At 36.2% G+C, this 144179-nt stretch overlaps 2 protein-coding genes across 2 annotated transcripts; both read right to left on the reverse strand.

Annotated features, from left to right (window-relative positions):
* Positions 1-35313: 35313 nt before the first annotated feature.
* TEX26 (testis expressed 26) lies at positions 35314-81937 on the reverse strand. The gene is made up of 7 exons (XM_051986506.1): positions 81351-81937; positions 53663-53747; positions 52391-52556; positions 47018-47261; positions 43872-44045; positions 40071-40232; positions 35314-35474 (listed from the first exon to the last, which is right to left on the reverse strand). The coding sequence occupies exons 1-7, from the start codon at positions 81361-81363 to the stop codon at positions 35410-35412; spliced, it is 909 nt and encodes a 302-aa protein (XP_051842466.1). The 5' UTR covers positions 81364-81937; the 3' UTR covers positions 35314-35409.
* Positions 81938-86573: 4636 nt separating this feature from the next.
* Positions 86574-118686, reverse strand: MEDAG (mesenteric estrogen dependent adipogenesis). Its single transcript, XM_051986507.1, has 5 exons — positions 117995-118686; positions 98444-98553; positions 93676-93788; positions 91658-91943; positions 86574-89880 (listed from the first exon to the last, which is right to left on the reverse strand). Exons 1-5 carry the CDS (start codon positions 118306-118308, stop codon positions 89747-89749), a joined length of 957 nt encoding a protein of 318 aa, XP_051842467.1. The 5' UTR covers positions 118309-118686; the 3' UTR covers positions 86574-89746.
* Positions 118687-144179: the final 25493 nt, after the last annotated feature.

Consider the following 144179-nt stretch of genomic DNA (forward strand, 5'->3'; position numbering starts at 1 on the left):
CTCTGCCTTCCCTTACCAAACTTTATTCTTTTTTTAATTAAACCTTTTTTTTATTTACAAAGCATATACCTGGGTAATTTTTCCAACATTGACCCTTGCATAACCTTTTGTCCCAAATTTTGCCCTCCTTCCCCCCACCCCCTCCCCTAGCTGGCAAGTAGACCGATATATGTTAAATATGTTGAAATACATGTTAGATCCAATATGTGGATACATATTTATATAGTTCTCTTGTTGCACAAGAAAAAAACAGATCAAGAAGGAAGGAAAAGAAAAACTGAGAAAGAAAACAAAATGCAAGAAAATAACAGAGAGAGAATGCTATGTTCTCTCTCTAGGTGTAGATGGCTCCACTGAAGAAGTGGAAGTGGTTGAATCATCTCAATGTTGAAAAGAGCCACATCCACCAGAATTGATCATTGTATATAGCCTTGTTATTGCTGTGTATAATGATCTCCTGGTTCTGCTCTCCAGGCCTCTCTGAAATCATCCTACTAGTCATTTCTAACAGAACAATAATATTCCATAACATTCATATACCACAATTTACTCAGTCATTCTCCAATTGATGGGCATCCACTCAGTTTCCAATTTCTGGCCACTACAAACAGGGCTGCCATAAACATTCTTGCACATGTGGGTCCCTTTCCCTCCTTTGGGATCTCTTTGGGATAAGCCCAGTAATAGCACTGCTGGATCAAAGGATATACAGTTTGATAACTTTTCGAGCATAGTGCCAAACTGCTTTCCAGAATGGTTGGATCCATTCACAACTCCACCAACAACGCATCAGTGGCCCAGTTTTCCCACATCCTCTCCAACATTCATCATTATTTTTTCCTGTCATCTTAGCCAATCTGAGAGGTGTATAATGATGTCTCAGAGTTGTCTTAATTTGTATTTCTCTGATCAATAGTGAGTTAGAGCACTTTTTCATATGACTACAAATAGTTTCAGTTTCTTTATCTGAAAATTGTCTGTTCATATCCTTTGACCATTTATCAATTGGAGAGTGGCTTGAACAATTATAAATTCGAGTCAATTCTCTATGTATTTTAGAAATGAGGTCTTTGGGTATAAATATGTTTTCCCAGTTTATTGCTTCCCTTCTAATCTTGTCTGCATTAGTTTTGTTTGTACAAAACTTTTTAACTTAATATAGTCAAAATTACCTATTTTGTGATCAATAATGGTTTCTAGTTCTTCTTTGGTCACAAATTATTCCTTCCTTCTCCACAAATCTGAGAGGTAAACTATCCTATGTCTTCTCATTTGTTTATAGTATCATTCTTTATGTCTAGATCATGAACCCATTTAGACCTTATCTTAGTATACGGTGTTAGGTATGGGTCAATGTTGTGACATAGTGGATAGAGATAGTGGATAGAATCTAGAAGTCAGGAAGATCAGAATTTAAAAGCCTTGGCTCTGATACCTGACTTCACTGCAGAGATAACAAAAGTCATTTAACCTTTCAGTGCTTTAGGAAGGTTAAAAATTGTACAAGTATTGATAGTGTTAGGGGAAGGAGCTTCTTCACTGGCTTTGCTTTGAATCTCTAAAATCAGAACTCTAATCCAAATTTGGATCTAAGGTAACTTTTTCTGTTCTATAATGCTAAATTCCTCTTCTGCCATGTTTGAAGATCCCAAATCATTTGTCTTTACCCTACATCCTAATTGGGCAACTATTCTTCAGCACAAACTTTAACTATAGCTAGACAAGACTTGTCTTTGATCTATATCTATACCATGTTCATTATTCTGTGTCTTTATTCATGAGAGTGCTGATCTTGGCCAAGATATCTCTTGGTTATAAATGTAAGCAAATTGAAGAAAGGAATTGTATTACAAGCTAAAGGGAACATGGAAGAGATGGGATTAGAATCCAGGTTTCCTTTCTCCTGATTCAATGTACTCTCCTTTAGGGAGTCTGGAAAAAGCCTTGAACTTGAAAGGAGGAATTCAGAATCACAGGGTTTGGCTAATCCCTTAACTTCCTGGGTTCCAGGTTTCTCGAACTCTGTAAACATGAGTGTCAAATTATATGACCTCTAAATTCTTTTTTAGCTATTGTATATTCAGAGGCATATTTGTTTCTTAATTAAGGAAAGGCTCCCCTATCAAGAAATGGTGCTTTTGTGATTCATTTTTAAAAAATCAATGGGTTTCTGCAGAACATCAGATTTCATAAACATGGGGATCAGGCCCCTTTAGCAATAAATATAGGTTTATACAATGTAATAAAAATAGTACCAACATGTACTCCTTCTACACAAATAAGGCAACAAAATAAGGTGGGTGGTTTCAGATAACAGTTAATCCAAACCATCATTTAAGTAGAGAGCAGAGACTAGGACAAGCTCGAAGGCTCTGGAGTCCTTTCTTCCCTTGGATTCTGCCTGATTGCAAGGTTGGGCCACGTCATCCCCATATTTCAGATCACAAGCTGGTATGCTCTCGTTGCCCATGGCAACCCAGCTGCACCAGAATGTTAGCATTTGTAAACGTGTGGAGGCTTAAAATTATATTGTTGATTCCGTCTGGAGGGCGATAGTCTGATTTGTACACAGCTCTGAATAAATTACTCATTATCCTTTACAACCATCGAGAGAGAGAGAGAGAGAGAGAGAGAGAGAGAGAGAGAGAGAGAGAGAGAGAGAGAAACAAAGAGAGAGAGAGAGAGAGAGAGAGAGAGAGACAGAGACAAAGATAGAGACAGAGAGACAGACAGAGAGAAAGAGAGAGAGACAGAGACAGAGAGACAGAGAGAGACAGAGACAGACGCACAGAGACAGAGACAGAGGCAGACAAAGATAGAGACATAGAGAGAGACAGAGGCAGAGAAAGAGGAGAGAGAGGGAGAATGGGAAGAAGAGAGGAAGGAAAGAGAAAGAGGGATTAAGGATTCTTTCTCCTTTTCCTTTCTTTCTTTCTTTTTTTTTTTTTTATTGAGGCAGCAAATTGTGTCAGCAGGTATGAAATGAATGTTAACCATAACAACCAGGCCTGAGTAATCAACATCCCTGTGACTAACGTTAAGAAACATACAGGATATCATTGAGCAACACAGAAGATAGGCAGGCAAAGTCTAGCATCAGTTGGATTATTCCAAGGAGAACTTTAGGAATAGTGGTTGAATGAATAATAATTGCTCCCATTTATACAGTGCTTTGCAGTTTGCAGAGTGCTTTCCTTGCAATACCTCCATGGGGTAATACAAGCCTTATTGTCCTAAATCTGCTGATAAGAAAACTGAAGTTCTTAGGATTGGACAGTTAGAGAAAAGACATTAGAAATCACTGGTGTGATATGAAGGTTATATCTATCAGTTCTTGCCATATTACAAATTAAAATGTCTTAGTATTATTATGAAACTAGTTTTGGTTTCAAGGAACCCCTAAAAGATTTCAGGGACCCCTAGAGGTTTCCAGACTTTGAAGAACCAGTGCTCTCAACAAAATTTAGCCATTTTCTTCAGCTAGGAACATAGGTAATAAATCACATAGTATCAGCCTTCCCCAGATTGCCAAAGAGGGTTCATGACATAAAACAGGTTCAGAGCCACTGGACTAGATGAACTATGTATAAGGTCCTTTAAACTCCAAATATTGAGGAGCCTATAATCGTTTGGAAAAGTGATTGTACTGGTTCTGTTTTGCTTCAGAGGGCAAAAGAGAATGGGATGGCTTAAACACAAGCTTCATGTCCCTGGGGTCTTTACAAAACCTGTATAAAGAGTTTTCAGGAATGCTGCAGAAGGAATAAACTCTAAAGATCCTTCTAACTCCAAAATTCTGAGAGCTTAATTCTGTGGAACATCATGGGATTCATCTGGAGTCACATATTTGAAAATATTCAGGTCTACTGCAAGGATTTCCCTCAAGATATTTACAGAATCAATCAACTAACAAGCATTTATTAAGTACCTTAATAAATATATTTATTTTTATATACTTAACATATTAAACATATATAATTTATATATTTATAATATATATTACATATATATATATAGTACATATATATTGCACATAGTGCAAGATACTATGTTAAATGCTGGGGATATGGGGATAGGGATTGGTACTGGACCTATTATTTCATTCACATAGGGAATTTCCAGATAAAGAAATCCCAATGCAGATGAACAGCAACAGGTATAATGTCACAAGACTGGTACACACAAGAGTGTCTCTGACAGTGTCACTTGGAAGAGGCTAAAAGCTAATTCTGAGAGAGTCAATGGAAAAATGTGTTTTTGAGAGTTGCTGGGCATTCAGTAGTTGTTTCCAACCAGATAGCCACAAGGTAAAAGTGGAGTCTTTGGCTGTGGAAGCATTCAGAAAGGAACAGGATGAAAGTGTTGGCCATTTTTATCTTTGGTTGTGCACTGGTGGGTTTGATAGCACTGCTGGTATCATTCAGTGAGAGAAACAATGACACAAGGGAAGAGTCCTTGGATTTTGTCACTAATGAAGTCATGTGGCCCCATGAAAATGGACCTCTGGTTTTTGCTGTCTTAGCTCTTGAACAGGGAGCCAAAGCATATTCACCATACATATGTAGATGTATATGAGACACATACAAAGCAATCACAAGGCAACTTTGCAAGTTAGTGCAATAATTGCACTAACAATTGGAGGGAAGAGGGGAAGGAGGGGGGGAAGAAAAGACCTTCTATAGAAGGTAGTGCTTGAGGAGAGTCTTGAATTCTAACTCCATCCATGAGGCAGAGATGAGGAATAATGAAATCCAGGCGTGGGGGAACAACCAGTGCACAGAGAGAGGAGATTGAGAAGCACATGTATTTAGTAATAGCAAGTAGTTAAATCTAATTGAGCTTTTGGATGGATGAAAAGGAGCAACATGCTAAAATACTGGAGAAGTAGAGAACAAGTTGCAGAGGACTTAAGTGCAAAGGATTTTGTATTGTATCCTAGAAGTAACAGGGAACCATCAGAAATTCTTGAGTACATGCTTTAGGAAAGCACTACGGCAGATGAATGGAGACTGGATTAGAAGTAGGAAGAGGCTTGAAGCAAAAAGACCCTTTAGGCTATGGTAACAGGGGATAAGATGTGTCAGAAGTCATGAGCACTTGATCTAGGGACTATCAAAAGTTCTATGATAAAGGAGGGTGTGATAGTAACTCTAGCAAACATGTCACCTAACATTATGTCACTTCTCTGAAGAATTAAAAAAATTTTTTTGTAGATCCATCCTTCAGCACTCCACTAAAACAATTCCCCTTCCCCACCCTCAATCATGAGTTTTATACACTTTCCAATCTTCATTGCCATTTTTTTGCTTCTAGATACGAGATTCCAGATCTCAACTCCCAATGTGTTGGAATGTGTTCCAATGACTCTTGTGCACTCTGTAAGCCACCAACATCTTTGTGATTTGCCAAGTCACTAGCCTCTTAAATGGGTACGGATGGAATTTATTTTGCAATTGTCCTTGATTTTTAAAATAGGGGTTAAATTGAATAAGACTCCATAGGACCACACCTCTGCTGCCTTTATTCTTTGTCACAGCTGAGGGCCAGCCACTAGGGCCAGCAACAGACCTGCATTGACATTTGATTCTTGATTTAATGGCTTTGTTTATTTGTGTGTGTGTTGGGGGAGGTTATTTGTACACAGGTAGAAAGTGTTAAGTGTCTGAGAGCAGATTTGAACTCAGGTCCTCCTGATTTCGGGGCTGGTGCTCTATCCATTGTGCCACCCAGCTGCCCCAGATTTAATGGTTTTTTGGTTGTAACTAGAAGGCTTTTGTGCATCAAAAAGTCACTCTCATCTTCAACTGCAGGTCATCTAACACTTTAATTCAAGGTAATGAATCAATCCAATTCTTTCAAAGGACTTTTATAGGGAATTGTACATTTCTATTTGTAAGGCATTGCTAGGGAAACACAAAGCATCATAACGTGTTATTGCTGTTAGGGACTAGAGTTACAACCCAACAAATTGACTGGGGGTGGGAGGATAGCTGTGGCTAAGAGTGGACTTGGAGCTAGATGAATTAAATTTCAAGCTTATCTGCCAAGTTTGATCAAGTCATTTAATCTCTGCTTTCTCTACCAAACCATAGAAACTTCTTCACCCTAGAAGTTTACTCCTCCTTTGGACTATTCTCACATTGGAAACTTCCTCCCATCCTCCAGGCTTCTCCTCCTGATCGCTGGTTCTTTTCAGAACCTCCATTTGAAGGAGACTATCTAGGTCAATCATGTCTTCGTTCCTGTTTAAACTGCACTCCTGACTCTGCCCTCAAACCAGGTGCTTTCTGCTACCTCAGTCTCCCTTTTCAATCCCCTTTATGGCTTTTTTGTGTTGTCTTCCTACATTATAATGCAAGCTCCTTGAGGTCAAGCACTGTCTTTCTGCTTATTTGTAGTCACACAGTAAGTGTGTTATAGATGCTTGCTGATTTGACTTGATTTAATCTTTCTGAGCTCAATTTCCTCATCTTTAAAGATGAAGATAATGTTTAGAGAAACTTTGCAGGAGGGGATTTAATAGTTATGAGACCCCCACCCCTTTCATTGTTTTGTGATTCAAGATGCACTTGTGCTGAACTCTGCTCCTCACCCTTTGAAAAAGAAAGCCATATAAGATTCCTACCTATCTTCCCATCTCAAAATTTGTTGGTGTGCATTTTTTTTCCAGTCATGTCCAATTTCATTACACTATTTGTTTTTTTTTTTGGCATATTAGAATGCTTTGCCAGATACTAGAATGCTTTGCCATTTCCTTAGCCAGCTCATTTTACAGAAAAGGAAACTGAGGTAAACAGGGTTAAGTGACTTGCCCAGGGTCACACAGCTAGTGGAGCTTAACTTGAACTGAGGTCCTCCATTGGAAGAACTACCAGCATTTACTGAGTTTTTACTGTGTGCTAAACACTTTTATAGATGTTATCTCACTTGATTCTCATAATAACCCTGAAAATTAAGTTTATATAGTGGACAGGACTGGCACCCTATCCACTGTGCACTCTACCTTCCCATTTCAAATTGATATATATGCTAAAATAATGTTATATATCAAACACATCTTGGGAAATATAACAAACGGGAGTGTTATGGTTCAGTTAATATAATTATTCATTAAAAAATTGTTCTCATCTTTTAGTTATGGGTCTACTCTATCTAGCTCTTGAATTCCAGCTAACTAATCAAATTAACCCACATCAACAAACTTTTGGCAAAACTATTTTCTAGAGAAATCAGGAGATAGCTGCTATTTACAGAAATGGTAATTATTCAGACTTGTTAATAGATTAAGGAGCAACCGCCATATTACACTTATCCAGTTTATAGTCAAAATTCCTTTCAGAAATTTGCAAGATTAAATAAGCTTTTGATCTTGATTGTCTTAGAAGAATCGAAGCACTTTTAATTAGCAGCAAGGGCAATAACTAGGGTGAGGTTAAAGACTTAGTGGAAAACATGAAGGAAGCTCATTCTTAAACTAAAGAAATGCAAGCATATGATAGTATAAAGATGAGAGACAAGGACAGACCCCCAACCATGTGTGACCAACAAGAACTAAGGGGAAAAAAAGCAAGAATTTCAAAGTTATATTTCTAAAGATTGAACAGAATCATATAAGATATTTTTGGTAAGGCTGTAAATACTTGGAAATACAAAAATTTACATCTTGGATTTTAAGAACAGGATCTTTCAGTAGCATTCTATATACTGCTTTCTTTTTCTTTTCTTTTTTTTTTTGAGACAATTGGGGTTAAATGACTTGAGCAGGGTCACACAGCTAATAAGTGTTAAGTGTCTGACGCTGGATTTGGTCCTCTTAACTCCTAGGCTAGTATCTATCCACTGTGCTATTTAGCTGCCCCTCTTTTCTTTTTTTTCATATGGTGCTTTCTACCCATCATTTACTAATTTTATTTTTCCTTTTTCAATGGTACTTGCTGCTGTGTTATAGTTAAGATTTTTATCAATGCATTATCCTGGCCTTTTTTGTGGCAACACTTTATTAAGAGAGACACTCCAATTACAAGCTTACAAATTCCATGGCAACAGCCAGTTCAGCCTATGCTCTGGAGGTCCCAATTCACCCCTGTACATCAATGTACAGCCCATGCCAACAGAGATTGTGAATGCCCTGTAAACAAATGAGACTAACAGGTCCCTCCCTTTCTTCTGGGAAACAAAGTCTACTTCCTTGACAGCAGTAAACAGTCCTCTGCCACCCTTTCCTCCCCCAGACATCTATTTCCATAATAAATGACCCCGTACATCTCCTGTCCCCCAATACTTTACTGCATTCTGGAGAATCCAGGAAACTAGGGCCAGAACCAGATGATTCTGAAAGGACTTCCCTTACCTCTGCTCATTGGAGGTCTCTAACCTGCCCAGTGCTGAATTTGAACGCATTTTGTTTCTTGGAATCATGGTGCAGGACCGGAACTCTTTGCCGTCTCTCTAAGGGAGCTTAGAATCCAATCGCACCTGAGACTGTGGCGCAAAAACAAGTGAGCAGAAATCTGGAATGTGATGGAGAGCCGGAGCTTTGCTCGCTAGAGCCGTTGCCCTTTTTCTCGGCTCCAGTGTTTGGCACGTCGCACCTGTAATTGGAGTGATGCTGTACATCACCTCCCCAGGGACATCGTTAGCATCACATGGGAAGGTAACTGATTCCCATGTGAACCTGGGGGAGGAGGAGGAAGAAAAATGAACCCTTGAACTGACTATTCTTACCTCCCAACATAGAACTCCCCAGTGCATATAACCTGATTATCTAGCCTTGCCCATCAGTCGTTTACTATACTTTCTTTGCTTCTACTCCACATCAATAAAGTCTTTGTATTTCACAAAGATTGCCTCCAGAGCACAGAGCTAGAAGGAGAAGGACCACCAGCATTTATTTTGTGCTTACTGTGTACTAAACACTTTTACAGATGTCATCTCACTTGATCCTCATAACCCTGAAAGTTAAGTGCTATTATCATTTTCACTTTATAGTGGAGGAAACTGAGGCAAACCGACTTGGTGAAGGTCACATAACTAGTAAATGCTTGAGGCTGGATTTGAATGCTGGTCTTCTGGACTCCAATTTCAGCGCCCTCTATTTACTGCCCCACTCAGTCATCAATGGGTGGGTATTATAGAGAGACAGATTTTGGCTTAATAGAATAAAGAACAATCTATGTGAAAATGGATTAGATTACTCATTAAGTAAAATTCCTCATCACTAGAAGTGTTCTAGCAGAAACTTTTCATTGAATAACAAATAAGAGCTTTTGATTATATAGCCTCTTTTCCCTGGACCTGTGATTTTATTAGGGTAGGAAGTTCCCAGTGTGAGGAATTCCTACTGCAAAACAGTACCCCCTCTACTATTAATAGTCTTATAGAGCTGTCTGAGGCACTATGAAGTTAAAGTATTTGTCCAGCATCATACAGCCAGAATATTTTTAGAGGCTAGGTTCCTGCTTAATAATAATAGCTAGCATTGATATATATATATATATATATACATAAATATGTATATATACATATATACACATACATATATCCATATGTGTGTATACATATATATATATATATACAAAGTTTGAGAAACATTTTACTAACTCACTCAATCCTCACAAGTCTGAGGGGTAGATGTTACTATTATCTTCATTTTACAAATGAGGAAACTGAGGCCTGGAGAAGTTGTAGCATCTCAAAGGTAACAGTCAGCTAGGAAGCCAAGATTTGAAGCTGGGACTCTCAGAACCCCAAAGTTAGTATCTTTTTTAAAAAATAATATTTGGTATCACTTTCAAGGATACCATAGTGGACTTTCATCCATCAGGCAGAAAGTTTTACCAGAAGATCTCAAAAATAACTCCTAGCATCAAAATTCTGTGTTGTTCTTGTTGTAATATTTAATCATGCCCACTTTGGGGTTTTTTCTTGGCTCTTGGCTTATACTTGAGCGGGTTGCCATTTCCTTCTCCAGTTCATTTTATAAATGAGAAAACTGAGGCAAATAAGGTAAAGTGACCTATCTTGTTGTATTTGAACCCAGGAAGGCAAACACTTTATCTACTGTGCCTAATATTTATTCTCATCTACTCCCAGCTTTAGGTTGATCTTGTTCAGGTGAGAATTTAATCATTTCTGAGATGGATATTTGATGTTTACTTTCATTTAAACAGATAGGATTTAAAAGTATACTCTTCTAGACTCAGCTTCCTCCTACAATCTAGCCTTGTGATTCTAGTAACTGCCAACAGGTGCCTTGGGTTAAGGTTTACTCTTTAAGGTTCCAGGACCTCATTCTATTTTTTCCATATTATGCTTTTATGTTACAGCATCCAATGCCTTGAACGTTCTCCCATTTCCATCTCCAGTTATTTAAATCCTTCTTTCTTTCTGGGATCCAGAAGAGATCATGTCTTCTATGAAACCTTTCCTGCTTCCCTCCAAAGGAAATTTATTTTAGTCAGTCAACAAGAATTTCCTAAGTGCTTACTATATGTACTGTGCTTCTCTTCTTTCATATCATTCTTTATGCCCTCTGTCCTTAATCATATTCTAAATACCATTCTAATTAATTCAGATTTTTTCCTTATCTTCCTGATAGATTATAGGTTTCTTAAAGCAGGGATTGTTTATCTCGTATCCCTATATTAAGCATGATACCTTACACTTAACAGGCTCTCTCTTTCTGTGTGTGTGTGTGTATAATATATATATATATATATAATATATTATATATTATATATTACATGATATCAAATTAGTTCAGTTGGCAAGGTTAAAAATTGAGTTCAGAGTCAAGTATCTATCTGTTTCTCTTGAAAAAGGGTTGTGAGAATCCTATATATCTAGTGCAGCAGAAAAAGTTAGAGCTGTAGCACTGGTAAGTCTTTTTTTTTTTTTTCTGAGACAATTGGGGTTAAGTGACTTGCCCAGGATCACACAGCCAGGAAGTGTTAAATGTCTGAAGCCAGATTTAAACTCAGGTCCTCCTGACTTCAGGGCTGGTATCCTATCCACTGCGCTACTTAGCTGCCCCTGCACTGATAGAGAAGAATTGCATTCTAGGAGGGAATGACTAGGTATGTGGAAGTCTGTCCCTTGCATGGACATAAGCTGTTTGAGGCTGTTCCCCTTCTCTCAGAGCAGCATGGGCCCTGGATCCATGGATACCAGCATCAGTGTGACAGATGCTGTGGACGTCACCTAAGATCTATGTAGGAAAAAGAAGAATCCGACTACATCTGAATTATACTCCTGGTTATAACATCCCAACAAACGTGTAGCCAGAAAGGAGACATCAACTTCATTCAAGTTAGTCCATTCCACTTTCAGCAAAGTCAGAACTTTCAGGAAGTTCTCCCTGTTATTTAGCTGAAACCTGTCTTTTAGCATATTCCCCACCTATGATTCTGACTCTGTCTTCTGCTCTCCAGGTCAAACTGAATATGTCTAGTCTTTCTTCAGCACCATAATTGCCCTCAAAGCACCCATGGACCCTCTATCTTGGCCCTTTCAAGTTAAACTCCCCCATTTCCTTTAGCAGAACTTTTTGTGGCCATCTCCAGTCTCTTCACCATCCTTATAAAATATCCTTTGGACCCATTCCAGTTTCCTCTAACCTGAAGGGTCTCTGACCCTTTTACCAGGTATCCCCCTTCTCCTAGACAACATGCTTTCAATCTCTTGCCATGGAACTCACCAGTGAATCAGTGTCACTATAGTCTGGCTCAGACTGATCTAGTAGTTCAGATAAAGAGATTCAAAACAAAAGGTGGTTTATTTAGCTAGAGCATGGAAAGGATATTCAGCAAGGATAAGCACTGGTCTAGTAGTGAATTGGTTCAATCAGCTTTGGAAAATTCACCAAGTCCAAGAGGCACTGACTGCTCAAAGATTGGTTTCTTCTATGTCCATAGGGAACCAGGAAATCACATCAATCAATGATGCCTTAGCTCTATGCTCATCAAGTCTCAAAGATGGCTTCTCAGCTTTTTAGAGAAAAAAGAATTAGCCTAACCTACATGGTAGAGGACTCTATACCAGTTGTCCAAATTTCCTCCCAATGTCCATTACTAGAACCTTCCTAGATCTCTTAGCTTACCTAAGCATGTTCATCTGGTCTCTGGAGCCAGCCTTCCTGCATCTTCCTTGTCCTATCACTATTTGGAATTAGAAAACAGACTGAGTCTCAGAATAGTTTGGACTTGGATCTCTGCAGTCTTGTCAGAAGTAACCAGCGGAATAAGTTGGCTAAGCTTGCTCCCCTACAAGAAAAAGCTGCAGAGAGAATATCCTTCTGTTTCTAGTTCCCTCCAGGTACCTAAATCCTACCTCCATCATCAACACATTCTCTGCCTTCCCTGCTGATCCTAGGCTATGGTTCATGGCCTGACAATACTACTAGAGACAGCTGCTCTCCACCCTTTCTGACCTTGGAGATTCCAAAATCTTCCAATCCCCTTCATTCTCATATTATTCCAGATTATACCATCTGCAACTATGAGTTCCAGTCCTGTCTTCTATGGAAAAACAGAAATCTTCAGCTAGAAACTAGGTCAGATCTAAAAATTGATGCAAGAAATTTTCTCACAATTAAACATATCAAGCAACCCATTCTCTTATTTGAAAACTGAATCCATACTGGCTAATCAGTTATTATTTCCATATTCCATTCATTGACTACAGACACTTGGGAGGAATGGGGTGCTCTTTTTTGATTTCAGAATATTGCACCTGCTATTTGCTCTCCGCCTCCCAACTTGGAAAGCCCTTCATTTTTCCTCCAATTGAAAATCAAATTACCTCATTTTGGATGCTGTTTTTGTCTATTAATCATTTTCTTTTAATTATTTGGTCTTATTTGATTGTTTTTAATATAAAAAGTCTGTCTCCCTCTGTATTCAAAGTCCAGTACCAAAGCTGAAGAGGCCCTGCCCCAATGTATTATATAATTGGCATGTATTATTTAATAAATTGACATGCTCAGAAACTCAAATCTTTCTTTTCTTTCTCCTAACACATATTCTTGGGATAAAGTTCAGTTCTTCCCCTGATGCTAAGGAAGTTCTGATTTGTCATCTCATCTACTTCACAAAATAAAAATAACTCACATTGGTAGTGCTTTAAAGTATACAAAGTATTTTCTTCACAACAATCCTTTGTGGGGAGTTATTGTAAATATTGTTATTCACATCTTATGGATAGGATGAGGTCAAGTTTGATTAAGTGATCTACTTAAGCTCACTCAACTTAGCTCTTTCCTAACTACAAAACATTTTCTCTGCACCAATCTGCTTTTAAGAGGAAAACGAAGGTTATTCCTATCCCAAGCCATTGAAGTCACCAGTAGTCAAGCGTTTTTTCTAAATCTAATTGAATCAGTCTTTCAATTCCTTATAGGTAAATTTCCCCTTCAAATTGAAGCTTCTGGGAAAAAGAACTTAAGTGATTGTTTTATAGTGAGCCTTAAGGAGTCAGCATTAGTTCTTAGGAGGTGAAATAGCTGATTAATCCTCTGGACCATTAAAACAACCAGTGACTATTGATCTCAAGAAAAATCCTTGAAGTGTTCAGTTTCTTTATTTTCCTGTTCCCTCCATAACATGGTATATTTTAAAATCCAAGTGAACACAGTAAAGACCATAATTATTCTAGTTTCCTAAAGTTTGAATATAGCTCCAAAGTCATCTAGCATAATTCACTACTTAATGATCAGTTATCCTTTTCATGTCATGGAGATTAAGGGCACAATATCCCCTTGAACTGGAAAATCCATGTAAAAATATTTTGGCCCTCCCTTCATACCAGAGAAGTCTGATTTTTTTTTCTTTTATTGGATGTTTACAGTTATTTATTGTAGAATTTGGGTTAATATTATTCATTACTATACACGTATTATATACATTTCTGAGTTTCTAAACTTTTCCTATGGTGTCTGCTGGCTTTCACATACCTGCAGCATTCACAAAACTCTCCTCAAAATTCCATTTACTATCTTATGCTGAAACTGCTTTGTGAAAGCGATAACTGTGTACTTTTAGATCTCAGTTACCTCAGCCACCAGAAGGGAAAGAAGAGGTAAATGCACTGGTATAGGGAAATTGACCTCATTACAAGAAACACAGAAAGTAAAACCAAAATTCAAACTCAAGAAAACTAGTTTTCTGTAGGGAGAAGGGAATACATCAATGGAGAAGAAACCCTAGGTGATCCTCCTGGAAACACTGATCAGGGCTTTGTCATCAACAGATTGTGCCTGTTGAACAAAGAGAAGACCAGCTAAATTTAGAGGGACTCATCATCAGAAGACTACCCACTAAGAAATTATTTTCTTTTCAGTCAAAGCAATTCACCTACTAAACCAGGAAAGGATTGCTATTTACATAAGCATATGGAGCATCCAAGTGGTTACATTCAGAGATTCTAAAAGCACTAAAATATACGTACCAGCACACGCATTTATCTATATGCCTCTCTTCATTTCGTTTGTTTTTTGTTTTTAAGTAGCTCATTTTCTCTATCAAAGTAAATTTCTTTAACTGGTTGGGCAACACCAGGCCAATATTGGCCATTATGAAAAGCATTTATTGAGCACTTCCTATATGCCAGGCACGATGCTAGGAACTGGTTGATATAAAGACAAAGATAAAAAACAGTCCTTCCCTCAAGGAGCATACATCATATTGGATGCTATTCTTCTAGCTAAATTGACTGAGCCATCATTCACACTGACAACATAACTTATATGTGAAACTTAACTATGATATCATCCTGACTCTGGGAGATGACAATGAACCACTACATAGAATTCCTAATCCCTCTATTTTTGTCCGCCTACATTTTTGATTTCCTTCACAGGCTAATTGTGCACTATTTCAAAGTTTGATTTTTTTTTGTACAGCAAAATAACGGTTTGGACATGTATACTTATATTGTATTTAATTTATACTTTGACATATACAACATGTATTGGTCAACCTGCCATCTGGGGGAGGGGGTGGGAGGAAGGAGGGGGAAAAATTGGAACAAAAGGTTTTGCAACTGTCAATGCTGAAAAATTACCCCTGCATACATCTTGTAAATTAAAAGCTATGTAATTTTTAAAAAGGGAAAAAAACTATGATATCATCCTGGCATTTCAAGCTACTGATTTAGCTATAGTAAGAGCTTTAGTTAGCTATGAATACAAAATATAAACAAGGATAATAATTAATACAATTAGTTTTTAAGAATCTTAACAACTTAATTCTAAAGGACATAGGCTTAAGATCTTTGTTTTTGTTTTGTTAAGACACTATTGTTTTGAGATTTGTCAGCTCACTACAAAAGAAGGTATAGACAACTCTGTGCTATCAGATTTACACATTAAATAGGAAAAATGTGATTTTAGATCTATCTGCAATGCAATGATATTGAGGGGTCTCATTAGTTCACCTAAGACTTGGTAGTATCATAATGTAGGACAGAGACTTTTCAGATGTCTTAATCTTAAGGCTGCTCCATCTCCACAGGTCACCCAAATATCACTGGACTAGAGTACAACTTTCTATTCTCAAATGGAGCAGGATTTTTTCAGCCAATATTGTGATTCCCTATTAATCATTTGGACTGAACTGAGAAGAGAGCTTAGGATCACATTCTTTTTTTTTTTTAATTTTTATTTAATAATTACTTTATATTGACAGAATCCATGCCAGGGTAATTTTTTTTACAACATTATCCCTTGCACTCGTTTCTGTTCCCATTTTTTTCCCTTCCCTCCTTCCACCCCCTCCCCTAGATGGCAAGCAGTCCTATATATGTTGGATATGTTGCTGTATATCCTAGATACAATATATGTTTGCTGAACCGAACAGTTCTTTTGTTGCACAGGGAGAATTGGATTCAGAAGGTAAAAATAACCCGGGAAGAAAAACAAAAATGCAGATAGTTCACATTCGTTTCCCAGTGTTCTTTCTTTGGGTGTAGCTGCTTTTGTCCGTCATTTATCAATTGAAACTCAGTTAGGTCTCGTTGTCAAAGAAATTAGGATCACATTCTAATCAGATTCATAGAGACATTTCTGGTAGAACTTCCATTATAAATAGACATTCTCAATCTGGACCATTGGAATAGACTTAAAAGTGTACCCTCAGTCTTCTTAAAAGGAAGTTGTATGTGTAGAAATATGTACCTGATTGGTTAAGAAATAGAAAACTAAGTTTTGGGAGTTTGGATCTTGACTTTGCTTTCTGTGTCTCACTTCCTCCTGCCTATGGTTAACCACAGTGTATTCCCCTCTCCTTTCCCTTTTGGTGTCTGAGGGAGTGTGACTGGTGATTCCAATGAAATGTGCTCTCTGTATCTTCTTTCTGGAAAGCAATAAGGAAAGTTGTTCCTAAGTGCGGCTTCTGTTATTGTTCTATTATATATCTATTATTCTCTTCCCTTTTCAGGGAAGAAGAAAATGGCAAGCTCTTAACTGGTCTCCTCCTTTCTCTCTTTCCCTCCTGTTTCATCATCCAAGTGATACCTGTTAACTATGGGTATCCAAGATACTATCATAACATCTGTTCTCCTCTTTTATACTACCCACTTGATGATCTGATCAGCTCCCAGCTCCTAGAGATTCAATTATTAACTCTATTTCTAGCAGCTACATGGTGTAAAAATGAGCACTAATGAGCATGGGGAGGAGATGTTTTGCTTCAGAAAGCATTTAGGTAGAAAATTCTGTAGAAAGTACCAGAAAACTTGCAAATTAAAGACATTGATGTATATTTTTTCCTATTTTTTTCAATTTAAATCTGGATTTTGAAATAATCAGTTCATGATTTATATAGTCAGCTCCAGATTTTGTCTTACCTGCTTGTATCGAGTTTTGGCTACAATATCTGTATGTGTTTGTATGTGTGTATGTGTCTAAATATATGTATTTACATATATATGTATGTATCTGTGTGTTATGTGTGTATGTGTGTGTGTGTGGGGGGAATATACTTATTCTGATTTCTATATTAACCATCTAGTGATGGATGTCCATGTGTAGAGTCAGCTTTTGGGTTGTTGAAAAATAGTATTTGCAATGATTAGCACATTATCTTGTCAAAGCTATTAAGTCTCTGTCTGACTTCATTTTGTACCCCAAGGCTAAACTTGCCCATTATCCCAATTATATTTTTATTTCCTACTTTAGTATTCCAACCCCTATGGTGATGAATGTGACATCCTTTTCTGTTGTTTTTTCTAGAAGATGTTGTAGATCATCATAAAACTGATCAACTTGGGTCTCTTCAGCATCAATGGTTGAAACATAGACTTGTATTACCTACAGTGTTGAGCAATTTTCCTTAAATTCAAACAAATATCATAGTCATTTTTGACACGATACCTCAATACTGCTTTTATCATCCTTTTATTGGCCATGAGAACTATTCTATTTCTTGTAAGGGATTCTTGCCCACAGTGGTATTTATAGTGATCACCTGAATTAAATTTATCTTTTCTCTTCCATTGATCCAAGATGTCAGTGTTTAATCTTTCTTTCCATCTCTTATTTAACCACGTCCAGAGCACCTTGGTTCATAAATCTTACATTCTAGGTTCCTACACTTAATTAATTCATTGGATTTCCCTTTCATCACCAGAAACATCCATAGGTGAGCTCCTTTCAGCTTTGGTGCAGCCCCTTCATTGGTTTTGGAGCTTCTTGTACTTGTCTTCTACTCTTTCTTCTACTCACACAGAAGGGTGAGAACATCTCATCTTCTGACCTCAGATGTTCATCTTCTGATATCACATATTTAACATTTTAATACCATCCATGGAGCTTTCTTGACTAAGATGCTGGAGCATTTTACTCTTTCCTTCTCCAATGGATGACTTTTTGTCAGAACTCTCCATGTTGGATAACCCTGCACAGCATAGCTGGCAATTTCAATGCAAGTCCCTCACCATGACAAGGCAGATAATAAGAATTTATTAAGTATCTACTATGTGCCAGGCGTTGTACTTTGCTTTAAAATCCCTTTTCTCAAGGACCTCACAATCTAATGAGGAAGATAAAAAGCAAACAAATATGTAGAAGCAGAATACGGGATAAATAGGAAATAATTAATAGAGGGAAGGAGGCCGGGAACAGGTTTGTGTAGAAAGTGGGATGTTAGTTGGAATTTGAAAGAAGTCAGGAGAGCCAGGAGGTGGAGATGAGGAGGGGGCATTCTAGGAGTAGAGGACAGCTAGAGGAAATAGGGAGGGAAAAGATGGAATATTTTGTTTATGGAATTGCAAGAAGGCCACTGCATGGTCACTAGGGGTGGGAAGGACCCAAGGTAGAAGAAAGCAGGACAAGAGCCATGGAGGCCAGATTATGAAGGTCTTTGAATGAAAAACAAAGTTTTTTTTTTTTTTATTTGACCTTAGATGTGATAGAAAGACACTGCAATTGGTGATATGATTGGACCTAAATTTGGGGAAAATCGCTTTGGCAGCTGAATGGAGGAGAGATTGGAGGCATCAGACCCACCAGCCACAGTAGAACAGTGTGAGGGGATGAGGGCCTGCATGCACTAGAGTGGTGTGAGTGTCACAAAAAAGAAGGGGGAGCATTGGAGAGATGTTGCCCTATGCCCAAAGGGCATAGCTTCTGCATACTCTTTGATCCAGTAGTTGCCTACTGGGTCTGTTTCCCAAAGAGATCATAAAAGATCAAAAAAGAATTTCCATGTGCAAAAGTGTTTATAGCAGCTCTTTTTGTGGTGACAAGGAACTGGAAACTGAATGGATGCCATCAATTGGAGAATGGCTGAAGAAGTTGTGGTATATGAATGTTATGGGATATTATTGTTCTATAAAAATGATCAGGAGGATGATTTCAGAGAATCCTGGAAAGACTGACAAGAACTGAGTGAAGTGAGCAGAACAAGAACATTGTACATGGTACAGCAAGATCATGTGATGATTAACTATGATAGAATTAGCTCTTCTCTGCAATATAATGATCCAATACAATTCCAATAGACTTGATTTGGAAAATGCCATCCACACCCAGAGAGAAAACTATGGTGACTGAACCCAGATCAAAGCGTAGTATTTTCACCTTTTTGCTGTTGTTGTTTGCTTTGTGTTCTAATTTTTCTTTTACAACATAAGAAACATGGAAATATGTTTTAAATTACTGTACATGTATAATCTATATCAGATTGCTTGTTGTCTTAGGGAGGGGGAGAAGGGAGGAATAAAAAAATTTGTAATTCAAAATCTTACAAAAATGTTGAAAATTATCTTTACATGTAATTGAAAAAATAAAACCCCTACTGAGGGGTGGGGGGGAGGAAGAGATGTTGCAAAAGTGAAATCAACAAGCCTTGGCAACAGATGAGATATGAAGGTGAAGACAAGGGAAAAAATTAAATAGTTGAGGATGACACCTAGGGTGTGAGCTTGGGGGATTGGGAGGGTGGTACTACCCTTAATAGTAACAGGGAAGTTTGGAGGAGAGATGGATTTAGGAGGGAAGACAATGAGTTCAGTTTTTGGCATGATGAGTTTAAGATGTCTACAAAACATCTTTGAAATGTAAGACTGGAAGTCAGGGCAGGATAAGCAGATTTGAAAATCATCAACTTAGCATCAATGTAATCAAACCAGTAGGAGATCACCAAGTGAAATAATATAGAGGAGAAAAGAAGAAGGCTCAGGCCTTCTAAAATTCCAGAATGTGAAAGAAAAGATTTAATAAGATTTAAGATGAAGAAAAGTGTATTGCCTGTGAACAGGCATTTCAGAGGGCATGATGGAAAGGATGATGTTTGGTTGGGACTTTGTGTGGGAGAGTTGTGGAGAGTTGAGGAAGATGGGAATAAAGAATTGGGTGGTAAGGGATAGGAAATGGGATTCATTTGATGGCTTACATGAGTTGAGAATCACTGGGTTGTATGATGTGTAATATAAACATGTTCTTTATTGAGTAGAAGGTCATTTCTCTCATAAAAATATGCTGAATATCAGACATGAAACATGTTCAGCATAAGATGGAAAACAAATGGTCAGATGGGACAGACTCTTCCACCTCCTCTCTTTTCCTCCAAGGTTGGAAACTAAACATGAGAAGGTACAGCAAAAGATAGAAATCAAATTTTGTTCATCAGTAACAGAAGTTCTGCTCTCTCTCAACTTTCTCTTTCGTCTTTCCTCATATTCTATTTCTGAACTCAAAAAGCTTCATACTGTATTAGCTGGCAAAAATATGGTAGTTGATTTTATATAAGATCATACATTAAGAGCTAGAAGGGCCCTGAGATATCATCAAATCCAAATACATTTTACAGATAAGAGACTTAGAGGACTTAAATCAATCGCCAGAGAACTAAGTAGCATTGTGAATAGAAAGGATGGACATGGAGTCTGGGACAGCTGTTAAATGCTGTTTCATACACTTAGTGGCTGTATGACCTTTAGCAAGTAACTTGGCTTCTAATTTCCTCAGCTTATGGGATGTTATGAGGATGACATAGTATTTGTAAAACTCTTTGCTATTTGGATGCTAGTTATTATTTTTATTGTGCCAAGACACATAGATAGTAAGCAGCAAAGCCAGCATTTAAATACATCTTTTCTTACTTTAAATTCAACCTTCTTTGCATTGAATCATGGAAGAACTCTATGCCTGATGCTTGAAGCATTCTACAGAATTTCATAGCTGAAGTGTTGGCATTGGTTTTCAATATTTGTGAGGGCAGAACTATAGAGGAATTCAACATCCAGTGAAGCTTTTTGCACTTCCTGGTCAACTATGAGAAAAAAAGAGCAAAAGTTTCTTTTGCTGTGTATAAGAATAAATTTTGCAATTTTTTCCACTTCATTTTTCTTATTCTCTTTCATGGAAATGAAATGGAAATGTTCAATTCTTCTGCAATTGATTTAATCTAAGTGAGATTCCCTTCAGCTATAGGTTCACATAATATTCTCAATAAAGATCTCTTTCATCTAACTTGGATTTTTTAGGTTGGCAAGACTAATATTCTAAGACTTCAATGCTAGGCTAATTTCACTGGCACAGTTCAGAATTTCATTCTATCTTACCAGTGCACACAAAAACCAAAAATTTATTTAGTGGAGAAAACTTTAAACCAAAGAAATCCTTTTTGGATTTGCCAAGATATTGCCAACAGTATTGTCTAACACCTTAGCTGTTCTGCTACTGGTAAGCCTAAGAATCACTGAGCTTTTGTTTGGAAAAACCAACATATTCTAAAAGCTGTCTGTGCATGTTAACATTTCCCAGAAGCTGGTAAAACTTGAAAAAAATTGTAAAAAGATTTTGTTCTGTTCCTCCAACTGCAAGATCTGCATTATTCAAAAAAGCTCAATTGATACCTTGGAGATTAAGAGTACTACAGGCATATGTTACAGATTTGGCAAATATATTTTGAAGCATGCTTTCTTGATTTGCTTGAAAATTTTTCTGCATTGTTATACCTTTAACTTCTTGCATTTTAATGTAATCTTTATTCAGTCACAATTGATGGAGAATCTGTGATTCCAAACCCTTCTATTCTTTTCATAAGCATGAATGTATTCCATATTATTCTATTTCTTTCTAACAGTAATACTATTACACCATAATAGTAAAGCCGGAATTTATACAATATCTACTATGTGCCAGGTACTGTGCTAAGTGCTTTACAAATATTTCGTTTGATCTTCACAACAGCTCTGAGAGATAGATAATCTTATCGCCATTTTTCAGTTGAGAAAACTGAAGCAAACTTAAGGTAACCAGGATAAATGATGACAGACTCAGTGCTCTGTCCAGCACTCTATCCACTGTATCACCCTACCTGCCTCATACCACCAGCTCATTTGGTTCTCTTATGTTGATAGACAACATCAGGGGCTATAGTTAAATAACAAAAGTATTTTTATTTTTTAATTTTTACAAATGATTTCAGAATGAGCTTTGATGCCTGGAGAGCTATCAAGCTAATTTAATTCAGTCTAATTTATAGAGCTGAGATTTCTTTGAAAGCATCTCTTTCAGTATTGTATTATAGCTGCTCACCAATTCCAAGATAGGATAGTCAAAAAGACGCCATATTAAAGATATATAATTTTATCATGTTAACTCCACCAGATTGTTTTTTGAACTAGATAAAGTTCAGTGAAGTCTTGTGATTACTTATTAATGAATGTAAACTTTTTTAGTCAGATTATTTTGGGAAGAATTTGATAAAAAGTTTAGCTTGCTGAAGATATTTCAAAGAAAATAAAAAGATCTATTTACAATACATCATCTCTCTCTTGTTTATAGTTTCCATTGGAATATCACTTGCAAAACTATATAGTCTGCAAAGCAATAGCCATCACACCCTGGTTTGCTTTGAAGAGATAACTTTACCTTGGAATTCAACCCATCTATTTGCCCAGAATGGAGGACCTTTTAAGTTTGCTGTAATATTAGGATATGGAGCTACTCATAGGTGACTGGCTATTGATTAAGCCAATCAAACTTGCATGTGTTAGTCCTTTCACAGGGATGATTCATTCTCAAAGTCTATGTAATAATGCACATGGACTCCTTCTTTAAGGGATATTTGTGATTAACCATTTCTGCCACCACTGTAATTACCAATGAATATCTTTACTACTTCTAATTCATTTTCTCCCTTTACCACCTATTCCTTTATTCCCCCAGAGAAAATTCTGACAATAGACATTAATTTGCATGCCATATTAAATACCCAAAAGAAATAATATAATCTCATATGAAAGGAGAAAAAAAGAGAAAAGATTATATAATTTCCCTCAAATTTACCTTGTAGATTTTATCCAGAATGCAAAAATTGTGTGAGAAAACAGCCCTATCCTTATTTAGCATTCCCTCTCACTTCACTTTCATAAGAGTTAATGATCAAGGATATCATTTCTTATTTGATAGACAGTAATGAGCATTTAGATTTCCTGTGACTCAATATTCCTGCCAATAATGATGGAAGATAATCAATGGTATATTAAATCAGTAGTAGATACGATGTTTTAAAAGGTACCTTCCCTCCACCTTAATTACTTGGCATCCTCTGTTGCTTGGATTTTGAAGATTAAGGAAGAAAATGCAGAGCTGCATTATTTGTACATATGAACATAATTACCCTAATTCCTCTAAAGATAAAAACTACACTGCATTTCTGATCACATGTGTCACCCTCAAGTACACTACATTTTGCTTAATGTAACTGTTGAACTTTTCTCTCCCCATAAAAAATACATAGAAACAAAGTGTAACTTATAGGATATGCTTTGAATCTGGCCATTTTTATTGGAAAGTAATTCAATAAAATGCGATTATAGATAAAATCTGTTTTTCTTCATTTTGCTCTGGCTTAGAAGATGTTATGATGATGAAACTTCATTATTCATATATGACATCACAAAAATACATTAATATCACAGAGTGGAGTAATTTTCTGGATTGAAAATACTTTTTAAAGTATATTTTGTTGTACTTCTTTGCGTGTGTTGTACCCACTACTCCATGTTGTTATTGTTGTTCAGTCATTTCAGTCATGTCTGATTCTTCATGTCCCCATTTGGGATTTTCTTGGCAGAAATACAGGAGTGGTTTTGCCATTTCCTTCTCCAGTTTATTTTTGCAAGTCAGAAAACTAAAGCAAACAGAATTAAGGGACTTGCCCACAGTCACACAGCTATCAAATGTTTGAGACCAGGTTTGAACTCAGGTCTTCCTGACTCCAGATTCAGCTCTTTTTTTACTGCACCACTTAGCTGCTTTACTTCTGGTATCTGGTCCACTAGAAAAAGCTCTTCTTTGCTATTGTCTTCTTTTTTTTTTAATTTTTATTTAATGATTACTTTATATTGACAACATTATCCCTTGCACTCGTTTCTTTTTCCGATTTTTTTTCCCTCCCTCCCTCCACCCCCTCCCCTAGATGGCAAGCAGTCCTTTATATGTTGGATATGTTGCAATATATCCTAGATACAATATATGTTTGCAGAACCGAACAGTTCTCTTGTTGCATAGGGAGAATTGGTTTCAGAAGGTATAAATAACCCGGGAAGAAAAACAAAAATGCAGATAGTTCACATTCGTTTCCCAGTGTTCGTTCTTTGGGTGTAGCTGCTTTTGTCCGTCATTTGTCAATTGAAACTTAGTTAGGTCTCTTTGTCAAAGAAATCCACTTCCATCAAAATATGTCCTCATACAATATCGTTGTCGAGGTGTATAATGATCTCCTGGTTCTGCTCATTTCACTTAGCATCAGTTCATGTAAGTCTCGCCAGTCCTCTCTGTATTCATCCTGCTGGTCATTTCTTACAGAAAAATAATATTCCATAACATTCATATACCACCATTTGCCCAGCCATTCTCCAATTGATGGGCATCCATTCATTTTCCAGTTTCTAGCCACTACAAATAGGGCTGCTACAAACATTTTGGCACATACAGGTCCCTTTCCCTTCTTTAGTATTTCTTTGGGATATAAGCCCAATAGAAACACTGCTGGATCAAAGGGTATGCACAATTTGATAATTTTTTGGCATAATTCCAGATTGCTCTCCAGAATGGTTGGATTCGTTCACAACTCCACCAACAATGCATTAGTGTCCCATTTTTCCTGCATCCCCTCCAACATTCATCATTATTTTTTCCTGTCATCTTAGCCAATCTGACAGGTGTGTAGTGGTATCTCAGAGTTGTCTTAATTTGCATTTCTCTGATCAATAATGATTTGGAACACTCTTTCATATGAGTGGTAATAGTTTCAATTTCATTCTCTGAAAATTGTCTGTTCATATCCTTTGACCATTTATCAATTGGAGAATGGCTTGATTTCTTATAAATTTGAGTCAGTTCTCTATATATTTTAGAAATGAGACCTTTATCAGAATCTTTAACTGTGAAGATGTTTTCCCAGTTTGTTGCTTCCCTTCTAATCTTGTTTGCATTAGTTTTGTTTGTACAAAGGCTTTTTAATTTGATGTAATCAAAATTTTCTATTTTGTGATCAGTAATGGTCTCTAGTTCATCTTCGGTCACAAATTTCTTTCTCCTCCACAAGTCTGAGAGATAAACTATTCTATGTTCCTCTAATTTATTTATAATCTCGTTCTTTATGCCAAATATTTTATGGTATCAACAGTTATTCTGAATGGAATTTCTCTTTGTATCTCTTGCTGTTGAGTTTTGTTGGAGATGTATAAAAATGCTGAGGATTTATGGGGATTTATTTTGTAGCCAGCTACTTTGCTAAAATTATGAATTATTTCTAATAGCTTTTTAGTAGAATCTCTGGGGTTCTCTAGGTATACCATCATATCATCTGCAAAGAGTGATAGTTTGGTTTCTTCATTGCCTACTCTAATTCCTTTAATATCTTTCTCGACTCTTATTGCCGAGGCTAGTGTTTCTAATACAATATTAAATAATAATGGTGATAGAGGGCAACCTTGCTTCACTCCAGATCTTACTGGGAAAGATTCCAGTTTTTCCCTATTGCATATGATGCTTACTGATGGTTTTAAATATATGCTCCTGACTATTTTAAGGAAAAGTCCATTTATTCCTATGCTCTCAAGTGTTTTTATTAGGAATGGATGTTGGATTTTATCAAATGCTTTTTCTGCATCTATTGAGATGATCATATGGTTTTTGTTTGTTTGGTTATTGATATAGTCAATTATGCTAATAGTTTTCCTAATATTGAACCAGCCCTGCATTCCTGGTATAAATCCTACTTGGTCATAGTGTATTATCCTGGGGATGATTTTCTGTAATCTTTTTGCTAATATTTTATTTAAGATTTTAGCATCAATATTCATTAGGGAGATTGGTCTATAATTTTCTTTCTCTGTTTTCAGCCTACCTGGTTTAGGTATCAGTACCATGTCTGTGTCATAAAAGGAGTTTGGTAGGACTCCTTCAATCCCTATTTTTTCAAATAGTTTATTTAGCATTGGAGTTAATTGTTCTTTAAATGTTTGGTAGAATTCACATGTAAATCCATCTGGTCCTGGGGATTTTTTCTTAGGGAGTTGATTGATAGTTTGTTCTATTTCTTTTTCTGAGATGGGACTATTTAGGATATTTACTTCTTCCTCTGTTAGTTTGGGCAAGCTATATTTTTGGAGGTATTTTTCTATTTCATTTAAGTTGTCGAATTTATTGGCATAAAGTTGAGCAAAGTAACTCCTAATTATTGCTCTAATTTCCTCTTCGTTACTGGTGAGTTCTCCCTTTTCATTTAAAAGAATAACAATTTGATTTTCCTCTTTCCTTTTTTTAATCAGATTTACTAAGGGTTTGTCTATTTTGTTGGTTTTTTCATAGAACTCTTAGTTTTATTAATCAATTCAATAGTTTTTTTACTTTCAATTTTATTGATCTCTCCTTTTATTTTTAGAATTTCAAGTTTAGTGTTTGACTGGGGGTTTTTAATTTGTTCCTTTTCTAGCATTTTTATTTGCAAACCCAATTCACTGACCTTCTCTTTCTCTATTTTATACAAATAGGCCTCTAGAGATATGAAATTTCCCCTTATTACCGCTTTGGCTGCATCCCATACATTTTGGTATGATGTCTCATTATTATCGTTTTCTTGGGTGAAGTTATTAATTATGTCTATGATTTGCTGTTTCACCCAATCATTCTTTAGTATGAGATTATTTAGTTTCCAATTATTTTTTGGTCTACTTCCCCCTGGTTTTTTGTTGAATGTAATTTTCATTGCGTCGTGGTCTGAAAAGGATGCATTTACTATTTCTGCCTTACTGCATTTGAGTTTGAGGTTTTTATGTCCTAATATATGGTCAATTTTTGTATAGGTTCCATGAACTGCTGAAAAGAAAGTGTATTCCTTTCTGTCTCCATTACATTTTCTCCAGAGATCTATCATATCTAACTTTTCTAGTATTCTATTTACCTCTTTGACTTCTTTCTTATTTATTTTGTGGTTTGATTTATCTAATTCTGAGAGTGCAAGGTTAAGATCTCCCACTATTATAGTTTTACTGTCTATTTCTTCTTGCAGCTCTCTTAATTTCTCTTTTAAGAATTTAGATGCTACCCCACTTGGTGCATATATGTTTAATATAGATAGTGCTTCATTATCCATGCTATCCTTTAGCAAGATATAGTGTCCTTCCTTATCTCTTTTAATTAGATCAATTTTTGCTTTAGCTTGATCTGAGAGCAGGATGGCTACCCCTGCTTTTTTGACTTCACCTGAAGCATAGTAGATTTTGCTCCAACCTTTTACCTTTAACCTGCATGTATCTCCCCGCTTCAGGTGTGTTTCCTGTAAACAACATATTGTAGGATTCTGGCTTTTAATCCATTCTGCTAACCGCTTCCTCTTTATGGGGGAGTTTACCCCGTTCACATTTATGGTTAGAATGACCAATTCTGTATTACTTGCCATCTTGTTAACCCCGGTTTATGCTTTTCTCCCTTCTTTCCCCTTTCCCCCCCCTTCCCAGTATTAAGCTTGTGAGCACCACTTGCTTCTCACAGCCCTCCCTTTTTAGTATCCCTCCCTCCGCCTTAGAGTTCCTCCCCCTATCTTACCCCTTTCCCTCCCAGTTCCCGTATTCCCTTCCGCTTAGCTTATTCCTTCCCTTTTCACTTTTCCCTTCTCACTTTTCAATGAGGTGGGAGAAGTTTCACCATAGATTGAATATGTCTTAAGATTTTTCATTTAAAGCCAATTCTGAAGGCAGTAAGATACCCACTATATTCATCCCCCTCCATTCTTTCTCTCAGATATAATAGGTTTCCTATGCCTCTTCATGAGATGTACTACCCCCACTTTACCCTTTTTCTGGTACAATGTCCTTTCCATATCAATTTCTAGAACAAGGTATACATGTATTCTTTATATATCTATATAGTCAAAATATAGTTCCCAAGATTAATCTTTACCTTTTTAGATTTCTCTTGAGTTCTATATTTGTAGATCAAACTTTTTGTTAAGTTCTGGCTTTTTCATCAGAAATAGATGAAATTCGCTTACTTCGTTGAATGTCCATCTTCTTCCCTGGAAAAAGATGCTCATTCTCGCTGGGTAAGTTATTTTTGGTTGCATACCAAGTTCCTTAGCCTTTCGGAATATCATATTCCAGGCCCTTCGATCTTTTAATGTGGATGCTGCCAGATCCTGAGTGATCCTTATTGTGGCTCCTTGATACTTGAATTGGGTTTTTCTAGCCGCTTGCAATATTTTTTCCTTCGTCTGAAGGTTCTGGCATTTGGCTACTATGTTCCTTGGTGTTTTGATTTTATGATCCCTTTCAGTGGGTGATCGATGAATCCTTTCAATGTTTATTTTTTCCTCTGTTTCTATGACTTCTGGGCAGTTCTCTTTGATAATTTCCTGGAAAATAGTGTCCAGGCTCTTTTTTTAATCATGTTTTTCTGGAAGTCCAATGATTCTCAGATTGTCTCTCCTGGATCTGTTTTCCAGGTCTGTTGTCTTCCCCAGAAGGTATTTCACATTATTTTCCATGGTTTGATTTTTTTGGATTTGCTTGACTGATTCTTCTTGTCTCCTCGAGTCATTCAATTCCATTTGTTCGACCCTGATTTTCAGTGAAGTATTTTCTTCGCTCACTTTTTTAAGATCTTTTTCTAATTGTCCAATTGAGTTCTTTTGTTCTGTGGATTTTTTTTCCATTTCGCCAATTTTGTTTTTTAGAGAGCTGTTTTCTGTTTCCAGTTCACCTATCCTATTTTTCAAGGATTTTACTTCTTTATCCACTCTCTCTTTAACTTTCTCCAGGCTCTTTTGCCAAGCCTCCCTCTCCTTTTCCCAAGCTTCCCTCTCCTTTTCCCAAGCCTCACTCTGCTTTCCCCATTTTTCTTCTAGCTCCCTTGTGAGAGCCTTTTTAATCACTTCTATGAGGTTCATCTGTGCTGAGGAACAGATGATCTCCTCCTTTGGGGATTCACCTGGAGACAGTCTGTTTTTAGTCTCCTCAGGATTTAGAGTCTGCTCTCTATCTGTATAGAAGCTGTCAAGGGTTAAAGTCCTCTTCACTTTCTTGCTCATTCTGTCTAATAATCAAAGAAAAAACTGGAGTCTTTCTTTGGGGGAGGGGCTGGGTGTGTTATCGAGCTTCCTCTCCAGACTGCAGGGGGCAGCAGTGAGGCACTAGCAGGACTGTGTGCGCCTGAGCCCAGAGCGTGCTGAGTCACTGTGGGGGGGGGGGGGTAAAGGGGGGCGGCCAGGTCCTGAGAGACTCCAGCTGTTTGGGGTTGTATTCTTCAGCCCCGGTGTTTTTAGCTTCTCTGCTGGGCTGCTGACTTGCTGCCGGAGCAAAGTATCCAAACCTGTAGCAAAGCTCTCCCCGCAGAGATGGCTGCGATCACTCCCCACCCCCTCTCCAGTCTGCTCCCGTGATCTCACTGCCACTGCCCTCCAGTAAAGACAGACCTTTCTTGGCGGATCTCAAGGATGGCTTCTCTTGGTAACTATTTGTGGGGTTTTTTTTCAGTCAAGCATTAATTCAGAGGCTTGTAATGAAGTGGATAGTGAGAGAAAGCGCGGAGCTTATGCAGCTGTGAGCCTCCTCTCCGCCATCTTAACTGGAAGTCCTTGCTATTGTCTTCTGTGCCAAAAATAATAAGGAGCTTTTGGACTGGAGGATTAGAACAAAAATGACAGATAGGAAACTGATACTCAATATAAACAAGGAGCTACTTCTAAAAAAAAACACCTGATGAGTTCAAGTCACTCAGCCCAGATGAGCATATTATATCTCCTAAATACTGAAGAAATTGGAAGATGTATAATTGCTGAGTCACTGAAAGCAATATTTCAAAGATAAAAAGTTTGGAAGAAGTATCTCAGAAGAGGGGCATATGTTCCAATTTTCAAAAACAGGAAGAGAATGGAGTCTGTAAACTACACAGCCAACTGAGGTTGACTGATTTCTGACAAGATCTTGGAATATATTATTAAAGAAATGGTTAGTGGTATCTAGAAAACAAAGGAGCAGTCCCCAAAGACCCAGTAATATTTCATATCAAGAGCTCTTTTTCCTTATTTCCTCTTTGGAAAGAGCTATTAAACTAGTAGACCCCAAAAGTGGCAATAAGCTCTAGCTAATCTAGATTTAAATATGGCATTTTATAAGATATCTCATGCTATTCTTATGGAAAAGATGGAGAAATATAAGCTATATATAGTACAGCTTTATAGAGATAGAACCTGACACAAAGAGCAGTCATCTAAGTTTGAAAGGAGGTCTTTAGGGGAGTATCCTAAGTCTCTGTGACTGTACTTATGCCATTTAACATTTTTATCATTGACTTGGAAAAAAGCATAGAAAACATTCTTGTTACATTTACAGATAACACAAAGCTGGAAGAGATAACCAATGTGGTCAATGACAGAGTCAGGTCGAAAAAGAGTTTGATAAGCCAGAATATCAGGCTGAATAAAGATGGAATGTAAAAATTTTAGGATAAAAGTAAGGTCTGATGTTTGGCTTCAAGAAATCTCCTTCACAAGCATAAATAGGAGAGAAATTTAGTTAGCCAGAAGTTTATCTAAAAAAAGGAGAATAAAGGATTGCAAGTTTAATATAAATCAACAATATAAAAGGTTATATTGGAACACAGAGTTTGACAGGTAAGCTTTCAATTTAAGAAGGACATTGATAATCTAGAAAGCATATAGAGATAATGAAGGACTTGAAGTCCATGCTATACAAAGATTAGTTGAAGGAAAATATGATGTTTAATCTAAAGATGATGTAAGGATGGGAGGAAGGTGGGATGAATTTTTACTGTTCAGTAATGTCCAATTTTTCATGATCCTTTAAGCTATACTGCCCATGGAATTTTCTGGGCAAAGATACTGAAGTGGTTTACCATTGAATTAAGGTAATCACAGGTTAAGTGCTTTAGATAGTTACAACTATTATGGATCTGAGGCTATATTTGAAGTCAGATTTTCCTGACTCTGGGTCCAGCCTCCCCCTTCATTGAGCTATCCACAGCTGCTCATGGAATGGTAGCTGGTCTTCAAATATCCGAAGTACCATCTTATGGAAAATATGGCTCAAGAAAATTTATTGTGCATTGCAGAATTACTGGATTATTGGGAGGAAGTTTCAAAGAGGCAAATTTAGGTCTGGGTGCCAGAATAAATTTCTTCCCACTTAGAAGTCTTATGCAAAGAATGAATCATAATTTGTTTTGGTATCTTAACAATCACTTTTGGTGAATAGGTTGGACGAGATGATTAAGGTCACTTTGAACTTTGAACTCTGAAATTCTGAGATTCTGTGAGATTTTGGAAAAGCTGCTTCATTTCAGTAAGGCCTTTCTCATTCCTTCATCTATTAAAATGAAAGTTGAATTGTCTGAAGCCTCTTTATCCAAGGATCCTATATTCCAAGTGGGTGGCAGCCTACCTATCACTGCTGATTCTGCCAGAGAGTAAGAGTTGCTTGATGTAGTAATGTTGCACTTTTACTCAGTCTTTTGGAAGAGGAAGAAGGGCCAACCTTTTACAGTTAAGGAATTTGTTGCGCACATCCTCCCCATCCCACTCTCCCCAAAAAATCTGTCCGTGAGAGGCTCCTTTTAGAATTCACAAAATAACCCACAAAATTCACAAAAGATAACAAAGAGAGCTATTTAATAGGACTCATGATAAAAGGCCTTTAGGAGGAAGTTCAGTGGAAAGGGTGATGAGTCTGGAGAAAAAAACCTAAGTTCAAATATTGTTTTAGAAACTTACAGCTGTGTAATCTTGGAGAAGGTCCAGTGATTGGTTAAGTGACTGGACAAGTCACTTAAAAACTTTTTGCCAAAACTTCCTTCAACTATAAAATAAGGATATAATAGTCCCTCTACCTCCCCAGGGTTGTTGTAAGGATTAAATGTGATGATTTTTTGGTATTAAAGCTTTTTAAATTTCAAAACATATGCACCAGCAATTTTTCAACATTTAACTCTTGCAAAACCTTGCACTGCCAATTTTCCCCCTCTTCTCCCCACTCTTTTCCTTAGATGGCAAGCAATCCAATATATGTTAAACATGGTAAAATGCATATTGAATCCAATATATACATACATGCTTATTATTTTGCTGCAAAAGAAAAATCAAATAAAAAAGAAAAAATGAGAAAAATAAAATGCAAGCAAATAACAAAATAAGAGTAAAAATGCTATATTGTAATCCACATTCAGTTCCCACAGTCCTCCCTCTGGTGTAGATGGCTCTCCTCATCACAAGATCATTAGAACTGGCCTGGAAACCTCATTGTTGAAAAGAGCTATGTTCATCAGAATTGATCATCATATAATCTTGTTGCCATGTATAATGATCTCCTGGTTCTGCTTATCGCACTTAGATCAATTCTTGTAAATCTCTCTAGGCCTTTCTGAAATCATCCTCCTGATCATTTCTTATTAAATTCATATACCATAATTTATTCAGCCATTCTCCAACTGATGGGCATTCACTCAGTTTTCAGTTTCTTGCCACTATAATAAAAAAGGGCTGCCACAAACATTTTTGCACATGTGAATGAAAAGTGCTTAACAGGACAATGCCTAGAATATAAGTAGGTGCTTAATAAACTTTTTTCCTTTATCAGTAAATATACTATAAAGGAAGTCTTAGTTCAGTGGTATACATATAAATACAAAACTATACATAAAAAAATGTAATGATAATTCTAAAGATAAAAAGCTCACAATTATTTCTGTAAAGAAAAATATAAATAATCAACCCCCTCCTAAGTTCAGTTGGCTATTCCAGGACAGGAGGCTATCAACATAGATTTCCCAACTCCTAAAGAAAGAAATGAAAAGAATGAGATCAAATCAAGTCAATAAGGATTTATTAAGCTTGTTCTATGTGCCAGGCACTGTACTAAGCAGGGGAAAGGCAAAAACAGACCTTGCCCTCAAGAAGCTTACAATCCAATGTGAAAAACATCATGCAACAACTATGTACAAAACAAGGAGTAAATTTGGAAATAATCTCAGAGGGAAGGCACTAAAGGTAGGGAAGGACGACATTATGGAGCCAATTTTTTTTTTAAGCCAAAGAGATTTTATTAAAGCTTAAAACTAAACTTTCAGGATACTCTCTGATGATAGAGACAATAAGGAGCCACTGGAGTTTATTGTGTAAGGGAGTGAGAGAGTCAGATCTGGATTTTAGGAAGATGAATCGGATGGCCTGTACTGGAGTGGAAGAAGGGAGACCAACATATTGCAATAGTTCAGTGTGAGGGGCACATATCAGAGTGGTAAATAGCATCAGAGATACTGATACTGAGTATCAGGTAATAGTACCTGAGAAATATGAAGGTAAGAATTGACAGGACTTGGTAACTAACTAGATATGATAGAGTGAGGAGTCAGGTGACATCTAAGTTGTAAGACGGGGTGCCCTCAAAAGTAATTGAAAAACGTCTGTTTTGTCTGCTTGCATTTTTGTTTTCCTTCCCAGGTTATTTTTACTTTCTTTCTAAATCCTATTTTTCTTGTGCAGCAAGATAACTGTATAAATATGTATACATATATTGTATTTAATATATACTTTAACACATTTAACATGTATTGGACTACCTGCCACCTGGGGGGGAAGGGGAAGGAGAGGAAAAGTTGGAACAGAAGGTTTAATGCTGAAAAATTACCCATGCATATGTCTTATAAGTAAAAAGCTATAATTTAAAAAAGAAAAAAAAGTAATTGGAAAGCTTTGAAGGAGAGTGAGTGGGGGTGGGGGTGGGAGATGATGAGCTCAGTTCTGAACATGTTGAGTTTGAGATATCTATACAATATCCAATTCAAGCAGCTGGGGATGGGAGACTGGAGTGAATGGAAAGATTAGGACTAAAGTTGATTTGAAAATCCTCAGCTTGTTCAATGGTTTAGTCATGTCTGACTCTTCATGACACTATTTGGGGATTTCTTGGCAAAGATTTCTTGGAGTGATTTGTCATTTCCTTCTCCAGCTTCATTTTACAGATAAGCAAACTGAGGCAAAGTTAAATGACTTGTCCAGGGACAAAGCTAGTAAGCGTCTGAGACTGGCATTTGGACTCAGGCCTCCCTAACTCCAGGCTTGCCACTCTATCTACTACATGACTTAGTGTTGACCCTCCCCAGTAAGTAGAGCTGTTCAAAAATGAGCTGCCTGGAGAGGCATTTGAAGGTCTTCAAACAGAAGGCTGGATTATCATTTAAGTTATTAAGTGAGGGAGGGGTGTCAATAGTTAACCTTGTTGATCAATGAGGTACCTTCCTACTCTTAATTTGTGATTCTTTGATACTATCCAATTTGTGTGTGTACATTTTGATGATACTTTCCATGACTCTGAAGCCATTAAAGCCAGGGAAGCTATATGGTCGTCACTATTAAAGCTATGACAGGACTTCTATTTAAGTATTTTTTGTACTGCCCTACTTCCAAATGGAAATGAAATGTTCTAAGTAAATTGTGTGAGGGACAAGGGCACCGCTTTCAAATGCATGTCAATACCTTTTCAGATTCCTCTGTCTAAATGCTTTCCGAGATAAAGCATCTCCTTACCAAGCTTATTAATGCTCACCTCTTGTATCTAGAGAAAGTTCTGCAGAATAGCATGCTTCTAATGAGGCTATGGACATCTGGCCAACATTTTTGAGGCTACCTGACACATACATGTATTTTCATATGCATGTAAGAAATAATCATCTTTTTCTGCTGCACCAAAATTTGTACCAAATAAGAATCATTGCCTTCTTTTAAAAACAAGGTGACCAGTCTGTAATTTTGCTAAAGGAAAAAAACAAATTAAAATTATATTTTTAGCTTTTCTGGGCGATTTAAAAATTTGTTAAATTCATTATTGTATTATTAAAAATATTAAACACTTTACTAAGTGTAAGGCACTGTTTATTGGGTGCTAAAAATTACAAATATTTTACATTTCAAATTATGGGGTAAAAGAATATAACTTGAAGACAGATAAGTATAATATAAATTGGAGAAAGGATGGTAGGGACAAAGGAGAGATCTAAGACAATCTGAAGAAAGAGAGATAGCTTTCAGCTAAGGGGAAGATTTTCTGCAGTGGTTGCACCTGAGGTGAGCCTTGATGGAAGGGAAGAGTTGTAAAAGGCAGGGATGTGGAAGAAGTGCATTCCAGGAATGTGGAGACCTGCACAAATATACAGGGCATGAGAGATGTTATATCAAAATTTGGGGAAAGTTTGTATTTTTTCTAAAGGCAATAGGGAGCCCCTCAAAGTTTTTGAAAAAGTGAGTGACATATGAAGAATTTATAAAAACACAAGAACATTAAGACAACACATTTAAATGAACAACTATCTTATTATTTTTCAATACTGACAGAAGTATGAATTTGTTCTTTAAGTACTGGATTGATGTCCATAAACATTGGCTAAGCTTATTTATGCTTGTTGCCACTCTTGTTGTAATTTTCATTAACAAAATTCTGAAGAAGTTTTCTTTCTGGAAATAAGGGGAGAAAAATTTTGTTTAATTAGTGCTAAAGAATAGAATAGAATAGAAGCAATTTATATCATTGTTTTTTATACCATTGTTTTAACAAAGTTGAATATGCAAAGGCATATAACACTAACACAAGTAATCATACAAGTAGAGAACAGAGCTTATGAACCCTACTTAAATAAGAGATATAATTGTTTATTGATTGGCTAGACTAAACTTAATATTTAGAAGATCAGATTAGACTATATGGATAACTATATATGGATTTTCTCACTTATACTTTGTAGAGGAAAAAATATTTTGCCCAAAATGCTAGCTTAATAAATTCTTTTCCTCCTCTTGAAAAATAAGAAACAGGTAAAGAAAAATATACAAATCATTTTTTCATTATAAAAAATTATTTTTATATTTCAATTAATTTGACTAACCTAGAAAAAAACTGCAGATTTGCTCACAATTCATTAAAAGTAGATGCTATCAACAATTAACAACATCACAGAAAGGAGCTCTTTCTAAAAATAATAGCAATATCTAGTATTTATATATTGCACTTTAAGATTCCAGTATACTGTACATATGTTACCTTATTTGATCTTTAACATAACCTTGTGGATCTCTAAGATTGGATAAGATTACAGGAAAAGATAACGATAAATGTTGGAGGGATGTGGGAAAATTGGGACACTAATACATTGTTCATGGAGTTGTGAACTGATCCAACCATTCTGGAGAGCAGTTTGGAACTAAGTCAAAAGGACTATTAAACTGTGCATAACCTTTGATCCAGCAGTCTCTTTACTACATTTGTATCCCAAAGAGATCATTAAAAAGGGAGAAGGAACCCACATGTACAAAATTGTTTGTAACAGCCCTTTTTGTACTAGCAAGGAACTGAAAACTGAGCGAGTGTCCATCAAATGGGGAATGACTGAATAAGTCATGGAATATTATTATTCTATAAGAAATGATCAAAATGATCAAGCAGGGTGATTTCAGAAAGGCCTGAAGTGACTTACATGAACAAATACTAATGAAATAAGTAGAACCAAGAGAACAAGATTGTGAGTCAACTGTGATGAACGTGGCTCTTTTCAACAATGAAGTGATTCAGACCAATTCCAATAGATTTGTGAGGGAAAAAGCCATCTGCATCCAGAGAAAGGACTATGGAGACTGAATATAGATTACAACACAATATTTTCACCTTTTTTGTTGTTCATTTGCCTTTTTTCTTTTTTCCTTTTTGATCTGATTTTTCTTGTGCAGCATGATAAACATGGAAATGTGTATATAAGAATTGCATATATTTAACATACTGAATCACTTGCTGTCTAGGAAAGAGGGTGGGAGAAAGGAAGGGATAAAAATTTGGAACACAAGGTTTTGCAAGGATGAATGTTGAAAACTATCTTTGCATATATTTTAAAAATAAAAAGCTATTATTTTTTAAAGTGACTGTGAAATAGGAGCTATTAACTATATTATAATGATGATGATGATGATGATGATGATGATGATGATGATGATGATTTTATAGGAAACTAAGGTTGAGTGTAATTAGGTAGTCAAGAAATCAGGATTCACATAAAAGCAGCAAGAGAAATCTGGTCTTCCTAATTCCAAATCTAGCATTCACACCCACTGTGCTTATTTAACCTGCCTTATAAGGTTAACTATGAATAGTAAAATTCAGTTATTTAGCATGTTTTATCAAATTTATTGGTAGATTTTTAAAAAGTTCTCTAGCCTTTCTTACAATTTGTTCCTGCTCCAAATACCACTCCCTCTCTCCTTCCTTTTTCTGAAATCTTTTATGACTAGAAACCTCTGTTATAAAAAGTACTTGACTACCTGAGACATCAGAGATGTGAACCAATTAGAAGTATCTGAATGAGAGTCTTCCATCCTCTCTACAAAACCCCTTTAAAATAGTATTTTCCCCCTATTACATGTAAAAACAATTTTTAACATTAGTTTTTAAAACTTAAAAAATTCCAGATTCTCTCCCTTCAAACCTCCCCACCCACTACCACCACTACCACCCCTCCTTTATTGAGAAGGCAAACAATTCTGTATAAGTGTGTAGTTATGCAAGGCACTTCCATAAAATCATATTGTAAAAGAAATCATAGACAAAAAAATTAAATAAAGTAAAAAAAATACTTCTGTATTCATATACCATCAGTTCTTTCTCTGGGTATGGATAGTTTTTTTTTCACATAAGTCCCTCAAAGTTGCCTTAGATCATTGTAATGCAGAGAATAACTAAGGCATTCACAGCTGATTGTTTTGCAATTTTTGCTCTTATTAGTACACAATACATTTCACTTTGCATCAGCTCATGGAAGTCTTTCCAGGTTTTTCTGAGAGTATCCTGCTAATCATTTCTTTTAATACAACAGTATTACATCTAATTATACAGCACAATTTGTTCAGCTATTCCCCAGTTGATGGGCATCCCCTCAAATTTCCAATTCTTTAACACCTGAAAACCCTTTTATTAGGGGATTTGCTCCCCAAAGTGACTGCTCTCTACTGTCAAATTATATGAATTGATCCTACCAAGAGAGAGCAGCTTGTGGATTTAATATGTGTGTACTGGAGGAAAGAGGGTAATGATATTAGAGGGAAATCAGTCTTGGAAGTACTAGTTCAAGTTTCCAGGGTAAGAGGTTAGCATTCTCCTTTGCTGGAGGAGACAGGCTCCCAGTCCCTTTCCCTTCTCACTGATTAAGAGATGAAGACAGACAACTGAAACTCTCAGACCACATCAATGGACAGCAACTGAACCTCTTTCACCTCATGATATAATAGCCTTTCTTTGATGCTCCTGCCTTTCCTCCTATGTTCCCATCCTTGGATGTTCACTTAAGTCTCAAAGCCTTCTCTTGGAGGAGGTTAAAACACTGATAATAGAAGTCTATTTCTCTGACCCTTTTGCCGATGTCTCTATATCTCCCTATTTTCTGCTCCCCACCCCTCACATGCCCCACCCCCCAAATGGACTTGAGATACAGTTTTTATACTTTTAAGGAAATAGCTTTCTAGCTCTAAAATAAAGTTGAAGGAAATGAACAAGATAAAGAGTCTAAAGCAAATCAGCTGGGTCCAATGTAGCTAATAGGTCTACAATCTGCTTATGAAGCTGTCAAATCCTGGCAGAAGGGAGAGCCATCAACTATCTGAATGCCCACACAAACTGGATCCAGACTCTTCTTGACTTTGAGTAAGACAACACATATGCTTCTTAGCAACCTTAGTCTAAGCTTGGAGAGGAGGAAGGAGACAAAGTGGAGTGAGGAGGGAGAACAAAGAGACTTTTTTTAGCTCTTCCTCCATTAGTCTGAATCTCTTGCCCTTATCCCACTCTTTTGTGATGATTCAAAGTCATTCTGCTATGTTCTTTTCATTTCTCCTTCCTCCCTTTATCTTATCCCCCCTACTTCTTGTCATCTTTCCTCCCCCCTTCACTTTCAGCTGCATCTCAACCTTCAGGGAGTACATATAGCCGCCCATTTTTGTTCCAATGAAAGGAATTCCTGAGATACAACTCCAAAGAAGAGACTTAGAGGTATGTGAATAAAAGGATAAAGCTAGAGGAATAAAAGCTGATTTTTTTCCTATTTGAGGAATGGGAGTGGTTTTAGGAAAGATTATGGATTTTAGGGATCTTAATATTGTGGTTCAATCATTTGTCATGTCTGACTCTTCATGATCCCATTTGGGATTTCCTTGATAGAAATACTGGATTTGTTTGCCATTTTCTTCTCCAGCTCATTTTACAGATAAGAGAATTGAGGTAAACAGAATTAAATGACTTGCCCAAAGTCACACAAGTACTAAATGTCAAGAGACTGGATTTAAAATCAGGAAGATGTCTTTCTGGCTCTAGATTTGTCTATTTTTTACCCTTTATACTCAGTGCCTAACATAGTTCTAAGTGCATAATAAATACCTGATTTGATACAGCCATCTTCAAGGTATTAGAAGAAGGCCAAAAAAATGAAAATGATCATATAGCTAAATTCTAATATGGAAACATTATGATTAGGTTCTCTCTCAGTAGGGAAATATCAGTTCAGAGAATAGACCTTATAACATAGTGGTGGTGGTTATTATTTGTCCTTCATTCTCAAAGGGGACCATGACATGCACATGAATTAGATTTAAGTGACAGAGGGCTGTGAAATTCACCTGCCTCTTGGGTCCAATGACCAGATACAGATTTAGAACAACTGTAGATGATCGTGATGCCATGGAAGGCCCTTGGCCTTTTTAAGAGAAGATTTTCAGCAGTTTTCAGTTTGATTGAGATCACAGTTCAGTGATTAAGGCTAGGTAACAATTGAGGCAAAGAATCTCCTCTTTATTCGAATCAAAAAAATATATCTCGAAGAGGAAGATCCTCAGGCTTTCTGGCCAAAATCACCTCTCTCACGTCATGGTCCTACTTTGAGAGCAAAGGGCATAGAAGGGCATAGCAAGCTAGAATGATGGAGATTGGCCATTAAGTGAGTAGTTCCTATTTGACAAAGACTCATTGGGTTGTGTTTTACCAAGGGACCAAATTGTGTCTTAGTTTGTCTTTCAACTTACCATCCTCTGGAACTTTCTCAAGATATTTCTTGATTTCATCTTCATTGAGAGAATTCAAAAGCATTGCCAAATCTAAGTACTCTTTTCCATAATGCCTCTCATATGTACTCTGTTTCTTTGAATGTTCTTGGTTCCAAATGTGCTTAAGCAGAATGGAAGGAACTGTGAAGACAAAGGAGAAAAAAAGTCAAAGAGAAGAAAGCTTGTTGGGTAAGCAAAGAATCACCATTATCTGTTAACATTATACTGAAAGTCATAGTTCCTCATGATGAGCTGAATCTGCATCTTCAATCATGTGAGGAACTAAGTTAACATTTTAAAGGAAACCTCTTTAAATAACCAAGCCAGGAAAATTGGGAGGGCGTGGGGCCACAAGATTATTCGTTTTCTTTTTGGAGGAGGAATGATGGGAAAAGATGTAAGAGAAATACAAGTTTGAATTTCCACTCACAGGAGTGCAATCAGGAAAGTAAATGATAGTAGATTGGAAGCTTGAGGATATGTTTGCCCACTGGAGTGAAGGTTGCTGAGCTCTTTACAAGCAGCTTTCCGTTGCCAGTGTCCACCTGACCCACCTAACTCTCTCCTGAGGCTCCAAGAAGCTGTAGTATGCACAGCAGCCATACCCTGGAGTAAACTGTTTCCAAAAGGTCTCAAACACTACTGTGAATTAAGAGGATGTCTACCCCAGGGTGTAAAGACTTCCCCTGCCGAACTGGGCAGATAAGAACAATCTGTTCCAATGGTTGTGAAGACAGGTGAAGCAGGTATTGTGGAGCGCTTGGAGCTTGGTTAGACATCAAAGTCAACAAGATCATCCCCTGCATCTCGAGCCATCACCAGTCATCTTGACTCTGTCCTGTCACTGGACAATGGTGGCTTTTTTTGTCTGTTTTGTTTTTAATAATTGCTTTTTATTTTTAAAATACATGCAAAGAGAGTTTTCAATATTCATTCTTGCAAAATCTTGTGTTCCAAATTCTTCTCCCTCTCTTCCTCCTGCCCCCATCCCCTAGATAGCAAATAATCTAGTATATATGTTAAATATGTGCGATTCTTCTAAACATATTTCGACATTTAGCTTTCTACACAAGAAAAATCATACCAAAAAGAAAAAAAATGAAAAAAATAAGCAAACAACAATAAAAAAGATGAAGATGCTATGTTGTGACCATAGTCAATACCCATAGTCCTCTCTCTGGGTGCAAATAGCTCTCTCCATCACAAGTCTCTTGAACTGGCCTGAATCCCCTTCATTGTTGAAAAGAGCCAAATCCATCACAGTTGATCATCACAATCTTGTTGCTATGTATAATGTTCTCTTGGTTTTAACTTACTTCACTTAGCATCAGTTCATGTAAGTCTCTCCAGCCTTTTCTGAAATCATCCTTCAGATTGGTTTTATAGAACAATAATAATCCATAATATACATGTAACAATTTATTCAGCCATTCTCCAGCTGCTCATCAGTTTCTTGACACTACAAAAAGGGATGCCACAAACATTTTTGCACATGTGGGTCCCTTTCCCTCTTTTATAATCTCTTTGGGATATAAGTCCAGGCTTATAGAAACTACTGCTAGATCCTTTGATCCTTTGTGTTTGCACAGTTTCATAGCTATTTGGGCATAGTTCCAAACTGATCTCCAGAATGGTTGGATCAATTTGCAACTCCACCAACAATGCATTAATGTCCTAGTTTTCCCATCTCTCCTCCAACATTTATCATAATCTTTCCCTGTCATTTTAGCCAATCTGAGAGGTATGTAATGGTACCTCAGAGTTATCTTAATTTGCATTTTTCTAATCAATAGTGATTTAGAGCATTTTTAAATCTTTAGTTTCTTCATCTGAAAATTACCTGTTCATATCTTTTGATCATTTATCAATTGGAGAATGGCTTGAATTCTTACAAATTTGAGTCAATTCTCTATATATTTTAGAAATGAGGTCTTCACCCTGTATGTAAATTTTCCCCCAGTATTGTGCGCTTCCTTCCTCATCTTGGCTGCATTGATTTTGTTTGTACAAAAATGTTTTAATATAATAATATCCATTTTGCATTTCATAATGTTCTCTAGTTCTTCTTTGGCCATAAATTCCTACCTTCTCCACAGATCTGAGAAGTAGACTATCCCTTGTTTTCCTAATTTGCTTATAGTATCGTTATTTCTAAATCATGAACCTATTTTGACTTGTCCCTGGTATAGGGTGTTAGATGTTTGGTCAGTGCCTAATTTCTGCCATATTATTTTTCCAATTTTCTCATCAATTTTTGCCAAATAGTGAGTTCTTATCCCAGAAGCTGGAGTCTTTGGGTTTATCAAACACTGGATTACTATAGTCATTGACTATTGTTGTCTTGTGAATTTAGCCTATTTTGACAGTGGTGTCTTTAAAAAGGAGTATTGAAGCTGACAGCTTCATGCAGCTCTGCCTCATTTAAAATCCAATTTATATAAGAATTTTAAAAAAAGAGTAGAGACAATGTTTTTACATGTAATCAGAAAAAATATGAAAATTTTCCAAAAAATTTCTTAGATAATAAAAAAGAACTGCTTCATTTTTGTCTCTGTATCTTTAGTACCTAACATAGTATCAGGACCTTAAGATGACACTTAATAAATGCTCACTGATTCAAGTTGTGTTCTGAAGATATGAATTTGATTCCCTGCTTCACTTTTTTTTAGCATATTTATGACCTCTAGAGCATTTTATTTTTCTGCATCTCAGTTTCTTTATCTGTAAACCATGAGGTTTAAAATATCTTGAAATAAGGTATATAAGAACTCTTTATAAGTAGCTTGGTTTTTGGAAGATGCTTTCTTTGGTTCTTCTATTAGAATGTGGTAGTGTCTACAGATCTGGAAATTCATTTCAAACAAAGCAATGGTGTCACACTGAAGATTTGTCTGGTTCTGCTTCTGGCTTTCATGGAGAGAAAGTTGTAGAAAAATGGGTGACGAGACAACCACAACTTTCTTTGACTAAGAAGAGTAATGAAATTATATAAGTCATTTGGAATGGTTTTCTTTAATGAAGAAGAGTAGAGATTGAATTTGGGGAAGAGAAATTAAAGAAACAATCTCTTCAACCAGATAATTCAATAGACCATTGACAGAAATAAGAAATAGATGAAGAGTTTGAGAAACTAGAATGGGGTCAATCGAATCATGATAGGGTACCTCATTCATCCAGCAAATTAATTCTGATTAATTGCTTTACCAAAAAAAAAAGCACAACTAATAATTTCTTGAATGATCTTAGTGATGATTTTATCCTTCAAAAGGTACTTTAGGAACAAAAAAAAAAAAAAAAAAAAAGGAAATTCTATTCTGAACCTAATTCTCGCTAACAGAAAGTGGCTGAATTTAGAATTAAAGCCTAATTTCACAAGATTAAGGTTTCTCATGGTGTCTCAGTAGTGAAATATACTTTTTTAAAACTCTGCATAGTGGTCCTATTGACTTGAAGAAGAGATACTTAACACTGTCTTCCTCTGGTTTTCTGCTTCCTGTCTCTTCCCATAAAGACTCCAAAGTGAGTAAGAGCTTGTAAATACTTGGTAAGGATATACAAAAATAGGTACACAATATCAAGCTGCATAATGGCTATACAATAGAGCTGACACATTTGATTCCTATTCCCCATCCCACCTTACCATGAAAGGCAGTTTTAATCATGATGTCTGTCATTGGTTTTCATTGGGAAAGTTCTTCCAGAACTGGAAAGATAAGCCCACAATACTAAACTAAGAAGATAAGCCTATAATACTATTATAAATATCAAATCTATCCTTACCAGTTCCACAAGCTGCAGGAATTGGTACTGTTGCATTATATCCATATTTGACATTCAAGTCTCGTAATTCAGGTATCTTCACTGGGACTTGGAAATTACGCCTAAACTCAGTTTCTAGACGCCGAGGAAGTAACGTTTTCCAATCAAGAGGCCCTTGTATAGTTGGTTTCTTTACTAAAAAGAATGGAAAATAACATTTTGTCTAATTAGCTTAATGGAATTAACATTTTAAGTGCATTTTCTCTTTCATTCACTATTTTCTATGCCAAAATATATTCTTCATATCTAGAGATAAAGCAAACATACTGATTTACAAATACAGTATGACCAGGAATCAATCTGGAGCAGCTAAGTGGCACAGTGTGCCATAGAATGCCAAACGTGGAGTCAGAAAGACTCATTTTCCTGAGTTCAAATCTGCCCTCAGATTTGATCCTATGTGATATCCTGGGCAAGTCACTTAACCCTCTTTGCCTCAGTTTCCTCATCTGTAACATGAGCAAACCAGTCAAGTTCATCTTTGTCAAGAAAACCCTAAATGGATCCACAAAGAGTTGAAACATGAGTAAAATGGCCAAACAAGAAGCAGCAGCAATCTGCTCCTTTATTTGAAACATAGGAGATTGATTCTACATGTAATCAGAAAAAAATATGAAAATTTTCCAAAAAATTTGTTAGACAATAAAAAAGGACTGCTTCATTTTTGACTCTGTACTCCTTAGTACCTAACTGGGAGGCTGATTAGTTAGGACCATGCTACTGATCAAGCTGAGGTAATGGACTTAAGTTTCAGTTAGTTCTTTTGCTCTACTATATGATTCTAAATTGCAGTCTTCAGGATGGCCAGTTCTATACTGCCAAGTGTGTGCTATTGCTCAAAAACTAGAGTTTCCTCTCATTAGGGAAAAAATTTTTTGTATAGTCACATCAAAGCCAGGAAAGTTTGTTGGTAGGTATATTTACATATGGATATTTTAGAACATAAAATTTGAAGGTGATGACTTCATAGCCAACTTTTCCTTTTTTTATGCTGCTCTTCCCCTTCCCCTTTCTTTTGCATAGGAGATCTAGAAATTTGAGAGGGGAACTGTAATTCCTTAAATCCACACAACCATTTGTAGCTTTTGCTTTTATTCCTAGCATTTAAGCAGGAGGCTTGGCACACGGGCAGGTGCTTAATGAATGCTTGGAATTTAGTCTCAGGGCCTCACAAAAAAGGGTTAAAGGGAAAGCACTGACAATTAGAAATTAACTAGAATTAAAAGTGTCTTCCTATCATTAGATCAGATAGAGTCTTAAGGAACTTGGAATTCTACGAGCAAGAGGAAATAAATTCGAAAGCCAGATTACATGTCATTAGAGGTTAAATCAGCTTGCTAGCTGATTTGTTTTCCCAGTTAGCTTAAACCACTGGACTCAGACTTTGCAAGTTGTCAAAATCCTGCCAGGCTCAGATGCTTCTCCGAGCAGAAAGCTGAGCCATATAACAATACCACCAGATGACAGTAGAAGTATCAGAACTATGAGCTGCTCTCTTCCACATGTGTCCTTATGCACAATCCCTATACATATTCACTCTTTCTACTGAATTTGTGGCAATATGTGGGGAAAATGTTCTATTGCTGCTTATTATTCCATTTTGTTAAATACCTTTGCTTTGAACTAATCACTTTCTGTGATTGATTACTAAAAGTAAACATCAGTAGGGGTTCATAAGCTATGGCTGTTTTGAGTGTATATGGACTGAAAAAGTACTGTAAACTTGGGATAGCTCATCTGTTTTTTAAAAATATATTTTATTTGTGTCTTTTGTCTGTACGTCACAGTTCATTTTCAGTATTCCCTTTAGATCAAACTCTCATGTGATAAAAATAAAGCAATTTAGCAGAAACATCTTATATATGTATCCATATACCAAAATAATTATAATAAATCATATATAATTCTATATATAACATACACATCTGTGTATGTGTGCATAAATATATATACATTACACAAATATATTGTTTGACCAAGTAGTCCTCCTATCTATCCAGCATGAAAGAGACAATGTTTTAACTCCTCTCTACGATTTATTTAGAAATCAATTTCCTTTCAGCAAAGCTTATATTTACATTGTGGGTAGTAACTGTTTATATTATGTCTCTTGATTCTGTTTATTTTGTTCTCTATAAATTCATAAAATTTTCTCATGATTCTCTGAATTCCTCCTATTTGTTTCTCATCCCACATTATATTTCTATAATGTGTTTTTTCCAATTATTTATCAATTTGTGAACTTCCCTTTATTTCATGTTGTTTCTACAAAGAACCATGCCTAAGAATATTTTGCTATACATTAGAGTGTTGTCTTTCTTTGACTTCCTTGGGGCATATGCCCAATAGAGGGATACATATCTAAATATTGTGTAAGATACATATGTGTGTGTGTGTGTGTGTGTGTGTATAAAACACATTTGCCTTTATATTCTTGATAAATTTTATTTCCCTTCTATTTTATTTGTACCAAATATGTTTTTAATATGATTTATTTCATCTTTTATGATATCCTTTATATCTTTTATGATATTCTTATTCCTTGTTTAGTTAAGAATTTTATAGGATGAACATTTTTTTTCTGGGTAACAATGATTTTATTGAGGCCTCATAATACCACATGATACTGATAAAAAGACTAGTCATTTGGCAGTCTCTCTTATACCAAAGATGGGGGAATGGGGGGTTTCCCCACATGCTTTTCTAAAGGCCCAGCCTGTGTAGGCTTTATACCAGTGGTTTCTCAAAGTATGGTCTAGAGAATCCTGGGACCTCTGAAACCCTGTTAAAGAGTCTACAAATTCAAAAATAGTTTTTATTTCCAATATGGTAAATGTCTATAAATATAATCCAGAAAAACAAAAACGCTTTGGATCCTCAATTTTTAATAGGAAAAAGATATTGTCAAACCACTGCTCTATACTGTTTGCCTTAAAAGTTGAAATCTTGGTGCACTGTTCCCATCCCAGAGTACTTAGTCCTAGATGAAAACTGGGGCTAACTGCTGGTCAATTTTCCTACATTTCTGAAGAGAAATGGAGCAATCAAGAGAAGATGAGAACCCAACACTATTTCCCATGCAGGAAACAAGAAAAAAGGATGCTTACATTTTGAATTATCCAAGTAGTCTTCTCGGAAACGAGAAGTATACTGATCAGCTATTGCTTTACGGATTTCTTTGAGTGTAGCAGGAATTCTCCATGGAGAACTTTCTATACTTCTTACTGTTTCCACCTCTTGATCTGGAAGAGAGCTCTCTGCCTTTTTTACTACTTTCAACTCTTGACATGGAGCAGTACTTTCTGCAACTGTTTTTGTCCCTTCTTGAGAAAGTTTCCAGGTCATAAATTCCTATCAATACAAACAAAATTGTTAGAAATAGTCATCCTTTCTAATATAAAAATGCAGTTGGTATACCAAAGGTGTGTTTGTGTGTATGTGTATTTTGTTTTTATTGAGTTGTTTCAGTCATGTCCAATTCTTTGTGACCCCCATTTATGGTTTTTTTCTGCATAAATACTGGAGTGTTTTGCTATATACTTCTCCAGCTCATTTTATAATTGAGGAAATTGCGGCAAAAAGGGTTAAGTGACAGAGCGACGATCTGAGAACAAATTTGAAGTCAGGTCCTCCTGACTCCCAAATGATTTGTGATGGAGAGAGCCACCTGCATCCAGAGAGAAGACTATAGGGACTGAATGTGAATCACACCATAATATTTTCACCTTTTTGTGGTTGTTTTCTTGTTTGTTTTATTTCTCATTTTTTTCTCTTTTGATCAGATTTCTCTTGTGCAGTATGATAAATGTGGAAATATGTTTAGAAGAATTGCTCATGTTTAACTTATATTGGATTACTTGCTATCTAGAGGAGAGAAGGGAAGAAGAAAAATTGGAACACAAGGTTTTGCAAGGGTGAATGTTAAAAAGTATCTTTGCATGTATTTTGAAAAATAAAAAGCTATTAATATCTCAAAAAAAAAAAGGAGTATTCACATTGGACTTTATCCTCAAGATTTTAATACTGAGGAGAAATTCTAAGTCATTTTAATAGTTTGGCCTCCCATGCCAGAGCAACAGAGGTGCTCCATAGATTTCTGCCCAGCTTTCATAAGCTATGTGGATCAACTCTGATAAACTTGCAAAATATCCTGTGAGTTTTGGATTCTCAGTGACTCTTTGGCACTGTGGATTTATAAGCAATGGATGGTGAGTTATAAAATCCCATTTCTGACACTCGCTTCCTATATGACCATGACCCACTTGGCCAGAGCCCTCAGTTTCCTTTTATGTAAAATAGGTTGTTTAGACTAGCTCTCCTTCAAAATTCCTTCCAGCTAAAAATCTATGATTAAAAGATGATTTCTAAATGAGAGAAGGAATAAGGATTTCCAATATTATGGGTCTTTAGAAGATATCTTCCACTTCAATATTAACATAGTATTAATCTTAATTAAAATAATTAAAAAATAATAGAAATATTTTATTTTCTAGGACCAAACAAAAAATCCAAAATTCCACAAGTATTCAATTTATTATCTATCCATTTCTTATAAATTAATATTTTTTATTTTTCTATTATTTTTCACATCATTATCATCCAGGAATCTTATATGTAGGGGCTATTTTGTTGAGGTTTTTGATAGCCCCATTTGGACTAGTAGATTGGAAAGTTCCCCTAGAATTCCCCTCAGAAATGGGTATCATCAGTACAAGTAAGCTGCTCCAGACACATCTGCGCAGCATTCCTGAGCTATGCACGTGCCACCACAGCTAAAAGGTCATCTTCTGTACACAGGAATCTTTTATATAGTGTTTTCTGGCCTTGACTTCTTGGCACTGGTAAAATAAAACAAGTATGGAATAGGAGCCAGAAGACTCAGATTTGAATCACCCTCCAACTAGCCACTGTGGGCCAGTAAGGATCATTTTGATTCTGCTTTCTCATCGATAAAATCACTATCACTTACAGGCAGGGGTGTGCTGGTAAATGTTTGCAATGAGCTCTTGAAAAATTAAAAAAAAATGTACAACCAATACACTTTTATGTTTAATCTGCATTTTTACTATTTTCTTCATGACTTTCTTAAGGCTCTAAGACAATTAGCAAAATAATTATTCACCCCTGATTTATAACCTATTTCCAGAATTTAAATGCTAACACTAACAAATTTGACTATTTTGTAACCTAGTTCAGTTATCTAGTCTAACTCACCGCTACCCTCCCAACACAGGGATTTTTGTGAGTACAGCAGTTTGTAAAAGTATACAAAACACATATATGAAAGCAGGCTGTAATTATCACTGAAACCTCAGTCCACAGCTGTTTCAGTCCTTAGATAGCCTCCTCCCCTCTCTGCAACAGAGGAAATCCCTTCTTGTGGCTGTAATTTAGCTCAATCTCCAGGTAATTTTATTTCAACTCAATTAGGAGGCTTTTACTACTTTGTAGTTCCCTTGATCACAAATGAGCCTCACACACATAATGTTCACCAATCAAGACATCATTTGATCACAGGTCTAAAGCTAAAAAAGACCTCAGAGTCCAACTCATCTGTAATATTCTTCTCTAAAATTTAATGTTCTTTGGGAGCAGGTTTCTTGGAGGGGGCTTCTGGGAGCAGCCTTCCTTTCAGTTCAGTAACCCCCCCAATGCAGTCAGGAGTTAAAGTCCAAATCCTTTATTGTCTCCTTCAAAGTCTTGTCTCCTTCACTTGGGATCAGCTAGGTTTTTCTGGAGGCCTATCCCTCTCCTTGGTTCTGAGAGGCCTGACTTCTCTGGCTTCTGAATCTCCCGGACTGAATCCTGGCTGAGGCTCCTAGCTTATATTTGCTCTCTTAAAGATGTGAATCTTGTAGAATTGTAGAAGTACTAAGTCCATGTACTGAACTAGAGAACTGTTAAGTACCATGCTAAACAATCATTGTCTCTATCAATTCCACTGACTTAGCACCTTGTTTCAAGTTCTGGCCCATAACACTCATCCAAGACCCTTCCTCCTTTTACAGACGGAGGAAACTGAGGTTTACTGGAAGTCAAGTGACTTCCACCAGGTCAAACAATCAGCACCAAGAGACTGGATTTAAGTCTGGCTTTACTAATTCCAAGACTGGTGCTTTTTTTTCATGGCAATATGGATGATGCAGGAAATGGCACTAAGAAGAAATGGCCACACAGATAGTTATTATGCTGACCTAAAACATCTCCAGAGAGAAAGAAAGGGGGTCAGGGAAAAATTATACACACATACACACACATATATATACACACATACATAGACACATAAATATATAGATATAAATATATACCTATACATAATATAAATATATACCCCATTCTACATATACATATGCACACATACACATACAGATAACTATATATATACATATACATGTGTACATACACATATCTACCTATACATGTATAAATATACTTATATATACATACACTATATATATATATATCTATATAGATATAGATGTGTGTGTATATATATATATATAGATAGATAGATATAGATGTGTATATATATATACATACCTATATATATATATATATATATATATACATACCTATATATATTTGTATATACATACATGTTTTCAAATCTGGTAGAGTCTTTACTAATTAAATTTCTGTATTCTTTTCTCAGTTATCCCTTTTTAACCTCTCTGTCATTACTGATATTCTACCTTCCTGGATACTCTTTCCTCCCTTTGTTTTCATGGCACTGCTCCCTCTTGATTTTTCCAACCTAGAAAGTCTTTCTCAGTTCCCTTTGATGAATCATTCCCACCCCAATGAAAAGAGCTCTGGTCAATGCTCAATGCCAGCAAACATTCAAACCCATTTTCTGGTACTTACTGTGTGACACTACACAAGTCATTTAACTTCCTGTGGACCCTAGTTCCCTCATCTATAAAAGCAGGATGTTGGATGAGATCTTATCCAGCTTTAGACCCCATGATCCTATGACATACCTTGCCCTGACTACCCCTGTCCCCCCCCCCCCAGGCTCTGTTCAAAGGCTTTCTTTTCTCTTCCTACATTCTTGAGTACTTCTTTAGTTCCCATGGATTCTGTTATCACATTTATGCAGATGATTCTGAAATCTACATATCCCTTCTAATCTCTTTTAAACTCTAGTCTCACATCACTAATCACCCATTGGACATTTCAACCCAAAGATAGTCCCATGAGCATATCAAACCTCTGAAACCAAAGTAGAACTCATCTTTTTTTTTTTTTTAATCCTCCTTTTCTCTTTCCTTGAATTTTCCAATTTTTGTCTAGGAAACCAACATCCTTTCACTAAATCAGGTTTTTCCACAGTTCCTCACGTTCCCTCATCTCATCAATCAGGTTACTCCTGAAACATCTTACACATATATCTCTGCTCTTACAACAATCCATCCTGTCAGACCCTTAACCCATACCTCCTTCCTTGACTATTTAAAGTTTCCTAATTGTTCTTCCTGTCTCATTTTTCTTTTCCATATTCCACATAGTTTCTTCTTTACCCACATCTTGTTCCTACCTCAGTTCACTCATCCTCTGTCATTCATTGCTATTACACCACTACATTAAGACTTCTGGAATCCTAATTATTGTTAACAGATTCTTTATCTTAGGGCCACTTCCCTCCTCATTTTCTAAGGATAAGGAAAATCTGGCTTTCTCCAGGTACTATTCCTAAAGTTCAGGTCTGATCAGGTTATTATTTTGAACTTTGTGACATTAAAAATAACTTCAAAACACTTCTGAAAGCACTTTAAAAGTTATATATAAAATTCCAGGGGAGTCCTAAATTAAGACCAGGATACTTTCCACAAGACTTAATTTTCAGGAAAGTTAAATGCTTCATTTGGCCTTTCTTCATCCTAGAAATCATCTCCATAGTCTTTGACTTCCAAATACCTGAAATTGTGAAGTTACAATCCAGCAACCTTCTGTTCCCCCTTTTCCATTTTCCTGGCCTGGACTCATGCACCCAGCCTATATATACCACTCCTCCCTCTCAGTCTGCCTAAACTAAGAAGACCAATACAAAATATGCAAAATCCTATAAATCTTTCTCATTTCAAATTTATTCCTTAACTATTTATGGAGCGCCTACTACATGTTAACCATTGCTAGACATTAGAGGAGATAGTATAAAGAATGTGGAAGTAGGATAAGCATTATCTAATACACAAAATTATAAGGTAAAAAAGCATAAAATTACAAGGTACTTAAGAAGAAAGAGAAGAAGACTATACCCACATCCAAGTAAATCCACATCTCAAACATATTAATACTCGTTATCGCTAGAATTTTGGTGATTTGCATTTGCATTTGGTCCACTGAGATGCTCCTTGAAGCTTTAATTCTTCACAATGGCATTTGAAGTTTCTTTGAGACATAAGTATTTGTATATTTTCATATTTGTCATTATTGGGCAATGAAATTTTACTTTTTATATGTATGTACATCACTCTTACCTTGCTAGGATGGGGTTTATTGGTTCTAGTTCCAGAAGAAGTTGCAGTTCTTATCATGTCGTCTTTGGAGGATGGTTTCCAATCAAACTGTTCACTGTATAATGTTTTAACGTGGATAGGATCATTGAGCTTGTATGAATATCCTAACCCCTTGAAATCATTATGACTGTAAAAAACACATTAGAAATTATAAAAAGGAATCTGAGACCATATGTTACCACAAAGCATGCCAAATGCTTCTACCAGAAATATTTCTGGCAGGAATACTCTTTAGAAACTTCTAACTGTTAAAGGTAGGCTCGACCAAGTAGAAAAGGTCAAATATAGTTAACTCTGTAGAGTTCCTTCAGGATAAAGAATCCTATGACATTGCTCTTTGCAAAAGTATGTCAGACTTGGAGGAAAAAATTGGGGGGCAGGAAGGACCCTATTCTAATCAACTTATTATCATATATACATTTAAAAAACTGAACAAAATAAACAGCTGAGGAACTGTGGAAAATGGAAACAATATTTGGAATAACTTACCTCACACAACTGTTCCTAGTACAAATGAGAAAATGTATGAGAAATCACTTTGAGATTATAGACAACTATGTAAACATACGAATTATCCTATATATGGTCAAATCACAGACTGGAGCAATCTTTTACAGGACCTTTAAGAAGATCCATTTAACCTTTCTTGATGTCTTCTTATGAATTATATTTAGATTAAATACTTGGGTAATTTTTTTGTTTTGTTTTGTTTTGTTTTGTTTTGTTCTTAATTCTCCTGGCAACCCCTTTAGAATAGCTCTAATGAATCATATGCATTTTCTCCCATGTTTTGCATTTATATTACATTACATGGTTTCTAGGATCATAGGATTCTAATTTTTTAGCAGGACAAATCCTTAGTGATTGCCTAAGGCCAACCCTCTTCATTTTCAAGATGACAAAACACTTCCAGAGAGGAAAATTAACCAGTCTAAAGCCAAACAAATATCCAAGTGCTCTGATTCCAAATACAAAATTTTTTTAGGATATCTGAAGCTATATTGTGGCCGAATGGCCACTATTGCCTGTCACTTCCATCTCCCAAATTATACAAATCCTGGAGGATAGGAGATATATGGATAACTCTTCCATTTTCTGGGCTAATGGCATCTAAAATACTTCTGGGAACACAGTAGATATTCAGTAATTTTTTTATTGATAATTATATAAAAATGTTGATGCTACATAAGAAAATGAACCAATCAGAAGTATTTACATCAAAATATAACTCACCGAACTACATCAGGAATTTCTCCTCGTTTAGGGGTGTATTCGTGCCTCATTGTCGTTTCATAGGAATTCCAATTAGTATCTCCCGCTGAAAGCATAACAGCATTTTTAGATATGATGAATCTGGGGGGTTAGTCTCTGTTTGGATACTTTTTGAAAGTATTAATTCAACAAGGAAAAAGTTTTGGCATAAGAACAATTTTGCTAAAGGAATCTTTTCTAATGCTAATGTGGCCCTTTAACTATTTAATAGTAATAGCCTCAGTACAGTTAAGAGAAAACAGTAGAAAATTTTTCCTTTGGTTGTTTGGGAGCTATGCAAATATAGGTAATGAATTAGAGAATCATAATTGGAAAGAATCTTAGAGGCCATGAACCTCCTATGCATGAATTAAGTCAATTCTTTGGATAATACAAACCATTAAATCCTGTTATTAAGGGAAAAAATGGCATTTAGACTTGGATCATCCAAATTATCTATGCTCATTGAAAGAAATTCCTTTATAAGAATTTGGCCAATTGTTTGACTTTCTAAGTTCTTTTGCCTGGATAGACAACTACAGAATTATAGAATCACAAAGTTGAAAGGGACCACACAGGCCATCTATAGTTCAGTTCATAGTTAAGGGAGGTATTTGCGTGCCCCTACCCCACTTTTTATCTGGTGTCCTGGGCCAAGTCATCATTTTGCCTTTCTATTTAAAACTCTCCTCCCTCCCAAGGCAACCCAAATCACTTTTGGATAGGCAACTATTAAGAACTATTTCCATTATCAGACCCAGATCTACTTTATGATAACACCTCTACCCCTTTGTTCCTCGTCTTGCCTTCTGCAACACAAGCAGGCCAAATATGAATATTGTTTTGCCAGCATAACACAAATTTTGTCTCGTTGTCAACATCACCTTTAATGAAATTGTTTCTATAATTTGTTCTATTAACCTGCCCATTTTTAAAGGTTTCTAATTATATTTAAATCTTTCCTTTAAAGTAATCTTTACTGAATATATTTGTAATTGCATTTTGGTCAGTAGAAGATTTAAGATTTCCACTTTTCTGTGTTTGTGATGTTTGGGGCCCTAATACATTATCAATTTTTGTGACTGTGTAATGTATTGCTGAAAAATAGATATGTTCTTTCCCATCCTTAGCATCAAGGTCTAGTATATCTAACAAACAAATTGAGGCATTTGATTCGTTTGGCTTGTTTCCATAGTGACCCAAAATAGTGAAATTTTCCATCTCAGATGTCAAATTACTGTCAAGTGAAACAAAGCCAAGCTTTTCTAAAATTCTATGGAAGTTCCTTATTTATTTTTTATTTTTTAATTTATCTAGGTCTGAAAATGTTATATTGACTTTCCATACTGCTATAGTTTTCCTATAACTTGCTTAAATTTTTCCTTTAAGAATTTAGATGCTATCCTATTTGGTGCATATATATTTAGTATTCCATTGATTATGGAATTTTTTAGCAAAATTAAGTTTCCTTTTCTATATATTTTGATCAATTCTATTTTTTTATTTGTCTAAGATCATTTGCCTCTGCCTTTTTAATTTCAACCACAGTATAATAAATTCTGTTCCAGCCTTTTGTTTTAACTATTTAAGTGTAAATGGCACATTGTTGGATTCTGATTACTTGCTTTCTATTATTCTCTTTCATTTTATGGATGAGATATTCATCCCATTCACAATCACAGTTATGATTGCTGTGTGTTTCACCGTATCCTTTTCTCTTACACTCAACCCTCTTTTCTCCCTTTAAGAATCTGTTTTTTCATTAATGCCTGTTTTTTTTTTTATTAATGTCTCCCTTAATTTACCTTCCCTCCCATAACCTCCTTTTTTTTTTTTCTATTTGCCTGTTAGGTAAGATGTAGTTCTATAACTAACTGTGTCTATGCATATGTGTATCCTTCACTTCTTCAGTTCAGATGAGCTCTTTTCTTCCTTTTTGCCTATTGGGCAAGATATTCCTTTGAATCAATTCAGATGAGAGTAAGGTTCAAGTATCATTCAGTCCTCCTAGGATCTCCTCCCATTGTACAAATTCTTTTTTGTTTATATCACACATAAATGTCATATTTATGTGATATAATTTTCCCCATTTTTCCTCCCCACCTTCTATTTTTCTCTACTTCTCTCTCCATTCTATTCTTCTTTTGACATCATCCAAATACAATAGAATCATACCAAGGCCTTCTAATTAGACTCCCTCTGTGACTCCAGATGATATTTAAGTCCTGAGAACAATATGTAGCATATATCCCCATCTAAAAATGTAAAAAACAGTTCAACCTTGTTTTGTACCTAATGATTTCTTGTGCATGTTTGCCTTTTATGTTTTTCTGAAGTCCTATATTTTGTTAAATTTTCTACTCAGTTCTTCTCATCAGGAATATTTGAAAGCCCTATATTTCACATTAAAAAGTCATTTTTTCTCCATAGGAATATACAGCTTGCTAAACAAATCATTCTTGGTTGTAAGTCTAGATCCACAGCCTTCTAGAATATATCATATTCCAAGCTGTCTGCTTCTTTATTATTGTGGACGCTAAATTTTTTATGATCCTGATTGTGCTTTTTCAATATTTGAACTCTTTCTTTCCAGCTGTTTGCAGTACTTTTTCCTTCACCTGAAAGCTTGTGCTATTAACATTCCTGGGAATTTTCATTTTGAGATTTATTTTTAGGAAGTATTCTGTGCATTCATTCCAATTCTACTTTATCCTCTGTTTCTAAGAAATCTGATCACTTTTCTTTTATTGATCTCTTGAAATAGAATCGAGGTTCTTTTTTTTTTTTTTTTAGTTAGTCCAATGAGTCTTAAATGATCTCTCTTTGATATGTTTTTCAAGTCAGTTTTTTCCCTAGGAAATATTTCATATTTTCTACAATTTTTCAATATTTTGCTGTGTTTCACTATTTCTTGAGTTCTCATGGAATTATTAACTTCATTTTGGATAATCCTAATATTCAAGGAGTTTTCTTCAGTAAGATTTTGTAACCTTTTTTTCAAAGCTATTCTCTTTTCATATCTCTCTTCCATGACTTTTTCCCTTTCCCCCTTTCTCTACTGTTCTTATTTGATCTCTAAAAATATTTTTTAGCTCCTTTAAACTCTTGCTAATTTAGGCTCTTCTAGAAATTCTGGTTAGATTTGTGTCCCAGCTGAATTTTTCTTCGAAGTTTTCTTTATAAATATTTTTAAGTCATTCTCTTATTTGTCTATATCTTGAACTTCTGTTACCATAATAAGGTCTTTATGATTAAATTCTTTTTTGTTGTTTAGTCATTCTTTTAGCCTACTTCTTGACTATGGGTTTTATGTTAAGGCTGGTCTATGCAACAGCTCTTGGGAGGGAATGTAGCCACTAGAAGTTTCTGGCCAGCCTTCCTTCCCAAGGTCCTCAAAAATCTCTGTCCAGCTCCCTAAGCAGCTAGAAAATGGGCTAGAAAAATGACACTGTGGGTATTTGACTTCTCCAATAAAAATTTAATCTGGTGCACTCTAAATTTTTGTCAAGGAGATATGCAAAGAGATCTAGATTCTCATGTTTTCTTTCATTCAGCTATCTTGATTCCACCTAGCTACCAATATAGTTTTGCAATCTGACTGTAATCCAAGAAGCTATTCTTCCTCTCAGCACTTAATTTCACCTAGCCCTTTCAAAAACAATCTCTCATTTGAGTGATCCTGCTTTATTAGTTGTCTATAAAGGTTCACTGGTGAAAACAGATTTTGAGTCAAGCTTAAAGCAAATAATGGGTTTGTTTTGAAAATGAGGGAGTGGGAATAATGTAGATAAGAGTTACAAGAGTCAAGACCTAGAGATGGGAATGAGTCACAGGCAAGAAGATAAGCCAGGATAAACCAGAATAGTGGGGTTGCTTTATGGTGGATCTACAGGACACTGTGTTTGAGAATGGATCAGAATGAGCAGGCAAGTCTGCATTATAATCTAGACTGCTGGAACAAATAACGCCCCCATCAATGAGACTCCATAATCATCAAAATATAGAAAGTTGAAGAGGGGAAGGAGATAGAAAAAGTAATTGATGGAAAGAACAAATAGTATTCCAGAGTTACTTTTTTGTAGCAGGCAAGTAGGAAGGATTGAAAGTTCTTCATAAGGAAAGTGATATGATAAAAAGTTGTTTAAAGGAGATCATTAGAATGGATCCCCCAAAGCAGAGGATCTGCTTTCATTCTCATTTATAAAGCACTTTTAATTCCTTGCATGGACTATCTCATCCAGGGATGAGAAGCTGGGGTCACAGCTTCTTCATAAATAGAAAGGAAAAGGTAAATCCAGAGAAATTGGTAAGAATGATGCCGTATGATTGATCCCTAGGGGATGATTGAGAGCCAAGAAAAAATAATATCCAAGAAGGTGATATCATCTTTGGTGACATCTGGTTGTGGGGTGGTAAAAAGAGCCCTTGGGTTTTGAAAGCAAAAAGCCACCTGCTCGTGTCCAAGTTTTTTCATCTGTAAAATGGAAACAATAGGATACTACAAATCCTAATGTTTCTATTTTTATCACTATATTGCAAAGAATAATGGTGGAAAAAATTCTTAGAAGTAATAACTATTTTGTCAATTATCAAAACACTAAAAAAATGACAGTTATTGTGATTAAAAAGATACTAGAAGAAGAGTTATTTGAGGTACAATAGCTACTTGTACAATAGGTCTGCTACAATGCCTACCAAATAGAAGAGACCATATCATGGTACAGTAGAAAAAGTTGTGAAAAATAATTATTGATCCCATATTTTATAATTGATTTTACTCTATAATCGATTCTATCCTGCAATCTTATTCTACATTCTATCTAACAACCCTAAGCCTTTTCTTTGTGTCAGAATACAGAAGCTCATGAGTTGAAAAGTTCAGTCTTCTCTCACATTTAGAAGACAAAGTTTATTCTCCTTATTGATCACTTTAAGTTAAAAGAAAACTCTGAGCTTGTTTAGAAATGTTCCATAATATTCTCGTAAAACACTCTAATTCTAAGATAACTGTTATCCTAGAATCACTTGCAAATTAATTTTATCACAGAAGCTTGCTATTCTTGCTACTCTCCTCATAATTTCATCTCTTAAGAATTCTGTGAATATTTGTTATCCTTGAAACAGCTGACCTGGAACTTAGCTCTTCATTGCCCAATTAAAGGTGGTCTTATTCTCATTTCTAGGAACACCAGTAAGTCTACTATCCCTGGTCTACTTTCAATAACCTTGAAATGCAGCTGGCTTCCATCAATCCATAAAGCATTCCTTTAACACAGAGGGGTGGGTCTTAGTCCCATGAGAGAGTGTGTGTGTCTATGGTCTATGTGTAAACCCTTTCCCTAATCATGATCTTTCACCCTCATGATGTTGACAACTCTATAATCAATGGTATGATTTCCTTATTGTGTGCCTAGGAGTTGTATCTTTAATTTTTTGTCTTCTGACTAAATTGAGTCAGTCATTAGATATGCTTTATTAGTAGATTGTACCATGTATAAACTATTATAATGCTTGGAGAAAACAAGCCTCAGTCTACCTTTTGTTGTGTTTAACTCGTAACATTCTACAGATGAGTTAAAGGATATGAGTGCAAATTCTGCCTCTTGCCACTTATGGCTCTCTTTGTACAAGTCTCAAAGTCCTCAGTTTTTCATCTATGAAATGAGAGTTTTGGAGTAAATTTACTCTGATGGTTTCTTCAAGCTATAATTAAGAGTTCTTACTTGGGGGGGTCCATCATGTAAATATAGTTATGTGTGTATTTATTTATTGTTTGTTATTCACTCATTTTCAATCATATCAGAATTTTTTTTAATTAAAGCTTTTTATTTTCAAAATATATACATGAAAATATAATTTTCAACATTCACTCTTATAAAACCTTGTGTTCTAAAATTTTCCCTCCCTTCCCCCATCTCTTCTCTAAATGGCAAGTAACCCAACATATATTAAACATGTACATATTTCCACAATTATCATGCTGCACAGAAAAATCAGATGAAAAAAACAAGAAAAAAAACAAGAAAGAAAACTAAATGGAAGCAAACAATAACAAATAGAGTGAAAATACTACACATACTCAGTCCCCCACAATCCTCTCTCTGGGTATAGATGGATCTCTTCATCATAAGACCATTGGAATTGGCCTGAATCTTTTTGAGCATAGTTCCAAATTGCTCTCCAGAATGGCTGGACAGACCCCATTTTTGAGGTCTTTTTGGCAAAGACACTGGAGTGGTTTACCATTTCCTTCTCCAGCTCATTTTACAGATGAGGAAACTGAGACAAATGGGATTAAGGGACTTATTAAAGAACTTGCCTAAGGTCACACAGGTAGTATCTGAGTCCAGATCTGAATTCGAGAAGAGGAATCTTCTTGACTTCAGATCTGGCACTCTATTGACCCAGTTGCTCATATATAACTTTTTCAATATAATTGCTTTCCTTTGTAGTCCCTTTGTGTTTTATTTTATGCATTTTAAAATGCATAAAGGAGTAGAGCCAAGATTGGCAGAGTAAAGGAAGGAACTTCCCTAAGCTCTTCCAAATTTTCCTCCAAATTAACTTTAAAATGACTCAAAATGAATTCTGGAGTGGCAGAAGCAACACAAAGACAGGGTGTGAAGCAAAATTTTCCAGCCCAAGACAACTTAGAAACCTGGCAAGAAAGGTTTGTTTCACTGAGGTGAGAGTGAAGGCACAGGCTAACACAGATTTTGAGGATTATTGATTCAAAACAGTAGTGTAGAAAATATAAGAAAAAAAAAACACCTTATAAAACAGAATAGGTCAAATGGTTAAAAAAAAAATCACCAAAGAGGAAAAATTCCTTAAAAAGTATAGAAGATAAAAGTGAAATATCTCATTGGAAAGATGACTTATTTGGAAAACGGATCAAATTAATTTAAGAATTTTTGGACTACCTGAAAACCATAATTTTTTTTTTTAATTTCAGGCACTTGTCAAGGGAAAATGTTCCTAAAACCTAGAATCAGAGATTCAAAAATGAAAACTCCCAGAAACATTATAGCCAAATTTCAGAATTCCCAGGTCAAGGAGAAAATATTGCAAATAGCCAAAAAGAAATAATTAAAATTTAATGCAATCAAAGTCAGGATTCACACAAGATTTCGCAGCTTCTAAATTAAAGGATGAAAGGACTTGGAATATGCTAGAATTAAAACTCAAGTATCACATAAACAAACAAACCTGAATGTAAAATCCTTCATAGTAAAAAAAAAAAAAATAGAATACTTAATATAATAGAGGAATTTTAAGCATTCCTGACAAAAAGACCAGAACTAAATAGAAATTTTGATTTTCAAATATGAGGAAAATTAATTTTAATGCTTTATAATTTGTTATTATTTATAATATTCTTTTCTAGCTAAGGAATGCCATCTCATTCCATCTCTTTCATTTGTTCATTAACTGAATTGGGTTGGGCCAAGCCCCACATAATTGGAAACCTGAGTTCTGTTTATAAACAGGATTTAACTTGAATTAAGAGTTACTTCCGTCCTTCCCTTTCTTCTCCTACCCAAAGGATAAGCTTCAGTCCTTGTTCCCTTCATTAGAGTTTAGGGTAGCCTGGTTCATGAAAGAGAAAATTAGCCAGAAAAGTTAGAAAAAAAAAAGTGAAATGGCTTCCACTATCCACATTTTGCAAGATAAATTGAGAACTTTTAGCCTCTTCTTCATTTGATATCCACCAATCAGATTTGTTTTCTCTTCCTAGGAGAGTTTCCCTGTAATTTGCTGTCAAAGAGACAGAGCTAAATTTATACTGGTGGGAGAATCTCAATGTTTTTGATTATTGAAAAAAAATCATTGACTATCAAAATTTACTGATTGGCTAGCCTATAAATTGATTTTTAATACCAAAAATTTTGTCCCCTAAAATTTTATATGCCACAAATACAAGAATTAAGAGAAAAGCATAAAAAGGTAAATAAGTAAGAGAAATCATGAGGAAATTCAATAAGATTAAAACATTTATATTTATACATGGAAAGATGATACTTGTAACTCCTAAGCACTTTACCATTATTAGGACAATTAGAAGAAGTATATAGACAAAAGGCATGGGTGTAAATTTATTATGATATTTTTTAAATTAAGGTGTGAAAAAGAGTGATGGCACTGGGAAAAGAAGGAAAAAATTATCTCACACAACAGACACATTGAGAGGGCTTATATATTCCAAGATGAACTTGGAATAAAGCAGGACTGGGTGTTTGCTCCCGTGCTTTTTAGCTTGATATTTCCAATGATGTTGTAAAATGGCATCAAGATCAACTGTCACACACTGACAGTAAATTATTTCATGTGAAAAGGCTACAAAAAAGCCAAGACCAAAATGGAGGAGGAAGAGTTGGTGCTCCATTTCTTTTTTGCAGATGAAATACACGCTAAGGTTTCTATTAAGCTTCTCTCTGGCTTTTAGCCTAACACCAGACACAAAAAACCATGGTTCTCCCCCAGCCATCACCACACCATCCATACAAAGCATCATTGGTTGCAGCAAATGGAGAAATGTTGAATGCTGTGGATGGGTTCACTGGGCTGCCCCTCCCAAACTCAAGCTCTATCAAGCTCATCGTACTGGCTTCATTGTCTTATGCTCTATGAAAGCCAGACAGTGCACTGGCACACCTTATTAGAAAATTGAACTGCTTCCATTTGAATTCTTAGGAAATTCTGAACATCACTTGACAAGGTCTCAAGTTGAACTACCAACCATTCAAACTCTACTGAAGAGAACAGAACTCAACTCCAATGGCTTTTATATATTATTTGAGTACCAAATATACATTTATCTAAATAGAGTTTTACAGAGAACTCACATAGGGGACAAAAGAAGAAATACGAGGACATTCAAGGGCACTGGATTGTCCAGCATGGCATGCCCACATCAAAGAAGGAGCTATATTCTATGACCAAAACAAAATTGAAATACCTCAAATACCCAAAAGAAATGTAAGATGTGCAGATTTAGAATCCTTTCTCTCCCAAAATGACTATTTGTACCCACCCTGTGGTAGAGCCTTCCAAGCTCATATTGTCTGCTCATCCACAGCCAAACACACTGTACACATTACACCCTGACATCATGATGTCATTTTGGCCCCTTTTGAGCAAAACAAAAATAACATCAGAATTGGCTCAAAGAGGGAATGATATACAGAAATTTTACCCTACGAGGAAGTAGGAGGAGGGGAAGGGGCTAATATAAGTGGGTAGGGTTGATAAAAGGGAGGATGAATGGGGGAGGCAGTGGTCAAAAGCAAAATACTTTTGAGGACAGAGATAGGGTAAAGGGAGAAAAAGGTAAATAGAAAAAATGAATGAAGAGGAAAAGTTTACAGCCATGTTTTTCTGACAAAGGCCTCATTGCTTAAACACAAAGAAAATTAAGTCAAATTTGTAAGAATACACGGCATTACCCACTTGATAAGTCATCAAAGGATATAAACAGGCAGTTTCCACATTAAGAAATCCAAGTTATCCTGTTGTCATTCAAAAAATTCACTACTGGGTCTGTATTCCAAAGTTTTTTTTTTTTTTAAAGGTCCATTGTGTACAAAAATATGTATAGCAGTTTCTTTTGTGGTGACAAAGAATTGAAAACAGAGTGATGGCCATCAATTGGGGAATGGCTGAATAAGTTATATTATATGACTGTAATGAAATACTATTATAGTATAAGAAATTACAAGCATTATTGCTTTCAAAAAAGCCTAGAAAGACTCACATGAACTGATTACAAAGTGAAATGAGCAGAACCAAAAGAATATTTTACACAATAAAAGCAATATTGTATAATGGTTAAGTGTGAATGGTTTAGCTATGTTCAGGAATACATTGATGCAAGAAAATCCAAAAGACTTACTATAAAAAAAATGCTAGACACATCCAGATAGATAAGTGATGGAGTTTTAATGCAGATCAAAGCATAATTTATTTTATTTTATTTTATTAAAGCTTTTTACTTTCAAAACATATGCATGAATAATTGAATTTTAACATTGATCCTTGCAGAACTTTATGTTCCAAATTTCCTCCCTCTTCTCCCTTACCCCCCCTCCCCTAGATGGTAAGTAATCTAATATATGTTAAACATGGTAAAATATATATGTTAAATCCAATATATATAATGTATATATATATATACATATATATTTATACAATTATCTTGCTGCACAAGAAAAAAATCAAGTCAAAAAAGAAAAAAATGAGAAAAACAAAATGTAAGCAAACATTGGATCATTGGAACTCATCTCATTGTTGAAAAAAATTGATCGTATAATTTTGTTGTTTCCGTGTACAATGATCACCTGGTTCTCCTCATTTCACTCAGCATCACACAATGATCACCTGGTTCTCCTCATTTCACTCAGCATCACTTCATATAAGTCTCTCTAGGTCTCTGAAATCATCTTGCTGATCATTTTTAATAGAATAATAATACCCATAGCATTTATTTACCATAACTTATTTAACCATTCTGATGGGCATTCACTCAAGTTCCCAATTCTTTGACACTACAAAAAGGGCTGTCACAAACATTTTTGTACATGTGGGTCCCAAAGCATACTTTTTATACTTTATTTTTCTTGGGGATTTTTTGGTCTATGTTTTCTTTCACAACAAAGTTAATAGGGAAATATTTTCACATGACTGTGCATTTAAGATTATGTCAAATTACTTGCCTTATTCAAGGAAGAAGAAGATAAGGTAGGGAAAGAGAGAATTTGAATGTCAAGATTTTAAAAAATGAATATTAATTTTTTACATGTAATTAAAAAATAAAATACTAAAAAATAAAGAAGTTGCGGGAAAAAACAAAGTAGTGAAAGGAGAAAACCATTATTTTTTAAAGAAAGGCCATATGATTTACCAGAATGTGAGGTTTGTGACCTCAAAAAAGGTTCCAAAATCCCTGCTATATATCTATGATCTTTCTTCCTAAGACAGCACACAAAATTGTCTATTCTATGTGCCAATAGTTTAAAGACCAACTAACAAAATAACCCCTGTATAAACTGGAAGGCAGACTATGAAAACTGTTTTGACCATATCCAGACTTGCCTAACCCATCCCTGGGCCTGAATTTAAAGTGCCCAAAACTTGTGCAGAGGTTTTGAGAACCAGGGTCCACATGATGGTGTATCCCCAGACAACTTCAGCTATAGTTTTGCCCCCACTCCTGACCTTTTAAAAGCCTGGGAGACACAATCCCAAAATTCCTCGAGAAGTCTTTAACTCTTTTTTTCATATTCAAAAAAGATAAAGATCTCATGTCAGGCACTTTTTATTGAGATGATGCATTTATTACACTATAATGAGGCAAGTGTTTATTACCTCATCTAAGCATTATTTGCTTTCCTTCTTAAAGAAGACAAGATTCTAGTCCTTACTATGCCCAAAGGGCTATTATAAACTGTGCATATCCTTTGAACCAGCAGTGTTATTACTAGGCTTATATCCCAAAGAGATCTTAAAGAAAGGAAAGGGACCCACATGTGTAAAAATGTTTGGGCAGCACTTGTTATAGTGGCCAGAAACTGGAAATTGAATGGATGCCCATCAATTGGAGAATGGCTGAATAAATTGTGGTATATGAATATTATGGAATATTATTGTTCTGTAAGAAATGATCAGCAGAATGATTTCAGAGAGGCCTGGAAAGACTTAACTGAACTGATGCTGAGTGAAGTGAGCAGAACCAAGAGATCATTGTACATGGCAACAACAAGATCATATGATGATCAATTTTGATGAACGTGGCTCTTAACAACGAGATGATTCAGACCAGTTCCAATTGTTCAGCGATGAAGAGAGCCATCTACATCCAAAGAGAGAACTGTGGGAACTGAATGTGGATCACAACATAACATTCTCACTCTTTTTATTGTTGTTTACATTTTATTTTCTTATTTTTTCCTTTTTTGATCTGATTTTTCTTGTACAACTATATATATATTTAATATGCATATATTATATTTCACATATATTTTACACCATGTTTAACATATATTGGATTACTTGCCATCTAGGGGAAGGGGTGAGAGGGAAGGAGGGGGCATTGTAACACAAGGTTTTGCAAGGGTCAATATTGAAAAATTATTCATGCATACGTTTTGAAAATAAAATGCTTTAATAATAAAATACATTATTCTAAGTCCTTTCAGGGTATTACATCTGATGTGAGAGCTTGCTGAGCCCTTTTCAGAACTGCTCATGCAACCTTTGGGATCTAAAACCAGGCACTCAGCTAGCTCTCTTCTGTGGCTCCAAAAATCTGTAACAGCCATAGGCCAGTCAAACCATCCAGCAGATGGGCCGATCCAAGTCGGGGGTAACCAACAAGCATCAAACTGGTGGGTTGGGGGAATTGTCTACCCCAAGTATGTGAAAACTCCTCCATCCCCCATGCTTCAGCAGGATGGGTGACTGAGAACCATCTGTTCCAACAGCCATATGAAAGAAGCTGAAGTAGGAACCATGAAGGTACTTGGCATCCCACTATCAGAGATGCCAGAGTCATCACTGCATCCCAGTTGTCCTGAAAGTCCTGTCACTGGACTTCAATGGTCTCTGGAAGAATGGCACTGATTACTTTTTTCAAGTCTGCCTTATTTAAATCCAATTCATGTGCAAATCAAAACATCATAAAGACCAGACAACTTCTCTAGTCCGTACTATTTAAATCTCTCACTAGCCAAATCATTCCTTTCTTTTAAGGCTGTAGCTATTATATGGGCCAATGGGCACAATTAAATGAGAATTTTAAGGAAAAAAATACAAAATTTCCATCACCACCATCTCACCCCCCCCCCCACCAAAGTGAATAAACTCCTTGGGATCAGAGAATGCTTTTGTTTCCTCCAGCTCCTAGAACACTAAGCATAAAAAGTCATAATAACTATATATTGAGATGTTTTCTCCACTAACTCCCAGACCTCCCTAATCTCTATTAATGACTTCTACAGATCACAGAATCATAAGATAACAGATTTAGAAAGGACACTAACTTGAGAGCCTATCTTGTCCAAGTCCCGCAATTTTACAAATGAGGAAACAGGCTCAGATATTAAATGAGTTTTACAAGGTCATATTGATAAGACTAGTAGTAGAGCCAGAATTCAAACCTAGCTCCCCAGACTCTTTAATAGTGGAGTCAGTCCAATTTTAAAGAATTTATAAATCCTACAGAGAATCAATATTAGTGTATGTTAAAACATAAACATAATGTTCCTGCTGAGTTGAATTTGTACCAGTGCCAGGGACAAAAATATTGAGGTTTTGTTTTTTGTTTTGTCCATTTATAGATGGAAGTAAATAGGGCCAATTATAAGCAAATTCTCACATTTTTTATTATCACTGTTTATATTTTTTATTAATTTTTTATTATTTAATATTTTATTATGTTATTATATAGTCTCTTCAAAATCTCAGGATTTTCCTTCCATCATTATAAGTTTTAAGTTAGACATCCTATTACATTAGAAGCAGATTGTTTATAATGTAAATAAGTCGTATTTGTTGCCTCATCCAGTCATTTATTTGCTTTTTAAAATCTTTCTAAAGAAGACATCTCATACTGGACAATAGACATTCGATAACTCTGGTTCAATTCCCTTTTCTCTAAAATGTCTTCTTTCAATCAATCAGCAAGTATTAAAGTACCTATTTAATGTGCACCTTAGCAACAGATTTTGGGGATGGGGAAGGAGACAAGCAACATAAGCACAAAAAAGTGAACTAATTCCAGCTTTCATGGATCTTATATTCTATGAGTAGTAGAAAAAAAGAGATTTAACAGGTACATATATAAGGACTTTTCAAATATCATACTTTGGAAGCTTTATGGAGGTAAAAATGGAAAAGAGATTTAAATAGATTTTAAATAGGGACATTAATTTGGAGACTATTGCAACAGTCCAGACAAGAGGAGCCAGAAAAAAAGTCTTGAACCAGTTCAGTATGTATATTGGCTAGCTAAAGAGAGATGGGGGACAGACTGATGAGATGCTGTGGCTATAGAATTGACTGGATATGCAGAGAGTGAGGAAGAACAAAGGACCCAAGATGACTCTGATGTTTCAAATATGGATAACTGGAAGGCTGCTTCTCTTCAGCTTGAGATGTCTATGGGAAAACCAATTTGAAATGTCCAATATGCAACTCAAGATATGAAAAAACTAGGCATGTGTATACATACACATTTATATAGTTGATCTTCATTATTTACAAATTCTTATATTGTGCCAGAATGTTTTTGTAAACCTCAATCAACACTGGAAGCACTTTCACAGTCATTGCATAGAGTGGCAAAAAACTTCGAGTCCCCTGATGCAAAGGATCCCAACTGAGGTTGCTCTGCTCTCTGTATTTCAACTTTCATAGTATAAACAAGTGTCCTTTTCACGCTCAATTTAGTGCCATGTTTTTCACATTATTGTGCATTTTGTTGGTGATTTCACTGTTTAAAATGCCCCCAAGCATAGCACCGAAGTGCCGCCTAGTGTTCCTCAGCACAAGTAATCTGTGATATGCCTTACTGAGAAATTAGATAAGCTTCATTCAGGCATGAGCTATATAGTACTGTTGGTCATGAGTTCAATGTTAATGAATCAACAATATGGTACAGAAAAAGGAGGAGGAAATTTGTCATTCGGTACGCGAAGCTGTTCCAGAAAGAGATAAAGTAAATATGACCAGAAGCTTGTAGGAACCTAACTCTGTATTTTCTCTTGGAAATTCAGTATTTACTAATTCAGTATTCATGATGACTTTGTATAGAGAGCAAGACAACTTGACATATGTGTGTACATCTACATGTAGATGGAGAAATGAACTGAAATGTTGTAGAGGGGTAAGAGGGGTACAAAGGAGAGTCCTATTTAAATCTTACTATTCCTTTTTTCTTCCAAGCCACTGGGATTGAGGGTAAACACTAAGGGACCAAAGGATTATCATCTCCTCCCTCCCTGGTCTCACTGGGGATCAGAAATAATTTTTTTTGTTCTAGTCTATGGCAGCACAGTGCCTGACACTGAGTAGGTAATAAATGTTTGCTGATTGGATTAAGAAGTGTTATCATTGCCCCTTAAATCTCTTCTCAAAGCAAATTTCCAATTCCTGTTTCCTATTGGGCTTCCTCCCAACATACCTTTGCCTGCTCCTTCTTGCTATGAGGCAGTGTTTCCCTATGTGTCAAAAAGCACAGAATCACTGTTATTCCTAAATCTGGGTCTTGAGGGAAGAACATGAACAGACTAATAGCTTGCCTCTCTCAAAAGATTTTTTCAAAAAATTGATTTTTTTCCTCTTGGACCCATTCCTTAATGGCTAACATATTCCTAATTCATCACATTCTCCCTTATCCTGATTTTTTGAAACTCTCAGATATCATTATACAAACATCATTCCTCATTCCCAATTGCTGATTCCCTTACTCTCATCCCTCCTGCTTCAGCCTTGCCCTCTCCAAATGTCCCATTTCTAACTTCGCCTGACCCTTCTCTACTGTGCTCTCTGAAATGCCTACCCCATAAATAAGAAATGTGCTTTCATTTTAAATTTTTTCCTTTCCCATTCTTTCCTCCATTTGCTGTGTCCCAATGCATCATGGCTCTCTCCAGAACATATAGAAATATCTTCTCCCTTTGAGATTCACTCAATCCAAATTAATCACCCAGTCAAGATTCTGGTAGCTGTTATTTATCAACACTTCTACCCCTGAATATTCTTATCTCAACAAATTCAGTTTTTTCCCTCTACCTCAACTCCTTACCTCATAGTAGGGGACCTTTAACTCATATTAATACTATCCCCTCAAATACTCTAATTTCCAAGTTCCTAAATCTACTAAGTTCTCATTACCTCTTTTTCCTCCTCCACTTCATCTTAGCTACATACAGAGATGTTCATATCCTTGATCTTGTCATCATCCATAAGCGTTCCACTTCATGTTCATGACCTCTAAAATTCTTCTATCATTTCTTCTCCTCCTCTGTCTTCCCATTCCTTAATCCTGGTTCTTTATCCTCATCACCACCTTTAATTCCTCCATCCTTCAATTCTTTTCCAGGACATCACCCTTATACTTAATATATTATTTTTCTCTCTTAACTTCCTTGGGTGCATATCAATCATCTTCTACACTTTCATTCTCCTCTGTACTTGAGTCCATTACTCACCATTATTCTAATACTCATTTGTCATGTCTTGCCAAGCCCAGTCTTAGATTATTCCCATCATCTACTGCCTTCAGAACCTATTATCTGTGCCTTGACCAGAGCGACCAGAGCCTAGAACCATGCTGACTACAATTATATAATATCAACCAGGGCTACTAAAAACATAATACTCTTAAACCTCCCTAATCAATTATTTATATCTGTCACTTCCAAAATTTTGCATCCCTTCACAAACTCCTATGGCATTTCCTTCCCAGCTGAGGATCTTGCCTCATACCTGACCAAAAAAATTGAGACCATTCTTACAGTTCCTTTTTTTTTTTTTTCATTTCAAATCGCTCAGACATCTTCCCCCATCATCTTTTCCTCCATCCTTGTCTTACATGGAAAGGCAATCCTTTTCCTTGACAAGGCATTCTTCTCCCATTCCATTTCATTTTTTAAACAATTACTTCATCCAATATCCCCAACACACTTTCTCAAATTTTCAATTTTTTTCCTATTTCCAACAGTTTTCCTGTTGCCTGCAAATCCTTCCATGTTTTCCTCATCCTGCCACATCTCTGCTATCAACTTAAATCTATTTCTCTTCTCTTTTGTGACTAAAATCCTTGGGAAACTATAATCAGGCACTTTTACTTTTTGATTCACTGGATTTTAAACCCTTCAAATTCCAGTTTCCAACTTTAGACTAGATTCAACTGAAATTGCTCTTCTCAAAATTACCAGTTATCTCTTAATTGCCAAATTTAATGGCCTTTTCTCAATCTTCATCCTTCTTAATCTCTCTGCATAGCTTTTGACATAGTTGATCACTGTCTCCTGGATTTCTGTTCAACATTCTAGGTTTTTGTGACATTGCTCACATCTGGTTTGTCTCCTCCTATCTGCCTGACTTGTGGATTATTTATCATTTATTAATAACATTTAGATCTAACTTTTTGTGATTGAAGTTGCTTGCATTCATACCCATACCCAAGTATTTTAGGTCCACCCAAGCTTATGTTCTAGGTTCCCTTCATATAATTCATGTATGACTCATTTGTGATATGTTTATCAGATCATTTGTGTGTAACTTGCGTGGCTTGTGAAAGCTTTGTCAAAATCCTATATAATATAAACTTCCCAGAACCTGGAAGAGGAGAGGGGGAGGTTCATAACTTTTTTTTCCTAGTCTATCAAACATAAAAAACTTTCTAATACTATTTCACATTTTGGGATGTGTTCTCAGGAACAACAATATGATCAGGAGTGGGATTCCCTGGTGGTTGCCTGAATGAAAACCAAAGCTTCTCCAAAAATCATGTTAGCTGAGTAAGGCTTTATGATTCTAGGACTGTGCAAGGGCAGAGCAGGATTACATCAGACACAATCTGAACCTGGTAAAGTCCCCTAGGGTTCAGGCCAGATACAGTCCAGGTCTCAAGTACAGGTGTGGTCCAGAATATTAAGGGGCTAAGACTTAGGTGGAGTTAGATATAACCAAGCTGCCCTAAATGGCAAATAAGTAATCTCTTTGACTCAATGACTCAAAAGCTTAGGTAAACAACTGCTAAAAACTAAAACAATTAGTTATAAAATTAGCCTCGAGGTCCTGTTTTTTCTCTTTCTCTTTCTTTCTATTCCTGTCTTTTTCCTCAACTCTCCCAATATGGTCTGTAACTATAACTAGGATGGGTAGTTACCTGTATATCCCGGTGAACACATAGGCATTATTAATTAGTTCTACACTCATTAATTTTGGATAAGACTAAGTTAGTGAGAGAAACTTGACAGTGAGGTGCATTTTGATTGGGAAGCTTCCATTTCCAAACTTTTCCAGGGTTCATAAAGTCTTGGTACCTTGAGCAGGGATTTAACTTCCACTGACATTTTTGATTAGTGGGAAATAAAAAGGAAAAACTGCAATATTCTTTCTTTCTCACTGCCTTCAACAACCCTGGCTAGGTTGGAGATTGCAGAGATAAACAGAGACAAATGTCATATACTTTTATTACTTTTTACCCTTTCTTGAGGGGGTATAGATGCATTTTGTTCTAATAGTAGTGACACTATCTGCTTGAGAAAATGCAGGATTGAAGCTAGTTTGAAATGATTCAACATAATCTATTTATATAAAAGTCACCAGAGTTAACAATAGACTATACAACTCAAGAAGTATAAGAAGCAATTAAGTGGTATTATATAAGAAAATCTATACAAGAGAGATGTTTAGAATTTGATTAAGAAATAAAAAGAAATTAATTTAAGAAAAGTAGGGAGAGCAAAGTAAGGAATCAAGAGCATAAAATGAAAGGGTCAATTATGAACTTGCTGTCTTTAAGCAGTCCACTGAAAAGAAGGATATTACAGGAAAGAGTAGGTAAAAACAGAAAATGGGGGAAATTTAAAGGTAGGATCTATTTGCACTGATTCTGAAATGAAGGGTTTGAAAGGCTAAGATTTGAAAGTTTTAAAAAGAGATTTGAGAAGGATTTTGTCCATTCAGATAAAGATTTGAGAAACTTTGGGGGAAGATTTCTATTCATTTCAGACAGACAAAAAAAAAATTAAGTTTTATGTTTACCAAATACAAACTATAGCAATCTGCAGCTTAAAATTATTTGAGTATATAAGCAAACTAAAATTCTGTCCTTGAAAGACTGGTATAAAAAGGGTCATCCAAATCCTTAGAGACTCATGGGAAACAAAAGAGGGTGATGGGAATGTTAAGGGTGCCCACTATGTGTCTTTGAAAGAGAGCTAACTTCTAAGATTTGAGGTGCTGGAGTCAGCTTGTGATCTTTGGGGAAATTGAGATTTTCAAATCACCAATCACTCTAAGTTGATATTTGCTTTAGTTGTAATTTGTCCTGAAATAATCGTAATGTGGTTCCATATATAATGAGATGTATTCTCTATACTAACACATCTAGGAGGCACAGTGGATAGAGCTGGGTCTGGAGTCAGGAAGATTTATCTTTCTGAGGTCACATCTGTCCTTGGATGGATTAACTCTAAACTCTAAAAATTCCTCTAAAACAAGCCAGAGGAGGAAATGACAAACCAACTCTTGTATCTTTGCCAAGAAAACCCAAAATAGGGTCACAAAGAGCCTAATACAGTTGAATGCACTGATTGACACCAAGTGTCCTCATGTTAAGATAATAGTAAGTAAACAGAACTTAATGTAAAATACATTTGATATCTGAAATTAAATTGTTATAGGCTTAGAAACTGCATAGATCAGGAAAACCTGAGTTCAAACATAGTCTCAGAAATGGATTAGTTGTGTTCCCTGAGCAAGTCATTTTTTTACTTTTGTTTGCCTCAATTTCCTTATCTATAAAATGGGTTAAAAGCATATACCTCTCAGAGTATATATGTTTATTATTAGTATTTTCATTAAGTGTTATTACTCTATACTTGTTTTTCAATGTGATTACTATAGAGTGCCAATTTAGATAAATGGTGATTTTTTTCATAGAAGAGGGGATTCAGCAATGCACTCAAATGAATTAATATTTCACTATCAAAATGTTTTGTATTATATGTTATTCTTAGGCTTCTAATTTTTCTTGTATTGAGAATTTTGGGAAGACATTGACTAATAAATGCTGTTAATGTGAAAATTGATACCCAGAGGGAGAAACTTCTTTTAATCTGAATGACATAAGATTATTAATTATGCCTATATATGCACATGTATGTATATATAATAGGTATCTGTATGTATACAGATACCTATTATATATACATAACACGTGTGTGTGTGTCTGTGTGTGTGTGTGTATACTTCCAAATGTTTCTAATGAGGTATGAAGGATTTGAGTATGTTTTAGTAAATAAGTTCTCAAAACTAGAATAAGGATTTTACATATAAAATTGTATTGATTGTAAAGAAAATTTAAATCATTTTTTCCTACTTTGAAGTCTCTGATCATATAAAAGGAATTCATATTTTTACAAATCAAGGCCTCAAGGATCTTTTTAAGATTCTTTCTTCAGACTCTTGATGACATTTTTCCATATTGGGCACAGGTTTTTGGTAAAAATAGAAAAAGCAAGAGGTACCAAAAAACAAATTCTCTGAAGTTTCAGGTGAATGTAAATTGCTAATCTGTGTTCCTCTTATAACTCTGCCGTTAATAGGATTCACTCCATAAGATTTGAACTGGTTTTTTCACCACATGAACTAGTTACTGAAAAACCAAATTAAGGAGATTGTGCAATATTGTGTGATAAATCCTTGTTACTAGCACATTTTAGCAGAATTATCTAGGGAAATCTCCCAAGTGACTTAAAACCAGAAAAACTGATCTACTAGGAGGAGCCTCCTCCAGAGCTGCCTTGAGAATGAGGTCCATTCCAGAATTTCCAAGGGAAGATGTTCCAGGGACCTGGAACTACCTGAAATTCAAAATGTAATTTTTTTATTTCATGAACATTTGGAAGGAGTTACAAGACTTGATGTCACTTAATATTAATGATTGCTGTGGTATTGTTTAGCTTTGTGTTTGCCTATAAAAGAAGCATTGCCCAAATTCCTTTCATTTATTGTTTGGAGATCAGGACCGTTTGCTCTGCAACTTTTTGATTAACTGAAAGCCTGTCTTCTGTTTTTTGGTTTTTTTTAAATTAACTTTATCTTATCAAAACTTGAATTGTGGAAAAATAATGTTAACTGTTGACATTTCTCAAGTAGATGCCAAAGGGAAGTGTGAAGCACCACTTGTTTATAAAGAAGGATTTCTTTGGTTACCTTGGTAATATGTAAATTTCCCTTCCTAAATCAGTCTGTAGTGTACCTTATAAATGTAGTTTAATCTTAAATCTGACTTGGTTTACCCTAATGTTTTTTGTCTAGTTGTTTTCAGATAATGATGTCTGACTCTTTCTGACCCCCATTTAGGCTTTTCTGTCAAGATATTAGAGTGATTTACTATCTCCTTCTCTAGGTCATTTTACAGATAAGGAAACTGAGAACAAATAAACAAGGTTAAGAACCCAGTATCATACAGCTAGCACATATCTAAGGTCAGATTTGAACTCATGAAGATGAGTCTTCCTGACTCCAGTTTCAGCAGTTTATCCACTGAACCAGTTAGTTACCCTGGTTTATCTATGTAATAATATACAATCTGTTTAAACAAAATCTGTCTCCTTAAGCGATATATGAGATCTCTGCTTGACTAAGTTTGCTTAACTTTGATGACAGAAGGAAATATGGGATTATGATTTTTTATGATACTTGTGGTCATAGTACACTTGTTTCCTATTGTAAGTTTAAGTCTTCTAAAAAAAGAGAGAGAGACTTAGGACTTAATGCTTAGATTCTTCTGATCATGAGATATTGGGCAAAGTTTATCACATTCCTATCCCTCAAATGCTTAAATGACTTATAATCAAACTTTAGACAAGATGGATAATAATAAAAGTATTTGCAAAATATTATATCCCAGCTTTGATTTGGGTGACTCAAGGTGAGTATCCAAAGATTCTCATTTTAATACAGTCCACCTCCCATTGTGGTAATCACTGAGAGTTGTACCCTCTTATGAACACTTATTCTTTGAAGAGAAGATAAACTGTGAGTCCACTACTCACAGAGGACTTTGACTAAGAGAAACAGCCAAATGGCCATCCTTTTATTAATAATGCACTGATCTTATTAAAATGATGAAAATACCCAGAATCTCTATCTCTTCAAATTTTTTAAATTATCACAAAGCTCAACCTTCTTTTCCTTCAACTCCTGGTTTTCCTTGGCTTCATCTAGGAAAGAATCAGCTCAAATCTCACTTCCTGCAGAAGTCCTTCCACCTTTCCCCTCCATTATCTCTAATTCTCTTAATCTATTTATCTCTAAATTATTTAATTATCACAAAGCTTAACCTTCTTTTACTTTAACTCCTGGTTTTCCTTGGCTTCATTTAGGAAAGAATCAGCTCAAATCTCACTTCCTGCAGAAGTCCTTCCACCTTTCCCCTCCATTATCTCCAATTCTCTTAATGATAGTGTTTTCTGAGATTACCTTCTATTTATACTGTATATATCTTAGATATGAAATTTTTGGCATGTTATCTTCTTCATTAGAATATTAATTTCTGGAGGGTAAGGACCATACCTTTATTTATATCCTTTCAACACTTAGCAAAGAGTCTAGTTCTGTTAAATGCCTAACAAATATCCACTGAACCAAATGACCAATGTTGCCTTTTCCATTAAAATGTGTTGTCTTCCCCATTAAAAACGTGAGTTGGTAAAGGTTGTTTTTAACCTTTATTTGGCTGCTCAAGTATTTGGTACTATGCCTGCTGGCACATAAGTATTTAATACATGTTCTTCAATTGATTCCATACCCTTTGATCCAGCAGGGCTACTATTGGGCTTATACCCCAAAGAAATACTAAGGAAGGGAAAGGGACCTGTATGTGCCAAAATGTTTGTGGCAGCCCTGTTTGTAATGGCTAGAAACTGGAAATTGAATGGATGCCCATCAATTGGAGATTGGCTGAATAAATTGTGGTATATGAATGTTATGGAATATTATTGTTCTGTAAGAAATGACCAGCAGGAGGATTTCAGAAAGGCCTGGAGAGACTTACATGAACTGATGCTGAGTGAAATGAACAGAACCAGGAAATCATTATACACTTCAACAACTATACTAATATGAGGATGTATTCTGATGGAAGTGGATTTCTTTGACAAAGAGAAGATCTAACTCAGTTTCAACTGATCAGCAATGGACAGAAGCAGCTACACCCAAAGAAATAACACTGGGAAATGAATGTAAACTGTTTGGCATTTTGGTTTTTCTTCCCGAGTTATTTTTATCTTCTGAATCCAATTCTTCCTGTGCAACAAGAGAACTGTATGGACCTGTGTATGTATGTATGTATGTATGTATGTATATACATATATATATAGTGTTTAAGATGTATTTTAACACGTTTAACATGTATGAGACTGCCTGCCATCTAGGTGGGGGGTGGAGAGAAGAAAGGGAAAAGTTGGAACAGAAGTGATTGCAAGAGACAATGTTGAAAAATTTCCCATGAATATGTTCTGTCAATAAAAAGCTATAATAAAAGAAAATAAAAATGGAGTCATGATTTAGACATAAAGAGTGATATCTTAAGCAAATTAGAAATACAAAGGAGATAGTTTACTGCTCAGATTTGTGGAGAAGAAAGGAATTTATGGCCAAAGGAAAACTGGAATTCATTATTTAACACAAAATAGATAATTTTGATTATATTAAGTTTAAAAAGATTTCATACAAACAAATCTAATACAGACAAGATTAGAAGGGAAGCTATAAACTGGGAAAACGTTTTTACATTCAAGGGTTCTGATAAAGACTTCATTTCTAAAATATATAGAAAATTGACTCAAATTTATAAAAATTCAAGCCATTCTCTAATTGATAGATGGTCAAAGGATATGAACAGGGAATTTTCAGATGAAGAAATTAAAACCATTTCTAGTCATATGAAAAGGTGCTCTAAAATCACTATTGATCAAAGAAATGCAAATTAAGACAACTCTTAGATATCACTACATACCTCTCAGATTGGCTGAGATGACAGGAAAAGATAATGACAAATGTTGGAGGGGATGTGGGAAAACTGTGACACTAATACATTAGTGGTGGAGTTGTGAAGTGATGCAACCATTCTGGTGAGCAATTTGAAACCATGCTCAAAGGACTATCAAAATGCACATATCCTTTGATCCAGCAGTGTTTCTACTGGGCTTATATCCTACAGAGATCTTAAAGGAGGAAAAGGAACCCACATGTCAAAAATTTTTGTGGCAGCCCTTTTGTAGTGGCAAGAAACTGGAAACTGAATGGATGCTCATGAGTTGGAGAATGGCTGAATAAGTTGTGATATATGAATGTCATGGAGTGTTATTGTTCTATAAGAAATGATTAGGAGAATAATTTCAGAGAGGCCTGGAGAAACTTACATGAACTGATATGAAGTGAAATGAGCAGAACCAGGAGATCATTGTACACAACAACAGTAAGATTATGTAATGATCAATTATGATAGATGTGGTTCTTTTAAACAATGAGATGATTCAGTTCAGTTCCAATGATCTTGTGATAAAGAAAGCCATCTGTACTCAGAGAGAGGACTGTGAGAACTTAGGGTGGACCACAATATAACATTTTCATTTTTTGTTGTTAGCTTGCATTTTATTTTCTTTCTCTTTTTTTTTCATTTCTGATCTGATTTTTTCTTGTATAGCATGATATGTATGGAAATATGTATAGAGGAATTGCACATGTTTAACATATAGTGGATCACTTACCAACTGAGGGAGGAGGAAGAAGGGAGAGGAAAAAATTAAAACGGGATTTTGTAGGGGTGTATGTAGAAAATTATCCATGTATATATTTTGAAAATGAAAGGTTTTAAGTTAAAAATAATAACAATAAAGAAGCATGTACAAAAAGAAAACTGGGTACTCTAATATATTGTTTATATAACTGGGAATTGATTCAAATATTCTGGAAAGCAATTTGAAACTATGTTGAATTGTGCGTATCTTTTGAACCAGTAATGTATTTCATTACTAGGTCTATATCTTAGCAAAATTAAAGAGGAAAAGAATTTAAATGTACAAAAATATTTATAGCAGTTCCTTTCAAAATAACCAATAGCATATCATCCTATTAGGCAATAACTAAACAATGGGGGGGGGGCAGCTAGTTGGTGCACTGGGCTTGGAATCAGGAAAATCTGAGTTCAAATCTAATCTCAGATATTTACTAGCTGGTGTGACCCTGGTTGAGTCACTTAACCCCTATTTGCCTCAGTTCCTCATCTATAAAATGAGGGCACCCTGGAGAAGGAAATGGCAAATCACTCCATGATCCTTACACCAAGAAAATTCCATGAACAAAGTCCATGCAGTCAAATAAGAGTCTGACAAGACAATATTATAGAGGAAAACTATCTTGGAAGACCATATAATATTGTTATTGTAAAAATTATTCTGGTTTTGCTCACTTTTCTTTCTCATTAGTTCTTAAAGGTCTTCCCAGTTTATTTTGTAATTATCCAAAGTAATAATGAACCATGAATACAAAAGAGTAAAGATAAAACCTACTAATATTCTGCCCAGACAGGTGATAAACTCAAAATACAGAAACATCCTTTTCCAGACATGATTACTATGGGAATTTATGTTGTCGGACATGTTTTAGATATGTATTGAAGAATTTGTCTATTTGAGTGTTTCTTTGTTTTTAATTTGCTCAATTAAGAGGATTGTAGAAAGAGCAATTTTATTTTTTAAAATCTGTTATTGAAAACATGGGTTTTACAAATCATCCAAAGCTATGTCAGTAGGTTAACACAGCTTAGTGACATTTTTCTGCTGAGCTGGGCTGGTACACATAACTGCCTGGGACAAAAATATTGAGTGTCTTTTCACAGTTGGACATAAACAAGACCTACTAGGCAAAGCAAAATTGTCGAGTCAATTAAGTTTCTCTCTCTACACTAGGGGTTCTTGGCCTATTTTTTTTTTATGTCATAGACCCTCTCTTAGCTGTCTGGTGAAGTCTTATGGATCCTTTCTCAAAATAATTTAAATACATAAAATAAGGTACAGAAAAATGCAAAAGAAACCAGTTATATTGAAAATTATCAATATAACATTTTAGGGGCAGCTAGATGACACAGTAGGATCTGACTTCAAATATGGTCTCAGACACTTAACTCTTCCTAGCTATGTGCCCCCTAAGCAAGTCACTTAATCCCCATTGCCTCAGCAAAAAATAAACATTTTTAAAAGAAGTTTAGGCTTTTTAGACCCTGTTCTATACTAATTTTCCTCCCCTCCTGCCTCTGCAGAATCTCAGAATATTCTCCTATCAATGGCCAGGTATCTGGTATGTATCTCAACAGAGAGGTTAACTGATTACACTTTAACATGAATGAGTTTCAGTTAATAATAAGTTTGTGACTTCATCCAGCTATTTGGTACATTTTAAGCTTTTTATATCTGCCATTGAACCCTAATAAGGTAATTTCAGGCTTCAACAAAAGGGAAGACCCTTGAAGTTAAAGACTTCCAGCAAAGGCCCTGAAGATAAAAGGTTTTTTCTCCTCAAAATATTTGCACAGCCCAAGAACACAAGGAGGCAGGATTTGATGGTGTTCAAAGACCTTGGAGTTTGATGTCAGAAGATCCAAGTTCAAATTCTACCTCTGTAACTTACTATATATATGGGGACCTGAGACAGTCTTGGTCTCAATTTCCCTCTTACCAATTCTAAATCAATTTGTGACAGAGCAATAAAGAGGTGGATTTTTTCACAATCCTGCCATTCCTCTCCCTACCCATGGAAATACTCCTTTCATGCATGCTTGGGCCCACAATTCTGTTAACTTAAAGTTTTACAACATCCTACAGCTCCCTAGATGTTGGAGCCTCAATTACACAGCAAGACAACCACAACTGGGTATTTGGGGTCATTAGAATGGCAAGGATGGAATTGAGTGCACAGTAATCAGGCAGCTAGTATCCCAGCAGGAGGAGGTTCTCTCCTCCCCAACTCAGTGTAAATTAAATAGCTAAATTCAGGAAAGCTGCTGCATGTGTATGCATACTCTGTACGAAGAACACCACATCTGTTACATACAAATTTCCTTTTTAATAACCACAGTCTCCCGTCCCCCAGCCAAGGTTAGAATTAGCTGCACTGTCCTGCCCCCATACTACTGTGAAACATAAACCCTTTGCTTTGGCATTTATTTGCATTCCACCACATATTAAAGTCTCCCCGGGTGCCCTAAGCCAGGTCTGCTTTCAATGACCATGACCACAGTGATTTCAAGTGCCTCCATTACCATTCTCCCCCTTCCTCCCTCCCATAACTAATGCATATTAATAATAATGCTGGACTTATTTCAACTGTTTTTACAGTTGCAAATTGACTGGAGGGGAAGGGATGTTGCAGGGGAGTGTATGATGCTCCCTTGGGGACGGGAAGCGGGGATGCTGTGCCCATTCTTTCTCCAAAGCTGCCTGACTCCTTCCCTGCTTGATCTATCCCCTTGTGCTCCTAAATGTGACCTGTCCGGGGCTTTTTTTTAGATTCATCATCACAAGGGACTGAAGGCAACCAAGTGCATATTTTGGGAAAGAAGAATCCAACGGAGGGGTGGCTGTGAATGAGCGTCTTTGTCTGTGTTTTGGAAAGGGGGATGACTCGTGTGTTTGTGTGTATTTGTGTGTCTATCTGTCTCTTACACACACGCACACACAACACACATAGTCATTCTCTCTTGTCAACTCTGCACTGGTATAGGAGGGACGTTGGATTAAACTACACAGGTAGTTCCCTCTCCCTACCTAGTGCAGGAATGAGCTCCCGGCTTTCGGCCCCTACCGAGAGCTCCGGGCTGGAGCCGGTGAGGGGCTGGGGCTGGGGGTGGCGGTAGGCGCGGCTCTCTTACCTGGTCCGGACATAGCTGGAATGGATGTTGGGAAACAAGTTCCCGTCAGTCTCCAGTTGTTTGTATGTTTCTGCTAGCAGACTTCAGGACGCTAGGATCCTTTGCCAGGACTCATTCGGCAGCCGACTGAAATCTAAGGACAGAAAAATGGGGGGTCCGGGGCATTTATTGTAACCCGTCGCCTTGGAGACTCGGGGACACGGCTCCAAGACCTGACTTGACGTGAGCATCACGCGATCGCCGTGCATTGTGTCTTAGTGAACTTTCGTGAGCTGGTGGCCCGCGGGCTGTTGTATACAGTTGGAGGGGGAGGGATAAGGCTGTGTCCGTTGTTTTGGGGACTAGTGGGAGATGGGGGTGACACTGCTGTGCTCATCTCCGTTGCTCACCAACTCTCTATTAAAACTCTCAGCCTGTTCAGGATTTTGAGGTCAATTCAACTGTATCTCACTCTAAACCAAAGAGATCGTTTCAAGTGTGATGGGGGAAAAGGTGTTGGGAGAGAAATCTTTGGATAAACCTTTATCGCCATGCTTCTGGTCTGTGTTGGTCAATTCACTCTTCATGACTTCATTTGGGGTCTTGGCACTGCAATGGTATGTGGGCCAAGAGGAAAACACTATCATTGCTTCTTAGCTTAGTTTTTGTATTTACTCATATTCACATGAATTTACAATTTAATATTTATATTCATACATAAAATCCTTTGTTTGGCTTTTAAAACTCTTTAAAATCTTCCCTCCCCGCAACATTTCAAGTCCTCTTACACCTTACTCTCCCCAACCCCTATACTGTCTGATACAATGGTCTCTGCTGTTGTTCAGTAAAAACACAATTATCTTCTACAATCTGAGCATTTCACTGACTGTCCTCCATTCCTGGAACTCTCTCCCTCCTCATTTTCAGTTCCTAGCTTCAAGTCTTCCCTAAAAACCTCCCTTTTACAATAAACTTTTCCTAATCTTTAATCTTAGTTTTCCCCTTTAAAATACTCGTCCATTTATCCTGTCTATATCTTCTTTGTACATAGTTGTTGGCATGTTGTCTCTACCACTGGACTGTGATGTCATTGAGAGTACGGAATAGATTTTTTTTCCCTTTTTATCTTTCTGTCCGCACCATACCTGGCTCCTAGCAGACTTATTGACTAGATTTTACTTGGTAAGATACAAGATATTGGGGAAGGTAAGGGAAGAACAGAAAAAATATATATAGTGATCTAGACCCACCCTGCTTGGTGGAGCTTATTTGATAGGACCCCCTTGAAATGATTTTGGGGTAACACAAATAACAATAACAACTGGCATCTATGTAATACTTTAAGTTTTGAAAAGTACTTTGCATCCATTATATCAATTGAGTCTCACAAAAAAGGAATTAAATGGGAATTATAAGGGCTTTCTAACCTTAAGTTAGATAGAAACTGAACAAGAAAACACCATGATTCCATTTCTAGGCTGTGCTGGTTTAGAGAGAGATTCAATTGAATTGAATCAATGACCTCAAAATCCTGAACAAGCTAAGAGTTTTAATAGTTGATGAGCAACAGAGATGGGGACAGCAGTGTCACCCCCATCTCCCACTAGTCCCCAACATACAACTATCTTTCCCCTTCCAATTGTATACAACAGCCCACGCCACTAATTCAAGAAAGTTCACTAGGACACAATGCACAGCCATTCCATGGTGGAAATTACACGTTATGCTCAGCATGGAACAGACAGACCCAAAGACAATAATGGATGAGTTACCCTTTACTTCTGCCCAAGGCACATATGTGACTTATATACCCCTCCAGTTGTATTCTCTAAGTGTACTCATTTTTCATGCTGAAGGTATGTATGTTTATGGGAGAGTGTGTCCCAAATTAATGGAGGAAATGTCATTACTACTCTCACCTATTTTATTAAATGCCTTTAATTTGTACTGATTGTGTCTTCTACCTCACTAGTAAAACTAAATACAGCAGTAGGGGATTGTGAGGTATATTTTTTCTGAGTGGATATAGGTCTATAGAATACCTTGAACCCTGGGTCCCTTTGTAGGGAGCTTGCATAAAAGAGGAGGTATCCTTGGAGCCATATAGTATTAAAAACTATTAAAAGGTCTTATTTCTGGTCCCAACTTTGCTAATGAGCTGCATGATTATGGAGCCTTTTGTTTCTTCATCTGTAAGATAAGATAATTAGATGAGACTGGATGAAAGGAGATTCCTTTCAATTCAAAGGTTCAATTATTGTGACTCTAAACTCTGAGCCTCTTGTTGTTGTGTCATTTTTTATCGTGTCCAACCTTTGTGGTCCTTTCTTGGCAAAGATACTGGAGTGCTTTTACCATTTCCTTCTCCACTTATTTTACAGATGGAAACTGAGGCCCAAGATCACCCAGCCAGTTAGTATCTGAGGCTGAGTTTGAATTCAAAGTCTTCTTGACTCCAAGATCAATACTCTATCTACTTCATCACCCAATTGCCCCGTGAGTCTGTATCAACATCTAAAATGAGATAGCATTCATCACAATTGAGTCCCTTCTGAAACTGATAGAACTAATAAAAATAGCTTCATTCATGAAAAATATATTCTAAAATGAATGGAAAGTTTATAGAATTTCCAAAGAGTGCTTGTTAATAATAGCTTGCTTTTGTAAAACAGTATTACTATTCTGCAGTTCATTCCTTTGAAGAAACATTTCTATTTCAATATTTATATGAGGGCATCATGTTAGCCCTTTCTATTGTGATCTGAGAACTGTTTCTGCATATGTCATCTGGTTGTCCAAGGCAACCCCTTTAAACAATGAAGTTGATTTGTTTTCAGGTTCTAGAAATATCACACTTAGGGTGGCCAAGTAGCTAAACTATGAATTCCTATTATAGTGGTATTTATTTACATAGTACTTCTAATTCACAGTGTCTTTATTCATCAGATTTCTCTTCTTTTGTAGCACTCTATTCATTATTTACATGGAGAAATGTATCATTAACCTCTTATTTCCTGTAAAAGAATCCAGAAGGTCTAGTTTGACATCCCTATCTCCATATAGGGTGTCACTAAATGATGCAAAGAAGAGGAATATCCTTTCTTGCTATGTCCAAAATGTCCACAAACTTTCCAGGGTCAATCCAGCCTCCTAAGAGACATTAATTAATAGGAAACTGAGGAGTTCCCAATACCCATCTCCAGATGGGGTTCCACCCCTTTCTACACAAAACTCAAAGCAAGCTTGTTTGTTTCTAACACATGAATTAAAAATTTTCTTAAAGTTTTTTTGAACTTCCTCTCTCATGAAACCTTTACTCCAACAGCTGTGACCCAACAGCAGTCTCTTCCCTTCAAATGGATTCCATGCTTTAGTTGTTTTCCTTCTACCCCTTATGGTCCTTTTCTTCCATTAGTTAGAATTCTTCCACAACCTCCATTTTAAGGAAAAAGCCAGACCAGCCAACTTTCATTCTCTGGACTCCACCACCATGCTTTCTGCATGGCTATTTCCTTCTACTCTCATCCTCACTTTAACTCCCTTTTGTGTGTTGTCTTCCCCCATTAAACGTAAGCTCATTTAAGGCAAAGATTTTCTTTTTGCTTTTATTTGTATCTTCTGTACAACTGACAAATAAGTGCTTAATAAATGCTTATTGACTTAATTTTTTGATCCTTCCAATGTCAAGGCATGCCATTTATTGGCTTGTAATGTTTTCTTATTGTGAGTACAAATACTGTATGGCTCTGACTCTAATTTTTTAAAATAAACATGAAAATTTATCTATCCAAAGACTAGACCTTTCTGAGCAGCTTCTTTGTGAGGCTATAATTTTGTCATTGATCAAAATTGTTTTATAATTCCTTTTTGAAACGTCCTTCATAGTGGATATAAATTGTGGAGTCTTTAAATTAGGGAGTCCGACTTTATGCTGACTTTGGAAGCAGGATTCCCAAATAAGATATTGCTGTTAGCCCAGCAAAGTAGTTCTGGGACTTGGACGTTTATAGGACTTTGGTGTGCAGAAACTGAATTAAACTGAGTGAACCTAAAGCTACCTCCCCTCTCACCTCCATTTCTTTCCCAAAGACTTAGATGAGGGAAAAGGGATTATGCTTCTACCAGAGGGGACAAGAAGGAAGAGAAAAGTGAAGAGAAAAAAGAAGGGAGGGAAAGGGAAAGGAAAGGGAAAGGGAAGGGAGAGAGGAGAGGGAAGGAAAAGTAAAGGGAAAGGAAAGGGAAGGAAGAGGGAAGGAAGAGGGAGGAAAAGGAAGGAAAAGGAGAGGGAGGGGGAGGGAAGGGAAGGGAGAAGGAAGAGAAGGGAGAGGAAAGGGAGAGGGAGAGGGAAGGGAAGGGAGAAGGGAGAGAAGGGAGAGGGAAGTGAGAGGGAGGGGGAAGAGAAGGAAGAGGGAGGGGGAGGGAAGGAAAAGGAGAGGGAAGAGAAGGGGAAGGGAAAGAAGAGGAAGGGAAGGGAAGGAAAAGGAGAGGGAGGGGGAGGGAAGGGAGAAGAAAGGGAAAGGGAAAGGAAAGGGAGAGAGAAAGGGAAAGGAGAGAGAAGGGGAAGGGAGGGGAAGGGGAAAGGGAGAAGGGAAGAGAAGGAAAAAATCCTCAGAACCCAGGATTTTTCTATTTTTTTTCCCACTAGGACAAATCTTCATTCATTAAGAATGAATTTAAATTATGGGAATGGTCAAAAGTAATTCACACAAAGCTGCCTAAATGAAGTGGGTGATGAAGTAAGAGATGATTCTCTAAAGGGAAGCAACATTCAAATATACACCAATTGAGAGTGAGAAAGAACCTTAGTTATCACCAAAAATCAAACTACACCATTTCTCAGAAGAAGAAGCTGAGGACCAAAGAGATTCATGTAGTCTGATTGAAGCACAGACTGTTAGGAAGCTGAGCTACAGGTGAAGCTGCTCCATCATGACTGTTCACAAGTAAATTGCAGCACTTGTGAACAGCCCCTGGTTACAGGTATCATGGTAGCTGTAAAAGCATGAAATTAAGAGCAATGGAAAATTCAGGTTCTGCCACTTATTAGTAGCTATCAGTTCCAAAAAGTCTTAGTGCAGTTTTAAAATAGAATGTTTTGGAGCTTTTAAGTTGTTTTCTTTTCATTTGACTCAGTAAGTGTTCAAGAGCTTTCTTTATCTTTAGGAGAACAAGAAAAGGAAAATATTTGAGCTTTGGTTTCAAGTACTCCCATTGTTTGAGTAGCAAGGTTAGTTCTGAATCAAGTTCTGAATCAAAAAGGAATGTGAATTTTTATTTCATTATTTAATCATTAGTACACAAGATACAATATACATTCAAAAATGAACAATTGGCCACTGAATTCAGTAACAGTTAAATACAGTATGGTCCGTATTGAGAAAAAGTGGGTCATCCAAACTCAGTTGTAAGCCTAGTGCTATAACATCTAAAGGTCTTGGCAAAAATGGTTAGAATATATTCTGCAAGGTTGATGATACATTGTATCAGGTCACATGTATTACAGATTTTTGGACTAAAGTATTAATTAGGTTACTTGGATATTAAAGGCCACTTAGGTCACTGTTGACTTGTTGTTTTATTATTGTTGTTCAGTCATTTCAGTTGTGTCCAACTCTTTGTGACCTTATTTGGGCTTTTCTTTTCAAAGATATTGGAATGATTCACTATTTCCTTCTCCAGTTCCCAGTTGAAAAAACTGAGGCAAATAGAGTAAAGTGACTTGCCCAGAGTCACACCAGTAGTAAGTGTCTGACGCTAGATTAGAACTCAGCAAAAATGAATCTTCCTGACTCTGGTCCAGGCTCAACTGTAAAATGAAGGTAATAATAATACTTATTTCCCAGAGATTTTGTGAGAATAAAATGAAATAATATTTGTAAAGTAGGTGGTACATCGTGGGGTTTTTTTCTCTTCCTCTGTAAAATAAAGGGATTAAACATAAAGATCTTCTAACATTTAAATCTATGATTTTTTTTTTTTGCTGTTTTTCTTCAGATTTAAAAAAAAAAGGTGTTCCTTTATTGAAGGTAGCTGTCATTATCATTGGAAAACTGGACAAATATAATTATAAGTAAGGAATACATATGTTTTAGATTATGTTTTGTTCAATATAGTAGAACATAAGATCTTTGAGAACAGGAATTATTTCATTTTTGTCTTTGTATTCCTTTAGTGCCTAAAACAATGCCTAGTACATAGTATATTCTTTTTTTAAAGCATATTCTTTAAAAAAGCTTTTTGAATTAAATTGAAACTTGTTTTTTTTTTCCTTAATTACTAAAGACTTCAAACTTCAGCACACAAATGAAAGTACAATTCTATTAGAATTCTGTGAAGAGCAATTATCCCCTTTGGTTATTATATACCATTTTCTTTCAGTTTCCCCTAAAGACCCATTGCCATGGAGTTCCACGTCTTGTTTTGCTTCTACCTGCTAATCCCATTCCGAAAAATGTTTCTTCTGGTTGTTTAATTTCCCATCAAGTCAAGAAGGTCCCCAGCTGTTTAGGAAGCACAAAGAAGCACATGGTATTTCATCAAGTCACTGAAGAAGTACGCTTGTCAACAACACAGTACCTTGCCCATAGCAGGCACTCAGTGGATATCTGCTAAATAATAATCTAGTGGGAAAGAGGGCAACCAATTTAATAATTATCATATTAAATGCTAAGAAAATCACTTAATTGCACTTGGCTGAGTGTATACCAACAAAAGAAACCATCAGTAATGTTATCCAGAGTGTCCAAATTGGTAAAAGAAAGCCAATAGATTATAGAAAAAGTTTGAAACACAATTATGTCCTGAACACAAGCATCTATAACAATATATCTATGTAGTTGTTGATGATTGATTTTTTTTTTATCCTTTGAGATGATTGTATCCTCTGCTCTGGCATGGTTCCAAGTCTCTCCCTGGATAAACTCATCACTTCTAATCTTACCACCATGCTGCTAATGCAAGCCTTAATTAACACCACTTCCCTTATCCTTCTCTCTCCTCAGATTGGAGTGTTGGAGGGGTAATAGCAAAGTTATCCTAATGCCTTCCATTATATAGGCCTGAAAATCAACTCAATCTAATTTACATCCATTGTCCTGCCTGGTATCTACTTCAAGGCACAAGATGCTTCTGCTGGTTGTCCCCTGTCCTGCCCCAACCCTTTTCTACCTTCTTTTGTCTATTATTTCCCACTTTAGATTGTAACCTCCTTGAGAGCAGGAATTCTTTCTTTTTATTAACTGTATCCATACTGCTTTGTATAGTACAGCACACTTAGGAGGTACTTAATAAATGTTTATTGAATTGAATTGATCTTAACTCAAATCTCAAATGCAATTCTTTTGTTTGGTTTGGTTTGAGTTTTTTGTTTGTTTTTGCCATTAAAAAGCATTGTGACAAAGAGAACTCTTCTTCCATTCAGTTTCTAGTATTCTGATTGCCACAAGCTCTTTCAAAGAAGGAAAATAACAAACATGCACTGCTGTGAATGAAGGAGTAAATTAAATTATTCATTATTTTCATAATGCAGCACCAGATATCAATCACCCAGCTTCATAGGATTTCAAGATCATATATTTCGAACTGGAAGATTCTTAGGGGCTACCCAATCCAGTCTCCTCACTTTACGGACAAGGAAAATAAGATCCAGAGAATATCACAAAACAAGTAGTAAGAAGCAGAGCTATGACTTGAAACCAGGTCTCCTGTTTCCAGATCCAACATTCTTTTCTACTATCCTACCTCCTGAACTACCCAGATCACTTTGAACTTGGGGAGATCCCAGGAATTCACATTTCAAACAGGGGTACAGTTACCTTCTCCATCAAACTAACTAATCCTCCAGAAGATTTATCAGCTTGGATATTTTACATGAGTGACAAAGAAGTTAAACTCCTATCTTTTGGTGTGAAAGGATTTAACCCACTTCTAGCTTTATAAAAACAGAGTACCAATTGCCATAGTGGTTACCATAAACCTGCTAAATTGGGATTAAGGTAGGAATATTCCCAGTCACCAAGTAAATCCAGTGCTCTTTTGTTTGGCATGGCCGGGATGCCTCTTGTTCTGATGATTTCCACAAAATAAATCAGAAAATGTCCAGCCACAAGATAGAGAAAGCAGGCTGTGGTTGCCAAAAGCACAGCTTGTCCCACAGGCCTAAAGGAGAATGTTCTCAGCCCTGGTGAGCACATCTCTAAAATGATTCAGTTGTCAGAGCTGCTGGGTTATCACATCTGATAGAAAATTAAACAAAAAAGTCCCTCTATGGGGGTCTTAATGAAGGTGGTTGGAGAAGGACTGACTTCTCCTAAAGAAATAAAAGAGGACAAAAAGTGGGAGAAGGCCCTCTCTTCCCACCACCCCTGCCTGTGACTCCAAAGTCTAGGCACATGGTTTTCAGTTTGAAAAACTCCATTTTACACAAATCGGATGAATTTGTTGGGTCTCTCTTCGGATTCCAAGACTGCTGAAATTGGAAATTCTGCTAGAAGAGGATCCGTCAAAGATGATCTAGGTGACAGACTGCAGGTAAAAACATCATCTATAGAGCCTGAAAAACAGCAAGGGAAGCATGGTTTTATTGTACAGAAATTGAGGATACAGAAACACGTCTTAGAAAACCTCTCCTGTGACAGTAATTTGAAGCAACAGTAGAGGGACCCAGACGTGTTGAAAAACCCAGGAGATAAATAATAAAAAAAAAAATTTCTGTCCTTTGTGTACAAAAATGACATGTCTGGTCAAAAGAGCATGTGCTTATGATGAGTTTTCCAGTGCTGGAGATGGAATTATAATGAATGGGTTAGATACACTCTGTCATCATGTTTTGCCTGTTGATCAGAAAGCACAAACCTTTTTGAGAAGGGTAGTTGGGATTGGGAGGATCATTCAGAGCCATAGCCCAGAGCAATAAACTCATCCCCAGTGATGCTCTCTGAACTTTGCCTGATTTCAAACAGTCCTCAAACTGAGTGAGGGACCTCATAAAAAGATCTTGTGTGCCTGTTTAAGCAACAAATTACTTCTTAATGACTTCTTTGTGGTAAGGGCCCAGAAATCCTTCACTGGTATAAGCAACTTCCAAAAAAAAATCCCTCTACCAATGCTGATCTACCATTACCTCACCTTGTAGTGCACTGAGACAGCTAGCTGACACAATGAATAGAGGGTGGGCTTGGGGTTCGAAGACCTGAGTTCAAATCCAGCCTTGGACTCATTAGCTATGTGACCTGACTCATGCCCCATTTGCCTCACTTTCCCCATCTATAAAATGGGCATCATACACCACCTCATTCCCAGGATTGTTGTGAGGACTGGATGAAATAATTATAAAGTGCTAAATACAGAGCCTGGCCAGTAGTAAGCACTATATGAACATTAGTTATCATTTTTGTTGTTATTATTATTAGAGGGCAGCTGAATGATACAGTGAGTGGATAAAGCACTGGGCTTGGAATCAGGATGTTTCATCTTCATAAGTTCAAATCTAGCCTCAGATCCCAACCAGGGTCAAAAATAGTTGAAAATGACTGCACAACAGATTATTATTAACTTCTACCTGCCTCAGTTTCCTCAACTGTAAAAAAAATAGCATCTACCACCCAAGAATATTATGAGGATCAAATGAGATATTTGCAGTGCTTAGCACAATGTCTGGCACATAGTAGGTGCTACATAAATTCCTATTCTCTCCTTCTCCTCCTTTATAGTTCAAGATAGTTGCCCAGTGTCACGCAGCCAGTAAGTATCAGAGAGAAGACTTAGAATCTATTTCCTCCTGACTGTGAGGCTGGCTCACTTTCTCTCTACCTTTTCAGTTATAGTTATAGAGTCCATAAATGATAGCTGTTGGATCAGAGTAGACTGAAATAGCTCTTCCAGAATTGTTCCATTTTTGGAGTGGCCATGAAGACAAGAGTTTCCTCCATCAGCCAGTCAACCTCCTATCTTATCCTAGATATTTGCTCACAATAATATATTTTCAGGAAAACAGGGAAGAATCTGTTAAGACTCAGAACAGCCCAACCTTTCCTAAGGAGGAAAGGATAATTACTACTGTGACCAACAAAACAAAGGACAAAACAAAAAAATGGAATACAGAGTCTTCATTTTACAAAGAAAAAAGGAAAGATAGTATATTTCTATTTCAGAGCAAACATTTTCTACTTCTTGTTTTCCATATTATGCTTTTCCCTCTAGCCAATAAGCACTGCTTTTTTCCCCAGTGAATTGGTTCCCATTACTTATACTAATGATTCCATTTCTATGTAATTTATAGGATCCCAAAAGAAAAAATATAAAATTAGGCCTTAAGATTATTAACATACCTCTAGAAGTAACACTAAATTTCCGATCTGAGAAACTGCTTCTTCTGATAAGAGGTTCACTCATTTTTTCCAGAAATAATTTTATCGTTTCCTTCTTTTCTGGGCTAGTGCTAGACAAATTCAGGATTTTTCCATTAATCTTAACTGTGGTATTGCTGAGGCCAAACCAGTAGAAGAAATCAAATAAGGCATCAGCTTTGAATTCATATACAAAATTCAAGTCTTCTCCATTAACCACTTCATTTCCTGGAGGAAAAAACTTCTTGACCACTTCTTGAAAATTAAACTATAAAAAAAGAGAAAGATATTTCTTTAACCTCCATAAATATCACACAAACGTTAACATATAAAGATGTTTTTTAAAAGACAGTAAAACAACATCAACATAAAAATACGTTATCGCTTCTCTTATAGTTTGGGGTGTTTAAAATGTCAGTCTGTGTATATGACCCTATTTATGTGTTTCTTAAGAATCTGAAAGACTACAGCTTGGGGATGTTTGCATTAAGCTAAAAACCTTCCTACCAGATCTTGCAACTAGTATGATTTAAGTATTAGAAGACTAAAGAATTAGACTCATCTAACTGAACCATCAATCATATGATTTAACATGTTTATTCAGCCTATTATTGTGTCCCATTTTTATTACGACTTATCAGTGCCCAAAAGAATTCATATTAAGGTCTATGATGTAGAAGAAAGAGCATTAGATTTGTAATTTTTTTTTAAAATGGGGTCAAATATATAGCTTTCTAGGTATTATCGAGCTATATTCCAAGTCAGAAAGTCCTGAGCTCAGGACTAATTTTCCTGTGCCTCAATTTTGCCATCTAACCTTGAGGATGATAATTACTTTCTACCTAAAAAAAAAATTTTAAACCAACAAATCCTTCAACCTCTGTGGACCTCATTTCCTCATCTATAAAAAAAAATTCACAACCACCTCATGGAGTTGTCATGAGAATCAGAGAAAATACATATGTAAAGCCTACTGTTAATGCTAACTATTAATATTATTAAAGTACCTTTTCCCCACTCCTTTGATGTCACTTAGTCTTTCTCAGCCTCCATTTCCACATTTGTAAAAGTATAATAACAGTACCTATCCTGTTTACTTCACAATGGTAGTATTATGAAAACCAAATGAGACCAGTTGTAGAAAGTGCTTAGTAGATGATAAAGTTCCATGGATGTACCAGTTCCCATAATATATTCAAGATCTGAGGACATGATTATTAAATTGGGGGATACTACTGTTCTGGTTATTCCTTGCTCTTTGTTATCACAATCAAGTATATCTTAAAAGAGCCAACTGCATTTTGTTGGAGGGAAGCATATCCCTAAGAATGTGTTTTCACTTTTTTGATTGTGTCACTGTCCTAAAAACTAAGTTTACTATACAGTCATTAGAATTTCTTTTTGTTTTTCATAGGGGCAAATATTAATATCCCATCTTCCTTCTATTCAGCCTTGTAAAAAAACCTGTTGTTGTTGTATTTCTTTAAGTCATATCACCTTTCTTCTAAGAAGTGCCACTTAACATGTCCACATCTTATTTAAGCTCATAAGGTTTGTATTGAGTAGAAGGGACTTATCACCCCCAATCTTATGTGGCCAAACAGATATAGTGAAAAATTACTTAACCAAGATCTTATAATAAGTTAAGGCCCTAGGACAAGATCCAGTCTCCTAATAACCATCCCTTTGTTGTTTCTCTAATTCTTGATGCTTTATCAATTAGTCGTTTCCAACTCTTTGTGATCCCATTTGGGGTTTTCTTGGCAAAGATGTTGAAAAGATTTGCTATTTACTTTTCCAGTTCATTTTTACAAATGAAGAAACTGAGGAAAACAGATAAGGAAGCTGAGGCAAAGTTGCACAAGGTCACACAGCTAGTAAGTGTCTGAAGCCAAATCTAGATTCAGCTCCTCCTGACTCCAGGCCTGGACTCTATCCACTGCATCACTGAACTATCTCTAATTCTTAGTAGCATTAAATTCAGACAGTTCAAAATTTACCTCAAGTCGGTAGCTTTCTCCAATCACTGAGGAAATGACTGTATCCATCCCATGCTCAATCTGTCTTCTGATCTTGGGGTGTCGTGTATTCACAAGAAATGCATATGTCTTTTCTAAAGGTAGAAAGTACAGTTTAGAGATCATTTTTCATCTTTTACATAAGCACCTTCCTTCACAATCCACCAAGCCATCCTTCACAATGTGTTTGTAGTTCTATGGTTTTATGGCATACTTTTTGTCCTCACCCCACTTTGTATGACATTATTAATGTATTTTAAATAAAAAATTAACATTCCCTTGGAATTTCACAACACCTTTTGAGACAAACTGGGGAAGCATAAAATGAGATTTGGGAGAAAAAGATTCTGAACATGGCAAAATAGGTCAGAAAATTTCTGACTCTCCAAATTTTCTCCACAAAAAAAGAGATAGAACATCACTTCAGAGGGAATGTAGAGCAGTAAAAAACAAAAGTCAGGGTAAAGAAGTTGTTCTCCTAAAATTACATAAGGAGACCCCAGGAAAGACCTGATCTCCAGTGTGGAGGTTAAGTCGAATGAAGTGGAAATACCTCAAGGCCAGCTCAGAGAAACCAACAAACAATAAGCCCTGGGGACAGCTGGACTTGGGAGCCAACCTCAGCCTTAAGAACTTTCATCTCACTGATAGTGTGGTGGTCTGATCCAGTGAGAGAAGTTTGAAGGAACTTCCACTCTCAAGAGATGTGAAACACTGCTGTGCTGACAGATCTGATCCAGGCTGAACTGCTGCTGTGAGGAAAGAGGAGCCCGCATAAACCTGCTGGGATGCAGTGGCAGAGGGACAGGGACCCTGCTGACTGTGGGCACCTGGGGGAAAGCTGAGTCCCTGGTTTCAGTTCCAGTGCAGAGAGGACAGCTATACTTTACAACCACCAGAGGGATTGCAGAGAACAAGAGCATTTATAGGCTATCATGACTCAAGAACCCTAGACATGGATTAGGAGATCCCAAAGTTAAGCCTTGGACAGACCTCAGATAAAACTAAATCTAAGGCTTGGGAAATAATTCCTCATATGTTGGGACTACAACCTGATTAAACTAATAGCTGAGGAAAAGAAAAGAAAATAATAAATAAAAATGAGTAAGCAAAGGACTCATACTATCTGAAAAATATGATAAAAAAAATCTTCATATAGGATCACAAGAAATTATCCAGAAAAAACTGCCCTGAACTTCTAGAACAAGAGGACAAAGCTAAAATAGGGAAAAAAAATTCATTGATCATCACCTGAAAGAGATGCCAGGAGGAAAACTTACAGGAGTATCATAGCCAAATTTCAAAGCTGCCAGGTTAAGGAGAAAATATTGCAAACAACAAAAGCAGCTGTGGGATAGCATGACTCAAGAGTCCTAGCCATGAATTACAAATTTAGAGGAGAATCCAAGTTGAAGTCCTGGGGACAGATCTCAGGGCTTGGGTTTTAGGGCATCATCCTTATACCTTGAAACTGGAACTTGATCACATTTACAACTGCTAAAAATAAAATTTAAAAAAGTAAATAAATGAGCAAGCAAAGCAGAAAGAACCCAACCAAAAATAATTATTATGGTGATAGAGAAGATCTGGGTTCATGGTCAGAGAAAGATCATCAAGCTTAAAAAAAAAAAAAAAAAAAAAAGAGCCACTTCTTTTTCAATGAGAAATGTCAAATGGTCCGAAGCACAAAAAGAATTCTTAAGAAACTTTAAAAGGACTTTAAAAATCAAGTAAAAGATCAAAAAAAATTAGAAGGGAAAAAAGAACATTATGAAAAGAAAGCTAACCAATTTGAAATAATCAAAAACTTAAGGAAGAAAATAATTTGTTGAAAACTAGCATGGGGCTAATGATGTTCTAGAACACCAAAAATAATTAAACAAAATCAAATGAATGAAAAAGTAAAAGAAAATATGAACCATCAGAAAAACAATGGATTTGGAAAAAAGATCAAGGAGAAATAATATAAGAAGAGCTGAACTATCTAAAAATTATGATTAAAAAAAGAATTTTGATACATTTTTTAAAGAAATTATCAAGGAAAACTGCGCTGAAGTTCCAGAACAAAAAGGCAAAACAGAAATTGAAAAACTCCATCAATCACCCCCTGAAAGAGATCCCAAGAGAAAAACTTATAAGAATATCATAGGCAAATTTCAAAACTCCCAGGTTAAGAAAAAAATACTGGAAACAAAAGTGAAAAAGAAACAAATTAATTATTATGGAGCTACAAAAAGGATTACATAAGATCTAGAAGCTACTATGCTGAGGGAACAACATACAAATTTAGAAGGGTACAAAAGTCTGCTAAACTCAGAAAGAAATAAGAGTGCAAGGGGATAGGGTCTTGAAGATTCTTGAAGAAGTAATTCTTGAATTCTTGAAAAAATAAATAGATTAAAAAATAGGAAGGTAAGGTAGTGAGTAGAAATAAAGCAGAGGGATGAGGAGGAATAGGAATGGGGTGAGGAGGTTAGTGAGGAAAAAATAGAAGGAAAATACACAAAAAGTAATTATACCTTAGTTAGAATAGAATGGGATAAATTTAACCATAAAATAGAAACTGATAGCAGATACATGGCAATGTTTTTGTATTTCTCTTCTCATTTTATATTTAAGTTTAAAATTTAAAAAAGAAAAAAATGAGATTTAGGAATCACTGTTTTAAAAACTTAGAAACTTTAATTGAGAATTTGTATCTGAATCTTATACTTAGGAAGTGACATAATGAAGCAAAGACTGAATCTAGTCTCTATTCCATTCTTTTATTAAGTATCTACTATGTACCAGATATTAAATATTAAGAGTACAAAGGGAAAAAAAAAGTCCCTGTCCTCAAGGAGCTTACTATATATTACTGAGACATTAAGGTATAAAAGTCAGGAATTTAGGAAAATCTTAAATTTATAGTCTTCTTGTTTCTTGGGGGTAAGGGGGGGAGTCTTCTTTTTCCTAATCTCTCACCTGGATAATAAAGTTAAATCCCAAGTAGTCACAGAATTAGTTAAGTGTCCAAAGCTCTACATTAGTCTATCCCTCAAACCCTTAGGCTTCCCTTTTCCTTGAATGAAAATGTTAACTCCAACTTCAAATTCAAATCATCAGAATTTTTTAAGAAATGAAAATTAGAGTATATCTTAAAGAGGAAAAAAATACTCCCATATCATCTGGTTCATATAGCATATTTATCCTTAGAGATCCCAAAAGCTAGCTGTTTCTGTTTGGGACCAGAATTCTTGGGTCAGAACTACCCATTTGAAACACTTTAAGTTTTCCAGTTTGAATGACGAATAGCTAATAAGTTTGAATGACTAATAGCCCAAGACCTCTTACTCTCCCACGCTGCAGCATCTGTCTTTTTTGCCTTGACCACTCAGCTAAGCTGTCCAGGTGGACACAAAGATGTGTCAGCCATTAAGTGGTTTCACACAGTGCATTAATTTTCTCTAGCAACCCCTAAAAAAAGACCAGCAAGCTCATTCAATACCCTGATTTCAAAATCTCCTCTAACAAGATTTCACACAGCTCTGCATTTTTGACAGGTCCTATGTATCTCTGCCTGTACTTTCAGTGCTGATGCTAAAGTAGCAAAGGCCTCTTATTTGTTCTTTAGTTTCCTCCTGAGTGAGTTAGGCAGGAGGTGGACTTGATATATCTGTGAATTATAGCTCTATAGAAATATCTGGCTCTCTGGTCATCAAGCCAAACAGCCTCAGCAACTAAGCTCTGCTAACAGAAATTGCTCTTTATAGTGTGCTCTGTTCTCTGCCTCTGATGTCTCTCTAGAAGAAGGTATTGGAGTGTTGAATTATGAAAGAGAGAGAGTTTCAAGAATCTCAATGAGAATGAATCTTTGATGGGTTTTATTTAGAAGTCGATCATCCCTTTACACCTTGCACCAAATGTAAAATGGCCATCTGAAAGCAAATATAAGGTCTTGAAACAGCTTACCTTGGAATTTTGAACAAGGAAGCTATGGGAAGTGCTAGGTTTAAGGCCAAAGGCTCTGAGTTTGGATTCTGGTTCTTATCAGTTGACTGAATGGGGGCAAGTCAATTAACCTTAGAGATTGAGGTAATGAAATGGAGAGAGTACCTGTGTCCCTAGATACTTAACAGCTGTGTGACCTTGAGGAAAGCACTTAACCCTGTTTGTCTCAGTTTCTTTATCTATAAAATAAGCTGGAAAAGGAAATGGCAAACTAGTATCTTTGTCTAGAAAATCCCAAATGGGGTCACAAATAAAACTAATTAACTCAATAACAATACAACTTATCTGGACCTTGGTTTCCTCATCTGTAAAAATTACAGGGCTGGCTTAGATAAACTCTTGATTCCCTTCTCCCAAATCTTTACCTTTGATCCTATATTATACTTACACCAAATAACTCTGAGAGGTATACTAACTGATGAAGAAAAAGCAGAAAGATTTTCATGTTGGGATTCTAATTAAGTTGGCTGTCAATTGTTGGTGTGCTTTGCCTGTGATGTTTTACCTTCAAAGAGCCCTTTTGCTTTCCTCTTAGGCTGAATCTTCCTTATGACTATAATAAATCCCAACTCCTGGACATCTGTCATGATCTCTAGGCAATGATGTAAACCATAAATGTGCCAATGTCAAGCTTGGGGCAAGCCCCAGAATCTGCGGATCTCCCACCTGGCTACTGTGGCCAGTGGCCCAGAGGGACAGAATCCAAGTTAAGGATAAAGCACAGCAAAAGAAAGCATCATGGTCTAATTCTCCAACCCACCTTTTGAGGAATCTCCTTCTGTTCGGACGTTAATGAAGAACAGCATTGGTCTGCTCAATATAGTTTCCCGGTAGTCTTTGTAATCACAATAGTTGGTCAGTTCCACATACCTATTTTAAAATAAAAAAGCAAAAATTATTTTAAATAAAACACTTCTTGTCATTTGACACTGAATGAAAGGCAGACTAGTAACTTGACTTGAAAGTGCTGAAAATAAGACAATAAATTTAATTAGGGAAAAGAAATCTTTCCTTTTGTCTCCTTCACCCCTGGAAAAAAAAAAAGAGAAATGGAAAGACTTACTGTAATTTCTAATAAAGGGTGGCACTCTCTAAGAAATGGAAATATTACTTAAGGATTAAAAAAAAGTTCATTAAGTCCTAGAATCTTAGAGCTGGAAGGAACCTTGCTGTTTTCATCTTTCTTTATATCCCCAAAGCTGGCACATAGGAACTGTTTAGTAAATGCTTGTATAATAACTGAATGACCTTTGAGATCATCTCTTCCACTACTGGGATCCTCCTATCTTTCTACGATATCTCCAACACGTAGCCCTCCAGATTCACAGGGAGGAAAACAATGACCATTTTATTTTCAGCCAGCTCTAATTTTGAGAATATTTTCCTTTATACAGAGGTCAAATATTTCTATCCATCTAACTTCCACCTACTAGTCCTCCACTCAGCTGCCAAGGTGACCAACCTTAGCCCAAGTCTGACAATGTCCCTCTTACTCAATTACCTCCTATGGCTTACTATTTCTTCCAGGATCAAATATAAAAAGTCTCTGTTTAGCTTTTCAAGCACTTCATAATTTGGCTCCTTCCTAATTTTCTAGTCTTTTTTTTACATATTACCCTCTTCCATGTCCTCTAATAATCCAGCAGCTATCTCCTTGTTCCTCAAACAAGATACTCGAACACCCTACATGGAAAGGGTAATGTTCTCTCTCCTCATCTCCACCTTCTAGCTTCCTTCAAGACAGATGATATCCCACTTTCTCCAAGAGATCTTTGTAGGTATGGTTCCTCCCCTCTTACCTATCCCCCTTTCTGGCCTTCTTTTTGAAATTATCTATCATTTTCACTGCATATCTTTTTTCCCTCAACAGTATTATATTTTTTCCTATTATATGTAAAGATAGTTTCCAACATTCATTTTTGTAAAATTTTGAATTCCCCCTCTTCCCCTTACCTCTTCCCTCCCCAAAACAACAAGAAATCTGATATAATTTAGACATGTACAATCATTTTAACATATTTCCATAAGTCATGTTGTGAAAGAAAAATCAGAAAGGGGAAAAAAACTAGAGAAAGCAAAAGTAAATAAACAACAACAAAAAAAGTGAAAATGCTTCATTCACATTCAGTCTCCATAGTTCTCTATCTACATCTTGATGGCATTTACCATCCCAAATTTATTGGAACTGTCTTGGATCAATGTATTGCTGAGTAGAGTTAAGTATCATAGTTGATCATCACATAATCTTGCTATTAGTATGTATAATGTTCTCCTGGTTCTGCTCACATCACTTAGCATCAGTTCATGTAAATCTTTCCAGGCTTTTCTGAATTTGATTGTTGTCTTCCCTCTCTTTCCCCATGAGCATATAAGTATCTTATGGGGAGTGACTAAGTTTTTGCCCATTTTTTTGTGTTCCCCAGGATTTAGCTCTGTGCCTGGCACATGATAAGCCCTGAATAAATGCTTACTGACTGACTGTTGACTCTCCTACTTCTTCCTTCTGGATATACAGAGACTAAGCTTCCTCCAGTGATGGAAAACTTTCAGACCTCAGGCCATATGCAGAAGATTTTTATATCTTTCAGGGTGAAGCTTTTGTAAACTTGCCTAAAAAACACAAAATGGATATCAGTGACTATAGACCTACAATTAAATAAAATGGTTGCGTTTTTTTTTCTGGGATTTTGTGTAATAACCCTTTTTTATTTTCCTTGACCTCCAATAGAAGGCTTGTAATAATACAATTACACCCAGCTCAATGAATACAGTTATACTCGGTTCTATAGTTCAAGCTGAGTGTTATACAATATGAGGGGCCTGCTGTGAATCAACATTTTGACATAAGACTTGAAGCAAAAAATGCCTGTGATCTCAGAGGGCAGATATTTGCCTAGAGGATCAATCAAAGCTGAATACAACACAAGTGGAGCCAAATAGCAAATTCATTTTTGTTCTTCAGTTGCTTTTCAGTAACATGTGGCTCTTTGTGACCCCATTTGCAGTTTTCTTGGCAAAAATACTAGAGTGGTTTGTCATGTCCCTCTCAAGCTCATTTTACAGATGAAAAAACTGAGGCAAATGGGGTTAAATGACTAAGGATAATACAGCTAGAAAGTGCTTAGGGGAGATTTAAATTCAAGAAGATAAGTCTTCCTGACACTAGATTCTATATTCTTTCCACTGAATTACCTATCTGCCCTTAAAAATTTTATTAAATTATGTTTATATCATATTTAACTTTTTTCATAAAATAGCAAAAATGCAACCTTTTTTAGAGAATTGTATTTGTTTTACATTTTAAAAAAGTATTTTGGACAAAAATAAAGAATATGTAATAGCAGACTTCATTCAGGAAGGGGCTGGGAAAGATAGTCACTACAACTCCATTCAAACCTCAAATTCTGTGTAAATCTGTCATTGACATCTTCTGTTTGTGTGGTTTGCTTTGCTTTTGAACCTATGCATCATGGGAAAAAATCTGAAATGTTTATTTGGTTCATCTAATTTCCATCATTTAAGACATTTGCCACCTGATAAAGTCTTCTAACTGATTTTTAATGAAAAAAAAAGTTAACTAGCTACAGTGTTTTAAGATTTATAGTGTTTTACATATAATTATCTCATTTTATGCTCATAATAACACATTTTTATTATCTTTATTTTATAGAAACTTTTTAATAGAATTTTATAGAAACTGAAACTGAGATTAATTGACTTGCCCAAAGTAAACATCTGAGGAAGGATTTGAATTTAGGTCTTCCTGACTCAAATCCAATACATGGTCCATTGCACTAATAAGCTGCCTCAGAGAAGATTCTTTCCCTGCAGTCTAATCTATGTTCTTTTTGGCAACCGTTCAAGTATTATTATTATTCTGCTGAGGCAATTGGGATTAAGTGACTTGCCCAGGGTCACAGAGCTAGGAAGTATTTGAACTCAGAGACTCCTGACTTCAGGGTTAGTGCTCTATCCACTGCACCATCTACCTGCCCCTATCCTTCAAATATTTAAAGGCAATTATGACTCACCTTATGTCATCAAGCTAAATATTCCCAATCCCTTTCACTATTCCTCAAATGACATCATTTATAGTCTGGCCAAGACTCATAAGATTTACTCTAGAGTTGAAAAGGACCTTAGTGATCATCTTGTCTCTCATTTTAAATAGGAAGAAATTGAAGCACAGGGAGGATAAATGTTTTGTGCAAAGTCACATAGTCAACATCGCTCTTAAAATGACACACCTGAACTGAACACTTTACTCCACACAGACAAGATAAATACTCCAGTGCAAAATACTGTAGATCATATAGTCAATCAATTAACAAACATTTATTAAACACCCACAATGTGTCAGGCACTATGCTAGGTACGAGGAAAAAATATGAACGTCTTTCATCTAATACCTTTATTTTATAGGGGGAAAAATAGGTACATATTTCAGAATAAATACAAGGTAATTGAAGAAGGGAGGAAGTAGTAACAGTTGGGGGGAGGAGGAGGAGATCAGGAAATGCTATGTGTAGGAGCTGGAGCTACAGCTGAACGTGGAGGAAAACGCAGTGAGGAGGGAATGCAGGTGTAAGATACAGCCTGTGCAAAAGGGTAGAAAGGAAGACAGAATGTTGTTCCTAAGGAACAGCAAGGCCAATTCAGCTGGACCACAGAGTATATGAATTTGGCAGAATATAAATAGGAATGAGAATGTACAGAACTTTAACTCTTAAATAGAAGAAGCTCAAATAAAATTTGAGCCTAAGGTCACAGGAAGCCAATGGAGTTTACTAAAATTTAGCCTTAGACACACACGGTGTATGATCCTGGGCAAGTCATTAAAACTCTGTTTGCCTCAGTTTTCTCAACTGTAAGGTGGGGATAATAATAACACTTACCTCCCAGGATTGTGAGGATCAAATGAGATAGTATTTGTATGCTAAGCACATGCTAAGCACAGAGGAAATGGGGAATAAATGCTTCTTCCTTGGTCTGAGAATTATAAATCTCTTAATACAGCCTAAGATTGCATTCATTTTCCTAGCAGCCATATAACCATTTGGAGTCATATATTAAGTCCTAGTCAACTAAAACCTGTAAATAGCTTTTTTTTCATCTCTTTTTACTTTTTTTTTATTTTATAATAACTTTTTATTGACAGAATCCATGCCAGGATAATTTTTTACAACATCATCCCTTGCACTCACTTCTGTTCCGATTTTTCCCCTCCCTCCCTCCACCTTCTCCCCTAGATGGCAAGCAGTCCTATATATGTTAAATATGTTGTAGTATATCCTAGATACAATATATGTTTGCAGAACCAAACAGTTCTCTTGTTGCACAGGGAGAATTGGATTCAGAAGGTAAAAATAACCCGGGAAGAAAAACAAAAATGCAAGCAGTTTATATTCATTTCCCAGTGTTCTTTCTTTGGGTGTAGCTGCTTCTGTCCATCATTGATCAATTGAAACGGAATTAGATCTTCTCTTTGTCAAAGAAATCCACTTCCATCAGAATACATCCTCATACAATATCGTTGTTGAAGCGTATAATGATCTCCTGGTTCTGCTCATTTCACTTAGCATCAGTTCATGTAAGTCTCTCCAGGCCTTTCTGAAATCCTCCTGCTGGTCATTTCTTACAGAACAATAATATTCCATAACATTCATATACCACAATGTACCCAACCATTCTCCAATTGATGGGCATCCATTCACTTTCCAGTTTCTAGCCACCTGTAAATAGTTTTGATGGTAGTGGTGATGGCAGATTGTGTGGGAGAAGGGAGGAGGGTTTGTAGAAATGCAGGTCTGGAGATGTGAGAGATTTGAGGGGGTATGTGCATTAGCATGTGGGGAATGAGAGGGGTGTGTGTGTGTATATGCACACAAATGCATGTTTCACATAAAGTGCTCATTAATCCAGATGTTTCCCCATCTTGTTTTGTACAATTGGGTCTTAATCTAGTTGAAGAAGTATCCCTTCTGCATGTAATTCTATTCATCTGAGTCCATAATATCAATCTGTTAAGTTCTTATAAAATCTTGATTCTTAGTTTTTTTTTTTTTTAATGGACTGTTACAGGAATGGAAAAGAGAGGTATAATTGCAGCTATTCCCATAAGCACACCTCTCATCCCAACTGAATGCTGAGGGGAATGGGGTGGGGATAGATTGAAGTTAGTCAGGGATTATTTAAGGGTGCCAAGGAAGTAGGAAAGCTGCCAGGCTATAGAGAGGGTGATAGGTATGAGAATCCAGCTATTTAGAGGAAGACAACTGAGATATGCGAGTTCTGAACTAGAAGAGCCTGGGGGATGGGGCTGATATTTATCTAGAGTCACCCCCATAACATTATAAAGATTCTCATGAGCAGGTCACTCTAATACCCAGGGAAGTGTATACTAGAGTACAGCAAGCAAAGATAGGGGGAATCTACAGAAGCAGATTCTATCTGGTACAATTTATCTGAAATAAGTAAAGCTTGCCAGCTGGTCCATTCTGGGGAAGAAAAAAAAAAAAAAAGAATGTCTAGGGAAAAGCTGGGGACAGCTAGCTGAGCCTGCACTGGAGAAGACTGATTATCTTCCTGAGTTTAAATCTGGCTTCATACTTAGTAACTGTGTGATCCTGGGCAAGTCACTTAACCTTGTTTGCGTCCATTTCTCCATCTGTAAAATGAGCTGAAGAAGGAAATGGCAAACCCTTTCAGTGCATCTGCTAAGAAGACTACAAATTGGATCATAAGGAGTCAGCCATGCCTGAAAAATGACTGACCAAGAATAAGGACTACTGTTTAAGTTAATATTTGTTATCCAATTTATAGACATACAAATTGCCTTAACTCACCATCTTTTTATCCGTGAATTAGATCTGTGATCTCATCAACTTAAGCTATCTATCCTGTGAGACTCTTGTCCACCTTCTCCCATAAAACCAACATCACTGCACAATAACTTTGCTAACCAAACCCCATTAAAATTCCTCAAGCTGAAATCACTGGACCTTTCCTGTCCCGTTCCGCCCTACATCCTATAGGTTTTAGTATTCGTACTTAGCGGGTTCCCTTCCAACTGGATCTGTTCTGCTACAATGTCCAACTTTTTTCATGTTTTCAGGAAAACAATGAATGCTATTCCATGGGACAGATCTGTGTTTGTGATAGCTTTTCTGTCACCTTTAAATTGGATAACAATGCCATTTGTCTTCATTCATCAAATCAGTATAGCACTAATTCTAAAATATACATCAACTAACCATTTCAACTCCCCAGATCAAAATATCCTTCCCAGATCAATTCCCCACCTCCCTACCCCTATGTACATATGCTGCTTTCTCATATTAGAATTTAAATACTTTCAAGATAAGGATTATCTCCCTCTTTATATTTGGATTCTCAGCACTTAGACACATAGTTAGCGCTTATTAAAGTTTTATTCATTCATTCACTAATCCAAGTCATTGATAAATATATTGAACAGTTCAGAGCCAAAAATGGACTGCTTATATAATAATGGTTATCATTGATATAGCTCAAGTTTTGTATAGCACTTTACATATATTTTCTCATTTAATACTCACAACAAACCTTTAAGATAAGGTGCAGTTATTAATATTTTACAGATGAGGAAACTGAACTTGAGAGAAGTTCAGTGACTTGCCCAGACTCACACTACTAGTAAGTAAGTGATTCAGGATTCACACTCAGCTCTTCCTGACTCCCAAATCCTTAGCTTTATCTTCTACCTCACAGTTCCCTCTATAGACTATACAGAGGGCTATAGCTTTTATTCTGGATGTGATTCCCTAAGTAAGCCATGTCTACATAGAACCAAACAGACTGTTCCCCTGCACATTCATGGACATGGTTGGCCAACACCCACTGAAGTTCCCCATATGGCTGATCCAACTGCAGTGCATATGGCTACAAGGATCAGGCTGGTTATGGCCAACAACACTGGCTCTCGTTGGCCGTGAGGCAGCCAGTGTGTTCCTCACATGTAAACACAGGCAGAGAAACCTTGGAATGATATTTCTCTCATTGGCTGCTTTTATAGATTTGACATGAAAATCATAGCTTTGAGCTTTTGTTTGAAGAGATAATTTCCCTATATGGGGAGCCTATAGTTCATAGGTCACACAACTCTCATGGACAGACTTATGGGTCAATGGAGCCAAGAAAAACCAGTCCCCATGTCAGAACTGGGTTGCCCCTGCTACCACTCAATTTTCTAGTTTGGTTTAAAAATATCCCTTTCATTTTTTGGAATACTATTCCATTAATATGTTCTTGATTTTCACATTATTTGGTGTGGATTTAAATTTAACCCTTAAGTTATATTCAAACACACCCTGATTTCTACTCTATCAGACCTTTGAAATAAAAGAAATCTGTAACTTATAAAGCTCCTGTATTCCCAAAAGTCTGTAAGTTGGTTGGTAGAAACTTTGAATGCATTTTCTCCAATGTCATGCATAAACAGTTAGATTCTCAGGCCTCATGAACCCATGATATACATCAAGAACCTGATACTGTGTATTTGTAGTTTTATTCCCCCACCTGTGATTTTTACTAGTGTGCCTAGGAGGAAAGAAGAAACCCCTGTAATGAGAATACAGCTGAGAAGAAAAAAGATAAAATTGAACCTACTCTGCTGAATAAAACATGGTAAATCTCAATAAAGAAATTATCAGAAGCTGGGAGAATATCCATTTCCCTCTAGTATTTTTGTGGAATGCTTCTTAATCAGAATTTATTTTAATGTATACCAAGGTATGCTTCCCCTATTTGAGAATGCAATTCAATGGAAAATAGAATTTCATCTTTCTCCTGGCATAGCTGAGAGAGAATGAGGTATTCTCAGTTAATCAAATAGTCTGGTTAATAGAAAGTTTTTTTTTCAAAGAATACAAATGATGGTTGTTGTTGTTGTTGTTGTTGTTGTTGTTGTTGTTGTTGTTGTTGTTTTTGATGACCCAGAAAACATTTCAGGATCTTTCAGGGTCTTAGTGAAAATGTCCTTGTTATTGGATCGATTAATGGAAAATTCTAATTAATAGAACTGAGGATCACAGTTTACTCCAAGTACTTTGCATAATCCCTACTAAACAGATGCCCCACCCAAGTACCTACATATGATCAAATTCAACAAAAATCTCTTTAGTACAAGACTTCTGAATTCTACACAATAGCAATTTTCAGCACAATAAAATGAAAATGAAACAAAAAGATGTAAGCAGTCCCTTAGAGTTCATTATAACGAAATTTGACCTTTAAGAAAAAAGTCATTAATGAAGACCAGAACAAAGAAATAAGTCTTGTAGCAATCTAGGCTTCCTGCATTTATATGCTTTAGGTTATTTTAAATGTGCATTGATTGACTACATTATGGTCTAATTCTTTAATCTTTAATCAGCCACTATTTCTGAATTAAGAATGCAAATATTGCTTCCATGTATTTAATATTTATTATATTTGCTAAAGCTATCATTAGTGATAAAAGCAAAGAGCCAAAGATAGAAGAATCCATTAAAATGTCTCTTCTTAAGCAGCTTTTAACTTGGTCCAAAAGTACTTCTGGGTTGTAATTCTCTACACTTTACTTAAGTCCAAAGATGATAGCAAGAAACATTTATTAAATACCTACTATGTGTCATTTATTATATTAGGTATTAATTTCCTCATCTAGAAGAATGAGCTGGAGAAGGAAATAGCAAACCACTCCATCTTTGCCAAAACCTCAAAAGGCATCACAAAGAATCAGATACAACTTCTCTCTTAAATTTGAGAGAATAATCCAAATTTTTATTAAAACCTGACTTCAATGGATCTGTAATTTCATTAAAATGGCTAATAACATTCAGTGTTACAGATAACCAGTTAATAATCATTATAATCAATTATAATCAACTAATAAAAAACTGTTTATTAAGAATTTTCAATGTCACAAGGTTTTGCAGGAGTCAATATTGAAAAATTATCCATGCATATGTTTGGAAAATAAAAAGCTTTAATAAAAAAAGAAAAGAAAATGGGAATCCCCCCTCTCTCCAAAAAAGAACTTATAATGTATCAGGCACTGTGTTAGGCATTGGAGATGCAAAAAGCAAAAATAGACCCTGCCTTTAAGAAGCTTACATTCTAACTGATGGGACATGTACAAAAATAAGCAAATAAAAGATACTTATAGAGTAAATGAAATGTAACTACAGAAGAAAAGACAGCAGTAGTCTAGGTACCCAAGCAAGTCCTGCTACACAAGATAGTGTCTGAGCTGATTCTTGAGGGAAGTTAAGGTTTCTGAGACAGGTGAGGAAGGAGAGAAATCCAGGAATAGAGGATAGCCATCATTAAAGAGGATCAGCAAGTTTCAGTCTTCCACAGAGTGAGAAGAGGGAAATAACATGTTAAGATAATTGAAAAATATGAAGGACACAGCTTTAAATACCAAATAGAGAAATTTATATTTGATCATGAAAGCAAAAGGCTTCACTGAATAGAGGGCATAATTAGACCTATATTTTAAGAAAATCACTTTGAACATGTCTTTAGGATAATGTGAAGTAAGCAGAAACTTGAGACAGGAAGTCTAACTAGAAGGCCATGGCTCAGGTGAGAGGTGATCTAAGTTAGTGGCTATGTGACTGGAGAGAAACGTCCTGGAGATAGAAATGATAAAGTTTGGCAAATTATGGGTATGTGGGGTAAGGGATAGTAAGGATTGAAGATAAAATCTTGGTTGTGATGCTGAGGGATTGGAAAGATAGTGGTGCCCTCAGTAGGAATAACAGAAAATTTTGAAAAGGGGAGTATTTGGGGGAAAAGACAAGGAGTTTGAAATGTCTCAAGGATAGTAAGTTCTAAGCCTTCAACAAGGACCTATAAAAACAGAACTGGTACTGAGGAGAGAAACTAGGACTGGATAAATAGATAAGTCTGGGAACTATCATCGTAGAAAAAAGAATTGAACCCATGGAAGCTGATGAGGTAAATAAGTGAGAGAATATAAAGAGGAAAAAAGAGGGAGTAGGAGAGAAACTTAGAGAACAAGTACAGTTCCTAGGTATAAGATGAAGATCCAGCAAAAGGCACTGAGAAAAAGCAGTTAGAAGAGAAGTAAGAGAGAAGAGTGTCTTGAAAATCCGGAAAGGTGAAAAAAAATCATGAAGAAAAGGTGTATAACACTATCAAATGCTATAAAATTAGAGAAACATAAAAACTGAGAAAAGACCATTAGATATGAGAATTAAGAGACTACTTGTAATTTTGGAGAAGGCAGTTCCAGTTGAATGATGAGATCAGAAGCCAGAATTCAGGATAGTTTAGAACCAAGGAAATTGGGGCAGGGAGAACATTGAAACAGGGATGCTCTTTGGCAGCTTTTATATCATTTCTCTTCAGCAAATCTCTGTTAGCAATATATGACACTGCCCTACTAATGTCCAACATGTGTCTCTCCATTGCCCTCTGTGCAACATACAATACGAATTCTTTAGGAATTGCATTATTATATGACTCACAAAAACACAGACTCTCTAAAAGAATTTTAATGATACAAATGAAGGACATAACTTGGGGTCATTAAAAGGACCATACTATCTCTCAAAGACTAGCCAGCTCACTAACAAAGACCCATTCAACTCTGGGCCCAGTTCCTTGTCTTTCTAAGGTATCTTGTCATGTACTTCTGGAAGTCCCTGTTTGGACACCAAAATGTAGTGTCCGGACTAGCTCTGTGGAGGATCTCAGGACCAGCCTTGATCTTAGTGGAGGAGTACAGGAAGCAGGAGAGCCACCAGGAGGATGGTCAAAAATGGGATCTCCAGTCTTCTCAGCCCTTAAATACCTCAGTATGATTATATCATCACAGCACACTAAATATGTGTGAACTAGAGAACCATTATCTCATCAATCCCACTGAGTTAACACCCTATTGTAAGTATGTTTGCTTCAAGTTTACTTTTCTCAGAGTTCCCCAATAGCTAAGGTCCTCTACAGTATCTGTTCAAGATTTACTGAGAGAACAATGCTATTATGGATTGTCACTCCAAATACATATCCTATTCTAAACAGCAGGTAATTCTTTTTTGGTTCCCAAAGCAACAAGAGAATTTCTGTCTGTGGCTCAGGTCTCTAACTGCACTAAGATAAGAGAAAAACTGTGATGGGAAGAAAATTCTGACTCTGACTTTTTCCCATCATTACAATAATGAAAGAACACTGCCCCAAGGTCTGTTTTGAATTTCCAGGCATTGCTCAGGGAAGTCAGGGAAGTTCAAAGGTCACATTGCCTTCATTGAAGGCTAAAAAAGAAACTACAAGTTTGACCAGTGGCAGTGGATGAGTATCCTTTTCTTCCCCTTCTCTTTTACTTGCTTCCAGACATATATACCCTTATCTTTCCTGCTATAAAATTCTGCTTTTCCGTGGTACTTACACATTCCCCTTCTATATAAAGTTGTAGAAGTTGATGCTCTAGGCTGTCTTATTTTTTTCTTTTTAATAGATGAGCCTGACTCTGAGTGTAAATGAAATCTGCAGATAACTATCTCTGTGTTGATTCAGAGATTGGCAGCTATACCTAATCAATAGATCCCTCAGATCATTTTTACCACAACAGTTAGGTTAAACTCCTTTGAGTGAATTTTAAAATTGGCACCTCGTAAAAAAGTAATGCAAATACAATCGATTAAATCACTCCTGATCTAGCAATCGGTGGGTTCAGATGTACTCAGTGACTGCCTCCATTACAGAGAATATACTTTGTACACCAAAACGACAAGGCACAAGGAATGTAAAAATGATATCCGCCTCAGTACTTTAAGTTGCTAAATAAGCACACCAAGATTCATTCCTCTAATTATCAGCTTTCTTCCAAAAAAAGTACTCAACCCTACCATCTCTGTTAAAAGCACTATGTTACATTGACCAAATATGCCTGTGCTTTTTAGGGATCTAAACAAAATGTGCTGGCGACATAGGTAATATGTAGAGAATGAAAAAAATGGGAATATCCTCCCCTTTCCTGCTTTCTATGAGTTCCTGCTTCATCTTGTCATAGCTACACAAAACACTGGGGCAAGGCAGTGATTAAAAGATACAGATGAATTAAACAGGAGAGTCTCATTATAATTTCAACAAATAAAGAATACTTAACAAGGTCACCTCCTCAAAGCTGTACCTTTCCAGCTCTGTGACATTTCTAAAATAATCCAGAGAAATAAAAGCTACTGGGTACTCCATATGACTCTGAGAAGTTAAGAATCATAGTTCATATTCATACAGAATTTTGAGATTTGCAAAGTATTTTATATATATTATCTCACACCAACTCTGCAGGAGAGGAGCTATTAATATCCCCATTTTATAGATAAAGAAACTGAGGCTTAAGTAATTTACCCAGATTTGCATAACTAGTATTAGAAGCAGAACTCAAATATAGATCTCTCTACTCTAACATTCTATCTATAATACCCTAGAAAGAAGCTACCAAAAAAAAAAAAAAAAGGGAATTATTATCCTTGTGCAGTGTTTTTAGGTCCTTCTAAAACAATAATGAATGATATTATTAACTCACATTTCTTTATCTGACCATAACCTCCTACCATTTCATCTTCCCTTGTACCTCACTCCTCCCTCAGTCTATTTCTAATCCTGACCATGACTTCCCCATCCCTTGTTTCTGCTCTCTTGGGCGACTGCTTCTGTTCTGGTTTTATTTTCCTCTCTTCCTGAACTTGATCCTATAGTTCAGTTATATACTGTTCTCTATTCTCAAATCCCTTGTCCCATAGAGCTGTCAGCACTCATTCCTTACCAAACCACAACAAGCCTTTTTATTCACATGCTGTTGAACTACAGGAAGTCTTACAGCTCTGATGACCTGGGCTCTTACAAAGTCATGGTACTTAGTTTCAACCAAGTCCTCACTGCAGCAAGGCAATTTTTTTTTATTCTTTGCTAATGGACTGCCCAATTGCCTTATTGTAGCAGCATCAGGACTGTGATTTTGAACTCGAAGGAGCTAAGAAGACTCAAATCTTGCTTTGAACACTATTACCTATAGACTTTCAGCTTGACATTCCCAGATCTTAGTTTCCTCATTTGTAAAATGAAGTGGTTGAATTATATAGTGCCTTATGGCTCTAAATCTATGATGATATGTTCTATATTGAAACTCCATTCTCTTCCCTCCCTGCAAAGGACCTTGCCTTATACTTTTCTGAGTAAATTGAAACCATTTATCATGAATTCCCTCATCTCTTCTAGTCTATATCTCAAAACAGTTTGATAATATGCTCCATCTTCTCCAATGTGCCAGTCTCTGGTGAAAACATGGTCCATTTTCTCACTAAGACCACCTCTCTACTTATGTCCTCGATCTCATTAGCTTCCTCTCTCTTCTGACAGTCTATCCCCACCTCCCTATAATTTTCAATCTCCCTCTTCCAGTTCTCTCAGTACTGCCTACAAGTCTTCCCTAACCTTTAAAAACTAAACAACAATAACAAACTAACTTAACCTTACTATCCTCTGAAGCTTCTGTGCTTCAGCTCTTTCTTTTCATGATCAAATGCCTAGAAAAAACTATCTACATTAGTTTCTTCTGCTTCTTTTCTTCTCATTTCTCATTTCATTCAAGCCCCTTGAATTCTGGATTCTGTCATCACCCCTCAACTGAAACTGACCTATCCCAGGTTATCAATGATCTCTTAATTGTCAAAAATCATCTTCTTATTCCTTATCTTCCTGTAGACCTACTCTGTAACCTCTGACACTATTGGCTACCTTTTCCTCTCTAGGATTTCATGATGCTGATGTCTCCCAATTTTCTTTCTAACTGTTAGGTCACTCTTTAGAAGCTCTTTTGCTAGATCGTATCCAGGTCTTGTCTCCAACATGTGGGTATACCCTAAGAATATGTTCTGGATCTTCTCCTAAGTTCTCTCTTGACAACCTCATTAGTTCCTATGAATTTAACTATCACTTCTAGCACATGTATAACTCTATTCCGAATTCCTTTCTGAGATCCAATTTTATATTTCTAATTAACAATTGGGCATCTCAAACTGCATGTCCTGTAGGTATATTAAAATCAATACACCCAAGTGAAGTGAGAAGAACTAGGAGAACCTTGGGTACAAAAAGAGCAATAGTATACTATAAATGACTTAATTATTCTCAGGAATACATTCAAGATAATTGCAAAGGACTTATGCTAAAAAAAATGTTATCCATCTCCAGAGGAAAAATTAATGGAGTCTGAATGCATATCTAAGCATACTTTTTTAACTTTCTTCTTTTTTCTTGAGGGTTTTTTTAATTTGGGTTTTCTTTCATGATAAGTATGCTTTGCATGAATGCATATATATATGTATATATGTATACATATATATATACATCTATATCAAATTGCTTACCTTCTCAAGGAGGGATAAGTGAGGGAAAGAATTTGGAACTCAAATTTTTAGAAAAACAAATGTTTAAAAAATTACATGTAATTAAGAAAAAATAAAATGAGAGGGAAAAAAATCAATGTACCCCAAACAGAACTCACTCTCTTTCCTGTTAAATTTTGTCTTCCTAATTTTCCTCTATTCAGGACCATCATTTTTCCAGTCTCAAATTATCCTCTCCCATTATCCAATTATTGTCGGATTTTATCAATTCTATATCCACAACATATTTTCCTCCCTGTCTTTTTCCTTTCATATCATCATAACCTAAAGGTCTTTACCAGTCATTTGAGCAATTATCATACCCATTCATTTTATTCATTCATAAATTCATTCATTAAACATATAATCAGTAAGGCTGTACTTGGCACCTTGGTGGTCGCTGACTTCTAGGAATTTCCAATATAGCAGGAACAATAAGAAAAATATATAAATAAATACAGAGCAAAGTAAATGCAAAGGACACACAGGTCCTCTTTCAACACCCCAGACAGCTTTAAATGAAATAATAATACTTAATATTGTATTCATATCATTTTTAAACCAAGCTTTAGTAAGTTTGATTCAGTCACCAAACATTAAGCAACCATTATGTTCAGGATACAGTGCCAGGTGCTTCACATACAAAACAAAATGAAAAACAATACAATTGCCGCCCTAAAGACACTTACATTCTACTGGAGGATGTAAGAGGTATACAGATATGTAATCACAATACAATTTGAGAAGGAAGAGAGCAAGGGTTCTTAGCTTTTGTATGTGTGGTTTGAACTCCTCTTGGAAGTTTGGTGAAACCCATGGACTCCTTCTCAGAAAAATATTTGCTGCCTACATTAATAATTGAAAGAAATGTGCAATTTCTGTTAGAGGTTAGTGAAAATAAAGATATAACTTTTTTCCATCTAAATTCATGGGCTCCTTGAAATCTATCCCTGGATCCCAGGTTAAGCACCTTTGAGCTACAGGGATTGGAAAAAATTTTCTGGATGAGTTCCATCCAGAGCTGAATCTCGTAGGAAGCAAGAATTCTAAGAGGTAAATACAAAATATATACCAGCCTCTGCAAATCTATACAAAAGTAGGAGATAGAATGCTGAGTTTGGAGAACAGAAATGTGAACAGTTTGGCTAGACCACTGCATGCATGAAGCAGGAAAAATATGTCTAGAAAGATACATAGAACAAAGCCAAATCATGGAAGGTTTTAAATTCCAAAAAAAGAAAAATCTGTATTTTTCCTAAAGAGAATAGGTAGTCTCTGAAGCTTCTTGAGCTAGGGAATGGCATAATTAAACTTGTGTTTTTTAGGAGGATTACTTTTATCAACTATGTGAAAGATGTATTGGAAAGGGGAGACTTAATAAGTAAGAAAACCAATTAGGTTGCAATTGCAATAGTCCGCATGATGAAAGCCTGATGAGCATAATAGCTGTTTAAAGAGAAAGAAGGGGACAAGTATGACAGAGGCTACAGAAGCAGAGTTAGTAAGATTTGGAAATTAACTGCATGCCGGAGGAGGATTTGAAAGAACATTTTCCAACTCCTTATTGTATGACCATTCTACCCTTTTTGTTTTACTTGTGTCCTATGCATACACTCACACACACACACACACACACACACACACACACACACATACATACACAAATACACACTCCACCACTTTCACCACCACTCTGACCATTTTGAATGTCCCTTACCTATCTCTGTTTCTCTCTACTTTGTTCTGTCTGTCTCTCTCTTTGTCTGTCTCTCTATGTAGCTCGCTGTGTGACTTTCTATTTCTCTCTCTCCTCATAACTTTACCTCTCTGTATAGAGTTGTAACAGTTGGAAAAAACTTTTTTACTATTTTATTATTTATTTTACTGTCCATATTTGGGGCAGATTTTACAACAGCTGCCCCAGCCAAAGAAATTCCATATCTATATTTTTAGATTTCAGAAAGCAAGACTAAATGGTGATGTCGTCTGTGGCATTGGCCAAGGAATACCCTAAAGCTACATGGTCCTGGATACTGCCAAGAGAACATGGGACTAAGTCCAAAAGACTTGGATTCTAGTTCCAGCCCTAAAATCAAACTAACTGGGCCAATTACCCACCTCTGTGGATCCTATTTTGGAATTAGTGTGGTGTAGTAGCTAGACAGCCAGCTTTTGGAAGAATTTGGAAGAATTCTGTTCAAATACCATCTCTGGTACAGCTGGCCATGGGACCTTCAGTAACTCTAGAAGTTCTTAATCTGAAGTCCATGAATCCCATTCTAAGAAGTTTGTAGATAGATTTCAGGCATTTATCAACTTGGAAATTTTAGCATCTGGCTCTATATTTCAATATAATTGATTTCCTTTGTAACCCAATTTCATTTTATACTTTAAAAGTATGATTCCAAGAAGGGATACTTAAGTCTTGCCACACTGCCAAAAGGGCTCATGACATGAATAAGCCTTAAAAATTCTGCTCTAAGATAGTAAAGTATAGACCAGATGCTGATCTACATTCGTGGAAGAGGAGGAAGAAGAAGAAGAGAGTGATGGGAAGAGAAATAAGAGGGAAAAAAAGAGGAGTGAAGAGGGGAAAGAAAGAAAAGGACTAAGGGAAGAAGAAAAAGAAAGAGCAGCAGGGGGAGGAGGAGGAAGAAAGAGAAGAAGGAGATTGGAGGATAGGAAGAGGGAAGAGGAATATGGAGAGAAGGAAGAACATGTTGTGCTTTGTATATGGATACAGATATAGAAAGAAAAATTTTGAAAAGCAAAATTTACCAGCAGTCAAACAAAACAACAAATATTGGAGAAGGATAAAGAATTCATTTTAAAAGACTAACATTGCATGTTCTTCAGAGAAAACATGCATAGCTCTTTGCAAGCACTAATCATCACCTAAGAGATAAACCAGTGATAAAAAAAATGTTTATGTATTAAGAAACATTTATCTAGTAAGATGAGCAAACACAATCATTCATTTCTTTCTGTAAGAATGCCTCATGTTAGTGTGAGGTGGTCACACAACCTCTAAGATTATAGCAGGGCTAACTAAAGTTTATGCACATCCTGGGTCTGTTCTAGACACTTATTTCTGAAAGAAGCAATTTCACTATTTCCAAGTCAGAATTTCAACATGATCCATTTTCATTGCATGGAGGCAAATTAACTCAGCATCCCCTTCATATTACTCTTGAATTTTCTTTCTTAGTTGCTTATGCTTAGGATGCTCTCCTCTTCTCAGCTCACCAAGCATACTCTCTTTCATCATTTAGAATCTTTCCTTTTCAATAAAAATGAGTTTCCTAAGTAGAAGAAACTTTGATGTTAATACACTCTGCCCTCTCTTTCCCTCTCACATCTGGAATGTTCTGCCTCCTGAACTCTTCCTTATTAAGTCCCAACCCCATCCCACCCTCTTCAAGACCCAGCCAAAGCCATTCCCTAAAAGAGAACTTTTCTGATGTCAAAATTTTGTCCTCCCACTAATTATTCTGTACACAATTCTGTTTACATTTTGCACTTATTTATCTTATTGTACATGTAGTTTCTTTCCATCAATAGAATTTAAGCCTTTTCAGAACAGGAACTAATTCCTTCAAATCTTTGTCTCCTCCATGTTTGGTACATAGTAGGCATTCAATAAATTATTGTTTAATTGAAATGGATTTCTTTCACCATTCTATTCTGCCACACTACTTGAGCAGTTTATTTTTCATTCTACAGTTTACTGACCATCCATACCGCTATTTCTTTTAACAGGGACAAAGACAACCTTATATTTCACTAGGTCTCATCCTCCCCTAGAGGAAATGCTATTCAGCAGCTTCTCTGCATCTTAGCAAAAGGCTTCTTAAAACTTTTTCCACTCAGGACCCTGGGTATATGAATTAGTATATTAAACAGGTATAAAAATCAAACATTTATTGGTGATAAATCATAACTTTGCAACCCCCATATTCAGTCATGTGACCCACGAAACTGTAACTTAGAGAATTACATAGAATAGAGATTAAGTGACTTATCCAAGATCACACAGCCAGTATTTGTCAAAAGTAAGGACTAGAACAGAGCTCTTTCTGTCTTAGAGAAGAGCTCTTTGTCTACTACCTCCTTAGTTCTGAACAATTATAATTCATTTTATTCACTGATCACTATTTACTCAGGAATCTGTCCAACTGGCTCCTCTCTTTGCCGATCCTTGATCGTTTGTTTAAATTGTAAATTTCTAGTGTAGGGAGAAAGTTTGAGTTTACTATATACAGCATATATCTCTGTGGAAGCTCTAATAACTAGCACTTCAGAGTGGAAGCAGAAGTCCACTTTCTTTATGGTACCCGTGAAAGCCTTTAGTTTACAGAATCAAAATCGATCACTTCTCCCCTTAGGCCAAATTCTGGGCCTTCAGATTTCTGGAGTGTCCCCCAGTCCTAAAGTGGAGGAAAAACATTTCTCAACTGCCTCTACTTCCCCCAAAGGAACTCACTCTTCTAGATTACAACAAACATAGTTCAAGATCTAGTCCGAAGGAGTCTATTTGTTCAGCGATTTGGATGAGGAGACCCCGTGCAAGATCACATAACCTACCCAATTTTCCAGACCTTAGAATTAGTGCTTTCCCGACAGACTTTGCTGCACCTGAGAAAATGCAATGCAAAATACAGGAAATTTTATTGGGAGAAAATTGGTGCACAGCCGCTGCTGGGCAAAGCAAGAAATCATCAAATTTGGAAGCTGCTAATGGGGAAGCTTCAGGAAGGTAGGGGTAGCTCAGCCTCGGGTAACTGAGAAGGGAGAGTAGAGCGGGGAGCACGGGAGAGTTCAGCATTCTGGGGGAGAGGAGATGGGATGCAGGCCCGCCGCGAGCCTAGGTCACCCACCTTTTTAAGTAGTTGCTGACTCTGTAGAGACGTCCGTCCAAGCGCACGAATCCGTCGCAGAAAACGTTGAAGCCCCCACGTGGAGCCTCCTGAGGCCTAGGCCCCAGGACCAGGAGCTGGTCTCCCAGCAGCTGGAAGAAGCTCGGCTGCATGTGCAGAAGTTGCTGCAGGGGCAGCAGGGCCAGCTCACAGTCACAGGTCCACAAGCTCCGCAGCTCCCCAGAAGAGATGGAGGTCAGGCTGGGCCGGGCCGGCTGGGGGTCCTCTTCTACCCCGCTCCAGTCGGCCGGCTGCACACACCCTGCCACGGCCATTGCTTGCTTTTCACCCCGAGCCCCTGGGCGTACCTAAAAGCCCTGAAGCAGACCCAAAGCCCCAGCGGGATGAGAAGTCCAGCAGTTCACCCTTTTGCTCTCTAATTCTTACCCTCTCTCTCCTCCCTTTTCTCCCTGCCCCTGATTTGAAATGGGTGAGTTCTCAATTCCTGGAGTTTTGGCTTTAGTGTATTAATCTGTCTTCTCTGTCCCTTGGCTATCTGCTTAGCCACTCCTGGACTGCCTCCCTGGCCGCTGCTGGGATGCTGCCTGCCTCCTCCCCCTCAGACCGGCCCTCACCTCGCAAAACAACTGCCCAGTTAGGAGGGGAAAAAGGAGACCGAGGCTTAACGATGTCCTTTTATCCCTGTTAAGCTCGGCCCCCTTGCCCCCGCCCAGTCCACAGGCCGGACCCTAAATGTTGTGATTTAAGTTATCATGGTCTTATGACTTGGCACAAGCTGCCTTCGCACTACGTGCTCTCAGCCAAGGGTTATTCATCTAGCCCTGTCCGCAGCTTAGCATCCCTAGACTTTGGGGCCCCACCCCTGGCTTCAGGAGCCGAAGCCTCCCCCGGGTCCCATGCAGCAGAGCTCAGGCATCTGGACATCCGCGGGCGGGAGCAGGCAGACTCTTTCCAGCTGGCCAGAGCCCAAGAAACCACCCCCCTCCCCATAAGGATGATTGGTGCAATGCTTGCCACTACGTGTTCTCTTTCCCGCTTCCCTCTGCAACCTTAGCCAAAGTTCGCTTACTTCATTCAGTCCCAACCGGATTTCTGCCTTTTCTCCTTGCTGAGAGCCAAGACTGTTCAATTCTGGCCCAAAAATTTGTTTTCCATTCGCTCCTCCTTTTCTCCTGGGTCCTGGCTTCATGTTCACACCCCGACCCAGATTCAGCTCTTCATCTGGGGAAGTTTCTTTCAGTGAAACAAGTAACTGGCTTTCACACATACACATCACAAGTCATCCTTTCATTCATTCAACAAAGATTGAGGATGTCAGGCTTTGTACAACCTCTGAGGATATAAAGAAAGACAAATAGGAAACAGAGTCTGCCCTCAAGAAACTTAGATTCTCTTGAAAAAAAACAACATATATGCCTAAAACTGAAGATTATTATACAAAGTACTTGAAATGGCATGGAGTGAGGGGAGGGAGATTGTGATATAAAGATCAGGCTAAGCCACTTGTAGAAAGTGGCGTTTGAATCGAACTTGAAGGAAAACCGGTCTCGAAAGAATTGTAGAAGGGGGAAAAGTCATGCATTCTAGGCATAGCAAGGAGATAAGAAAGGAATGCTCTGAGTCACCAACCTCAAACAAACCAGTTTGTCTGAAATGTCAATGGCAAAAGCCTTTACTATTCCTAAGCCCCTCACTAACAATTTTGCTGCTACGGAAGTTGTTCAATAAATGTTTATTAAATGCCTAGGCACTGGGGAAGATGGATAAAAAGTTATTTGAAAAGTATTTACAATGTACCAGGCACTGTGCTAATTAGTCACTGACATGAAAGGATCCCTGTCCTCAAGGAACTTATATCCTATCAAGGGATAAAACTTGAACATATTTAAGTATATTCAAAGCAATATAGAACTCCATGTCTGATCTCAATTAGTATATAATCTAATAGTGGTGATTAAGACCTGTACTCATATCAAAATACAAAATTGAATAAGTTCAGTACAAACAAGTACTATAAAATCCTCTGAGAACAGATGAGGAAAGGAATCATTGCGAAAGACTTTTTGGAGAGAGACTTTGCTTTACTGGAAATCATTTTTTCTAATACAGAAGGAAAATTCTAAATTTGCTTCTTAAAATTTTCAGAGAATCATAGATTTAGAACTAGAAGGAATCCTATTAAGTCCCATCCTTTTTATGGATAAGAAAACTGAAGCTCAGAGAGCTTCAATTTGCCCAAAGTAACATAGTTAAGTAGTGGCAGAAGTGGGATTCCAACTCAATTCTGACTTCAAATGCAGTGTTCTTTCTGCAGCTCCATGTTCATTATTTTATTTTTTTAAATAACTTTTTATTGACAAAACCCATGTCAGGGTAATTTTTTACAACATTATCCCTTGCATCACTTCTGTTCCGATTTTTCCCCTCCTTCCCTCTACCCCCTCCCCCAGATGGCAAGCAGCCCTATACATGTTAAATAGGTTACAGCATACTAGATACAATATATATGTGCAGAACCGAACAGTTCTCTTGTTGCACAGGGAGAATTGAATTCAGAAGGTATAAATAACCCGGGAAGAAAAACAAAAATGCAAGCAGTTTATATTCATTTCCCAGTGTTCTTTCTTTGGATGTAGCTGCTTCTGTCCATAGATCTCTTTATCAAAGAAATCCACTTCCATCAGAATACATCCTCATACAGTATCATTGTTGAGGTATATAATGATCTCCTGGTTCTGCTCATTTCACTTAGCATCAGTTCATGTAAGTCTCTCCAAGCCTCTCTGTATTCATCTTGCTGGTCATTTCTTACAGAATGTTTATTATTTTAGAAGATGGCAATTAAAAAATGTAATTCTAAGAGAATATGTCCCTCTCCTCAGAATTACATCATCATTCATACCGATTAAGCCTAGCTGCAATTTCCTTGCAGTAAGTAATAACTACCTTTAGATAGGCATTAATATTAATAGGTATTGGGACTAAGGACTAGGATTACATTGATATAGGGAACTTCCTGATGAGAAAGCTACTCCTACTACTATTGGATCAGCACTTTTTCTTCAATTTAAAATCTCAGAGAGTTGTCTAGATCATTGAAAGTTTAAGTGGCTTGCCCCAAGTCACAAGTCAATATATATCCAAGGCAGAGATTTAATCCTTTAAACATATTCATTGCATTAATTCTGTAAGAATAGAAAGACAGAGTGAAATAAAGTAAGCCATATAGCTGCCTACAGGGTATTTGATTTATGATTTAACATAATTGAACTACTCCCCAAATTTGGGTCTGGCCCTTCATTCAGTTCTGTACCCACCTAACTCCATTATCATTTAGCCCACACTTCTCCATCTTGCCCACAAAGACATAGTAAGACTTTTTCAAATGCTTTGGTGTGATCCAGACATACTTTGTGATGTCTAACTCACTTTGCAATTTAGAAACCCTGTCAAAAAAAGGAAATGAGGTTATTCTGGCATGACTCCAGTGATGGTTCATTAGGATTCCCAAAACTTAATTTTTCCCACTTAATAGTATTTTATTTTTTTCCAGTTACATGTTAAGGTAGTTTTCAACATTTGTTTTTGTAAGGGATTCTCAGTTCCAATTTTTTTTTTTTGCGCTCTCTTCTTTCTCTCCCTCCTCCCCAAGATAGCAAGCAATCTGATATGGTTTGTGTGTGTATAATCATTTCAGACGTGTTTCCATATTAGTCATGTTGTTAAAGAAAAGTCAGCAGAAAAAAAAAAGTGAAAATAGTGTGCTTTGATTTGCATTTAGTCTCCATAGTTGTTTCTCTGGATGTGGATACCATTTTCCATCACAAGTCTATTAAAACTCTCTTGGGTCACTGTATTGCAGAGAAGAAGTTTATCATAATTGATCATTATACAATCTTGCTGTTACTGTGTACTGGTTTTGTTCATTTCACTCTGCATCAGTTCATGTAAGTTTTTCCAGGTTTTTCTGAAATTCATTGCCTTATCATTTATACCACAACTTATTTAGTCATTTCCCATTTGATGGGCATCCTCTTAATTTCCAAATCTTTGCCAACACAAAAAGAGCTGCCACAAACAATTTTAGACATGGGGTACTTTTCCTTTTTTTAATGGTCTCTTTGAGATGCAGACCCATTGGAGGCTCTGTTTGATCAAAGGGTATGCACAGCTTTATGGCCCTTTGGGCATAATTCCAAATTGCTCTCCAGAATAGCTGGATCAGTTTACAACTCCACCAACAATATATTAATGTCCCAATTTTCCCACATCCCTACCTATATTTATCCTTTTCTTTTCTGGTCATCTTAGCCAATCTGATAAATGTGAGGTATATCTCAGAGGTTTGTTTATTTTTTTATTGCATTTCTCTAATCAACAATGATTTAGCACATTTTTTCATATGACTATATATAATATTAATTTCTTTTTCTGAAAATTTTTCATATCCTTTGATCAGTTGGAAGCTGACTTGTATATACTCTTAAAATTTGACTCAGTTCTCTATTTTAGAAATGAGACCTTTATCAGAAATACTAATTGTAAATATTATTTCCCAGTTTTCTTCTTCTCTTTTGGTTCCATTAGTTTTGTGCAAACACTTTTTAATTTAATGTAATCAGAATTATTCATTTTGTATTTCATAATATTCTCTATTTCTTGTTTAGTCATAGATTCCTCCCTTCTCCAAAGATCTGACAAATAAACTATTCCTTGCCCTCCTAATTTGCTTATAGTATCACCATTTATGTCTAAATCATGAATCAACCTTATGTTGGTCTAGAGTATGAGATCTGATCAATGCCTACTTTCTGCCATGCTGTTTTCCAATTTTCCCAACAGTTTTTTGTCAAATGGGGAGTTCTTATCCCAGCAACAGGTGTCTTGGGTTTATCAAACAGTAGACTACAGAACTCATTGACTACTGAACCTCTTCCAATGATCTACTGTAGAGGTTGGAACTCTGGAGAAGTAAACTTGAAACAAAATGTTAACTCAGTGGAATTAATGAGATAATGATTCTCTAGTTCATATAATACTTAGTATGGTAATATAATGGTTCTCTAAGTTCACACATAATCAGTATGCTGTTAATGGTGTAATTATAATATGGTATATAAGGACTAAGAAGTACTGGGAAGATAGATATTCTATCTTTGACCAGTCTCCTGGTGGCTCTCTTGCCTCTTGAACTAAGATTAAGACTGAGCCAGAATAAAAAATCTAGATTCTATTCTTGACCATTCTTATGGTATCTATTCTGCTGAGACCAAGGCCTATCTGAAGGATCGCCAGAAAGCTAACTCAAACATTACAATCTGCCATTCTATTTTTTAGCCAGTATCAAATGGTTTTGATGAGTGATACTTTATAATACAGTTTTAGATCTGGTATGTTTAGGCCACTTTCCTTTGCATTTTTCTCCTTTATCCCCTTGATATTCTTGACTTTTTGTTCTTCCAGATGAATTTTATTACTCTTTAGGTCTATAAAATATTTTTGGATATTTGATTGGTATAACACTGAATAAGGAGATTAATTTATGTAGAATTGTCATTCCATGCGCAATTGATACTTTTTTCAATTGTTCAGATTTTATATGTGTGAAAAGTGTTTTGTAATTGTGTTTATATAGTTCCTGGGCTTGTCTTTTCAGGTAGACTTCCAAATATTTTATATTGTCTACAGTCAATTTAGAGGGATTTCTCTTTCCCTGCTGCTATAGATTCCCAAAACTTTAATAATGCATTCTAGAATATGACAAGGAGTCAACATTGAACTCCCCAATATCCAGTGTGAAGAATATCCTTTCATTCCTTTTTTGAAAATTTGACCTATCTGAAAACCTGACATCTGAAAAAACAGTGTTTTGATCTTGGTATGGACAGATTTTTAGAACGAGGGAGTGGTTCAAGAAGAGTATTCTCTCTGACTGAAAACCAGAGCTGTGTTTTTGTCAATTTATTCACTCATTCTCAGGAAAATGGCACAGCAGATCTAGTATAATTGATCTTATCATCATGACCCCTCCCCAAGTTACAAGTGTGCCAACTCCCTAGCAGTGAACACTGCTTTGAAACATATACAATGCCTGGAAGCACACACTCCATACTTCTTCTGATGTCTATTCAGGAAAGGGTAAAAACTACTAAAATCAGCAGTCTGTGCTGTCACACCTCCAACTTCATATGGACTCTGCCTCTATTGTCTTCCAAGTCAACAAGCATTTATTAAACATTTATTATATGTTAGGCACGGTACTAAGTATCAGGAATACAAATCAAAACCAAAATGAAAGATAATCCCAGCTCTTGAGGATCTTCCATTCTAATGGAGAAAGTCAATACATAAAGGGACTTTGAAAGGAGAACAGAGAAAAAAATCTGAATGACTTAATGGAAAATCAGTATAGAGCCTTTAGAGGGATGAAAGAATAACCAGAAATATCCTGGTCATTTCCCTAGAATGGAGGTTCCAGGGAGAACTGATCAATCAGAGGAAAAGACCACAGGGATAGAATAATCTTCCAGGGTTTTCTTCTATATATAATCTTTCCATTTGGCTCTCTCCCTCCAAATTGACATATAGTCAATTTTATCAGACTTACCCACTTGGTTCCTTTGGTTGGCTTCCCTTAAGCAACCTAACCCACTGAAACTATATCAAAAGATCCCCCAACCCAGTGCTGAACAAGAGTCTCTATAAAGCTACAAACACACACACACACACACACACACACACACACACTTTCCTGTATCTCTGATCTATAGCACCTCTTTCTTCTCATCACACTGATAGTCCTGTTTTCAGTCAAGTGACTCCTACCATACTCTCCATGATTTTTCACAGGAAAACAGAGTAGCTCAGCAATCCCATCTGCTATATCCACCACCGATTTTAGCTTTATTCAGAGGAAGAACATATGGGCTTCATAATTTAATCTCAACCAATGTACTTTCCCTTCTTGGGATCATAGATTGAGAGCCAGCAGAGGATTCTTTTTTTTTTCCCACATCATACTTTTCATTTTAATCTGAATTATTAATATTTTCTCTCTCTTATCCTTTTTATTTTATATGTGTATATTATTTTCCCTAAATTGCATGTTAAAAAATTTTAAATTGTGTTTTTTTTAAGTTTTGAATTTGAAAATTTTTGAAATTTCAAAAAGTTTTGAAAATTGTTATGAGCTAGAACTCTGTACTTGAAACAAGGATTCTTACACGGTGTTGTCAGTGAAATTGATAAGACTATGGTTATCTAGTTTAGCATGGTGATTAATAGTTCTCTAGTTCAGTATGATTGATTTAATCTTACAACAAATAATGATTCCCCAGTGATATAATGATTGGTTTATACTCAGTATACTGTAAATGATCTAATTATAATAGAACATATAAACTGGGACAAACTCAGTCAGGGTCGAACTCAGAGACAGATTCATTCCATTGTCCACCTTTGTGGTGACTGGAGGCTGGAGCACAAGCTCTCAGAGCCAAGGAGAGAGATTCACTCCATTTCACACCACCATGGTGGCTGGCCTGTCCTCTTGCATTTCCTCCACTGAGACTAAGCTAGCCCAGGCCCCAGGCAAGGAGCCAATAAAGAATTTGGACCCTAACACCTGGCTATTCTTGTGGTTATTACTTGGCTGAAAGGAAGACTAGTCCAGAGATCTACAGAAAACCAACAAGAACAGAAAATAAAGTTTCAAATTCTATCCCTTACTTCTCTTCCCCCTTCCCTGAGATGGTAAACAATCAGATATAAGTTACATGTGCAATACATGTGCAATCATGTAAACCATTTCCATATTAGTCATTTTGTACTAGAAAACACAAATTAAATAAAAAGAATGAAAGAAAGAAAGTGAAAAATAACATTAGTCCTTTGGGATTGTCTTGGATCATTGTATTGTTGTGAATAGATAAGCTATTCACAGTTATTCATTGAACAATATTGCTGTTATTGTGTACTGTATTCTCCTGGTTCTGCTCACTTCACTTTGCATTAGTTCATGTAAGTTTTTCTGTTTTTTTTTTCTGAAATCTGCCTGATCATCATTTCTTTTAGCACAACAATATTCTATTACAATCATATACGACAATTTCTTTAGTCATTCCCCAATTGATGGGCATGCCTTTGATTAGAATTCTTAACCACCACAAAAAGAATTGCTATAAATATTTGAGTACAAACAAGTTCTTTCTCCTTTTTTAGATGTCTTTGTGATATAGACCTAGCAATGGTATTGCTATATCAAAGGTTATACACAGTTTTATAACCCTTCTAACACAGTTCCAAATTGGATCCATTTACACCTGTATCAACAATGCATTAATGTGCCAATTTTCCCACATTCCCTTAAACATTTATCATTTTCATTTGTATTTTTGATACATTTATCATTTTCATTATCATTTTGCCAATTTGATAGGTGTGAGGTAGTATCTCAATGTTGTTCTAATTTTCATTTCTCTAATCAATAATGCCTTAGAGCACTTTTTCATATGACTATAGGTAGCTTTGATTTCTTTGTCTGAAAATTGCCTATTCATATCCTTTGGTCATATTCAACTGGGCTCTGTTCTCTATATACTTGAGAAATGAATCCCACTTTTCTGATTTCCTTAAAATTTTGGTTGCATTGGTTTTGTTGAGAAAAAACTTAAAATTAAATTACATATTTTGATTATGTAAATTAAAATATAAAATAATATAATATAATACATACGCCTATATTATATATAAATATAATAAATATAAATAAATTATAAAATAGATTATATATTTGATTAAATAAAATTAAAATTTTTATTTAATCAAAATCATCTGTTTTACATTTTATCATACTCTCTCTGTTTTCTTTGGTCCTAAATTCTTCCCTTATCCATAAATCTGACAGATAAACTATTCCATGCTCTCCTAATTTGCTTAAGATATCACCTTTTATGTGTAAATCATGTACCCATTTTGACCTTATCTTGGTATACAGTGTAAGATGTTAGTCTATTCCTGGTTTCTGGCACACTGTTTTCCAGTTTTACTTGTTGTTTTTGTCAAATGATGAGTTTTTGTTCCAAAAGCTTAGATCTTTGTGTTTATCTTATACTAGATTACTAAGAACATTTATTGTAATGTAATTTGTACCTTATCTATTCTACTCTGTTTCTTAGCCAGTTTAATAATTATTGCTTTATGAGATATGAGATTGGGTACAACTAGATCATTTTCCTTCATATTATACATTTAAATAAAATAAGAGTTGAATAGTTTCTATCATGCATCATCCTAATCCTATTTATCCCCAAATCATCATATTATTCATTTCTCCTTTCTCTTGCCCCCCAGCAGAGATCTAAGAAATATCATTTTTATTGTCCTTAGCATTCGTTCTAGTTCATTTGGGGCTTATATCATAATGGGGATGCGATGCTATGGAGTACAGAGGCATCGAAGGACATAATAGGTACATTGTAGAGTGGATGGGAGATTTCATTAAGACGTTCTCCAAAGAAAGATCAGAATCACAGTTCTATATTAGAAGAGGACCTTGAAAGCCTTCTAGTCCAAGCCATTCTTTAATAAAAAAAAACTATATCAAAATTAAAAAGCATAAAAATATTCTGACAAGTAGTCATCCAATTTTTGCTTGAAAACCCCCAAAGAGAACATCTAGGTGGTACAGTGGATAGAGCAATTGGTCCTGGAGTCAGGAGGACATAAGTTCAAATCCAGTCTCAAATAATTACTAGTGTATGACCCTGGATAAGTCACTCAATTCTGATTATCTCCCAAAAAAAGGAGGGAAAAGAAAGACTCATAAAGAAGAAAAACCCCTCTCTCCTGTAGCAGCCCATTATACTGTCACAGCACTCTACTGGTTAGAAAGCTTTTTCCTGACATTTACACTAAAGTTGTTCCTTTGTCATTTCTATCCATTATATCTAGTTCTGTCCTCTGGGACAAACAGAACAAATCAAATCTCTATTTCACACAGTGGTCCTACCACTGTGCCTGGTGTATGATAAACATATAATAAACACTCATTAATTGATTTTATTGTTTATTGACAGCCCTTCAAATGCTTGAAGATAGCTGTCTTTCCAATGTCACCTCCACCCTTTTCTCAAAGCTTAAACATCCCCAGTTTTATCAACTCATGCTTATATGGCATGGATTTAAGGCCCTTCGCTATGCTGATTGCCTTTCTTTGGATGCTTTGCAACTTAACAATGTTTTTCTAAAACTGTTGTTCTAGAAATGAACCCCATACTCCAGACGGGATCTAACCAGAACAGAGTATCAAGATAATATACCTCCTTTTTAAAAGGTATTTTTGAAATTACTTCAGCTTTTGTTTCTTCTTTTCAGTATGAGTCAATGAGTCAACACAGTTTGTTTTGTGACAAAATAACCCAAGTAACTTTCCTGAAAAATGAATTGGGGCTTCAAAAGAGAAATGAAGAAATAAAGAGCTCCATTTCCCTCCTGTTCTCCCATCTCTTTGAGACATAAAGTGAAAGAAATGGGGAAAAAATGTAAAAATGTAAGATGAAAAATGTAAAAGATCTCCCTTGGAGGGGAGAGATCCTAATAAAACTGGAGTGAGGAAAAGGGAAGGTTTAAGATTGAAATTTAAGAAATCTTTTTGTTTCTAGTATTATATACACATGATATAGATACACTCTGAGAAAAAGAGAGAGAGGAAGGAGAAGAGAGGATAATATAGACATATATTTACAAGATATCTTTTGTCATTAGTCATCTTTTCCAGATGTGTAATTTTCAACATTTAGTCTACATGGATACATAGTTGCTGCAAAGCAGTACTCTATATTGATCTTACATAGCTCTTATTCAGGTTGCTCCTCTAGTCTTGTGGTCACTGTTGGTCATTTATGATCATTTTAGGGAAGATTAAACACAGAAATATAGATATGACTTTCTAGCTTTTAGCTAGAATTTTTTGCTGAGGTCCTAAACCTTCCTCGTTGAAGGAAGAGTGGACTCTGAAATGCTCTTTCAGTTTATAGCTCAAGACTTTCCATTCTACATGTCTTTTAGAAAGCTGAAAGCCTTGTCACACCAGCCACTTGACTAAGGGGGAAGAAAACTTTCTAAGAGGAACCTCTTCCCAGATCTCTTCCATGAGGAGTGTTTTATCTATTTCTTTTAGAGACATGGATTTAAAAAAGGGTTTTCTGCCTGGAAGAAGATTCTTTGCTTCAGGTGCTAAGCTCTTTGGAATATGGAGCAGTTACTCCTGGCTAACTAGACTAACTTGGCTAACTCCGTTTGGGCTTAATTTTATTATTTGAGCAGTATTTTCCAGTCACTGAGGTTTTCATTAGAAAGGGCATTGACATTTCTCTTGCTCACTTAAGACTAGAAAGTCTATGAAAACCTCTCTGTTTAATTTCCAGTGGCTATAGTCAGTCATCATCCTCATAGAGGCTAATCCTTCAGTCAATTGCTAAGTTCCCCGGGATTCAAGTTCCTCAGTTTTTCCATCACAAAACTTTTTTCTCTCTTAGGAAAATGAGTGGAAAGAGGAAAGAAATGAGACTAAAATTCAGAAGACAAAAGAGCTTAATCTTCCCTCTCCTTAGCCACATTTTTGCCTTTGTTATAGAGATATGGCAGGCAAAACTTTTTCAGGTTTTTGTATACATTAAGAAAAAAAGTCAAAGGAAAACTGTAATGCCCCAGCTAGCTTTCTGGAGGATTTCTGGACGGGCATTGGTCTTTAGGTGGAGAAGTGATGAAGGCAGGACAGCCACCATAAGGCTCGTCAAAGATGGAGTCGGATTGTGGAATCTGGAGTCTTGAGTCTTCTCTGTGTCTGTGACTCCCTTAAATACCTCAGTACAATTACATCACTACAGCACACTGAGCATGTGCCAACTTTAGGAGAGCCATTACATCACCATATCACAGTAAGTATATATTTAGAGAACCATTATCTCACACTGAGTAGGTGCTTAACTATAAGCATCTTGTTGCCCTTGATTCAAGTACCTTTTCAAAGTTCTGGCCCTCTACAGAAAACTTCTCAGAAGACCTGTGTATCCTTAAAAATATAATTTATTAGTCAGTCAATAAAATTTAATAAGCATTTACTATGTGCCAGACACTATACTAAGCACTGGGAATTCAAAAAGGGGCAAAAGATAGCTTTTACACTCAAAGTAATGGGGGAGACAAAAAAGGAATAAATATGTGTAAATAAGCCATATAAAGCTACATAAAAGAAAAGTAGAAATAATTGAGAGGGAAGGCACTAGAATCAAGAGAAGTTAGGAAAGCCTCCCTGTAGAAGATGGAACTTTCATTGGGACTTAAAGGAAGCCAGGAAAGTCAGTAAACAGAGATGAGACAGGATAATATTCCAGTATCAGAGAAAATACTCAGAATTGAGAAATGGAATATCTTATTCATAATAGTAAGGAGGCCAGTGTCACTGTCTTGAAAAATACATAGCAGGGACTAAAGGATAAGATTAGGAAGGGGTGGGGGTAGGGAAAGGGGAGTGATGCTAGGTTATGAAGAGCTTTGAATATCAACTAGATGATCGTGAATATGATAGGAAGCCACTGGTTTGTTGAACAGAGGAGTGACCTGGAGAGATTTGTATGTTAGGAATATAAATATGATTGCTGGATGAAGAATGGGTTAGAGTGGAAAGAGATTTGAGGCAGACAGACTCACAAGCAAGCTATTTCAGTAATCTAAGTTTGAGGTGATGAAGATCTATACCAGGGTGATAAAAGTATTAGAGAAGAGTAAGGGAGATACCCAAGAAGTGTTGCAAAGATGAAATAAATTGACAATAAATACTGTGAATAAGTTCACTTACCTTGGCAGTGTACTTTCCAAGGATGTACACATTGATAATGAGGTTGACACATGCATTGTCAGAACTGGAATAGTGTTTGGAAGACTCCAAAAAAATCTTCTTGGATTTTTAGACTTCTAAAAGAAATAGATAAAACACTCCTCATGGAAGAGATCTGGGAAGGGGTTCTTCTTAGAAAGTTTTCTTCCCCCTTAGTCAAGTGGCTGGTGTGACAAGGCTTTCAGCCTTCTAAAAGACATGTAGAATGGAAAGTCTTGACTATAAACTGAAAAATAAATTTTGACAATAAATTGAATATGTGGGGAGGTAGTGAGAGATAGTAAGGAGTCAAGGATTTTACTTAGGTTGCGAACCTTGGCAACTGAGAGAATGACATTGCCTTCCGTGATAACAAGGAAGTTAGGAAAAAGAGAAGAGTTTAGGAGAAATGATAATAAGTTCAGTTTTAGATATGCTGAGTTTAAGATATCTACTTGGATAGCCAGTTGTCTGCAAGGCAACTGAAAATTCCATGTTGGAGATCAATGGAGAAGTTGGGACAGGATAGGTATATTTGAGAATCATCAGCATAGAGATGTTAATTAAATCCATTAGAGCTAATAAGATTGCCAAGTGAAACAGTAAAGAAGAGAACCCTTTAAGATACTTACAGTTAAAGGGCATGCATGACTTGGATGAGGCTTCAGTAAAAGACATTGAGAGGAAGATAGGTAGGAGGAAAACCAGAAAATAGTATCCTACAAATGTAGAGAGAAGAGAGTATCAAGGTGGAAAGAGTTGACAACAGTGTCAAAGGCTGAAGAGAAATTAAGGAGAATGAAGATTGAGAAAATGCCAGATATGGACCAATGGTAAGGATAGACAGACTGAGTAAGAGCTCTTGATGATGGGGAAGACATGACTAAGGTTTATGCTTGGCAGGGAATAACTGGTGATATGATAAGGGGGACAGGGATTAAAAAATAGAAGGCAATGTTGGTTGGTTGGTTGTTGTCCTTCATACTCAAAGAGGACCAAAATGATATCATTATGTTATAGTGTATCTGACTGTGGCTGATCAGACCAGTACAAGCCTGAAATGCTCAACCATGCTTCAGACACAAATAGTCCATGTGAACATTTGGGATGGATTCTTTAAATTTGTGCATCTTGAGTTTTTTTTTTTTTGAGCTACTTCAACTCTGCTTTGCTCATAGAGAATAATACCTTTGATGAATGCACACAAAGTTGGGGACTTCTGTGCCAGTGTCTTTCATGAAAGGTAATCAGTTCCAAAGTTCTTCAGAGAGAACTTGAGAATGTCCTTATGTTACTTCTTCTGATCACCACATGATCTCTTGCTTTGTATGAATTCTCCATAAAATAGTCTTTTTGGCAAGCATATATTTGGCATTCAAACAATGTGGCCAGAGTTGTGCTCTCTGTAGTAGAATTTGAATGTTTGGCAGTTTCATGCAAGAAAGGCCTCAGTGTCCAGTACCTTGTCTTGCCAGGAGAGCTTCAGAATCTTCTTAAGACAATTCAAATGGAAACAATTCAATATGCTTGTAGACTATCTAGGTTTCATATGCATATATCAATGAGATCAGCATAATGTCACTGTAGATTTCTCCCACACTTTTTTTTGGAGCCTTCCAAACACTACTCCAGTTCTGACAATGCATGTGTCAACCTCATTATCAATGTGTACATCCTTGGAAAGTACACTGCCAAGGTAAGTGAACTTATTCACAGTATTTAAAACTTTCCATTTGCTGTAACTGATGGTTCTACATATGGCTGGTATGGTGCTGGCTGGTGGAGTGTCTGTGTTTTCTTAGTGTTAATTGTTAGACCAAAATTAGCACAAACAACAGAGAAGTGATCCATACTTTGTTGTATCTCAGCTTCAGAGTCTGTATTGAGTGCACAATTATCTGCAAACAAAAATTCACATACCAACTCTCCCTCCACTTTAGTTTTGGCTTATAGCCTTTTCAAGTTAAATAATTTACTATCAGTGTGGTAGTTGATCTTGATGTTGTGTTCATTCTCATTGAATCTGACAATGTTGCTAAAAACACCATGCTAAAAAGCAAGCACACAGCCTTATTTTGCTCCACTGATAACTAGGAAAGTGTGAGAGTATCATCTGTTATCCAGAACTCGAGCAAATGTGCCATCATGAAATTGATATTTAATATGATGGACTTCTCTGGGCAACCAAATTTTGACATGATTTTCCATGACAGTATCAAAGACCTTGGTCAGATCAATGAATATGGTGATAAAGGAAACTGGAATTCAAAAAAAAAAGAGGACAATGTAAAGTTAAATTCATTCACCAAGGAGTCAAGATGGAGAAAAAAAATGAGAATGGCTAGTACAGGCAATATAGTCTAAGAGAAGACTGTGAGATGGCGATGGATCATAGTGTGGATAAAGAACTGAGGTTAGTATGGGAAGGCAGAAGGAGAGGTAGAAAGTATGTTCAGATAAAAAGATTTTAAAATTCTTGTCATGGAGGTGGTACATTTGTGGATAATGGCAAGAGTAAGGGTATGACTTTTTTGGATGACTGAGTTGGAGTGGAGGAATAGGTAATGAGAATGAGTAGATTGAAGAAGTGAGTGCTTAGGGTACTTGAGAGCAAGAGTCAATAAATATGGTGAAATCCCATAAGGCAAAAATAAGGGTGAAAAGAAAAATTATAAGCCAGGTACCAAACTCATTTAGGAGGGAAGTCTGGGAATTTGTAGACAATACTAATGAAATTTTGAATAGGTGGTAGACATAAGTTCTCTTTAAACCTCAAAGGAGGAGAGGTTACTGAGTAATGGAGGCAGGAGAGTAACAATGAAAAGTAGGGAGTATCCTAACTTTCCTGTCTCAACTAATAAACTAAAGAGAATGAGTAAAAGTGCATCTAGTACCAGAAAAGACAGTCAGATAGGCTATAGCATCAGAGAGGAGCAGGATTTCAGTGATTGCTAGAAGGTGGAAGAAATAAGAGAGGAAAAGATTTAAGATGTAGAGTAGTTTATTGACTATGGTATAAACTGATATAGATATTCCAGAGGTCTCAGTAGAGGGATATATGGTTGGGGTGGGAAGGAACAGGAATAAAGGGAATGGGAAGAGTGTTTGAATGGTGATCTATAGGAGTTGAGAATCAATAAGATGTGTAGGTTATGACAAGGTGTGAAACTGTTTATGTTTGAGCATATAGTACTACTTCTCTTCCCACAGGAGGCTCGAGATGAGGCAGGAGACAAGCATGGCAAGAGTTGGAAGATAATCTGGTCAGACTGGAAGTCCACTTTCACTAAAACTTCCATGCAAAGACTGCAGATTAAACAGAAGATGACACAGCAAGAGATGAAAGTCCTGTTCTCCACCAACTTTCTTCTCCTCCTTTCCCCCAAAAACAGGAAAAGAAGAAGATAGAAGGCTTGACATCCAAGGGAAAATTATTCCTCACACCAGAGGATCTCCACAAGGGGTGGGAGACAAGGCTGGCAGCAGAAGGCAGAAGATACTCTGTGTTGATATAAATGGAAATTATGTAAAACCAAAGATAGAAGGTGCAGAATCAGAGGAAGATCTGTCTTAATATTAAACAGCAAAGTAACCAATTAAACCAGCCTCAAAATTAAATACGTTTAAGTAAAAGAACTTCAGCCTATAAATTTTAATAACCCCTTTTTAACCAATCATTCTAAATACTCATCAACTCTTTACAAATATAATCATATTTAATCCTCAAGACAACCCTAGGATGTAGGCAATTGTCCCCATTTTATAATAGAATTGAGGAAATAAAGCAGGGGCAGTTCTTAGTAAATGTCTGAAGCCCAATATCTGCGGTCCTCTACACTTTTTAACTCTAGGTCCAGCACTAGCTAAGAGTAGCTCAGCAGGAATCTCCTAACAGGTATATGCCAACATGAAACTATATACACAAGTGGTAGTGAGCTCTTGCTTTTATCCTTTTTCTTCAAAGCCACTGATACAGATTACATTCTAAAGAACTGAGAGAGTGTACACTTCCCAAACCAATACTTTAAGTACAGATTATAAAGATCCAGAGTGATTTGAATAATCCCACTAAATTACCTTAAGAGATTCTTTGGAATTTTAGTGAAATAATTAGAAAAAAATCTAGGTACTTTGATATTTGTTCAATAAGACAACTTGGCTTAAGATAGAGTGCTGGACTTAGTGTCAGGAAAACCTCGACTCAAATCCTACTTCTAATTCATAGTGGCTTCATGTTCATGGGCAATCTACTTAACTTTATCAATCCTCATCTTCTTCATTTGTAAAATGAGGGAAATATCAATAGTACCTACCTCATAGGGTTATGAGATGAAAACAAGATAATATACTTAAAATCAATTATTCAACTAATATTTAATTAACAATTTTCCATGTGCCAATATGTTAAGCACTGGTGTTACAAGGCACATGATCCCTGGCTTTCAGGAGCTCCCATTTCAGTGGGGGAGACAACATGCCAATAATTATGTATATATGAGATATATACAGTGTAAATGGGAGGTAATCTCAGAGGGAAGAAACTAGAAGTGGGAGGAGGGAAGCATCAAGAAAGCTCTCTTAGAGAAAGTAGCATTTGAGCTGAGTCTTGAAGGAACCAACAAAGCCAGGAAGCACCAAATGAAGAGGGAAATCATTCTAAGAATGGGAGGCAGCTAGTATAGGTGCATGGGAGTGTTCAATGCAAGGAACAGCAAGAAGAACAGAGCCAGTGGTTCACAGTGTACAATTATGACTCACTTAATGAGTCTCAATGACTATGGATAATTATATTCACTCAGATTATTGTAAGTCAGTGTCGCCATCTTGTCCTATCCTCATAAAAGTGACTCTTGATAGCAGACTTCTGTCTCATTTTGTCTCTTTTTCCTTTCTAAAGAATGAACCAGAAAAAACAAGGTTCAGAGCCCACATCAATCCTAAATAAGACAAGCCCAATCTCCAAACTTTGTGAACTGTTCATGGCTGTCTTAGGCTTAGGCATATAAGAGCTGCATCTATAGGCCACTGACAAGGAGAATGCTGAGGAACAGAGACAGTATTTCACGTCCTGAAAAGATAGAAGCAGCAATGAGTAGAGAATACTAAGGAGACAGGCCAACTGAAGGAAAGGAAGTTTGAATGAAATTGAGAGCATCGGGCCATCCTGACCATCCCTGAAATGGTCAGTGTTATCTTCCTCCAGAAAGAGATAGAGGCACCCATAGTAAAAAACAAAAACAAAAACAAAAACAAAAACAAACAAACAAACAAAAAACAACCTCGATAGGAGAGTTTTCTTCCTCTTTTCTCCATATCTCCCCAACAACTCCAAATGGCCAAAGAAGAATCTTCTTTCTGACCTCAATTACTCCCACCTTTCTTCTCTCTGTCCTTTTAGATGGAGATTTAAATCTAAAGCTTGTTCCTTTTTAATTTTAAAAAAGTCTTAATGATATTTTAATTATATTTTCTTGAGATAAATAATGGGATCCAATTCCAGTTGTTTTCTGTATATATCACATACTGTGTGAACCTCTGGGTACCCGTAGGTGATCAAGCAGATGTTGATTTTTATCTTTCTATTAATAACTCCACAATTCTCACCAAAGACAGAATCTTTGGAATAGGGGGGTTTCCTTTCTACCTATTGCATTGTAAGCCAGGCGTGACTCCCTGGAAGAGTGTGAAGGCACCCTCCCTTCTGCAGGCTAAATTCTCACAATCTTCCATATCAAAAAACATCTAGGGGAAGTGAAAAGAGGAAGAAGACTACAAAGAAGGCACCATCCCAATCAGCCCTGGTAGATGGAGATAGGAGTAATCAGAGAAGATTCTATTCCTGACCCTTTCTGATTAGAAAGGAGAATAAAGAGTGCCCATCTGCCTGTTTTCCACAGCAATCCAAGGAAGGCACTTACACTAGTAAAACTAGGGAGAATTCTTAAATTAAGACAGTCTCTGGTGCCCAGAGCTGAAAGAGAAACAAAGGACCAGATTATTTTTTTAAAACCTACAATTTCACTGGTATAAGGATATTCCAGTGAGTAAACTCCCTCTACTAATATAGATCGGCAACTACTTAAGTCTGAAAGAGTTTGCATTACTTATCCAGGTTCACTCAGGTACCATACAATGTGTCAGCGACCAGACTTGAGCCTGACTCAGAGGCCCTCTGTCCACTAAACTATGCCCTTTCTCTTCTAAACCATGATATGGGGGACCAAAGGACTCAAATTTTGCCTTCATTGTTGCTATTAGATATTTTTACAATATGGGTCTAATGGGAAGGTAGGTTTCTGCTTAGCAATCCTAAAAGTATTTCTTTTTGGGAAGTACAAAGCTTTGGGTTAACTTCATCAGGTTAGATACCTGTATGAGTTTCTAGGGATAAAAATAGATTATGGGAATTGAGGAAGTTGTTTCTCCAGAAATCCCAAGTTAGTTTTCCTTCTGAGAATAGTCCAAACTAGGGTTATAAAATTCAAATTGAAATGGATCAATTGAAATTAGTATCTAACAAATCCCACAGGCCAAATATTGATTTAGAAAGCTGAATATTAACACTATATTCTATTGTATTTTTATTTATTTTGTCAAATATTTTCCACTTATGTTTTAAACTCTGCCTTTGGCAATATGGCTGGCAGAGTGATACCTCTAGTTCAAACTATAGGATGTTTGGGGATAGGGAAAACAAGCTTTTATACCTATTATGTTCCAGGCACCAGCACCTTACAATTATTATCTCATTTAATTGTTGAAACATCTCTAAAAATAGGTGCTGTTATTCTTTCTTAATTCTTTTTATTATTGATTATGCTATTTTATTTATTTAGTTAAGGAAACTGAGGTAAATGGAAATTGCATAGCCAGTGAATGAAGTTGGATTTGAATTCAAGTCTTCCTGACTTTGGGAGGAACATAGTATCCAATGCATTATCTAACTGTCTTTTAGGATGCTACACATTTGGGGAAGTACATAGGTAGATCTCTGGAGGAAGATAAGACTTGTTGTAAGGGGAGAGGAAAGGAATAATATTGACTGTATTAGTCCTTTTACTCATGCCAAAAAGAGACATAGAAGTAAAAGACAATCTAAGTCTAGAATATAACCAGATTTTTAAAATTTTCCTGAAGAAGGTGAGAGAAAATTATGAGTGAACAGTAAAAAGCAGTAGGAGAAAAACCAGTTTAAAGAAACTTGACAAGATATCCAACTAGTCAAAGTCATTTTGAAGATATTTAAGTTGAAATTAGGTGGTAAAGAAAAGAATGAAAGACAGAAAAGATCTGTAGAGATTTTCGTCTTTTCATCATCAGTGAACTGGGGTTGCCACATTTAGCAACCCTAAACCACCTCTCTCTTTCTTGTCCAAAATAATAGTATTAAAAAATGTTGTCACACGTTTTTCAGAAATCCTTTAGAATATGTTATCCAAGATAAGTGCTATCTTACCCAGGTGCTGCCTTTCTTTCTTGAGGTTTAATTTCTTGTTACTATTTGATACCTAGGTGCTGTCTTACCATATCACTTTTTTGAGATTTAATTTCTTATCACCATTTTTGTTTGCTCTTTTCTATTTCAAAAATATTTGTCTCTGACAAAGAAAAAAGAAGAAAATAAGAGTTGATTAGTCAATCAGCAAGCAAGCATTCATTAAGGATTTAGTATGTCCAGATACTATGCTAGGCACTATGATCATAAAAACAAAAATGGAACAGTTCCTTTCCCTTTAGGAGCTTATATTACATCAGTTTCATGCATATTAACCATCTTTCAATACAGACCCTCACTATCCCTGAAAAGGAGTCCATAATTTCCATATTCTAAGCTGTAGTATAAAAATCTGAATCCCACCCTCAGAGACTATTTCACACTTTAAATAGGTAGTGGTTATCAGATATATCAGATATATTCCATAAACTCTTGTCTATGTTCTCCTGCAGGTTCACAAGAAGGAGTACACTAATGTACTAAGATTCTTCTGTTATTCTGTGGATACCAAGGGGAGCATGTAGTTATTGATGGTTATGTTTACTCCTGCCATATGACTGACCCAACTTCATTTTTGATTACACATATTTTTGATGGGGATCACTTACTGCTTGTACTTACATTTTACTTCCAATACATTACCATTTGGGTTTTCATCAATTTCAGATTCCTGGAAATCATAGCATAACATTACCCTCAGTCAAAGAATGCCACTTGAAGAATATTCATATTTTTAAAAGTGTTTGTTTTAGGACTAAATTTGAAATCATTAAAAAACCATTGCATTTTCCCCAAGGCAATCCAGGCAGCTCTCCTCCTGTGTACTTCAGGCCCAAATCATTATGCATCTTTCATGCCTAAGATGATGTCTAATATTGATAGTGATAGGTGAGCACTATAGGTTTTCTATCCATTAGATATCAGCATATCAGAGTCTGGACAATATTCATTATTCATTTATTTAATTGTTACTGTGTGAATTTCAGACCAAACTCTTTTGAAGAATTATGCATCTCATTTAGGAGGCTCTGAACATTCTGGGATTTGATGCAATTAGCACTATATGCTCCTCAAACAGAAACACCTAGAGGACCACTGGTTATAGAGAATTCCTCTTTAACTTGAACTGTGCTCTTGAGAATTTTCCTGACAGTGACAAACATCTTGACCATACCTCTTCTTATTTCACACTTCATTTGATATTAGTGACAGAAGGTCATCAAGCAAGATTATTCCTTTGTTACATATTTTCAAGGAATTGTGTATAATTTTGACATGGAATGAGAAACACAACATTGGAAGAGAACCTTAAGGTCATGTTTTGCTCAATTGAATCAAATGTTCTTTTTATGGTCAAGAAATAATAAACCATGTGACATCATTATTTTTGACATATTGATCAATTGTGTTAGGGTTAAAATGTGGCCTATTGACAAATCACATTTGTGAGAGTCTTCCATTCCTACTAATAAGTATTCTTGTCAAGGATATCTTTAATGAGTGTATAGGTTATTCTCATTAGAATTTCATATAGATTGAAAAGTAGATATATGAGTCAGCAATCACTGATGTTCTCTCACTTGTCTTTTGGATCAATAATAATATCTGAAATTATTTCTATACTTTTAGTATCTTCCCCTTCTTCAGATTCTCAAAGTATCCTTAAGTATCTTCACAACTGCCACCTTACAGACCTCCTCAATATATACTTAGTTCAATCTAACTACTTTTCTCATCATTGTCCGCTTTGGTGCCATTTGCACTTATTCATGAAGTATTTCTGAGACTGATATGAGTTCAAATGAGTTTCAGAATAAGTTGGATGATCTATCACTATATCTATATATATAATAGAAATGAATAGACCAGTTTCCATTTAGAAATGCATCCTTGATCCTGTTTTATTTATAAATAACTTATGAGGGCAAAGGTAGTAACCCTGTTTAATTATCATGTGATAAAACTTGGAAAGGGATAGCAAAAATGTGTTTGACAGAGCCATAATTCCCAAAGATCTCAAGAAATTATAATAATGATCCAAGACTAATACAATTATGTTTTATAGGTAAATTCTCCCAAATAGCTATCCTAGGTTCTAGATATTTCATGGATCATCAGTTGTATCCCCCACGAATGTGTGCACTTTTATCAGTCAGTCAGAAAAAAACATTAGTCAAAAAAACACATTCAAATGGCATAACAAATGAAATAACAAAAGAAGATTCTCATTCCTGTGTTATATCACTAGCTACTAAATTGTTAGTAGAGAAAGGTAGATAGGCAAAAAGCAAGCATTACTTCAGGAAAGAAAGCATGGAAAGAACATATATGTTTGGAAAGTATATACATTAGGAATGTATGTGGCTAGGGAACATTTATGAAGAGGCCTGTGTCTGGAATCTATGTGCTCAGGAACTATCTGGGGACACACACAGAGTAGCCATGTATGGCCAGAGTATATGGATGGCCAGGAAGTTCACAACTGTAACATTACAAGGCTTCCAGTGTACCTATTAATTACACCATTCTCTTATGTTCTTCACTGAATTTTCTGTCTTTGCTTTCATAATAGACATTTAATTAATTGTATATCTCTACTGGTCCTTAAGCTTCTCTCTGCCAACAGTCTCTGGACTTTACCTTTTCAGGGTCCCATTTTCTCCATTTCTACTTTCATTTGCTAGAAAATAGTAACGAAAATTCCTCTCCTTGATACAGTCATTAAGCTGACATATTTTTAATTATAGTATAGACTATAAGCCATTATAATTAGGTAAAGAAACCTAGAAAAACAGTGAAACAATAGCCTGAGGCTACAATTAATTTTTTTCTTTTATCCTTTTTACTCTCTGTGTCTAGGGGTTCTTTTTTTTTTAAAATCATACATAGCATCTTTTGTTATTGAACTATTTCTCATTAATATGGATAACTCTTCCCTCTTAGGCATGGAGCCTCTTACTAAACTAACTCCTGGAGAAGAAAATCAGAAGAAAAGTCTAACATTATTGTCTCCCTACCTGCCTGCCTGCTTGTCTTTTTTCCTTCTTTCTTCCTTCTTTCTTTCCTTTTTCTTCTTTCCTTCTTTCTTTTCTTCCTTTCTTTGTTTTTTCCTTAATAGTATTTTATTTTTCAATTATATGTAAAAACAGTTTTCAACATTCAATTTTGTAAGATTTTTGAGTTCTAATTTTTTCTCCCTATTTTACCTCCCCTCTCCCCAAGACAGCAAGCAATCTGATATAGGTCATACATGTACAATCATTATAAATATGTTTCCAGATTTGTCATGTTGTGAAAGAAAAATTACAACATAAGAGAAAAACCATGAGAAAGAAAAAGCAAAGAAAAAAAGGTGAAAATAATGTGCTTTGATCTTTATTCAGTCTCTATAGTTCTTTCTTTGGATGTGGATGGCATTTTCTATTAGGGAATGTGTTTTACCAGACAACTATCTGACTTAGGGTTAGACTTTTTCTATAATAGATTTAAGCAAGCTGAATCCCCAAACCCATTCTGGGGAGACGTTGCCAAAATTATTCCAAAGAATTCTGTTATGAAGCTCATTTAACTTCTCAATTCTTCTCTAGAGTGACATATAAATTAATTCTAGCAAGTATGAAGCTAAGCAAAGAAAGCAAATCAATAGCCACCTATTTTGTCTGCTTTCCTACCTTTATTATATAGATCAGGCAACCAAAAAAATCCTAACTTTGGGTCTGCACTTTGACTAGTAAATGTCCTTGATATATCCTTTAGTGGGATGAATATAAATTTCTATGTTTGAGTTTCTAAAAAATAACTTCCAAAGTACAGTAATGACATGATGCAAGTTAGCAACAATTCATGTGAAAAGATCTATGGGTGTTCAGTGAACTGAAAGCTCAGAATGGGATTTGTTATCAAATGTTATCAACCAAAAAGACTAATATAATGATTCATTGCATTAATAGTGGCAAAGCATCCAGGACTAAAACAGTGATGACCCCACTGTTCTCTTTCCTAATCAAACTACATCCAGGGTATTATGTTTAGTTCTGGGTATCATCTTTTAGGAAGAGTAAGGATAAAGGGACCAAAAATCATGAAAGAGGAATAACTTTTGGTTCTGTCTTCTCGGGAGCTGTATGGTATTGCACATGGTGCTATGAGCAGCAGATAAGGAAAAGGAACTTTCCTATTTAGGAATGTAAGTGACTGAATCTTTGATCATTTGAAGTTTTCTATTTATTTTCCAATTGTTCTGTCAAGTGTGCTTTTTTATTGTTGCTGTCATCATTGTTGTTTTAAAACCTTTTAATAAATTTTTCCTTTCTTTAAATTGATAAAATGCTAGTTTCCAAAAGGAATCGTGTCAGCACTTTAGGTGGTATTAAGTAATGGTTTTTAGGAGATTTTCTAAGTTTAGCTATAAGAAACCCCCTAAAGGAAACCTGGACTCTCCATGTTGTAAGAATCTGTTACACAAAGGTTACATGTACGATTAACATTCCACTAAAATAGCTTTTCTACCACTTAATTCTTTTCTAGCCATATACTTATAGTTCTTTGTGACCATTTTACACACTGCAAAGAACATAGAAGGACCCTGAGGAGCAATAGGAATAAGTAGACTTCACTACTAACATTACTAATCATTGTGGAGTTGAGAGAGGATCAGTGTTTAAATGGTCATTTACAAACTGAGTTACTGGTAGAGATTCCTTTATAACTCAGATCATTTGATTCAGTTAAAGAGAGATTGAGTATCACAAACTGAACTCTTAAAGAGAATGGGCTAGATCTCTAGTTCTAAATTATGATAGAACCACTTTTGTGATCTTGCAGCTTTTCTTGAAATCTAAACTTATAATGAGCTGAAAAATAAAATCACAGAGATCCAAGGATGTTTTCCCCAGTCCTGATCACTTCCTATTACAACCTCACTGAACTAAATCCAAACAACTTTAATCATGACTGAACTAAAATGGAAAAGTTTACTGATTTCACTTCCTGTTTATTGGATTTTAGCTCTTTCTCTGCAAAGCTCACTACTTCCTCCCTACTTGAACAAACATTCCCCTATCCCTCAATAGATTGCAAATCTATTTCTACAACATTTGCTGATATTTGAATTAATTTCTGAACTAATATTATTTAGAATCAAGACGACCAGAGATTAGGGTGCTTTAACTGAGATATATGCCATGTGTATTTGGGACTTAATAGCAGATGCCTGGGGACAGGAGTAAGTAATTTTGTCCAGCCAAAACACAGAATAAAAACATTATTCATTCATTAATAGACTGGCTTAAACTACACCATTTATTAAGTATCTATTGTGTGCAGAGCACAATGATAGGCAGAGGGAAACTTCCAGTGATATGGACATTTATTATTAATAATGACAATGATGATGATTGATGATGATGTGTGGAAGATAGGATGGGAATGGTTAGGTAGAAGGGTGATGGAGTGATGAAACTCAATATAAAAGTTTTTAATTAGATATGGTAAACAACTGAGGCTATCTCTAAAATTTTAAAGAAATCATATAATAAAGCTGAAACATTATTCAAGAGAGATCCCAATCTGTCATGACCATGATAAAAGTGACTCTTGCTAGTAATAACAATAATTATTACTATTATAATTCTGATTATTAACACATATATAGTGCTTTAAGGTTTGCAAATCAATTTTAATCCTCACAACTACCCTGTGAAACAAATATTGTTATTATCCTAATTTTGCAGGTTAGAAAACTGAAACCAAAAGACTATAAATAACTTGGCCAGAGCCACACAATTAATTAATGTCTGTGGCAGGATTTAAAA

Source organism: Antechinus flavipes, chromosome 3 (genome assembly GCF_016432865.1).
Source record: "Antechinus flavipes isolate AdamAnt ecotype Samford, QLD, Australia chromosome 3, AdamAnt_v2, whole genome shotgun sequence".
NCBI classification, from domain to species: domain Eukaryota; kingdom Metazoa; phylum Chordata; class Mammalia; order Dasyuromorphia; family Dasyuridae; genus Antechinus; species Antechinus flavipes.

Coding starts and splice junctions, on each gene's coding strand:
- TEX26 (XM_051986506.1), bottom strand. Junction 52,557..53,662: donor GAAATTCCTGATGTAGTTCG/GTGAGTTATATT, acceptor TGTTTTTTACAG/TCATAATGATTTCAAGGGGT. Junction 40,233..43,871: donor TCCTGCAGCTTGTGGAACTG/GTAAGGATAGAT, acceptor TTGTCTTCACAG/TTCCTTCCATTCTGCTTAAG.
- MEDAG (XM_051986507.1), bottom strand. CDS start 118,308: ATGGCCGTGGCAGGGTGTGTGCAGCCGGCCGACTGGAGCGGGGTAGAA. Junction 93,789..98,443: donor AGAAGGAGATTCCTCAAAAG/GTGGGTTGGAGA, acceptor TTCTACCTTTAG/AAAAGACATATGCATTTCTT. Junction 89,881..91,657: donor ATTTAGTGTTACTTCTAGAG/GTATGTTAATAA, acceptor GCTGTTTTTCAG/GCTCTATAGATGATGTTTTT.